Source organism: Anopheles nili, chromosome 3 (assembly GCF_943737925.1).
Source record: "Anopheles nili chromosome 3, idAnoNiliSN_F5_01, whole genome shotgun sequence".
Taxonomy (NCBI): Eukaryota; Metazoa; Arthropoda; class Insecta; order Diptera; family Culicidae; genus Anopheles; species Anopheles nili.
The window spans coordinates 20,419,345-20,563,523 of record NC_071292.1 but is presented as its reverse complement, the minus strand read 5'-3'; the positions used below and the strand labels follow the sequence as shown (position 1 = coordinate 20,563,523).

General features: G+C 49.0%; 2 protein-coding genes across 2 annotated transcripts; one reads left to right on the top strand and one right to left on the bottom strand.

Moving 5' to 3' along the window:
* The first annotated feature begins 50,036 nt into the window (after positions 1 to 50,036).
* LOC128726120 (zinc finger protein chinmo) lies at positions 50,037 to 82,431 on the top strand. The gene is made up of 6 exons (XM_053819908.1): positions 50,037 to 50,151; positions 80,620 to 80,840; positions 80,973 to 81,625; positions 81,729 to 81,876; positions 81,943 to 82,135; positions 82,208 to 82,431. The coding sequence occupies exons 1-6, from the start codon at positions 50,037 to 50,039 to the stop codon at positions 82,429 to 82,431; spliced, it is 1,554 nt and encodes a 517-aa protein (XP_053675883.1).
* A 25,477-nt stretch (positions 82,432 to 107,908) lies between these two features.
* On the bottom strand, positions 107,909 to 118,210 carry LOC128725293 (larval cuticle protein A2B-like). The gene is made up of 4 exons (XM_053819027.1): positions 118,089 to 118,210; positions 109,648 to 109,728; positions 109,134 to 109,250; positions 107,909 to 109,052 (listed from the first exon to the last, which is right to left on the bottom strand). The coding sequence occupies exons 1-4, from the start codon at positions 118,098 to 118,100 to the stop codon at positions 108,657 to 108,659; spliced, it is 606 nt and encodes a 201-aa protein (XP_053675002.1). The 5' UTR covers positions 118,101 to 118,210; the 3' UTR covers positions 107,909 to 108,656.
* Between the last annotated feature and the right edge of the window lie 25,969 nt (positions 118,211 to 144,179).

Sequence of the window (144,179 nt, the reverse complement as noted above, 5' to 3'; positions counted from 1 at the left end):
ACAAAAGGATAATGGTTTTGTTTTAACTCAGCTATTGACGGTGGCTTCATGATAGCACAAAAAATCAACGCATTTTCGCTCTGTCTTGCTCCCCCAGAAGGGTTAATTTTGACGTGGATAAGATAAGAGCAGCCATAGTAGACATCTGGTCAGTTGGCGCCAGGCGCGATAAAGTAACAATCATCGCGCATTGATAACCCATCTCCCTAGGCAGCTGCCAGCGTCGATTCTCATTGAGAAAATTCGCACTCGATCGGGTGGTGTGGAAGTTGAGACGCAAAAAGCATCGCGGTTCAAAGCAGCAACATAAAATCCACCCCATCGGGCACCAGTTAGCATGTGCACCGGCGCATTAGGCGTTACTGGTCCCCTTTTTGGCTATCGTTGGTGGGCTGAAATCGCTCAAAGGGATTCGATAAAGAGAAAACCCCATTCTGCTTCCGAAGCGGCGCGAATTGAGCGCGCAAAAATTCCAGCGCTGGTTGCGTTTCGCTGCTTTTGCTTTCACCCTGCTTGTGTTCTGGCGAGTCTGATGGAATTATGATGGGTTTGTTTTGGTGGTGCTGGTGAAGCAAACCCAATGGCCATTCCATCCCTTCCATCCCATTGTCAATGGCACACGCATTCGCGTTTTATTTGCGCCAAATTTTTCACCACCCCCTTTTCCGTTCGCCCACCCACACACGAGCGCCCGCCGGGTGAGTGGGTGTATTTGTGGCCAAAATAAGCGCGTTACTCATCGCGAATGCAACCGGCAGCAGCAACCGCCCTTCTGGGTGCTGCGTGGCGTTGCGTTACTGTTTGGTCGAAGCATTTCCATGATCGCGAGGTAGCGATAGACGTGGAGGGAAAATTTTTGCCCATCACCCACCCATCGCGTTGGTTGGGGTGGTGGAGGGCGTTTATTTTTTTTTGCTATGTTTCCTTTCACTCGCTCTTTGTTTCGTTTCATTTCTGCTCACCACCAGCCGACGACCCAGGTTCGGGTTGGGGCGTGTTTTTTTGTTGTTTGGTTTTTTGTTTTTCGTTCACCGCATCCCAATGCGTAGGGAAAAGTCCCACATCAACCTGGGGAACCTCACGAACGCGGCCCGGCTGGCTGAGAAGGTCTGGCTGGCGGGAGAGAGTTATGGCTTATCGGTTTGAGCTCTTGCGTTTGCCCGGTTAGCGTAAGGGCCCGTTTGTGGCGAAACCACGAGCCAAAACAAAAGAAAGAAAACAAAAAACGGGGAAAAGGAAAATGAATTCGAAGGATTGCAAGCCCTTCCGCTTGTCACACTCGCTCCGCGTTGTGGCAGGGGTGGTCGAAGCGTTTCCAGCAGCGCGGACTCGTAGGTAGAACGGGTAGAATTATTGGTAACGACAACAAACAACAACCGCGGCAACAACCGATCGGATTACGAATGGTGGGTTTCCGCGCAACACGCGCGCGCCTCCCACCGGTTTTTGGGGGTGGGAAAATCGAAAATTATTTTCGATACCGGCAACCGGTAGGCCGCCTGGGTTGTAGATTGAGGAAGGACGGCCAGAATCGAGCGGCTGGCTGGTTGGGATTATTATATTGCAATCAAGATACGCGGAATTGATTCATTACCGTATTTGTTCGCGAGATACCGGGCGGTTCGGGCCGCCCGGGGATGGATGGTATTAGTAGTATTTTCCTCTTGCCACTCTCTCTCTCTCTCTCTCTCTCTCTCTCTCTCTGTCTCTCTCTCTACTACGATAGCTTTAAACCATGTAAAATGGAATCACCCGAGGCTGGACTCCGTTGAGCGCACCGCTAAGGGTGCAAGAAGCGGATTTATTTATTAGTATGCCTTCAATTATGACCCCCAAACAACAACGGGTCTAGTTGATAAATAAATGTAAACTAGCACGAATTACAATAATTTATGCTAGTAACGTACACCCATTATGCTTCACTTACGCTCATTATAATAAACATACGTACAACGCGTATCTCCCAGCGACATCTTGTTTCGTAGCGGCATGTTTAAACCAAAAAAAAAAAAAAAGAGCGACACACGAAACATCATTCCACCGGGTTCGTCGCTTGTGATTTCCGTTCCGCGACCGGTGGTGGGTGAATTCTTTAATTTTCCACCCGTTACGCTTTGCATCTTCAGCTCGCACGGTGGGTATGGGAGCTAGCCCCTCGGGAAGCGTTCCAAATTAGCCCCAAAATAAGCGGTGAGCCTGTGGAAATGGGGCAATATTTTGTCAGCTAGGCTTAAGCTTGCATTCATCGTTGCACACACACACACACGCGCGGGCGCAAGAACGTGTCTGGGGGGGAGTGCATGAAGCACCTTTCCTGGCGACGGCTTGTTCACGCCGCCACATCCCGACAGCGGTCACTCCCAAACCAAACTGGGATGCGCTCTGGGCTGAGTTATGGTGAGATAATGGGACGATAATTGATGGCGATTAGAGGAAAGATGGGGGATAATGCGTCGAAGGGCGCCTAAAGATTAGTTTTCACTTCCTGTGGGTTGGCGACGGGCGGAACTTCACTGGTCCCCCGGGGCCGAGAGGGACTCGGTTTTTGGAAGGAAATTTAATTTGTGCTCTTTTTTTTTGTTTCGTTGCTGCTGCCGTGGTTGTTTCTCTTTCCAAAGCTCGGGCTCGGGCGTTGGGAGAAAATCCACCGTTAGGTCGGTACGGGGCACTTACGGGGCGGAAAATGCACATTCATCACGCCCTGGGGTGGGTCGGTTGCAGCCACCCGAATCTAGATCTTGCGACCCGCGCTCGAGCGTCGAGCTGTATGCATATGGAAGGACCGGTGCGTCCGAAAGGCTAGCATTATGTGTTATTAGTCAGATGAAGCCGAGTCCGAGTGGGGCGTTTTTTTTTTCGGGCCAGCCAGGGTGCATTGCAATGGGAGACTCGCGCGGAAGAGATTTTTCACGCACCCCGCATGGGAAATGTGATCGAAATCTGAGATGTTAAATGAGCGAAGACTCTCTCCAATCCTTTCCAAAAGCAACGCATCACAACAGCAGTACAGTGCGCCAACGACGTGTTTGGAGGTAATTTAAAATAAAAAAATACCTCCCAGGTGGTCAAAGGCCTAGATCGGCTGCGCACATTCAACCCCAAAAACATGGTCGATGACCGCATGGTGATGATCGCACCCCATCTAGGAGGACCGCACAAAAGATCACCTCGATCGACCGCAGGGTAATTCATCAAGCCGTGGCCCATAGGTCCGTGGCCAATTGCAACCCTTTCCGCCACCGACGGAAAAAAGGGCATCCGATGGGACCCTAGAACGCAAAGCCATCGTCTGGGAGCGTTGAGACCCGTGGTGCAACGCTTTTGTGTTCAACCAAAAAAAAATGCCTCGTTAAGTAAGCGATTTTGGGCCGTAAGAAAGTCAAAACTCGACACCTTTACGCAGCTAGTGTATGCATCGGGCGCACTAGGGGTTGGATTTTCTCTCTCTCTCTCTCTCTCTCTCTCTCTCTCTCTCTTGGTGTTGTTGTATGGGGTCCCAATTTTTCGGCGAGGGAGCACCAAATAACCAAATAAATGTGTACAAAAGCCGCCTAACGTTGGTGGTGGTGCTCGTTGGCTATGATATGCATACGAGCTTAAAACCCAGTTCATGCAACCATTAAAATATGCTTTTACCTCCCGACAACCCCTGCATGCACTTGATGGACCCGCTGGCTCTTGTGCCTCGCTCTCTCACTCTCTCGCTCTTGCTCCCTCTGCACGCGTTTCTTTCCCACGTGGATCAGCTCCGGAGCGCGTAGGATCGCCGGACCGGGTTTGGGGCGGGCAATGGTGGCAATTACGTTCGGTTTTCGGGCGGGCCTATCTATTACCCCTGGCCGGGTCGGATTAGAGCGTGGAGCCGGCTCGAAGAAGGATTGAATAGATGAGAAAAAAAGGGTATTGGAAAAAAAGGAAAAAAGAGAGAAAAAAAAACAGCCCCGAATTTGATTCCAACGATTCCAAAATGCACCTCTGCAGCTAGGCGTCCTTCGGCGCAGGCGCCCGCCCGGGCGTTGATGCTTGGGCTGCGTTTCGGGGCTGTAACTGAACCATTGATTCGCCGCAAAGCTGCACCGGCGATTGAGAGAAAGAGAGAGAGAGAGAGAGAGAGAGAGAGATGAAGCTCAAAGAAAGCCGTGGCACTAGGAATAGGGCGCACGGTATGCAGCGTAATGATCGGCATCAATCAAAATGCAGCAATAGGCAGCATGATGGAATAAAGTTGAAAAAATAAAACGGACAGAAAGAGCATAAGAAAGAGCAAGATGGAAAGGAAAATCCTCCCTCGATCACGTGCAGTGCGAGTGGTTTTGATGTGGATTGTGTAACAGTGTGGCTCTCTCTCTCTCTCTCGCTCTCACTCATCAGGATCTCGTTCGTTTTTCTCCTGCATGCGCATGCACGGTACGAGCTTTAAGCTTTCAGATTTCTTTTCGTTTAAAGGGTACGGGGCCCATATGGTGTGAGGTGGTGTATTTAAATTACGGCCGATGCGCCATTGCGCGCGGGGTCTTGTTGTGCTGTTGTTAAGAAAGAAAAAAAAACACCGCCACAATGCAAGGGCTCGAGGATTGCGTTAGGGCGCGATATGGTGTTTAGCTCGCGATCGCATTGTGCGATCGAAAGATCGATCGCGAAAGAGGGATAGAGTAGGGTTTCTGCATTCAAAGAAGGTACCAAATTAGAGCATCGTTATGATGCGTTTTGTGGGTACGTGAATGGAGGAAGAAGAAAAAAAAAAGCCACGCTATAACACGCTTGTTGATGGCTTCAAATCACTATCTTTCTGATGCGTCTTTTTCTGCCCTTTTTTTTTTGGGGGTAATATTTGTACCAGCGCGTTGAAAATGTGGTAATTTATTAGCAATTATAAAAGCGGGCCAAACGTAAACGTACACCCCCACGGTGGTCCGGTTTTCGGGCCGATCGCGAGCTCTGGCCCCGTGAGAAATTACAATTTCAAATCTAATAATAAGTATGTTAAGGCTTTTCAAACACCCATCCATGCTAATGTTTCGTTCTATCTCTCGTTTTTCTCTCTTCTACAGGTACGTTCATCTACCGACGCATTCGCCCTGGGAGTGCCTCTTTCATGCCGGTAACTATAACTAGGGAAATGGAGTATGAATCTCGCGCGGAGATATGCGATCGCAAGTCCCACAAGCCAGAACGGGTGCCTTCGGAGTTATGTGCACTTATTTAAATGAAGAAAACTGCTCCTTCTGCGTGCATGTGTGAATGAACCCCCGTTGGTGGAGGCAAATCAAGTCTCGTGCGTCATGAATATCGCTTTTTTTTTGCTTCCCCCCGATTCCCACCTGAACTGTGCCTCCGTGAGGCTCCAGTTCCCAGGCGCACACCACTCAACCGACCGCAACCGACCGGTTCAACGTGCGCCGGGCGCATATTTCCACCCTCCCAAAAAAAAAAAAAATAGGCAAACGAGATGCGTTTCGTTATGCTCCGTGCACCGTGCAACGGCCACGCACGCACGCTCGGTTCCTTTGTCCCCGTTTTTTGGCGGGAACGCATAATTTGGCCGCCCTTTCCCACCTTCCCCGTTCTCTAATCCACTCGCACAAACCCGACTGACGGTGGGCTTTTGTCCACCCCGTGTTGGGCTCGGGGTGGAATTACCGCGGCCCTTGTTTTTTTTTTCTTTCGCTCGGACGCTTCTCCAAAAATACCATCTCGTCTTCGAACGTCTTCCAACAGACACCGTTTTGCTTTATCGTTTGTTTTGTTCCAAACAAACGCAACGCTTGGGGTGCCTTTTTCTTGCTTCTTTTCTTTCCTGCCTTTCGGAGCGGTGAGACACTCCATGCTCCAGCGGGAACAGGCGCCACGGGGATGCAACCGTCGTCCGTTGGCATCCGTCATGCGGTTGGAACGCATCCGTGAACTCTCGTGGGTCTTTTTTGTTTTTTTTGGGGGGGGGATCTACGTTTCGGGTCGGGTGACATGAAGCTTCGAAAATTGCGCGCGCGAGGTTACATGGGTCGCCTTTCTTCGGTCGCTTTTTCTTTAGCTCACCTCTTTATCTCACCGGGGTCTTTCCTAGCCGGGGTACATTCGTTCTCTCTCTCTCTCTCTCTCTCTCTCTGATCGAGGGTGTGTGTGTTATTTTATCACCTTTGCGCCCGCGGCTGGTCAAACTCGAGGGTGGGTGAAAATTTATGTAAAATGCTTGCATTCGCGGCCCGCTGGCCGTTAACGTGCTGCGATGCAACCCGCCGGGGGAGGCGATGATGGGAAGCAACCGGCGAAGACGTACAGGTGATGGAGTGATGGTCGGAGAAAGAGAGCATAAGGGAGAGAAAGCGGGCAAGATGATGAGACTGATTAGGAAGCGTCGGGAAGCGCCTTGGTACATCTCCGGAGCCTTTTTTGAATAATTATTTGGCTCAACAATGACGAAAATAGGACGGCAAAATTCGGGATTCGGAGTCTCGTGTGGAACGGAGACAGCAAGTACAGAGTGGTAGCTTACGTTAGGTAGTCGAAAAAAAAGGTCAAGAAAACACACATCATACTCATGATCGCTTGGCAGCCAGCCAATTGATCGCGAGATTCACAGCTGCAATCGTTGGGGTTTTGTGATTTGAGGCACACATCGGGGTTAGCCTATTTCCTACACAGGACTGGCGTGAATTGCTCAAACAAACAAACCCCAAAATGCATGCCATTCTTATCACCCAGAAAGGGCCTCTACCCCCCCCTGGCGGCATTTGACCCGCGCGTCAAGGAGCGTCAGGTTCCGCCCGAGGGCGATCGGATCGAGCCGTCGGAAGCGGCCACAAAAGCGCGTCTGATTATAAAGCTACACTCGGTGTGGAGCGTTCCACCGGCAAGCGGAGGTGGGATGTAAAAGTAAACGAAAGAATGGAAAGAACCCGGAGAAAGAAAAAAAAAGGACCGCGCAGCGCACCGGTCAGCGGCAAGGGAGCGGAAAGTCACTCGCATAATTGTGCACTCAACTCAAATTCCTGTAATTTCGGGGCCACTTCACCGAGCCGAAGCCTTTTCGGGCCAGCGAGGGGTTGCGTGGAAAACGCAGCATGATGCAGTCCCATCCTCGTTCGAGTTCGGGGGGGAGGGGGTGGGAGCATGACGGGGGGATGGCGTTTCGACGCACGTGTGCGTCGGCGAGGTCGGCAGGCCCAGCGGGAAACTCCGAAGGGGCCCCGTTTCGTAGGGAGATCTAGCGAAGATAGCTACGCAAGGTAGTTATTTTGGTTGTGGGTCCGGTGGATGCGATAGTAGGTGGGTGCGAGAAGAGAGAGAGAGAGAGAGAGAGAGAGAGAGAGAGAGGGAGAAAATCTACTCAAGTCCCCTTCGGACCCTATCCCAACCTCATGCCCCCACAAGGGGTTGTGATCTCGCGATCGTTGTTTTATTTTCCGGCCCTTACGCGGAACGCTTTGTCCGTTCCAGCCAGCTAAGGGAAGGGAAGACAAAAATAAAGAGCAAGGGATAAAAGGGCCGGAGGGTGAGAGCGCACCCGCGGGATCAAAATGCATCGGTGCGTTGAAAAGAAAAAAAGAAAAAGAAATAAGCCCCGCGATCTTTCCATTGCACACAGCGTGCGGGCGCTTTTTGTGCATAACTTTGCCGTGATCGCGGCGGGAAAACAATGAGCCATTTTCATCGCCCCTTTCGGCAATGGCACGCACAGAAAAGGGCCTTCTAAGGGATGGCGAACGAACACCGCTGCTGCTCATTTGCACCTGTACCCGGGTGGCCCTTTATCCGCCTAAGACAACGCATTCTTATTATGTGCGTCTTCCAACACAGGTCGGCGCATCGGATTAAGACGCGGGAAAACGAGCGTCCTATAGATCTGCATCTAAATGCAAAGCCCGGTGGGCCGGAGGTGCGTGCATGTTTTGGGTTTTGGGGAGGTTTCACTCGTTACAATTCACCGGAACAGTGGAATTAAAATAATAACGACAACGAAACGAAAAGCCACCCGGAAAGAAAACCACCCCTGCTGCGATATGAGTTATGCTTTCCAAACAAACGGAGAAACACAAAGAAAAAAAGCCCATTTAGGTTTGAGCATTTTTGGAATATTTTTCCAGCCTCCTCCGCAAGCTTACGGTGCATCCTAATGTCCGTTGACGTTTCAATTATGGCCGTGCTTGTGGTTCGGCGACCATTTCGGCCAGATCTAAGATACTGCGTCATGTCACGGCGCCTAAAGCGTGAGTGCTGGAGGTCTCAAGCGAGGTGAGATTTACCGCTTATTAATGCACGATCGCGCGCACATTTTTTGCTCCCCCGCCCCAACCACGAGCTCACGATCACGTGGATGCAGCGCGGAAAATACATATTTATCACCCGTCCCTCCGGGAAAGGGTCATGGAAGCATGGATCATTCACACAACCGTGCGGTTTGATTGCACCGTTCCGGATTTATAGACCCCGAGGTTCAACGGGCACAAAACGGAACAAAACGCCCAATTTCAAGGGCAGCGAGTGCATCGGCAGTTGCAGTCGCTCGACCTGCAACGTGTTGAAAGCTTCGCTTTGGCGGGTGCAATCAAAAACCTGGATCGAACCGAGGGGTCCGAATTGCCATCAATCATCATCAAGCCGACGAGCCGGTTGGTGAAATTACACACCCGCTATAAAACGCGCGGGAAAACACACACTTTTCCACCTGCATTACGGTGGGGACGCGATCGTGGGGTTGTAATTATTTATTGCTTATTTATGAGTAGAACGGTAGTCGCACGTTTGACGAACCCAGGGCCCAGAAAAAGGCTGTGGCTGTGGCGACTGTGGAGCCGGTGAAAGGCTTCCCGTTTTCCGTCCCAATCGGTACAGGATTCCTGTAAGGTGCGGGTGGCGCTGCTCCATTGTTATGTTGGGTGATGTTGCACAACACCACGAACATGATCGTAATAAAGGGCACCCGAGCTTTCGAGGGAGAGGCCAATAATGAGGCTGCAGGTAAAGTGGAGCGCGTTGGTTTGAATGCGTGTTCTGGAGAATTTTCGTGTGGCCAGTTGCAGGGTCAGTGAAAGCAACGTTAGGGCACCGAAGCGAACGGGGGCACGTACAAAAAGGGAAGAAAAGCAACTACACAAAAATAAGAACACATCAATGAGCATAATAATGCATAGCCATGGTCTAGAATTAAGATGCACGAACCAGCACTAGCAACCTCGAACGCTGCCGTGCGCCTTTTTTTCTTCGCGAGGCATTCGGAAACAAAAGGCCCAGTTCGGAATGGGCCGCTTTTGGGTTGCACGCCTTTTTTCTTTGGAGCGTGCAGCAGCACGGCTGTGAGGCGAGTTGTTTTCGGTTGTTTTTGGCCCCCGGAAGGTGAAGTGGAAGTGGCCATAAAACTGATTAGAGTAGACAAATGCGTAATCATTATTTTTACTCACGCTAGCGGGCAGTGAGCTGCAGCGAGCGTCCACCATCGGACCGCAAGCGTCCGGTGCATAATGGGAGGGTGGTGGTTTAAGGGCGGTTCCTATACCAGTTCCCCCTTTCTTCGACCTCTCGAGAAAGCCATAAGGAGCCAGCGTCCAGCAGGAAATGGCGTTGACTGATTAAATCGTAATAAAAGGAGCGAGCCTTCACCAAGCCACCGAGGCGCACCGAATCATGATTTCAAATGACCGGAGGTTTTTTTTTCTCTACTTCTTCTTCTTCTTTTCCACCCTTCTAAATTCCTCCGGTTCCATTGCTGGATGCGCAAGCGGTTAAACACCGGGCCGTGGCCATTAGGGCCCAACACCGGTGGAACATAAAAAGCTGGCGACGCAAGACGACGCATCGCATCGGGCGCTCCTCGAGATGGAAATGACAATCTTTTACCCTTACGCGGGCTCCCGATCGCACGGCAGGCACGGGAGGCTTATTTTGTTCAATTATTTCCATCAATTTCAGTGTGGCAGAGTGTGATCGAACCGACCGGGAGCGCTGCATTTGTGCCAGCTCATCCTAATCAAGCACGCCGGCGGGAATGCCGGGGCTCCGGAGCGCTCGGTACTTAATGCACCAAACCGCACCCAGGGCGTTGGTTCGATTCGTTCGGCCCTGAAGACAAAGAAGAAGAAGAGGATGGGACACAAAAAAAAAACGGGGCAAACTAAATCGGAAGACGAAGGCGCAGAAAAGGGGACGGAAAATTACCGCCGATGGATGGGTTTCCAGATGAAGCCGATCGACGACGACGACGACGAGGACAGTCCTATTTCGACGTTTGCTGCGCCCGTCCTATTTTCCGGCCAGCCAGAAAAAAAAAGCAAATGAAGCTAATGTCTCGGTGGCGTTGCACCCGCGTGTCGGGGAAGTGGAAAAGCCACCTGAAAAGCCACCAGAGAGGTCACTTCCCGTACGGCTTTCGGTGTCAATGCCCAAAAAGCATCATTATCAACCGTGGCCGATCTACCGAACGGTCGAGGCTGTCGATCGTAAAACAACAGCGCGCTGCGCTTAGAAGTGATTTTCCCGAGCTGCCGCCGCTGCCGCTGCTTTTTTTTGCGCCCCTCGCTTATGTCGCCCAAGGGGAATGGGCGTGTGTGCGTGTGTGTTGGTGTATGTGTCACGGAAGAGCCAAACGGCTCTCTGGTTGGCAATTAGCCACCGCACCCGAAACGACGGATCTTGAATCCGCTTGCACCCGATCGGTACTGCACGATAAGCCTTTGATGGGGCACCCTTTCTGTGGAGCTTTCGCTTGACTCCGGTGGTAAGAGCTTTTATAGCACCACGGGGTGGAAGATGGGGTGGTTTCTGTGGAAGCGACCGCAAAAGAAAAGCGGGTCATTTGCTGGGACTTGGGTTGCATTTCCGTGGCGCGAACACGGTCTGCTCTGGGAACCGAAAATCGTCTCATGGATTCAAACACACACACACGCATATACTCCATCAGGATCAACGGCTCATTTTCCGGTAATCTTCCACCGCCGTTTAGTGACCGTTTTTGGGGTTGCGAGCACGCAGAGGAAGGACACGCGACACGGCAAAGGGAAATGAATAATCTCCGAATCGCTTTCCACCTTGCCACGCGGCGCAAAAGCGATTTTCCGTAGCCGAGTTCGCCCTAATCCGTTTACAACCGCCAATTGCGTGGCGTGAGTCCTTTCTGCCGTGGCAGGGTTTTGGGTTGTGGGAGTTGTGGGAAATGTGTGTCCTGCACGCGCGTACATACGCGTGTATTTTTCCTACCTGGTCGAGGAAAAATGCCAGTCAACCGTATGCCGGTGGTGGTTCGACCTGTCGGTTCATTTGCCGGTGTACCATTTTCCCAGTGCCAGTACCGCCGGCCGGGGAAGGATGCTTGAGGGAAGGAGGGGTGGGGGGGGAGGAGGGGGTGGAGGATACGCACGCGTGTGCGTGGTGCGTTTGGGGCGCGCGCATACGCGAAGATTGCATTATTATCCATAATTTCCATCTAAATTTTCTCTAATTCTTTCTGCCTCATTTGCTCAATTTCAACCCAATTTCCGTGATTATGATGCCCCGGGCATGCTTCTGCTGCTGCCGGTGCTGCTGTTGCTCAGGCACCAGCATGCCATTGAGGGAGTTTTTACCAAATCCTTACCCCGGAATCGGTCGGGTTCTCGGAGCATCGAGCATGGGGCACGCTACGGGTCGTTTGTTTGGGCAGCTTCTCGCAAATATGTTCTGGTTCTTTTTTTTCTCTCCCTCCGCATGCTCTATCCGTTGCCATCGTTTATTTGGACGGTGATCGGCGAAAGGTGCGGTGAAAGCTAGCCGTCTTGGCTTGGAAACTGGCGGCCAGGAAACCGCTAGGCACTAGTTTGCTGCCGAGCGCACTGGAGCGACTTCTCGTCTCGTCGGCAATCGTGGGGCAGATTTTAGGGATTCGCAAAGCGCGCGCGGGCGTTCGTTGTCGCGCTTTTGCAGGGCTTCAGTGGTTCAAGGTTGCCCTGAGAACGAACGGTGGTGAGTAAATTTTGCGAGGTTTGGTGGGATAAAAGAAAAAAAAACATAGCACAAGCAAACGAAACAATTTCGAGGGATGCAAAACGAACGTGCGAGTGCGGATGGGTGGGTTGAATTTGCATCGCAGCGTGTTCGATGTGCCACGATTGCTGACTTTTCTCGGCGTTCGTTCTCGCGTGCAATTTACAAAGTTTCGCTTACCACTCATATAATTGGGTTCCAGACCAAGCGCGAGCTGGCTGATAAACAGACGCAGAATGGTGCGTTTTTTTTTTTGCTAGGCCCTGCAGGAAGCAAACATAAACACTGAATGGTGCAGAATCGCTTCCCTTGCCTGAGTATATTATCGCGATGATTGCAAATGCTGCCAATGAGCCTTTTCCCACTTCCCGAGTCTCAGTTTTTATGCTTTCCTATTTACTTCTCTGTTGTGAGGTTTTTTTTTCCTCGTTTTCACCCACAATTGCTTGTTTATTCTGCCCAACCATGCGCACGTGTGTGTGTATGTGTGTTTGCCTTTTTTGTTTCCACTTTCTTTATGCTCGCGTGGCTCTTTAAATCAATTAAACCGCTCGAGGTTGCGTTCGCTTGCGCATGCAGCCATCCAGCCATAGACGCCAGCCGGCAGAAGGCCGAACCGGATAATGGATTTGTTTGGGTTATGCGATCTGCGAAACGGGATCCCGATGCGTGCGATTAGGCGGCCGGCATTCCACCCCCGCTACAAATGACACCTGGCGTGGGGTTGCAGATGCTGGAGGTCTTTAATGGCCCCACGCAAACAAATGCTTATTGGTCGATGATGATCAATAGTGTGCCGGGTGTTTGGGGTTGTAGCGCTTTTTTTTTCTACGATCGATCAGGCTATTGATTTTTTCTATCGTTATGTAAATCATCAGGTTTTTTTGAATGATAAATTTAGGTTTTTGTCCAGTTTTTTTTACTGATGATTTACATTTTTGCAATACTAACTGGTTTTCAAAGTTTATTCATTTTTGATTGACATTTTGAATTCAATTCCAATTGCATAGCTCTCCTCTCTTTGTTTTTGTTTTAGACTGAATCTAATTGAAATTAGTTTTTTTTGTTTATTAAAAACAATTAACTATTTGTGCAATTTTCAGAATAGCTGCAATTATTTGGCTAAATTCTTATATTTTGTTCAAATTATCTTTCAACATTTTTATGCATGTTTTTTGAACAAATTGATTGCGTCAAACTTTTTACATTCCCTGCTGACGCAAAGCCTCGCTTGTAATGGAAAAAAAACAAAAAAAAAAACCGCGCGATAAAGCGGCTCGCTGAGACGCAAACTGCCGCAAACATTTGTCCGGCTGATACTGCCCGTCCTGTGTGCCGTACTGCAGCGAGCGCCAAAATTGGAGTCAAAAAAAAAAAGAACAGCATTACAAACTCAAATAAGCAAAAAGGGAAAAAAAAATCCCTACCCATGACCTTCAATTCACGCCGAGCACCGATGATGTCACCGACCAAACTGCAGCCGGGAACTGCACCACGAAACTGCACAGAAAACCGCGCACCGAACGAGCAGAATTGCAATAAAACCGCTGTGCACACTGTGGTCACCTTCATTCTTCCGGCTTTTAGCCGAACTGATAACGCTGGTGGGAGGAGTAATGACAAAAAATGCATTAGACAAAATTAACAACCGCTGCCCCTCCCGAAGGGGGTGGCCAAATTTACTTTTGTTTAATTTGCGTTTCCATTCCGCGTGGCGCAGCCGCACGATGATAAATCTTTTCCACCCGAAATTTGCACCGTTTTGCGTTTTGTTTGCGTGGCGTAATCCTTTTTTTTTTTTGGGTGGGTTTCTTCTCGCTGGCGAGTAATTTGTTTTTGCCTTCGCGGTGCTTTTGTTGGTGCATTTATTTTTACGGCTTAAGCTTGTCGGACTGGGTGCGGACTGCATCAGCACGGCGTTGTGCATCAGCAGTTGGTTGGTGGCGGTTTGGTTCCGTGCCGTGGCGTGAAATATTGCCACCATTTGCATGTACCGCGCGCGAGGGATTCTGAGCGCGAGGGAGGCTGCGGCTGCGTTTTTTTTCTTCGCTTTTTTTTTATGAGTTTGCACCGCACCTTGACCTTGAAAGGAACCGAACGGATTTGAGGCCGGGCAGTTGGCGTGAGTTGGCAGAATGTGCAGGCGGCACAAAAATGCATTCGCGCTGCGTTGTGCATTTTACGACGCAAACTGGAGGGTTGAGAAGTGCTTTTTTCTTTCTTCGCTAGTCTTTTTCTTCAACCTTCGATCAAATCACCGGCCCGAATTTGTGCGCCACTTGCACACGGACAAGGCAACAGCAGCGACATGCAGTTTTGGGTGTTATTTTGGAGTTCCACCTTCAAACTCAAAACTCTCGACCATGCACTCGACCTCGGTTTCGGAACAGCTTTCGAGCGATCCTCGGCGTGATCATCTAGCGGCGTTGCGTCCACAGGCTGGTTTGCCTTCAGATCGACCCCACCGATGCACGGATGCCCCGGAAATGCCACGAAATGCGTTCCTCGGTTGGCCGCTGGCCCAGGTGAAGAAAGCTACAAAATTCCCATTAGTCATTGCGTCAGCTATGGCGTGGCACGGTTCGAGAACCGCCACGGTTCGGCGGGGTGGGATCTCGAATGCGTCTCGATCGACGGGCGTGAGAAATAGTTTGCTTGTTCAGAAATGTTTTCAACCGAGGTCGGCTGGAAAATAAAAACAAAACCCCCTTTTCGGTCGGAGACGCTGTAGAGCTGGGCAGTTTTCTGTAGCTTCATCTCGCTTTTCGAGTGCGCGCGTGAGTGTGTGCTCGTGCGTTTTTTTAAATGGACCGGGAATTCCGGCTCTGGTCAAAGCCGACTGACCGCCGGTGCGCTTATCGGTGACAAGGATCTTTCCCCCTTTTATTTCCTCTACATCGCGTTGTTCCTTTTCGGTGGAAAAAAAAACATACACACATAACAACAAAACAAGGACAGGAAACGATCATCTACACGCGTCGATCGCGTCGTTGAATTGCACCAGGAAGCTCGGTTGCGGGCGCTAGAAATGGCCAACAATTGGACACCTTTCCGGGGGGTTGTCGGAATAGACGCTTCGGGCCACCATTCCGTTCGATCACTTTCCACGTCCACGGCTGGTACGGCTGGTTGGAACGAATCGATCGGAAAAGACGTTCGCCTCCGTTCCGGCAGGTTGCATTAGCCTCCGTTTGCTGCACGGAATTCAGCTAAATTCGATACACAGCCCGAGGGCGAATGTTATTGAACCGGGAGCATCGCTTTTTCCCTCTCCTTGAGCGTGAACGGGGCTTTCGGGTTTTCCACCGCTGCAGGAGTGAACAGTTTCAAGCTCGAGCTCGTGCCCAACCAAGTGGCTGTTTTGGGTGGCCATTTGTTGGTTCCGATAAATCTCGAGATCAGAATCTCCGGGAAGCCTTCTTTCGAGTGCACCGTCTCGGGGAGCTTATCTGCGCTGGAGCTGCGCCCGAAAATTACCTACAAAAATTGAACCTGGACCATATTTTCCCACCTCCCTGGTTGAGGAAGTAATTGCGCGCCTGCTGGAACCAGCCTCACCGCGGGTTCGGGCGGCGGGAAAGAAAATCTCTCGTTTCTCCCGGGCAAGCATAATTACCTCCCAAACGCCGGGCCGGTCGGTCGTTACGGTTTCATTTGCCCATACACGGGGCGTCCTATTGTGCGTCCGGCGTCGGAATGCACGATTCGCTACGCAGCAGCGCCGCGGCACAAAAAGCGCTGCGATGCATCTTCGACCTGGAACCGTTCTTGGCCGGTTGTTTTGGTTTTGGCCGGGACCCCTCAGCAATCTAGGCATCATCATCATCTTCGTGCTTCTGCCTTCTTTATTCATTTTGGTTCTAGTTTCATTCGCGCTCTCTCGCTTGCTCGCTTGATCGACACGTGTTGTTCCCTTTTCGGTGCGCTTTATGCTCGTCCTTCTTGCGGGCGGTTTGCGCCTTACCTGAGCTCGATTGGCTCGTCTAGCGAGCGGTGCAACACCACCACCGCGGCTGCATGCACCACGTACGTCCCCCGGGGAGGGGTTGAAAAGGCGCGTTTTGTCCAATTTCTTTCATTAACGCACAATAATCGTGTTTAATTATTTCCTGCACCGTTTCTAGCGCGTTGGCCACAAAAGCCACCACCACCAGGCCGGGCCAGGTCAACGAGCTCTGGTCCGTGATCGGACTCGATGGACATTTGAATCGTTTACGTGCGTGTGTGTGTGTGTGTACGAACACGTGTTTCAGGTGCATGGCAGTCCTGGCCCGCGTGCGCTCTTTAACTCTTTATGCCGGTTTGTGGGGTTTTTTTTTTACTTCTCCGTTCAGTCGAGTTCTTCCCCTGGAGTTCTGGTGGTTATTCACGCGCACCAGGCCCATCTGCCGGGCCACCGAGAAATCGAGCTGCGTGTGGGGAAATGATGCCCTTCCAAAAAGGGCATTAGCGACGGCTCTCGGATCCATCAATCTTAGCCAGCTTCGTGGGTAAGGGGTGAAAGTTATCCCCGGGGTGAGAGCCACACAAAAGGGGGGGGGGGGGGGAGTTTCAAATGCAACCTTGCTCCGGGTGAGGCCAGAATGAGGTTGGTCTTCTGGTGCCTGATGGGGCGAATAATTACCGGACGATAGCATCAGAGGGTGAGTCAATGTGAGGCGCGTAATTGGAATGCCCTGCGTTGAAGGGTGAATGCATCGGAACGGGAGGAAGTTGGGTGCTGTATGTGGGGTGTGTATGAACCACAGAACTCGCTGGTTCCATCAAGATCAAGAAGCTGCCTTCCAAAAATTGAAAACTGGCACAATTGAAGGCGTTGAGATTATTTTTTTTTTTCATTTTAAAACAAATTCAAACGCTTTCATTTTTACACTGGCTTTGAAAGGACGACTTGTCGTGTTTGGAGAAAGATGTTGCATTTGTTATTTTATTTTCAAATTCACCTCTCTGTAAGAATTTATTAGTGATTCTATTGACGAGTCGGGTTTCGTACACGCTTACCTTTGATCAGCGACCAACACTCTACTCGAATAACGCCAACAACTCGCTCGTACCCGAAAAACAAGTTGTCCATGTTTAATAATAACCTACACACGATGGCGATAAAAAATCGTCACAAAAAAAAAACGCTCATGCATCACGCGTCGCAGCTGCGAGTCTCCCTGGTCGATGTTGGAACACGCGATCCTCCTCCACGCGAATTAGTCTCCCGCCGCACGTCATCTCGCAAAATAAGATGCATTGTAAACAAAGCCCGGGGGACAGACATTGGCGGAGGGCAAGGAGGCCTCCTGGTGCGCGGATGCGCGTTACGTAAAACCCAAAGGCCACCGTCACCGGGGCTCCACTGTGCTTCCGGGGGCTCCCAACGTGAACCGGTCTGCGCATCGGATGCACGCGCCGAAAAGGTTTCGACGCGCGAAATGACCTCGAAACTCGGTGATGGGGTGTTTTTTTTTTTCTCCACCCTGTTTTTTTTTGGGGGGGGGGGGGAGTTAGAGAAGAGGAAAAAGAAGCGTACAAACACACACGCACGCACGCAGAATCGAGGAACCCTCGAAATGGGCTAATCGGTGGTGCACCCCGGTGCAGCAGTGGAAGCGAACGAGAGGAGCATGAGAGAAAGAGAGAGAGAGAGAGAAGAAAAAAACACCCTCATAAAGAAAACAGATAACAACCCGCCCGAAAGCGGGTGGCATCGGATCGGTGGCTCGGGGAGCGGTGACAATACGGCGATGACAAAATAAACAAAACCGTGCGTGTGTGTGTGTGTGTGTTCGAGCGAGAAGGCACGATCATCACACACACGGGGGGGTTGCTGTGAGCTCTCAAACGCAAACCTTCCCCAAAATCCCACTGACACATATTTTTTCGGTGCCCCATTGCTGCGCTCGCTGCAGCGCGCAACCCCCGGCTGGTGCAACCCTGCCGGGTGTTGATGGCGATAATGAGCCCGTCCGGGGTGGCTGGGACTGGGAGAACGAACGAACGAACCCCCCCAAAAAAAAAGAACAAATAAAAAATTCGGGACAAAACACCATTGAGAGGAAAAAAAAATACCCAAAAAAAAGCAACCCCACTCACACACATGGTTCCAACCCATTAACGAACATCTTGAAAGAATAATCTGGTTGCAAAAGTGCAAAGCAACCTCCTTCACCCACACCCCCACTCCCACCCACCCATCCCGTTTCCCACGAGGGGTTATTTTTGTATGCGCGCGCACACACATTGGCCCCTTCGCGACGGCGCCGCCAGTTCCGTTTGGTCTGTCATTCGCGGTTTTGTAGGTCTCGGCGCTGCATCGACACCGTTTTCTCGAAAGGGGGTTGCGCTGTGCCAGTTTCTACTGCGCCAGCACCATTTTGTTGCGCTCTTTCGCTCGCCTTTTTTCTGTTGCTCTTGCTGTTGTTGCTGTTTCGCGTCACCGCGTGCGCGCGCGCTGCTCAGTTGCATCGGATTTCAGGCCGGTGCAGAGCACGATCAGGAGCACAGGATCGCGTACCATCGCCCTGGGGGTAGCTTTCGTGCGAGTGGGATCGCGATATCGTGCCGGGACGTTCACGCTGTGGGTGTGTGTGTGTGTGTGTGTGTTCTCACCCTCCACTGATCTTTCCACCCACCGATGACACCAACCCCTCTCCCCAGGGATGGATGGACCACTGAATTCGCCCCATCGCACGAGGCGTTGCATTCGCGGGAATACATATTTATTCGTGCCGGCGCGATTCACCCCTGCGTGGTGTGAATGGAATGGCCTTTTATTTGCTTTTTCAGGCTGCACTCTTTCCCTCTATTTTTTTTTTCTTGCGCTTCACCGCGCGGTTGCACAACGGGCGATAATATTTGGCGGGCGGACGCCGGGGTGGGCAGCAATTGCAATCTTGGGTGGTGCAGAATTTTACGAATTACGAAATAACGCGCCCAGCGGCGTGCGATAAGCAGCGTTGGCCTTGGGTGTAAAATAGAGCATTGAATAATGCGGTTTGCATGGTTTTTTGGCGGTGGTGGTTTTTTCTCGTTTTCTTTGCCACGCAAACCGGCGCCGCCTTGGATAAAGCGGGCGGCGCGTCCTTGAATTGTGTGGCGCGAGCTGATAGACGATAAGGATGCCTTTTTTATTGCTTTTATACTACAGATTTATAGTTCAAGCACGCGAGATTGCGATTGATGGGCGAGGTGTAGTGGGAAATTGAACCTTCAAAGTGGTGTAAATATTTACATATCCACGATTCGGGATTACTCGGATTAGAATAATGGTGTTAATTAGCGATCGGTTAGTGATTGCTAACACTTGCTTTAAGTTGACTATTTCATCATATGAAATAATGTGATCAAAATATGAATTTTCAATACAAAAACTTGAGACTAATTGTTTAAGGAAGTTCACAGTTTCTTAAGCTATTCGTTTTTTAAAGAAAACAAAAACCAAATATATTTATTTTTGTTACTCAACCTGTTCATGAAAAGTGCTAATAGCTCGAAAAACCGCCCTGCATAAATATACAACCCCCTGCAGTGTGTACTCCCTGCTGGGGTGGGTGCATTTCGTCGATTTTTCCAATGCAGCCGGATGCATGATCGTAAAAATGAACCACATGTCGGCATGTTTGCATCTGTGTGTGCATTTTGCTGTCCTGTGGTGCCAACCCACCCGTGCCGTTTTGGGAGGGAAGTGATAAGAAGAGGCCGCACAGGCAGAGGGCGGTTGTTTGTCTGAATTTTTCATGGTCAAGTTTAAATGGCGGTGGCGCGAGGAGATAAAAGAAGCAACTCGACCACACAAACAAAAAAAAATCCACATAAAAGACCACCAAACGACGTAATACGTTCGCTCGAACCTTCGGCTTCTCGGACGCATGTGTGCACGGTTGCGGTTGCGTTTCTTTCTTTTCCTTCGCCTGCCGACCGACGAATTCCTGCGAATTCCCGCACTCAAGATGCTCGCTCGTTCATTCACAATGCGCACATTAGCATGCCGGCGTCTGTTCCGCGATTGTCCCGCGCTTGCTTACCGATCGAATGCAATTTCGCCCGTGGGATGTGGGATGAGATGCGCCACGAACGGAAGCCTGCACGGCTGCATTCTTCGCCCCAGCGTCATTTGCATCCGTCTTATGGCGCCGGGCGCGTTTTCACTTTCACCTTCAATGTCAATCTCGTGCTGGGACTGTCGGGAAAATCCCCCTTTTACCTGGGGTTTCGCGACAGGACCTGCACCGGTCTGCGGGCGCCCTGCAGTTATTTTTAACAAAGCTCCCCTCGTAATGGCAATAAATTGATGTCGTCTGGGTTTTCACCCCGTTTTTTTTTTCTTCTCTCTTCTCTTTCCCTTCGTTACAGGTACGTTCAACCGGAAGGCAACGTTCGGATGCCCCAGGGGAGAGTAAGTGTGGGTGGGCTTGTTTTTTGTTGCTGCTGTTGCTGCTGATGTTTCGGGACGAGATCACTTCACGGCCACTCGTCTGGTTTGGATGCGGGCGGACAATAATTTGGTGCGCCGATTGTGCGGCTCGGTGATGGGTTTGTATGCCGCCAGGAAGTGTGTATTTTTATCCCCGTGGGTAATGATTTCCAACTAAATCCAAATTTATAATGCGGTTAATGCTGGTCGCAACTATGCACCGTCGGTTGCGGGATTTGCACCGATAGGCATTATTTATAGGGACTCATATCGTTATGTAAGAGTGAAAGTGAATTCCAACAACGTGCCAGTTGTTGGTTCCTTTTTTTTTAGGGAACGCAAAAACACGCATTTTTGTTACGTGATGAAACATTTTTAAGGCGGTGGCATAAAATATGCAGACCGTCGTAGGCGCTTTTTGCTCCAAAATGAGCTCAACGCATGCATGCCGTTCCGGGAATGGGTTCCACGAGCCTTGCACTCGTAAACCAAACGGCAAAAAGGCGGGCTACAAAATCCGCACGTAAAAACCGCCAGCGATATCCTTAAATTCTTAATCGAAACCACAAATCAGAGTGCCATTGAACACGGGCGGGAATACCAAAACAAACAAAGCAAACAACAAGAACAAAAAAAAACAAAGGTGCGTAAAACCGCCCGTGGTCAAATGGAGAAACGCACACCCTTAAAACAAAGCGACCACCACGACCACGGTGGATGCATTTGGGGCAAACGCGTTCATAAAACTGGCCAGCATAAAACCGCACCACGGCTCCCAAAAAAAAAAAAAAGGGGAGCATAAAATTCGGGTGGCCCAGGCGTCTCCATCGACCGTGGTGCCTGAAATCGACCCACACAGTGAGTGAGAGAGAGAGGATGTTATGTGTGAGAATGAACGAGAGAAACGAATGGAAGCTTCAAAATAAATAAAGCAAACGCACCACCGAAGGGAAAATCGATTTTTCGCATTTTCGTTTTCATTTGTGGAGCGCTCGTTGCAATTTTCGATACCGACACCGGTTCCGATGGAGGCGCCAAGTGCTGGAGGTGGCGCTTTTTTTCTCTTTTGGTGCTCTTTCTCGCTCTTGCCACACGTTAAACTGCGCATTGCACGCGGCTAACCTGCTTTTGTGGGCCGGCTCTTTTAGCGGGAGGAAGTCACCATTCGCTTATCTCGTTACGTACCTCGTTCGGTCAGCCCGGTGCCTGGTCACATCCTGGCGTCGTGTAATGTGATGAGCCACTCGAAGAAGAAGAAGAAGAAGAAAAAAAGAGAGAGAACAAAACTAGATAGCTAAAAACCAGCACCTCGATTGTGCAAACACCAGACCGAGCCGATGAACGCAACGCGGCCATCTTTCCAACGCCGAAACGCACCAACCCCGGGGGCGCACTTGAGCCGATGGCACACATATTTTTCCGGGCTAGGGCCTGTTTTTCCCCAAGCGAAGAGCACGCTTCGGACGGCCCCGTAAGGGGGTGGGGATGGCTCACGCGGCTGCATATAAGCGAAACCAGACCAAAACTCATTCCACCATGCAAACCCGCCCAACCGGGGCCTTGATGTATGTGCGCCAGTTCCTGAAAACAACCTGCAGTTTTCCATAGCCCTTTCCGGGTGGTGTGGTGGGGTGCTGGGTAGAAGCGAAGAAGAGAAACAAAAAAAAAGAAGGCTCAACTCGCTCCATCACGCTCGCACACGCACGCAGAAACGCACGCTATGCATGGAAACGATCCGTCCGTCCGTCCGTCCGTTCGTTCGGTCGTCCTTCAGGGCCATTCCGGTCGTTATCCTCCCGCCGGGCTCACCCTTACCGGCGCAATCTCTCTCTCTCTCGCTCTCTTCCTATTTACACGCGCGATTATATGCTGAAATTCACTTTCACTTTCACTGCACGCGCCTCACGGAGAGAAAGCTGGAGTTTCCGCTTTTCCCGGGTGAAGGGAAAACCCCGCGGGTGCGCCCCGTTTCCTCATGCACCGCTCGACCCAACCACCCACCTCCCGTCGGTGGGTGCGTGCGTGTTTGTGTTCGTTGCATCGAGTTTCATCCGAGTTCGCTTCTCCTTTTTCCACCCATCCCATCGCGTCCTGCCACACTCCCCAGGGGATGGTGCTTCCACTCGCTTTCCACCGTCGTCGTGGCCGCGATTTTTCCGGCTGCGTTTTTCCACTGCAGTGCACCCCTTTTTATCGACCACCGGACCCTTTTTCCGGTGGGGTGGGTTTTTTTTCTTGTGCCCTTGTATGGGTACACCGGAGCCCCTGGTACCTATACAGGCGCAGCCGAGTTGGAGTCGGCGAAAAAAGCACACGAGATTGCAGCGGCCCGATGGAGACGTATTATTTACCCGTAATTTTCCCAGCCGGCGCAGTTACGAGGCTCGTGCTTGCTTTTTCGCTCACTCGTTCGCTTTAACCCGCGCTGGCGTGATCTCGCTCTCTCTCACTCTTTCTCTCTCTCTCTCTTTCTCACACACTCGCACACCGAGCGGGATTATCCAAGCAGGCCACGAGCACAGCGCAGGAGGCATTGCATGTGGAAAAAGGCGCAATCCGCGAATCCGTTCGTCCTGGCGTGAGTCCATCGTGCTTCTCATGCTACTAGGCTCTCTCTCGCTCTCTCTCTCTCTCTCACGTGCGTTCGATCGCCGTTTGTTTACGGCAACTCATGGAGGGAAATTGCTTTCTGGTCTGGGTCTGGTGCCCGTTCGGTCCTAGGCCTGGGCACATGGCCTAAGGGCTTCGCTAGGCTTGGCCTGGCACAGGAGCCTCGTGAATACGCGCGCACGCTCGTGTGTGTCGGTGTGTGCGTAACGCGCGCGCCCGATGACGGCCATTAAAGCGAATGCAGATTGCGCGGCCCGTTCCCGTGAAGTGCACGCGCGTACCCACCCGTGGAGGAAGGGAGACAGGACACGCAGCAACGGGAAGGTTGCATGCAGAGGGTGCACAGGTCGACCGCGGGGGCCGTGCTTCTGCGCAGAGCGGGCGAAAACGCAACCACGCAAGCGGAGGCCAAGTTTCGAGCGTGGCTGCAAGGATGCAACGGGGCAACCGGGAGAGAGAGAGAGAGAGAGAGAGCGAGACAGTGCGATAAGAATTTTCCACCACGCATCCACCGGGGGATGGTGGTTTGAGGGAGAAAAAATGTGGGCCACGCACCCTTCGGAGCGCAAGTGGCACCGGGTTTTCGTGGCGGTGCGGAGCATCCTTGGTGGAAAATTCACACAACCGCCCGCGTGCATCCTTGCGCTCAGCGGTGCGTTCAGCTGGTGGTCGTCGTGGTGCGCCGATGTGCGTACCCGCGAGGTGTGTGCGTGTGCGTGCTCGGCATGAAAGTTCAGATCCCTGCGCCCTTAGGTTGAAGAGTTTGCACTCGTAGGGTGGTCCGAAAGTGACAACCGAAACTGCCACAATTCCTTGGTGGAAGAGGTGGGTGGAGAGCAAGGAAGGGAAGACTGAAGGCGGTGGGGGGGGGGGTGAGGTGAGGCGATTTACATAATCGATTTCCTGCGTTTTGCTGGCGCAAAAGTCCCGCTCTCGGTGGTTGGAAAATTGCTGTACCGGGCTGGTCGATTTTATGGTCGACTGGGAATCCCGGCTGCCTGCATCCCGGAAAAGCCACAGCGAGCCACGGGAAAATGTTGATGGACTTTTTGTTTTGTCAAAACTCGGCTAAATCAGCTACAGGATTATTTTTGCAGGAATCCGGCGAGTTGCGTATAACTAATTCAAATAGAGCCTAAGACCCTAGTATGGTTTGGGACAACAAAAATATAACCCTCGGCAAACGCACCATCGCGACATTCGGTGGAAGTTGTATCGAAAATAGCATTAAAAAATGAATGACCCAATGGCAGGCTCGCCGGGCAGGTGCGCGTGTGTAGTGCGTCGCGTATGTAAATGAAAGCGGCCTTTTTTTTCGATCGCCTCCACGACAGGTAGCCACTACTTACATCACCGTGGGGGGGTTTAACTTTAACTAGTTTTCAGTTGAACCTAGCAGGTCGATCGATGTCCTTGGAGGTCCTTCGAGCTTAGGTGGTTTAATACACCCTTCACTTTTCGTTTTTTTGTACATTGCTTCCTGAGAGCTGAAAACCGCCCCGGTTCGAAGGCTACTTTCGAGAGGGTTTTGGTCGGTGACCTGAGAGGTTGTAAATTATAAATCACTATGCACGCACAATTACACGCTTCCCGGTCACCTTCCCAGCATACTGAAGCACGGGGAAGAACGGGGACATTTTGTAAAAGGAGAGCAATGAAAAAAAAAGAAGCTGAACAGAAGCCGCCCGCCTCTACTCGGAAGGGACGAATTGAACGGAAACAAATGTTGGCCAGGTGCGATATTATTGATTTTTCCCGACGGCCACTTGATGTTTTTCGGCCGATTCTTCTTCCCCTTCTGGTTTTGCCCCCGTCGAGGCGCACTTCCTTGCACCCGGGCAGGTGGTACGCATTCGAAACTACTTAAGAAAGGACTCTCTCGGGGTGTGATGTCTTTTTTTTCTCTCTTTTCGGGATATTCATTATTCAAACCGGTCACACGGAGGGAAACGGATTAAGTTTCCCGTAAGCAGTTTCGTGGTCTTGAGGGAAAGCAGGACGCCTTGCGGATATTAGACTGAGAGGGGGCAGCGATAAAACAATAATGACGATAGGAATGGAGACGAATGGAAAGAGAGAGAGAGAGAGAGAGAGAGAGAGAGAGAAAACACGCAGGATGGAAAAGGCAATCGGGTTGAGGTCCTTACAGTGCGGGTGAAACATTTGCCAAAAACTTTACAGCTCAAAAACTCGAAGCACCGTTGGAAGCCTATCACCGGCCGTATTAAAGTCCCCCGAGGCGGTTCCTGGTACCGGTTAAAACACGGGGTGCGCCTTTTGGTGGGAAAAATTCGCCCGCAAGCGCAAGGAAACAAATGGGCTGGGAAAAGGGCGTCCGTTTAGGTGCGATCGAAGCTGAGCTTCCAAGAAATCGTTACGATCGTGGGTCCGTGTGCGGAAGTTGTGGCCCCCAAGGTTGCGCCGACCTTCGGTGGAAGCCTTCCAATGGGGATGGAAAATCGATGGAAAACTGGTGAAAGTGCATTGGGCGCCCGGTTTTTACTGCGCATCGAGCGAAATGGTGCTGCAATTTATTTTTCATCTCGATTCTCGAATCTCGCGGCTGGTGGCTGGCTTTGACACAATCGTATTTTAAAATAAAGGGAACACAAAAAAAAGGGAAAACCCAATGATTTCCTTCGTCCTTGCCGCGCGTGCTGGTGTAACACTTCCGCTACGCTACAAACACCAGCGCATCCGTACGGAGAGAAAATTGTCCTTTACCCTGGGACGGCTGGCTTCCGAGTTCGATGGCTCGGGACAAGGACGAACGTCAGCCGCAACGGGCGCGCTTTTTCCTGCAGTTTCACTTTCACTTTTCCTGCGCTGCACCACTACAACAACAGCGCACAACAGGCCGGCTCGAGCGCTCGCTGCACCCGAGGCTCGTACTCACCCACACACGCACACACACGTAGCCGGGTCGGAAAAGCGTTTTCGCGCCCAACCACCTCCCCCCCCCGGCACCATCTACCAAGAAGGGATGCTTCTTCGGAGGAAGGACTCGTATGGGCTGGTGTTTGTGAATGAGCACACACACACACACACATACACAGCGCCAAGGGGGGAAGCGAATTTCCACGAGCCGAGCGGGAAAAACAACCACCCAGCGAACGTGCGCGTGTGTGCGTGTGCGGAAGAGTGAGCGAGAGAGCGCATGGCAATCGGTGAGCGAGAGGGTCGCCCTTATGTACACCGCCCCTGGATATGGGTGTTCGGTTTTCTCGGCTTATGTCGCGCACCAATACTAGTGCCGTTGCGCGGAAAAGTGCACGTCGGTTGGGAGCGAAATTGTGCCAAACCTGATGCCATCATCGTGAGGCTCCTCGAAGGCTCTTGTGCTTGTCGCTATCTCGCTCTCTCACTTTCAGGCACATTCCTTCTCACTCGCACACTGCTCGCTAGTTACTCCATGCGTTTTCCATGCCCTAGGGCGTCCGAGAAGGAGGGCAGGGTGGGTGGTTGTTTTTCCTTATTTCGAAATGCGCCTGCTCTCGCTCACTCACTCGCACACACACACACACACACATGCGCTCTCCGTGTCCGTGTCGGTTGCTCGTCGGTATCCTCGTTGCAATAGAGCGGGCGCCTTTTCCAGAGGATGTGGAGCAAAAATGACGACCTGATAGCACCTTGCTGCAGTAGGCCATGACCGTCCGTTTCGTTCTCGCTTATATGCGCTTCGAGGTGGCTTGTGTGCGTGTGTGTGTCTGTGTGTGTGTGTGTGTGTGTGTGTGTGTGCGTGTGTGCACGATACATACTAAAAGGACGTGCATCCGGCCAGCCAGCCTGCGCTGTATGTACACATAGCCTTTGCGTGTGCACGCTCGGGACGTGGGTAGAGTGCGTATGTATGTGGGTGGGGAGGGTTGTTGGTGGGTGGACGGTGGCGTGCGTCAAGTAGCGAGGACCGGGTTTGCTCTTGAACTATAAAACACACCAGCGCCAGCGCCAGCGCCAAACGAGCGGGCGAGTGAAACAACAAAGAAAGCAACCACCCACCACCCTGTAGCGAAGAGGAGGGTGGTTTTGTGCATGGTGGAGGTGTGGGTCGGTGGGTGGGTGGGTGGTCCCTGTGCGCTCTATATACCACATAGTACATCATGCTGTCATCGTCATCGGTCCCCGGGTTTCGGGGTTTTCCGGCGAATGGTGCTGCAGCCGTGCGCTGCAACATCAGTTTCCCAGCGGACCAGTGGGAGCCTGGTGGTGGGGTGAGGTGAGGATGGAGGTAGGGCTGGAAAATGACTCGGGAGGGACTCGGGTGGCGGTAGAAACGGAAACGTGCCCAAATTGGTGAATAGCGGGACGCTCTACCGCATACCGTACCGGGGGGGATGGTCGGTCAGGACACGAGAAACGATGGTGAAGGAGTGCCGCATGGTGGAAGAGAGATGAGTATGGGGGGAGGAGGGGGTATGGGAAGGGGAGGAACAAAATGAACTCACGTTGAAAGTGAAAGCGACAGCGCCAGCAGGCCAACGGCAATGGCAGCGGCAGCGCTACTGTGCCAGCAGGGATATAATAACAGAGATCAACAATGGAACCAAGAGGAAGCGAACGAGAAAACGTTTGCAGGGGGTGGTGGTGGGTGGTGATGGGGATGTGGGTGGCATCATCATCATCAGGAGCAGCAGCAGAAGCAGTAGCAGCAGCAGCAGCAGCAGCAGCGAGCAAGCCAGGACGACAGGCAGCAATTTCGCGTGCGTTTCCACGCTTCCGTCCATTTCTGTCGTTTCGAGCGCAAAACAGCAAGACAGGACATTCGTGCGTTTCGGTGTAGAGAATTTGTTGATTTGTCGGTGCTCGTGCAAAGGGGCAAGAAGCGCCGGAAGAAAGAAAGAAAAACACACGCCCGAAAGAAGCCCGGTTTGAAATTGGGTTGCTGTGGTTGCTGAGTCGGCTGCCGGTTGGATTTGTGGCGGCGGGTGTCCTGGATTTTCGTGCTTTCGGACATCGCGCGCGTTTCGCTCGCAGATGCACACATTCGCGCTTTTTTGTCCCGCATTTTCCGCGACCGACCCCTCCCTTACGGGTTTCATAGCTAACACGAGCGATTGATGGACCGGTACGGTTTCCGTGGAAAACAGGACCACCAGCTGGGTTTGGGAGGTTCATGATAAATATTGCGACTTGTTGTTTGATAGGAAGCTGAAGCGGAATCATTTCACCTTCACAAAAACACACACACATGAGCTCTAACCCAGACGCAACCCCTAATACGGGGGAGGACCTAAATGCAAACTTGATTGGGTTGGAAGGAAAACCGCAGGAAGAAAGCAGCAAAAACCCACCAAAATAACGCTTCCCGGATTACGAGCGCGTGGATGTGGCGTGAAAGCGAACTTCCTTGTTGCATTGTTTCCGCTTCCTGTCGGTTGCGTTGGTAGACGCCATTCGCGTGCGGGATTAGGACCGTTCGACCGAATGCTTTTCAATATCCGTCCCTTCCACGCCGGTACAAAAATGAAGCCGCCTGATTCGCGCTCATCGCCAGAATAAACCAACAACACGCGTTGGGCCGAGTTTCGGGGGTGGAAATGATTTCCCGCGGTTAAAAACCGCCCAGCAGATGCAGCCCCAAGGCACGACCGCTTAAATGATCGCACTTTTCTTGGCCGAACCGTGCCACCTAGCTGTGAAGAAGGTTGCAAGGGAGCGGAGAAAAATGCGCGCAATCTGCGTGCCACCGGCGTGCACCGGAGAAACGAGCGCTCGATTGGAATTTGATGGAACGAAGGATGAAAAATATATAATTTTATGTATATATTTATTGTACGGATATATATATATTTCCACCCCCGCGGGAACCAAAGGCTTCGGTGCCGGGAGGATGGAAACTCGAAACCCACCAGGACGAAGGGCTGTGGCCGCCGAAAGGAAAGAATTAATGGCGCGCCCGTGCACCACGTTGGCGAAGGGAACCGGGGTGCGTCGGGCGTTACGCAACCGAACGGGGTTTCCCTTTTGCGTTTCCTGGAAATTGGTTTCGTTTTTTAAACGATGGCGCAACGTGCACCGAACGAAAGCCGGAAAAACCGCGCGCACGAGAAGAAAGTCTCCCTGCTCGCGAGCGCTCGCCGAAAAAAGGGTTAAAACCAATGGGGTGTGTGTGTGTGTGTGCGACGTCGAATGTTTAGTGTTATGAGCCTCGTGGCATTCGGGCGCAAGGGTCTCGGCGAGGGACGATTTATTTCCCAGCGCGATTTAAATTGCGTTGCGTTTTTCCTTCGGGCGATTGTTGTTTGCTGCTGCTGGCTTCTGGCGGTGGCTCGCAGGATTGCAGGGGAAGCCTTCCAGGACAGCCCTTTGAGTGGGTTTGGGGGAGGTTTTTTGTCCGATTTTATAATGTCTAAAATCCAACAACAACCGGATCGAATTTCACATGCGTGCACGCACCGGCAGGTTTCGATGAATTACGCACCCGACTGACGGAAAGATGGATTTCTTATTTTTGTTTGCCCGTTTTTTTGGTTGTTGTTGTTGCTTTAATTCCCCATCGCATATCCTTCACCATGCACTCGGGACGAGTAGGTTAACAGGCTCTTGAGATTTTCCCGTGAGGGTGGAAAAAAACCGGGTGACCTGCTCGAGTGCCGCTGAAGCCCTTTTCCCGGTCTGTCGAGAGCTGCGAGTTGCTCTTTTGAATCGTTACACTTTTCGCGCTCCTTTTTTTTGCAATTGGTGTGTGTCTGTGTGTGTTTTTTTTTTTGGTTTTTCCAACATTGGTGCTACGAGCGAACTGAAAAACCTAGTCTCTGACCACCCGAGGAGGCCCGAGAAATGCTTACATCTGAACGAAAACAGCCTCTCGTCGTTTGATGTCACCCGTGTGTGGTGCGGCACTTGTTCGTGGCACTTTCCCAGGGGTTTTCCCGAGTTTGCCAATAGCGCAACCTTCCACGGAACGCACCGGTGGCGTGTGCAACCACGCACAAACGGTGGAACCCTCTTTTCCCCCCATTTTCTCGGTGACAACTCAGCTCCTTTGGGAAAGTAGCTGCAGAAGCACGCGTGGTACGCCCGGAAGCATGCTCAAGTGCAATTGAGACCGTTCGCATAAGGATGCTCAAGGGCTACGTGCGGCCCTCTTGGGGAGGGTTTTTGGACGGGCCCTCAGGGACCCAGCAGGACCTTTTCGTTCCGGAAAAGGGGGGCTCGAAATAAATGTTGCATTTCCGGGCGCTTACATCAACTCACTTCACTTCTCTGCCATGGGGAAACCTTCGACTCGGAAGCTTTTTTACCCGTTTTGTCTGTGTGACTGTGTGTGTGTTTGCGTGCCCTTCGAAATAAGAACAGATGGGAGAAGCAAATAACAAAACAAAAAAACAGTCAACCGAAGGGCGACCAAAGAAGCGGACCGTAATTTATGGCTTTCCTGCGCTTTTTATGCAGCCTGGAACCGGCGAAAAAGGGAAAGTTTATTCAAGGTACCCTGGTCCCACCCACCAGTCACCCTGTCACCCTCGTTGGGCAATGGAGGGTTGTGCCGCTTTCGGAAAGCTATTACGTGTTTTGTGAACAACGAGCGAGCTGGGGCCGTCTTGCTGGAAGCAGCAGTTTCACGGCGCCACTCGGTGCCATTTTTAAGGATACTCCCGAAGGGGTTTGCGACCCACGAGGAAGGTCCCCGTTGCGTTGCGTAACGGTTTCCTGCACCTTGATGTCGGTTCCAGTGAGTTATGCTGGAACGGGTGGTGGTGAAAAACGGGTGAAAGCGCGTCTGCTTTAGTTTTGCTTCCTGAAACTTTCACCACGGCCTGTTGGAGTATTGCGTCGATTTTCCGCGTTCAGCAACGATTTGCAGCAATATGCAGCACCCAGGATGGGTCGATTTCACTGTCGTTGGCGATTTTGTGGAATTCATCTCGAACTTTTCCGGCAACGGAGCTATGGACAGTGTGAAGAGATGAAAATATTCATTGGAAAAAAATTCAGAACCGCAAAGGAATGGGATGCTTTATTCCTTCTTCGCGCTTGTCCGTTTAAGGATTCGGTTTCAAGTGGATCCTTAAACTTTCAGCACTCAAGTCAGCTGGATACAACGCGCACCAGCAGCGTCGTGCGGCTTTAACCCAACGAAACCGATATCGAAACCAGCGAACCGGCTTGGTTCTGGTGCGGTGGTGAAATTCATTAGGCGTCTCCATGGCACGGCGATGCCCATCTCTCAGGTGTATTGTAATACAAGTCGGGCTGTAAATCTGGTCTGCCTACAAACCGGTCCAGGGGGTCATGGAACGCACCTAAAGCGAAGCGAGCTTTAGGCACCCACCCAGTGCGAAAATACCCATTGCCACCCCCGCGGTCGTACTAGGACTAGTTCTTGCCCATCAAGGACCACGCTCCACCTTCAGCCGCTCGGCTGTGCAATAATAATAAAAGTAATTACTTCTCTTTTCTGTTTCTTCAACCGAACCAACCGGAACCGGGACAGTGGCACACGCTATGACCACCGGCACCGGCGTCAGTGGCGCGCTGTAAATGTTGAAAGCTTTTGTACAGTCATAAAAATTAGTTTTAATAACTAGTGTGGGGGTGGTTGTTGGTGCGAGCCACCCCACGAATAAGGGGCGACCTATGCGTGCGCCAGTGCGCTTGCTAGCACAGGGCTCGACCGTTCCCTGAAAGCTCTTCCTAATCAGACATCCGGCGGCATATCCGATTACGACGATTGCTACGGATTTCGGGACAGAAAATTAATCCTTCCAAAGGGCACTCCATCTCGGCCGGGGCTGGCAGGCCTCGGGAAGGTCCTGTCGGGTGGGCTTCACCCGGCACACCGGTGGTGGCTTTGCATGTCGGTGTTATTTAGAATTGACGGTGTGGGATAAAGCCGAGGTCATTTGATATTAATTTGCAGAAGCTTAATTTTTACGCCGCTGCACTGGGAGGGTGCCGGGTGGGTGCGTTTCTAGCCGGTGACGGTTTACAGGACATTATATCCCCCTTAGGCAGGACAATGTACTACATGGAAGGAACATTTCGTGTTAATGGAAACAACGGCTAAGCTGTGAGTGAGCCTTCTTGTTCTTTCGCAAGGGGGCATTATTGGTTGGTCTACTTTTTTTCTCTTCTCGCAATGCCCAGCCCAACGGACACGGCATGCAAAAGGCTAACAGTGACCGCTCGGACGATGGGTAGGCCTAGTTTGAATAGCAATTTTTGGGAGTTAATTGCTTACGGAAATCCGCTGAGATTGGTTAACGTATGGGTTAGACATTAGTTTTCAATTACGTAGTTTTTTGTGGTGCCCTGCATTGGACCGGGTTAGGAAAACTAGGAGATGCGTTGATGGCCGCTCAGGAGTACATGGCAACGTGGGGAGCAAAATGGCTTGGGGTATATCGGTGCAGAACAACGGCAGTCAAAAAAGATGTTACGCATCGTAATACACCATAGTTTTGAGGGTAATGCCTTTTTTCATGCTGTCCCATAGACGGGTAGAATGAATTTTGAATCTTATGGAACCTTTCAGTTAACTGACAGACTGTTTACTTTATATATAAATTTTTGGGACTAACCCTGCACAAATGTCAAAAATGTGGAGTCGTTACTGAGTCGTTAGTAACGTCTGTGGTAACGCCTCCGCTGAAGTTTGATGCCGTTACTTACAGCAGGATACCGTTGTTTACTTGTTTCGTTCTGTACGGACGTGCGCGTGTGCAAATTATGCCCGAAAGTAATAATTTAGTTATTCATTTAATCGGATCAAGCCCGTTTTTTGATAAATCTGTGCGTCACAATTTATTGAAGTGAAGTAGTGAATCAAAACGCCAGCCGTGTGCGAGTTCGGCTAGCGAAAACGAGCCGTGTAGGCCCGGGTCACGGGATATTACGCGGGAATTGACGGTTTGAGGTTGGAATTCAACGAGCGGCTTAAGTAAATTTCAATTATCGGCTGGAATAACTTCACCGCTAGCCTATTGTCATTAATCATAAAAGTTCGTGGAAGCTAACCGTGATTTTTGTTCTTTCTCTCTCTCTCTCTCTCTCTCTCCATTTCAGATCTCATCGACGGTGGTGTCACATTGCCGTAGAGAAGGTAAGCGGACGATGATGATGTGCACATAGTCGAATCAACCGGCAGCAGCAACAGCAGCAGCCGCTTTACCAAACAATCATTTTTCCTGCGAAAAAGAGTCGTCAGATAAAGGCACCGTAAGCCCACCGCGCCGTCAGCCAAACATTCGCACCTAACGTGACCGGGAAAATTAGCTGAGAGCTGGAAATGAAATGCGATTAAAGATTAGCATAACATCGCCCTGGCAACGGTGCCAGTCACAAATTGACTCTCTTTTCGCTGACGCCGGCACTTGTCGATCGGTTGTCGGAACGATGGTCGGTTCTTTCAACTGGCCGCGTCCCACCACACAGGAGGGAATTGTTTTCGACTGAGGCCCAACTAACCATCCCGTTGGCTTTGCTGGGGATCCATCGGAGGTGCGGGCAGTTAGCGCACGATATATTTCAACCAATTTACTCGCTTAGTAGGCGGTGGGATGAAAGTAATACGGATAAAGATTTTGAGCCACATCGGGGTCGGTTGCTATACGTGCGGTTGTTAGAATTTTTTATACCAATTGTTATGAATTATCATATTATCAAGCAATGATATGGTAGAGTATCGGTAGTAAGTTGTGCTTGCCCTTGGGCATTCGAGAGTTGCGAGTAGTTTTCAGTTCTATGCATGTTTAGCCCATACAGGGACAAGCTTCCGTTGGCGATCCTCCAGCGAACTTAACATTGAATCCCGTGTGTTGCAACCCTTCTAACATACGGCACCTTTGGCGGGCTGGGCGACACGTGGAACGTGCTGTTAATGATGATTGTTTCTTTAAGTTTGAAGTTTTAATTACTGCGCCAGCGTCGCATGCCCTTATGGGCGAGAATGGGTTCCGTCAAGCAAACGCCACCCCATCCGGCACGTCGGTCTTGGTTGGATCGTGGAAGAAGCCCGGTGCATGTCAGACGTCTATTAGCCGAAAAGCGTATCGTTTTGCTGAGAGATTTCATTATTTGATAGCCGAGTTTTTGGTGGTTTATTTAAGTTATTCTCTCCAGCTCACTCTGGGGACATCGTAGGGAAGGCTGGCTCGAAAGGTTGCATTATTCCGTCACACCAGCAAAGTGTTGGGTTTAACGCGGCCGAGACGTTGTTATCGGTGGCACAACTTAAGCGAGCCTCTCGGCTGTTTGTGCAATCGAGGAAAAACTTCAGCATTGCGCCTAAAACGAAACGTGACGAACGGAGGGCTCGTGTAACAACTACGAATAGTCATCAACACCAGCCGTGTGCTGCTCACGTTTAGTGCAATTTCATCACCGCGAATACCCACTGCACCGAAAGTTGCTGCTTCTGGGCGTGTTTCCGTTTGATGTTGCTGCGTGGCCTGTCAAATGCAATCACTCTCCCAATCTACGGCAGGTTTATCCTGCCTCGTGTCTCCCCGAAAGGTTGTTAGCAGCATAACGAACGCATTTATAAGCCGGTTCGGAACAGCAACCCCGGATCCAATACGCACAAATATGAAATCCTATCGCCTTCCCGGTCGGTCCAAAAAACCCAAGGGGAATCCGGTTTTCTTGCGCTCGCTTCTTTGATACATCTTGAGCGCAGGACACGCCGCGCACGTGTCCCCGGCGCTCGTCGACGGTGTCCGGTTTGGCCGGGGCCAGTAATTACATCGTTATGCATACGCGGCCACACGCACGCAACGACGCAACGTGCGCAATTTCGGTCGACCGGGTGGTTCCCTCGAGACGGCCTTCCGGCACCCTTGTTTCATTGAACGCACGGTGCGTACGGTTTCCCCTCACGGAGGCCATATCGATCGACAGGAAGTGCAGGACAGGTTTTCGTGCAATCGTAGCTTACGCACACATGGTTTCTTTCGCGCGCCACATTGCACCGAATTAAACCCCGAACCGAACGGTGGCCTCCGTTCTGATCCAATCGAGCTGGCCTGCGTGACGTTGCTGCGTTTAGAAAGTTTTTTTTTCTCTCCATTATGCATTTTCATTTCCGGGCACAATAGCGAATGGGTGCGGGCACGTTCCGCCCGGTGCGGCGAGGCGGTTGGGAACTTCCCGTCCTGCTGCTTACAGTTCTGGCAGGCGCAAGCATAATTAAACAAGCAGCAAAACGAAGCAAAAACAGCACCACGACACGCGGAACAACAGCAGCAGCTAGCGCGAGTGCGTACCTCCGGTGTTGTCTTCTTATTTCCTACTTCGCGCGCCGTTTTGGGGCACAGTTATATATACATATTTAAATATTGTCGTCAACCCCCCTCTGGCCGTGTGACGCACAGGCTCTCTCTCACCCATCAACCCTTCTTTCCCAACGTCACCCCAGCGAGGAATAATAGCACGCCCGGCGGTGCGGTGCATTCCGGCTCGGGTTGGCCTTAAGCACCCGGGCGGAAGTGCAAAGAGATTCTCAGCGTGATGGTAGACGTGCGGCTTCTTAGACGGGTGCGGCTGGCGCACGGGCTTTGGGGGTTGGGAATTAGTTGCGTACAATTAACCTAATTAGCAAAAATGGGGGAAAATGTGCCTCATGCGGCGTACGCAAATGAATGCGCCGTGCTGCACACAGGGGGTTGGGTAAGATAAGAGCAAAATGGAACGGGGTGGTTCCGTCGGTTGTTGCGCTCGGAAGGGTGTTAAAGCTACTAAAAGGTTTGTGCGTTCATGTGGCAGTGCTTTTTCGCGCGCGCTTTTCTAATCGATTTTCTCGCTTCTGTTCTTACGATTTTAGATCGATCGATCCGCAAAACCAGTTTTAGCGTGCGTTTGTAGCGTACCCGTTCGATGGACAAGGATTAAAAAAATACCTAACATTGGTGTGAAAATTTTCCGCCTCGCCAATCGAATCCCGACCACCGGTGAACCTGCTCGTGCTGTCCTGCTCTATCTCGCTCTCTCTCTCGCGGGGCCACCATCACCATCTCTCCCGGACACGCACATTTGCACTTCCCGCAGAGCCATGCGACGGTGCGTGCATCCACCAGCCGGAAAACCAGGCGGTCCGAACCCGGGGCGGCCTACGCGCGCCCGTGTGCGTGATGAATTTTCCCTACCCATTTTCCACCGTGGCTAGGGCCCTTGCCCGGGCCAGGAAGTCCCCGTTTGATGGCCGGGCGTCGTGTGCGTGTCTGCGAGAGAACCCCCGCCGTCACCTTTCCAGCGGAAAGAAGGTGAAACGCTCGTTTGCTCGTCGGTTCGAGCGGCGAAAACGAGACGGAAGCGCAACCTCCTCCCGGTGGAAGGATTTGTCGTCCGCCTAGGGATGGCATGGGGGGTAGATGAGGCGGGCAGGGAGGGGGTGGCTGCCCGTGGGAATGGGAAACGCACTCTCGCCATTGCGAATGCGTTTGAAATGCGCATGAACCGATAAAATGACGCACAAAAGCACCACTACTCTCTCGATGCGAAGGCAAGGTGGCCTGCTGAAGGGACCATCGACGCGTGAGGCGTGGTGGGTGGGGAGTGGGGGAGGGGAGGGGGGGAGGGGATAGATATTTCGGGCAGGCCTAGTCCTGTGTTCCGTTGGTCGCCGCCATGCTGGTTGCGTTTCACGCAGCGGAGGAAAACGACGGCACGGCTAGGATGGATTCCCGGCGCGCGAAGGAGGTAGTTGAGAGAGTTCGAGCGTCGTCGTCGTCCTTCACCGTTTCACCGGGTTTTCCACCACCTCTCCTCCCCTCCGCCTCCTCCGAGGCGCTGTGTGTGCAAGGCCACCGTGGAAGTGGGCTCGTTGGGGATGGTGGCGCTGGTGTGCGGCGGATCGTTCAAGCGTCGGAACAGCCTATTTTGTCATACGCATGAAAAAGCGGAGCCTTTTTTTGGAGGAAAGCTAGGTTTTTCGGATGAGGGAGGTGGATTGTGCGTTTTGGGTTGGAGCAAATGCGTTAGAGTGTGTGAGAGACAGACAGAGAGAGAGAGCACGTGAGTGAGCGAGAAACCGTTGGACGAAGGCCTTCGTCCTTACGCATCTGCACGGACCGCCCCGGATGTTGGTGTACATTTTCCCTGCAACATAGGCACGGTCGGTTGGCAGCTGAGACGGCTGAAATGAAGCGCACTTTCGTTCGTACCGGTCTCTGGGTGCAGCTTTTGCGATGAAACTCGGAAAACCATCCATTTCGGTCCTTCGTCAGACGCCGGAGACTCGTTCTTATTGTGTGGCTGGTTGGCTATTTTTGTTATTTTTTTTTCTCTATTTCTTTCGCCGGCAGTTCCAACGACGTTTGCGTTCTCGAAGAAAATTGCGTTCGCTTCGAGTGGGCGCGGCGTGGTATATGCGGTTTGGTCGGCGTGGGCTCTCGTTGCCTTGTTGACTTGCATTGTCGCCGATGAGGGGCTTTTCCCGGGCGGTCGGGCGTGGGACTGAGCGAGAATGATGCCGTTTTTTTTCTCTTCTCGTTGGCCTTTTGTTTCCAAACATCTCATAACGTCCAATTTCGACGGCGCACCCGGGGGCCGCAACGCGCAAAGAGCCTTCAAGGACAATGAGGGACACCGGCCAAATGGGATCTGCCAGGCTGCCAAGTGCATTCCGCCCACTACAGGAGCGACTTTTTCGGAAAAGTTTGCCATTTTCCTGCTGCGGAATGGAAGGCCACCATCGCGACATCGTCTTTGGTTAGGTCTTTGTAGCGTAGGCAAATGTTCCACATCACATCAGCACGGGTCCGGTCGTGTGATGTGGGATGTTTTTTTGTTCCGTTAATCCACACCAGCGCGTTTGCGTTTGATATGTCTGCCCGAATGTACTATTTTATTAGGGGGGTTTTCTTTTTCTTTTGTGCTGTCGGTATGTGATGGTTTTTGTGCTGTTTTTTTGGTTTGTTTGTTTGTTATTTTTTGCGCCTTTGCCCGTTCATTTCGCTTGGGTGGAAAACTGCACCCCGTCTTATTGCGTGCGTGCGTACTTTTGCAGGTGCAGCGTTGTCGCGTCTGGGTTGTTAGTTTTTGTGTGCAAATGCCGTACAAGCTTACGTGGGCATGGCAATTCGAATACACCAACGTCGTGCTGGTGGCAGTTGGTTTAGGACGGGGTGGTTGAATTTTTGGATGCAATTATTTTTGCCTTCGGACGTGTCAAACGCAGCAATGTTGGGGAAAAAGGGAAATCGGCCTGTCGTTTTCCGCAACGTGTCTGCAGTGGATAAGGAAATGATGAGTATGAAGCAGCATCTGTCCAGTTTTGGTAGGCTTCTTGCGTACGTTATTGTGGATATTTCCACATTTCTTGATTCAATCTTTATGCATGCTCCATTGTGATATCGTATCAGTGAATTTGACGGAAAATCTAATTTTCTCTAATATAGAGGGTTTCGTTATGTATTCCACGCGATCAATGATTAAACCCCCGGAAAAGCCTGATGAGTGTGAACTGCAATTTTCGCTCAAGTTGACAACACGACGTCATGCGTTTACGCACAATTTCCAAAGCCAATCCCTAGCATATCCACTCGCAAACGAAAACTAACGCTGCCTCTAACACGATTCGGTACTTTCCCATTACCTTGCTCCAGTTGGCGTGTGGGGGGTTTCTTTTTCTTTTCTGTGGGTGTGCCTCCCTCGGAATATCAAAATGCATCTGCGTTTTTTTTCTCTTTACCTTGGCGAAAATCCGTTGGCCGTGCGAATGAGACAGAGGAGACGGTTTAACTTCACGGTTTGGTGAACGGTGGAGGGTTTTATTTTAGGGGGTGGAGTTTTGCTCACGATCCCAGCAACCGCGGTACCGAAAAAGTGGTGTCAAGGTCGGAAAACTTACGCACCAGCCAGACGCGCAAGGTAACCGCCGAAAAAAAACCCGCCTCTCTACGCTTTGGCAGGCTTTTGCGTGTGGAAAAAGCTCCCTCAAATTAAGGGAGGGCGGCGAGAGATAGAAAAGCATGATACGCAGAGTGAGGGGAAAAAAGGAAAAAGATGAAAGCAAAAATGCGAATGGATTAACTAAGCCGCACGCTTGTCTGATCTCTGCTCGTAGTCCCTCGAAACCGAAAAACCACCATGCGTAAGGCCGCGTGCACAATTTGTGTGCGATCTCTCCACGCGGACTGCGTGAAGCGAAAAGTCAAGGTGGCACGAGTTGGCGTCGCAATCCGGCTGGCTGGCAAACTTATTAAAAGGATCGATAAGAGACGAAGAAAAAGCTTGACAGACGGGGGTGACCGATAAAACCGCCCAAACCACCGTAATCAAACTCCTCGACCTCCCCATCACAGGTGAGGATCGCTTCCCAAACCGGGGAACGCCACACATCGCAAGGCGGCATCAAGTTGAAACCGAACCACGCGCGAATCCGTGTGTTGTGACTCAACATATATTTTACGTTTGGCTCGGCGAATGGCGCATGGAATTAAGCGTAGAGTCGCGGGGAGGTGTCCATGGCAGAATTAGCCGCGACGACGGTCGAGGACGTCCGCACAATGAAAAGGTGCGTTACGCATCCACCCCGTCTAGCGTGGGGTTAGCTCTTCTAACCGGTTGCGTTGCAGCTGCGGTTTGTGGCCAATTTTTTTGAGACACCTAACAAAAAAAAGCCCCCTCACTCAACGAAGGCAGACTCTTCCACCAGTCTGGGGTTTTTGTTGTTGTTGTTGCTCTCCCACCGTTCGGTGCTGATTGTTTAGTGTTGGGTGAAGGTGGGAGAGACCCACAACAGCTGCTGCGTGCCATTGCGTGGATCGCCTCGGTCACCTAAAATGCGTATGCGTATGCGTTTGGGGACAGCCTTCACGCAGAGAAGGCCCCCTTGTCTCGCGATCGTGCGTAGCAACAAACCAACCAACCCCCCGGGGGTTTTGCTGAAACGAAAAACGGTTCTCACCCCCTGTTTGGGGGTTGCTAGAAAACGGAAATCCCTCCCAAACAACCCCCCTTTCGGAGGGGTGTCAGGTTGCGCACCGGCAATGCTATTGGCCCCGATAAAAATGCGTTTCGGTGTTCGAGTGGTGTGCGTTTGTGTTGCGTGAGGTCAACCTGGTGTACGCGAGAGTGCGTAAGTTGTGTGCGTTCGTGTGCGTAAGCCTCCAACAGCAGCGTGGCTCGTGAGCCGTTAATTTGGCCAACCGGGGGGTGGTTTGGGTGGGAAAAAAAAGAAGCCAAAAACCGTCTGAAGGCAACACAGCCGATCAGTTGGCGGTGCGTAAGCATGGTGCGTTGTGGCACCATGAAGCCATAAAGGAGTAAGAGAGAGAGAGCAAAAGCTAGCTTAAGAGACAGAAGAGTTCGGGTGCGTTAGAGAGCAATATAAATTGAAAGTCGCCTGAGCAGCATCGAGCGAATCCATCATGTCTCGTTTTCTAGGTTGGGTTTGACGTTGCAAATTTTGCAACCAATGGTTTATGCATCGATTTACGCATTTTAACATCCGTCCCTTTCGTCATCACCGTGCAGCAGCCTTCACTGTGAGACCTCTAGGTCCCGGATCTGTCTAGCGTTTTTTTTTTATGAAGTGAACGTTTTGGCGATCGAGGACAGACAGACCCGACTTAACGGCTGCTAGGCTCTTCCGCCGACTAGAGGTTTCGTGTCGCTCCAACGCCACAGAACATGCGAGAGCATGGGCATGTTTTATAATTTGAAATGTGCGTATAAATATTAATGGACGTTGCGTTCTTTTCTCTGCTTTTTTTTTCGTCTTTGCTTGGCAATGCTTTCACGCAGCAGAACCTTACGCACCCGGGTCGTCCACTAATGGCGTGAGATGATAGATGGGTTGGCGACGGCAGCAGAGGCATTTGCCATCGTTGCCGTTTAGCTTGGCGTTGTAAATCGAAGCGATGGTCGCTGTTTAAAATTGCGTGCGTGCGTGGCGACTTTTCTGTGGCTGGCTGAGCTGGCGGATGGGCTTTTCGGGTGGCACTAGAGTGGCCCAATCGTTTCCCGGCCACGCAAGGCATTTGGCCGGAGATGAAGAGGCACAGTAAATTGCATCGTTTGTGCGTAGAGCCGGTGCTGTAAAAGTGTACGATTTTTCTCTCTCTCCATTTTTCGCCCGACCAGCTATAAAGCGGCTGGCGTTGCAATAAACGAATTATTAGACCGAGGCAGTTCCCCCTACCCGGGGGTCAGCATCCCGTTGCAGCAAAACCCGCGGGTGGTTGGTTTTCCGCGGCTTGAAAATTGCCACTCGCCATAAACGCAACACCGTTTTCGAATTTTTGCCAGTTTCCGAAGAGGAATCGAAAACACATAACCACATCATCGCTCATTAGTGCGTGCGTGCGTGGGTTTGTTTTCGTGTGCAGTTCGATTCGCTCGGTTATGGTTATTGGTGCTCGCTTTTGTTTTTTATTATCGCAAAGTTATAATTATTCCCGTACGTTCTTGCCCCCACGAAGGGGAACGAAAATCTTGCGCGAATAGTGCGTGTGCGTACGGAGGTAATATTCGATTGATTGGGTGGAGTTTGATTTTGCATTTAGTTTTACGATCTTCGGGAAATTGATTTTGCGAGTCGAGTTGACCAACGTCCACCGGAAGTCGTCGTTAATTAGCCTACGGGTGAACTAACTTCGATTCGGGCGTTTATTATCACGTTGAACTCTTGCAAAAAGCCACTTTGGGTGGGGCAAAATAGTCGAAATGTTTAATTCTCCGTAAACTTGTCTCTAAATGATGCAAAATGTACGCTTCCTGGCTGAGTGGCATAATCCTGCGTGACCCATTATCGAACGAGAATCTACCAGGCGGCTCCATGGAAGGTTTTCCTCACATTTTTTCTCGCTCTCGCATTTAGAATGCAAATTTCCTTTACATCCCCAGCATACCGCACAGCACCATACCCACGTCAAACCTTCCGTAACCTTTCGCAATCCGCGAAGACGCCAAGTCCTCCCGACAATGACGATTAATCCGTCCTAAGATAAATGTTTCGTTGACGCTTCTTTTTCACAAATCCGTCGGATTCGCCAGGACGTTTCACCGCCGCACGCAAAATGCAAGCAATTTTTCAAACCATCTTCGCCTCGAGATCCAGAGCAAGCGGGCGCCATCCATCACTAAGACTGCCTCGCCGTTACTGGCAGGGCAATGCTTTTTCGCGCCTGTCCCCATTCGCCCGTCCGGGAACGTCCTTTTCTGCGTGGCTTGGGGCCCCGAGGCGTGTAAAGAGGGTGTAAATTTTATGTTTTTAAGGACCAACGATAAAATGCAGTTTTATGAAGCACAACACCACATCGTCGCTCCTCGTCGGGGAATGTGTGTTTGGGGCGTTTTGTGAGCCGGGCGTGTTATATATATATCTGGTTGCTGGTCATCGTTAAACGTTGCCTCGGGGGTTGCTTCCTTATGGCAAGCCGCGTGCGCTCTATATACCGGAGATTAGGGAAAAGGAAAAACGTTGGGGGGGTTCGCAGCGGGGTTGTAATTTTCTTACCCCTTCGAGCTCCGAAATGCGTTTAACCCTTTTTATGTCATTCACCAGTCCGACAGAAACGACCGCCCGACCCCGGTTTTGCGACCCTTAGCCCCGTCAACCGACCGACGGCCGTTTCCAATTTGCGCGGTTTTCTTGAGAAAGGAAAGCCGTCCGTTTTTCCGTACGTGCTTTGGGACAAACGACGTTCCGGGGCCGGGCGCATTCTCGCACCAGAACGCGCCATCGCGCGAAGAAACGCAACGGAACGCACGAAACGCGCCATAAAACTGCAGGCCCAGCTCGAACCCCGCCCGGAATGATGGCGGCGGCTCGTAAAATCGGTACGCAGCTGCAGCAGCGCTGTTTGCTGGAAATTAATGCCACCCTCCTTGGGGAAAACCATCCTCCTCCCCTCCCCCACCGCCAGTCGCCTGTTTCCTGATGGAAAACCCACGAGGCGTGAGCTAGGGGTTGCACGGGTAAAATCAATACCTGCTTGCCAGTTTTCCCAGTTCCCCCAAAAGGGGGGGTTGGGAATGCGAGTGAGGGGCCATGTCAAGTCATCGCTTGCCCCCCTGACACAACCTCCCCCCCCTCTTTTCCCGACTGGCAGGAAAAACGGAAACATAATAAAACGCCAACCCCCAACAGCAACGACGACGACGACGACGCTGCAAAAAGGGCCGATCCTGGGACTGGTTTCCGTTCGATGGTGCGCCTTTTTAGCGGGGATTCCGGCTCACCGACTCTCGGTCTGTGTTACGGATTTTCCACGACATGCAAGCCACCCGCCTACACCAGCAACCGGCGAAAAGCCAACGACCACCACCACCATCAGCGTCGGATTTTCCACAGCGCGCGTCCCGTAAGAAAGTGAAAGCGAACCACCAACGTGTGCACTCTGCGTTAGTCTTTGCGGCGCTCGAGGACGAACCCGAAGGGCAAGGATACATGCAGTGGCACCTCGCCACCGCTTTCGTTGCAACCCGGGGTGGGGAGAAGCGAATGGGAAATTCTGCACGACCGTCGACGTGGTTACGACGCGCCCGTAAAACGGCACGACGATGACGCGGGCGCACTTGCAGTTGCGCATAATCGCATGCCGAACTGCTGCTGCTTTCGGAACTGCATGGGGGCATGGCAGCATGGCCGGAATGGGGAGAGGAAATGTTTTACGATTTCACTTTCACTACGCCAGGATAATCAGGATGTGGGTGGAAACATGCACAAGCGGCCTCGGCGCCCTGGTGGAATGGGGCACTTAATTTTATGCAGCACTCAGGATCGGGGTGGCTTTTTGGGAGCCGGTTCTTTTGGGCGATGCGGTACACATTGCGGTGCCTGCGATGCGGCCGGATGATGCAACCGGATGGCGAAGAAGGAGGTCAAGATGGGGTCGGAGCGTCACCGGGTTTCCTCGTCTTCATGCAGTTCTCCTCCACGGGTATAAGTTTCTTGCCATTGCCTGCGAGTGTGTAATACATAGCAGGACCGGGTCTCCGCAGCTGCAGGCAGGCAGAATGTAGCTGGTAATGGAATTTCCTTCTCACACCAATGGCTGGTGCCTTGCAGCAGTTGAGTGAGGGCTTATGTAAACGCTAAAGGAACCACCTCCGGAATCTGGCGAAACGCATGCCAATCGAGCGCGTGTGCGTGTTTACGGCGTCTCCTGGAGCTGAAGCGAAGAAAAGCGTATCGTTTAGTAAACGCGACGAACCCCTTTTTGGGGGTTTGCCAGGGGATTGCAATCAACGGGGGAGGAGAAGGTTCTGTTCGATAAAGGGACTCGCGCGTTCGTGGAAGGATGAGGAAATCTCCATCAATGCCAGAAGCAAGTATCGCGACTCGTCCACTCGTAAGGGACGAGAAATCCATCCTACCGAAACACGGGTGCTTCGTTGTGGTGCAGTGGGAAAGGATAATGTGTGCAAGGATATGCTGCGCCGCTGTATCGCCGGCGAGCATATATTATGCAGGCATGTACGGCTGGCACCGGGATAACGACGTACCGAGGGATGAGCCGTATGTACTGAAGGAAGATGTTGCATAACGTTTAGGAACCGACGACCGTTGGCGTGTGTGTCGTTTCGTGCACAAACTCGAACCCAAAATGTACCACCGGCATAACGCACACACACACACACACACACCGAAGGAGGAAGCTACTCTATTCGCTGCTACTGCAGTCCTTTCGGGGACCTGATGCAGAGGGAGTTTTCGTGCGAGTGTGGGTGGAACGAAACATAATGCAATCCTCCACCTCTTCGCAATGGATTTCCTTTTTCCGAGAAAATGAAACGGACCTCCCCCCACCAAGGCAGAGACACCGAGCAGGAGGATGTTAACGATGGAGACGAAGGTTTACCGCGCTATGCTTTCTTGCATGGATTAATGAAACTTGCGCTTGGAACTCCCGCAGGAGCGTAATAGTGCTCGGGCGTATTTTTCGACTGCAATGTTGGCCTACGCTGCAGTAAATTGTGCAGCCGGTGCAGATGGCTCACGCCGTTGGGCAGGGTTTTCCGTTTTTTTTTTGCAATCTTGTTTTTATGCTTCTGCAACCACCCACTCGCAGACTTCTTTGTGCAAAAGGGGCCCATTCTTCCGCCCTTCAGGGACCCATAGGTTACGTCAAAGTTAATTGGATGGTATGAAAGATTGGCTTTTTGTGTGTGTGTGTTTGTGTGGAAGGGAGGGCTTAAAATTTGCACATCACATGTCGACATTTCGTCCCTTCAGGACGACCCTTCAGGAGCGGCTAGCCAAGTATGGGTGTTTTGGTTGCTAGCAAACATTTTATAGCAAGGAGGGATTCATCAAACGGTCGGAGCTGTATTATGCAGCGAGCCCTGGGATGTCGGTTCATCCCTTACGTTTCGTTTCACTGTCACATGTCAGCTGCAGGTCGATTAGTTGCGATGTTACTATTGTTGCCAGGTTGGGGATTGTATTGTTGAAGCGTCCGAGAGCTCCGTGTGGAGTGGAAATGTAAAAATAAACCCCACAATAGGTACCGGGAATTAATTTCCCAAACTACCGTGTTGGGTTTGCTGAAAACAGTGGTTTTTTTTTAAAAGCAGGCCTGCTAAAGGGTACCAACCGGCACCGAAGGCCTGGCTACCATTCTCTATCAAAATGCATCTATATAGCGCATGCAATGACCGAGCACCGCGTTACCGACGTGCTGGTTGAATTCTTTGGTGTCCATTTTAAGTCCAACGAACTAACAAAAAAAACCAAACCCCAACCTGTGGAAAACAAAAGAAAGAATCAAAACAAAACCCCACGTTGGTGTGCATGCGTTCTTTTTTTTGTTGTCTCCCTTCATTAAAAGCCTCACTGCACTGTTTTTGGGCAATGCTACTTCCGACTCCACGGCAGGTGTTACATCCGCCGCGCGGCAATATTTGGCATCGATGCACAAATGGTCACCGCCACCGGACGAGTGGCCGAAAACAAAAACGCAACCAAACCCCCACCCCCTGTCCCCGGGTTCACCATACGAGCACCGAAAAATGTGCCCCGAAAACAAAAGTGAACGAGCGGCAAATGCAACCCTTAACAAAGAACGCTGCTGTTGCCAGCTGGTGCCGTATGCAGCCGTACGCAGTTGCTGCAGGTCTCTTCGGTGGGTTGGGGGACGAGTCTTGCTTTTTTTTTTCGTTCTTCGGCTGTTAAGGCTCATGCATTTTTAATTGCTGATTAGCGCATTCACGGACGATACACGATGGGGGAGGCGAGCGTACCAAAGTGCAATAGCCACTTGGCACACGGGCCTCGGAATGTGTGATGTCTCCGGAAGGTCGGTCTGCGTGTGCTGCAGCGCATCTTCGTTGTGGGGTGGGTTTTTTTTATGGTTTTGAGAGGGGTGGTTTTGTGTTAACCCTCGCATCGGTGAAGGTTTTCGTTTTGACACAAGCATGCTCATTTCAATGCATTTGCCTATTACGAATGCATATGCTGTGCAGCTGTTGATATAAAAGTGATATTAAGCTTGGGTATTGATACATTGCCCATAAGCAAAACACCAAATGTAGTCTCCAAAATGGCATTAGCGTTAAAAAAAACTGGTTTTCGTTTGTCATACAGCAGACCTTTACTGCACAAAAGCACATTCCGGTTGCACGTTCAAAGGTTAACCCGTCGTAAATGCATTCCAGCGTGTGTACGCACATTCAAAAAGAGCTTACCGGCGGAAGTGGTCCCGGGGCCACCGGGGGGGGGGGGGGTGTGCTTGAATGTGCGCACTCGACCCCCTGTACACCCGACCCCAACCACCCCTGACCGCGGCCACCCTACCTACCTCCATCTTCACGCCATGTGCCCCTCCGAAACCGGCCCACTTTTGTAGGTCAAATCTATTTAACCGAAATTTCGACAGTCGCGTTTTCGGTGGGTCTTTTCTCTCTCTCTCTCTCGCTTTCGTGTTAGACGCGGTGCGATGGTGCGTGCGTGTTGTCGCTCTTGTGTTGCGTTGCGCTTTTGAACGCAAGTGCGTTCCGGATCGGATGCGGCCGTGATGATGCGCTTGCTGAGTGAGTGGTGGGAGATGGGCGAGTGGGTGCACGCTGCGGGGGTGAATATGTGTCTATTATTTTTTTCTTTCTTTTCCCCACTGCAGGAAAGGCACTTTTCTGTGTATGAGTGCGTGTGTGTGTGTGTTATTGAAATCATACAAACACGCGGTGCCCTTGTGGAAAAGTAGGAAAAAAATCACATATACTCCAAAACACACACGCATACATGTGGCCGCACATACACGAAACAAAACAAAAGAAACACATTTAATCCATTTGGCTCGAAAATGAGCGCACGGCTTCACTTTTTTTGGGTTTGGAGGGGGTCCAAAAACTGCATACTGCAACAATCGGGGACTGGTGAGAGAAAGAGAGAGCGAGAGATGAAAGAAATGAAGAGGTATACATTCATGATCCCTCGTTCACCTTCCCAACCGAGGTGTCGATTTGCACGATCGCATATTAGATCGCCTAATTTCCATCATTAAGAAGCGGAACCTCGGACGAAACAATGCGCAGCTGTGGCGAACGTTGCGAGGAACAAAAATAAAGGACGACACACACCGAATGTGTTGTATCCGTGACAGTGGCGAATGATGGTGTTCTGCTAATTAGCATGGCTGTTGTGCATTCCGTGCACCTCGGCGTTGAAGAATCAATTAGTGGATTGTTTGCAAAACAGCGCGAACGTGCGGATGCAGACACGCGGCTGAATACATTTTCGCGCGGAATCGCAGGGGGTGGTTTACCATGGGAATATAAAATCCGGCAGCTGCACCGGGGGCCGAGCGATCGGGCCATTTAGCGATGATAATGAGCGGAATTAGTTGCGGTGTAATGAGCAGAAGCAGCGATGGTTTAACACAAATGTAAAGCCATTTCGGACAAGTAATGATTATGATTAAAGTCTTATTTTTTCCTTTGGCGGGAAATTCGTTAAATCGTGAAAAGTAGTATCTCATGGCGCTGCACTACAGGTGCTTTGGGTTTGTATGGATGTTTCTTTGCTAACCCGAGAGCATCTCTTTGGTTGAGAGCAGCTCGTACACTTCACTCAGCTGAGGCTGATGTCAGCCCTTCAACGCTAGTGGCTTCGAATCACGCCCCAAACCCGGAACGCGCACACAACCGGCCGCGCTCACGCACTTTTCGGGCATTGTTTTGGAGCATAAAGTTCAAATATTTGAACAACTATTTCATCACGAACATTCTTCCGCAACTCGCGGCCCAACACCGAGCCACCGCACCCCTTTCGTCTGTTCGGGGCCATCGTCGGTTTTGAAGGTGGTCTCTCCTTCCCATCGACGGCTCGCAAAAGATGGCCACGGTGCGTGTTTCGGTGCGTTTCTCACAGACCGGAGGCTTCGAATGAGGCGCGCACTGTTGACGCCGGCGGCAATGGTGTGCTGCTCAATATCGGAATATTTTTCAATATTTGCAGTCGCACCGAGCGAGCGAGCAAGCGAGCGGTGCTGAGTGGAAAAGGGCCTTCGCCGAGTTTCGACGACACGATCGACGAAACTGCGCGTGGTTTTTGGGCGTGCGGTTTTTTGGTCGGGCCGTGCCCAAAATCTGCGCCTTTCGAGAGTGCCCGCGCGTTTGCGATGGCAGCGCTTTTCCTCGACGACGGGCGCCACAGACTCAATATTTGCCGGAGGCTGGCGGGTAAATGTGCGTGTTAGTTTTGCGTACCGTGCGTTGGTTTACCTATAACCCCCGTCGAGGTCACATCGGATCTGCTGCTGCCTTTGGAGGAGACTACGCCTTCGATTGGGTAGTTTATGAGAGATTGCTTTATTGCAACATGAGGACATCGGCTTTCGTTAGTCTTCAATTGATCGTGTGATACTCCCATTCCGTCCTGGAAAATGCCAAAGGCACCCTGTTGCTTGTAGCTATGTTTTATTGCTTAATCGCTCTCTCGCGCCCCGCTATCCAACGGAAAAGTGGGACAGATTATTGTGGTCGAAAAAATATGTCACTGCGGAGCAGCAGACTGCCGGCGATTAAGTACAGCTGGCTGTTGTGCTGCGTATGAATCATGCAAAACGACAATTTGAAAGACACACCCAACCCGATGGAGATTTATTTCGCTATTTTTTCGCATCTTTCGTGGAAAGGGAGTCGGCTTCTTGCGCTGGCGAAAGAAAATCGATCTCGCTGGAATTCGGTTCTAGCTTGCGTTCCTTTCGTCTTCTTGCTTCTCTGCTCGTGTGTCGCCGGGATTTGTTTGCGGTAGCTTCTGGTTGCGTTTTTGGGTATTGGACTGACAACCACAAAGCTAAACCCAAAGAAGAACAAGAACCTCATCGAAGCAAGCCTCGGAAGTCCTGCTGGGACTGGGGGGTTTTGTATACCGACCAAGGATATCGGTCGTCCTGGTACCGGTTCGAGGTGAATGACGTGGGACCATCGGCGCAGCCTACCATCATTTTAATGGATGGTTTGTTTTATGTTTTATTTTTACTTTTCCTTCCATGGTTTTTTTTTCTCTCCGAACGAGCGCGCGCTTTCCTTGCATTCAAGATTTATTGTCGTTTTGTTGTTCCGGCAACAGCACTGGTGGTGGGTGGTAGCGTCCAGGATGGAGGTTTTATTTCCGTTTTCAAACGTAGAAGCGCCCTCCAAACCAACCTGCTACCACCGGGCCACCCACCGGTAGGCATTCTGATCGAAGATAAATCAAAGATTTATGTGGAACGCGTGTAAAGGCACAATCGGTTGGTTGGGCTTTCGGGTTGAGTTTTTCGACCATGGATGTCACAACCACAACCCCCCCCCCCGGGCAGTGTTGGCCACCCACCGTGCGCTTTTCCGCATTGTCGCTGATCGGGTGGGCCTTAGAATGTCCTTTAGCCTGGTAGAATGTCCTGTTTTCGGAAGTTGTTTTATTTTTCCGCTACTGTATTCTATATATTTTGTGAGCTATTTTTGGCTGCCAGCCCTTTTCTAACATTGCACTTTTCGTTTCGTTTTGCTCCCTTTTTCCAGATCGTCCTCTCGGGATACGTCGAAAACCGTCGCCAGCCTGTCGTTACCGCTAGGTAAAAACGACGGGCTCGGAAGAGTAGTGTGTGTGTGTGTTTCGTGCGCTAGCGGGAGATAAGAAAACGAGAAAAGTGTCACTATCGGAACGCTGTGTCAACGGCAGGCAAACGGCTCCAACATGGATCAGCAACAGTACTGCCTGAAATGGAGCAACTATTCGTCGAACCTGGCCGCGGCCTTCTCCAACCTCTTCGATTCGGCCACCCTCACAGACGTGACGTTGGTTTGTGGAGGTAAGTGTCACTGGCCCGTGCGGGCTATGGGTCCTGGAAATGGATTTTATTTGTATTGTATAATTTAGCCTTTTTTTTGTTGGTGTTTTTTTTTGCTGTCCGCGCTACGTATATTGAAACAAATTCCGTTAAAAAATAATACGCACGAACAACCTCGGTAAGGAACTCCCATCTCCCATCCGTTCAGGCGGGAGTAGAGATGCGTCTGCCAGATGGTAGGTGTGCGATTTCCGAGGACTCGTTAGCTCTCGCCTGGTCACATGGGAGTTATCACATCCTATGTGTGTTGGCGGCTGTGTAGAGGAATGGTTCTCGCGAATGGACACGAATAATCGAAAGGAAAGCCATTGTACACACGCACACACGCGGGTGGGGGGCCCTACGGCGAGAGGGAAACGGAAATGCGAAACGGATTTTCAAAGGATTAGACATTTATTTTAAATTTTCATTTCACCCTTCACGGAAACCGCGCGAACGTCCGGTCGATGCTCGCGGGGACGCGCGATTTATTGTGATGCGGGAGTGGTTTTTTTTTTCGCGCTCGCAACGGATCCCTTCGCAAGGGTGTTTGCCTAACAAGCTCGTCCGTGCGGTGGGTCTCGAGTTGGCCACCGGTGGCCACAGGAGGACGTTGGCTGCTTTCCTCGACGGCTTCTTGCTTCTCGTTAGATGCCACCGTTTGGTGTCACTGCGTAGTAGCTCTGAAGATCTTTCGAATGGAAGGTCCTGTGGCTGTGGTGCGTAGACACACCATGGAGCTGCCGGTACGGGAACCTTTACCCCTTTTTGTTTGCCTTTTGATGCAGTGTTTGTTACACTCGTTAAGAGCAGTGAGTTGTTTTGCGTGTTCCGTGCGAAGGAAGGGACTTGGAGTACTGCTTTTTTTTTCTCGCCCCGTCGCGTTCGCGTTTTACCCGCTCGCGATGTGCTCGTTGGCGTAAAAACAATGATACATACGCAAAATTGGCGCTGTAAGAAAGGATGAGAATTTTGTGACACCGTCTATGACTGGGTGGTGTTTGTGTGTGGCTATTCTACTGCGCGTTTTGTGAAAATGCCAAAACATGTGAAGTATTTTTTTGTTGTTGTTGGTCCTAGTTCGCATGTTGAGTTTTCGTGTTAGAACATTATACATTTTTCCATCGGAGCGTCCTGCGTGCTAATCTACTTTCCTTTTGATTTAATTGTTACCCTCTCGCGCGGTCGGTTGGTCTCCGCCGCTGGATCGAGGCAGGTTGTTTGCATTTGATTATTTCGCGAGGCAGATCTCTTTCGTGGAAGCAAATAGCCACACCAACACCTGACCGCCAGGTTCGCTCTATCGATTTTGGCAGTGTGCGTACACAGCGGCGGCTCGCAACATGAAAGAAAATGATGTATCCGTCGGGTAGGGTCTGGGTGGCAGATGCCGGTGGGACGCGACGTTCGTTTCGTGGCTCGCGGAAATTAATTTTTCTCGCGACACACATCGCATGCTGCGCGGCGTAGGTGATGTATTCGTTTTTTGCTTCTTCCTCCTGTTATGTATATTTTTTTTTCGCGCCGGTGTTTTTTTTTCTATTTTCCTATTTGTCCTCTGTCCCTTTTGGTTCGCTCGTGTGAAGACTGGACAGTGTTTGTTTGCTTTGTCGTTTTTATATGTTTAAAAAATCAACCACTTCCTCTGGGCTGATGGGGTCTCCTCGCGATTGGTAATGTTTTTCCCGATGCTGGCCAGTTTCCGGTTTCCTGTTGGCGTGGTTTCCTTGAACCGAGGGATCAAGTGAAGCACTCGTCCGTCTGTGGATCGGACTGAACTCTAACGATAGTAGAAACGCTTGCTGCAGGTTTACCCCATCGATTGACGGCTGGCTTTGCTTGCCGCGTGGTCTTGGCGTTGTTTGCATATTTTTTTTTTCGCGCAACCCCCAGACTGTTTTCCCAACATTTGCCTATCGGTCGCTGGCGAAGGTTGGACTCATTCTTCATCCCCGAACCATTCCGGTATCGGACAGCCCAGCGTTACCCACCGATCGGTCCATGCGTCACTCGAGACGCGGGAAATTGAGTGGAACTTTTGAAGGAAAAAAAAATGAATTGCCTCACGTTTCTCGCATGTCCTGCGTGCCTAGCGTTGGTGCGGCCGTTTTTTTTCGGGACAATTTTGCGTGCGCGTAACTACCAACCAAATATAGTCCTTCCGTTCGCGGAACCGGAGATACCCGAGCCGGATGGGGCGCTGGTCCTGCAAAATTGAGCTGGAGGATTAAAATTTAATAATGTTTGGTTGGTGTTTGCTTGCCCGCTCGGTCGGTTGACAGTTTTGTTTCCGAATCCCCTGGCCCATTGATAGCGCCGAGACCCGGCGGTCCTCCGTGAGCTAGAGCACTCCATTTGGTTGTGGCGTTCTGGTTTGAGTGGCATCCATGCTTTTTTGGGTGTCCTTTTTGCTCCTTCTGTCTCTCTCGAAAGTCTGCCAGCCTCATTCAGCAACACAACACCGCCCACGGGAACAACGCGCGTTCAACGCGTGGCTAGTCTCGCGGGGTCGTTTTGGATGGAATTTATAATAATTTTTATTGCCCGCACCTCGCAGCAGAGGTGGGCTTCCACGAAGCGACCGTGTTGATTACTGGCCGAGGTGGCTCGCAACACCGAGCAAACGCAAATATTGCAAGTTTAGCTAGTTAGGCAGATAATGCGTGCCGGGTGCTGAGTTGGCCCGAAATTGTGCGTTTGAGTTGTGTTCTACATTTTGGGGATTTTACTAAAAACCATAAACAACCTCCAAATGGCGCCGATTATTCGCGGCTTGAGCTTTAAACGGCCCGATCGAGCTGAGCTCGTAATTGTCTTAGAGGCACGGGAAACGATGGTGATAATCAAAGGGTACAATTATACCACCCCTAGAACACACTTCCACGTGTAGGAGTCGAGAACGCGGAACGAATTCCGCTCAGCAACCGCGATTGAATCGAAATTGAATTAAAAATCCACCGTTCGCCTTCCACAAATCACCTGCAGAGCTTCCCTGCACCGCCCGTGAGATGTTTAATAATTACAAATTCGTGACACTGACACGGTTTCGCAAAAGGGCACAACCCGTTCGGGGCCGCTCGGGGTTGGGAGGATGGAAAAAGGAACCGCCCGAAACTTTACCGTGTGCCCCGTGCTTTGACCCGAAAATGGCGGCCCTGGGTCCGGGAACGAACTCGGTTCATATTCGGTCGCTCCAAACCCGCCGTTGGTTATAATTTATATAAATGCCACCCTCGGCCGACCGGCAATTTGGCCCGATAAGCACACCCCCACCATCAGCTTTGGGGGTGGTTTCGGTTCCGGTGGCCAAGTGCGTGCAATGGCACGCGTGTGCCACAATTCGGCGGCCTGTTGGATTATTTTACAAAAATAAATTTATGAATATAAACGGGAAAAAGGAGGGAGGGATGAAAAGAAAACTTAAGTAAAATAAAGCAAAAACCAAACCACCAGCATCATGAATCCTGCCCGAAAGGGCACCTCAACCCTGAATGGATGTGCCTGGTGTCCTTTTCGTTCGGTAGTTGTTTTCCGCGCGCTCTTTCTTTCTCTCTCTTTCACGGTTTGTTGTTGGTGGCGTTGAAAGTTTTAGTCATCAGGAGCAAATACGGTGGTGGTACATGGGTGTTTGCGGGCACACAGAGAAGGGTAGTGGTGCAGGAAGAACTAGCTCACCATGCACGAGCACTTGGGTGCAAGCGAGAAAGCGAGTTCCGGTTCGGCAAAACACAAACCCGGCTAGCTTGGAGAAGGGAAAGGCGACGCAGCCATTTGGAAGTGAAGCCAGCAGCGGAAAATAATGAATCCTTTGGCCCAAAAATTCACTTTCGTTGTGTTTCCCAGCAGCAGCAGCAGCAGCAGCAGCAACAGTGGGTCGAGAGGAAAAGCGAGAGAGAGCGAGAGAGAGAGAGAGTACGATAGCAAGGACGAAATGGGTTAGGATGTTGGATGGTTAGTGTTGGCGTAGTAGTGTTACAGTTGCGCGTTTCGTCGGTGCCCGCGGGCGGAAATGATAAAAACCGACACGATTTTGAAACACGAGAAAGTTTTCTCCGCCCGCACGCCGCCATGCTTTCCAACCCACCCTTCACTCGCGAGGGCCCTTGCTATGGAGCCGTTCAAATTCTATCCTTCAACCTGTCCACCGGCCAACCTCCACCGCCCGGCAGCCCTTTGCCTGCGTGGGGGAAAAACCGCGACGCGTTTGCCGTCGTCAACGGGGGGTTTTTCATCTGGCTTCGAGGAAAGGCGGCCACAACCCACCCCCGTGTTGGTGTGAAAATGCTCTCGGAAAAAGCCCACCGGCCTGTAATAGCTCGATGTGTTCGCAGTTGGGAAAGAGTGAGATGGCGAGACAGAGTGAACGCACGCGATCGAGAGAAAGAGAGAGATCCAATAATGGCGAAAAGGGGAAAAGTTTTCCCGCGCTGCCGAAGCCCCGAGATATTCGACCGCTCAGGACACGGTGCTTCGTTTGTGCGTTCTCTTATCATGAAGGGGATAGCTGGTGTGGGAGTACGATGGGTGAGGAGGAGGAGGCATCCTTACTCCCTTTCCTGTCCCCCTCTCATTGAATCAAAAAACGCAACTAGAGCCGAACCGGCGAATGGATGGATGGGTTTTCTCGGGAGAGAGGGTACGCGTTATCAGTCGCGGTGTGAGGGTGTATGCGTCGTCGCCCGCTCACAGATGCGTATCGTGCTCGGTCGAAGTATGCGTTTGTGCCCCATTCCCCCCCCTCCCTCTCCCCAGTGCCACCCGAACCCCACTGTAAGCTGCCACTCTTCTGGTATAATTATTTTTCATCTTCACCAATTTCGCTCCAGCATCATCCAGGGCGTCGGGTTTGGGAGGAATTGCTCCCCGGGAAAGGATTGCGCGCGATCGTTCTCGCTGACGTGCGAAAGGACGTGGCGTGTCCTCCACATCCCAATCCACCCCACGCCAGGTTCTGGTTTGGTGTGGGGGTGGGATTGGATGGAAACGCGCTGCTGGCAGAACGGCAGAACAACAAACAACAATTTCACTCCCGCTGAGTTGTCCTTTTCTCTTTCTCACCCACCGTCGACCAGGACTGTCGAGTTTCTGTCAGTTCCCCTCCCCCCCCGCGCCTTCACTCCCTTTTCTCACCCGCGCCCCGTCCCGGATTGTCTGACGCCTTCAGATTGATATTGAAATTTCGTCCCCGGAATCGCACGCATTTTCACCCACCGAAGCGCAGCACATGACAATCCTTTCGCTCTCGCAATTCAGCAGCCTCTTGGGGTTTTCGGGCTTTTCGTGCCGTGGGCTTTTGCTGCGTTACGCATTCGTGTGCCTGCTGCTGCTGCTGCTGCCGTTTCCTCTTCAACCTTCACAACCCCCACCACCGAAAGGGAGCTTGATTGAAGGGGAGCCACGTTGAGCGCGCGCATTGATGAAACGAGCGTGGTTGCTGGGAGATGGAGCCACAGGACACGAGGACACGAGGAAGGAGTGCTCTCGTGAGTGGGTGGTGGTGGGCCAAAAATTCACCCATCTTAACCACCCATTCTCAAGAGCCGTGCTTTCGTCTCTTGAATACGCGCACGTGCCCTCTCTCGATCGAGCCCGTCCAATGATGCTTTGATAGTTTCACGTCCCCCCCCAGTGGGTGGTGATGGCAGGCTGCTAATGACATGCTCGGGAAGGGCACTGTGAGTGGGAGGGGAGGAGGTGTTGTTACCATCTTCTCAAAACCACCTTTCCACCTTCCGTCACCCACCGGCGGTTTTTGGAGGCAATCATGATGATAACGCAGATGAACGACGACCGCGTTGGCTTGATGTGTGATGGTGGTAGTAGATAGATAGTAACGGTGTTAGTTTTCCACTCGCCCTAGAACGTCGTCACCCCCGTATAAAGCCCCCTGGTGGCTTACTTTCGCTTTCCACCCCAAATACATAATGCGCCGCCCGCAGAACCGCGCAATTGAATAATGGCGCGAATAAATAATGTGCATGCCGCGCCGAGTTTTGGGGCTCCATTCTTGAATTTGCTAACGGAATTTTTCATCGATTTTCGGGAACGTGTTTTTTTTTTCGATTCACCTCCCACGCTCGCTCACTTTCTCTTTCACTCGCGCTGGTTTTTGGGGGGAGAAGAATGAAATCGCCAACGCTGAGGCGGAAAGTATGCGCTCGCTGTTGTCGTCGCCAACCGGCGGTCATTACCGATTGTTGGGCCGTTGTTTTGGGGGTTTGTTTTATCTAGCGGCAAATGGACGACTGGGAAAAGCGTGAGGCCTTGGCCGCCCGCCCGCCCGCCAGTGAGTGATAAAAATGGCTGGTGGTTTCCTGGTGGGAAATTGTGACCACCGCGTCGTTTGGCACAGGGCCGCCTGATAGCGCAAATGTAGCTGGCGCGGCGATTTTTGGCGTTGAGTTGTTGCCTCACGTGTTTGGGAACACGGAGTGAAAGAGAGAGAGTGAGAGACAACGAACGTATAATGCTCGACTGCGCGCGGCTATCGTTATCCAGGGCAACATCAATTTTCCCGCGTTGGTCGTGGATATTATATTTTCATACTTGCACGCGCGCCTTCTCCCAGGAGCATGGGTGTGAAGAGTGGGGGACCGGGGGGACGGGGGGAATGGGGAAGGACGAGACGAGTTTCCATTGATTTTAGGTGTTTGTTGGTGCAGAATATTCTCCACCTCCGAAACCAAGCGCTAGCAATGGCGCACAGAGAAAAAAAACGACAACAACAACAGCGTTCCACCACCCAAAAACGCGAATGAAAATGTCAGCGAAAATTCGTTTTCCTACCCTTAGCCTAGCCCGACTTCACCCCCGTTTGTGTTGCCCGTTAGCTCCATCCGCCCCCTGGGCTCACGCCGGAGGTCGGAATTGAAGATGTGAACCCTAACGCACTGTAGGTTTTCGGTTTGGACCGACAAAACTGGCTCATCCTTTGCGTTTTTGGGCTCGTTCTGTTTTTTTTTCCTTCTGCCGGGCAAAAAATTGGGGACATACGCACCCCCGCGGTGGTTGGTGGTGGCGGGGCCCCTCTTTGCATCGTTTCCCTTTCGTTCGCCCGATGTTCTTCATCATCATCGTTGGTCGCCCTCCAAAATTCGCCAGTTTGTGCCGTCGATCGGCGACCGATGGTGGATGTTTTTCCGTGCTCAGGCGCTTCCAAGGCAACGCTGCTGGGGCAAGGATGCTTTGGGGCTTCGATGACGTGCTCGTTCTCGGTCGGATGAAACCGAGCACCGGCGGACTAGCACTGGTTGGGTGTACGTACACAACCACCGCTGTTTAGCATCTCCGTTCTTTCTTCATCACTCACGAAACCTGCGTTCGTCCCTCGGCTGGCTCTGACGCTGTACGCCGAGAAAATGAGAAAACCCTTTTTGGGCGGAAAATGTTGTTTGTTTTTTGGCACTGCGCCGTAGCATGGGGGAAGCCAACTGTGCCGGTGTTATAGGGTGAGCTCTTTTTTTTCTCTCTCTCCCTTCACTGGCTCTCCCTACACCGGCAAATGAATCCTCCGTCGATGGGTGTACAGTATTCAAACAAGCCAGCATCCCCGGCGAGATGCGATCGCAGCTACGGCGGAAAACTTTGCAGTCCCAGCTGAGGATGGTGGTACCCAATATTAGGAGCAGAAGTAGCAGCAGTTGAACCGGCAACCAGCTACAGTGAAACGACCAAACCGAACACAAACTCCGAACTATGTCCGCACCCTTCCAGAACGCACCCCGTGATCGTTGTCCTTTCGTGCTCGTCCCGGCTCGGAGGCGTCACACGCAATGTGATATTTGCTTTGATGTGGAAATTTATCGAATATCATTTTCCCGGACCGCTGCGAGGCTCAATATTCTCGTTCGGCTTATTTACTCCGGTGGGGGTTTCGCAACGTGCCCGGTTCGTCGGAGGCGCATCTTTGGCTGCGCGAACCGAGCAGAACATTGCTGCGTGGTTAAACTTTAAAGGCCGCAAGCCACTTGAAGCTACCAATGTGAGTGAGTTGTTTTTGGTCGCAAGCTGAAGAGGACGAGTATAGGCTCGATTTGAGCGTTAGTTGGGCTTGAGCTACTGGCAAAACTGTATAGTGTTGAAACTATTTAACTGAAGCCAAAATTGGCGGATTGTATGCAATGATAAATTTGTATAAAAATACTCAGTTTAATATTTGTTAATATTTTTGCCTATGTTGAATTTCTTGGGGCTCTTTCTTATGTATATTGCATTTCGCATTTCTTCAACATTATTCACTTTCGTTTGCTTACTATTTTTTCTAAAACATGACACCTGGTTTATTCGTGTTTTCAAGCATCTCTCGCTTTCAATCTGCCCGCTAGACGGTTCTTTTCTTCAACTCATTTCCGTCCATTTCTTGATTATTTTTCAAATTTACCATCGCTGCTAGTACGAAGCTAGCATTTTTATTAGCCTAACCCGCGTCAGTTTCTCATACGCTCGGCTTGCGCTTTCCCATTGATAGCGCTGCGGCCGTTTAATTCATTCCAACGGTTGCATTCAGCAGGCAGAGCCCATCCCAGAGAGCCCGTACGTACGGTTCTCTGCCACACTGGCCGATCCTGCCCGGGACATGATATTATGCCGAAAAGTTTCCGCACTTTTTGGTGAATTTCGAAGCACCTAGCCGGTGGCATGCGGTGGGTTTAATTTACCAAATTGAATTCAACTTTTTCTCGAAACCGGGAAAAAACGACGCGAGGGGCTACCTAGCAAGGTGGGTGGGGAGGAGACACTCAACCCCCTCAGTTCCTCCTGCTACCAGTCCCCCACGTGGTCCTCAACACACACACAGGCACAGACACTGTTTGTCTTACTCTCGCCATTTTAAGGGAAGCCCTTTTTTTTTTTGCTCTCCGCCATCAATCCGTCACTGGCTGGCTGTGGGTGGCTCGGGAGCGGAGCACATACTGCGTGTAATTTTCTCCCGCCCAATCCCCCTGTGGAACTCGGTAGTGCTGTTGGCATAATTTTCTAATTTTTACTCTAAATCCACCATCCGCCGGTTGCGGCCTCGGATGCCGTCCTTCGGTGGCACTAATTCCTATGCTCTCTCACTCTCGACATCGCGCGCGATCATCGCAGTGAACATCAACATCATCCTTCGCCGCCATCGTAGCCGAGGCTGCCTCTAGACGGAAATGGTTTTACCCAAGGAGCCCCCGTCGTGTGCATGTGGCTGTGCACGCGTACGGGTCCGTCAGGTTTCCTATTAGCAAAAGAAAAAAAAAAGGAAGAAAAAGTGAAGCCAGGAAACTTTTCTAAATGATAAACTTTTCCCTCTCCGCTCGGTTGCTGATTCGGGGAGCAATGCCGGGTGGTACAGGGGAAGGTGGTGCCGGTGGGCGAGTGTCCCCAATAGCTATCGGGAGATGCTCTATCCCGCTCGCGCATTTGCCGGAAGCTCGGCATTTTCCCGCTTTCCCACATTAGCCGTAAGCCTCTAAATTGGGCGTTTTGTTTTAAGTCCTAAAGGGACACGACGGAACTCGGTCTGGGCCCGGTTGGGGAGGGGGAACGTATTCGCTTTTACTATGCTTTTTTTCCGGTGTGCATTCGCACGCCCTCGGCTCGTCCTCGTCCGGGCCGGTCTCCTTTTTGCTGCCCGCTTTTCCGTTTGCTCTTATCACGAACGTGCGAGTTACTTTCGATTAGGCTTCACCAGATGTTTACCGAGAGCAGGGCAGCAGTAGTGGGTAAATGTTGTGACAGGAACAAGTGATCATTTTGCCTTTTCCTTGCTTGCCTTTTTTTTTCTCGTTTCTGCTCGTCCTTTCACTCGTCGCCCTTTTTTTTGCCCATCCTCACACTCCTCGCACGCATGCCAAAGCGGAAGGTTTCGGATGGATGAACAAACTTCCTGGTGGACGAATGATGAAAATTTCATCCCATTTTAGAGACCTCATCACTTCAAATGCCGCCACCCCGTAGTCGCTCTCGCTTCCCGTTCCCCTTTGTCGGGGATGGGAAAAACAGGGCCGCGGGGAGAGCCACTTCCTGCAAAAAAGGGGGAGAAAAAAACGGTGGGGCTCCGGAATCGGTTCGCTATCGCACCGACCGAACTAGTTTCTGGCGAGATCCTGCTATCGTCCTTGTGCGCGGCTGTCGGTGCGTACTCAATCGAAAGACGGCAGCCGACTCTGCAGCTTCATCAGGCATTTCACGGCGCTTTCCTGCGATGGCAGTCGAAATGAGCCGTGGGGAAGGAAATGGACGGGCATGACGAGATTTTTCATTTTGCTCCTGTTTCGGGTTTCATCCTGACGTACACGACGCGGCGGCCGTGCAAGAAATAAATTAGTTAAGTTTTTTCCTTACCCCAAACACACACACACTCACCTACACGCACACGGTGTGCGGATGCCCGACAATTGAAAAAAGGGCGCTTGCGAACGAGAACGCTACCGAGCGGGGCCGCGTTTGACTTAGTTTGCATTTCGTACGGTACAAACGACAAGGTCTTCTCTCTCTCTCTCTCTCTCTCTCTCTCTCTCTCTTTCTTTTTTCCTCCCCTTGGCCTAATGATCATGTTTTCTCCCCACTCTTTTCATCCACGTTTTTCCACTACCAATGCCACCAGCGTAGAAGGAACCGATGCCTCGAAATGGGAAATTTTAACATGTCAGTTCTTAGTTCTCCCTCTGACCCTTCCAGGCGATCGTCCTGGGGAATGATGTTAACTATTCGCTTCACATTTCACAAGAACGCAACCAAAGGGCCCCCACCGTGTGATGGCCGTACCGACGCTGGTGTGCATTATTGCCCGCCGTTTTGCTCCGTACGACCCCGGACGGTGTATGAATAATGAATGTCGAGTCATAGAACGGGTTAATGAAATAACAGAGCGCAGAGCACCACGGAAGAGGGCTATGAGCCCGTGTGGGTGAAGCAAAAGGTGATGCCGAGTTTAGGCGCCGAATGAGATAGGAGTGAAAATTATGCCTTCGAGATGAAAAGATGCCCCATTTTTCATCTGCTCGATGGTGGCGTGGAAGTTGCTAAAGGTCGACGGAAAAGAGCGTTTGGACGCAGGTCGGGATGATGTGCAGATTCGGGCAGGAAGCGAGCGTTAAATTTATCTGCATAATGTTTGATATGGGGTCTTGGTGGGCGTTCTTTAGAAGGGAATTGGGCCAACGTTCTTGGAGACGTTCACAGAATAGATGAGGTATTATCGTGCATGCAATTGGCATAATTTTAAAATTAATTCCTTTTTTAAATATACATGCGTTTTTCTTAACAATCGTACTTTAATTTAATTGTTATTTAATTGCACTGTTTTACACTATAACGAAATTGCAATCGATAACAATGCGGTGGGTCATACGTCAGAAATCTATCTCCAATTTTCATTGAATCCTCCACTAGTAACCGATGCGTTGCGGTAGGATTTGAGATAAAGGATATATCATTTGCCTACCGCATTAGGTCCATGCTTAGCCTCATCGCTCATTGGCCATGTGGGGACGAAAAATCCCTGCAAACGTATTTGAGCCGCATGGGAGCTATGATTTAGAAAATCGACGGCTTGCTACGTTCTCGCTTTTTGTTGGAGTGATTGTCCTAATCCTGCGGGAGACGAGAGATGCTGCTCTAGCCATCAGGCAAGCGGATGGATCGATCGCATCCAAAACCCCACTCCGGGGCAATCGAGCAAAATACGTCCCCGTAATTCGTGTCGGTTTTCGGAAAAACCCACCCACCCGGGTGTTGGGGATTTCGAGTAGTTTCTGCACGGCGTGAGGCGCACTTCACCGTGCTTTGGAGACATAACGACCGGCAAATCCATCATTAGGACGATTGCAGTGTTGTTAGCTTATTTCCCGCATTGCCGCTGGTGGAAGTTTCGCTGCGCGTTCAGTTTTCCCGCGTTTCCAGCGTTTCAGCGTCATTCCACACCTCCGTTGGTGGATGGTGAATTTCACAGAAGCGAAACCAAATGGGAGGGTTGAGACCGGCAAGGATACCGATGATGAAAACTTTTTCCCCACTGCCATTCGGTGCTGGTGCCGGGCGTTGGTTCCTACTGCAGTGATGTGCCGGTTAAACGCAATACTTCATTCCACACCGACAAGCTTATCGCTGTGCGGCGAAAGGCGCCACCACCAACGCGCTATCGTAGTGCTGCCCTTTGTGAAGGTGTATGCGTGCGTAGGGTTGGGAACACCAACGGGACGAAAGATCCACCGCTTCAGCTATGAGATAGTGGAAACGGATATAACATATAAGTGAACACTGCAATGAGCTTGTTTGGGCCGTTGGGAAATGGGCATCTTGGGCGATAGCGAAAATAAGCAGCCACCCGAACTATTTGCCACAGGCCGAAGCGAAGGCAAAAGCGAAGAAGCAGAGGATGAAAAAGTTTTCCATCGCACAGCAACACCCACACCCGCCACGCATCTAGAACGGCGTTGTTTGGGTGGCGATTGATAAGACCAGACAAGAGGGAGCCCATCGCCGTTGTTGCGGAATGTTGTCTCATTTTCGGGTGCCGCCTTTCTGCCATGCTGCAAATGTTTGTGTACGGCCTCGCTCGTTGCAGAACCGTGGACCTTATCGCTCTCGGTTCGGTGTGGTGTGGGTTCATCATTTGAAATGTTTTCTTAACGCGCGGAGGTTGCTTCCAAGGCATAACTCGCGCGGAGGAGTGCGAAAACGAGTAAATCAAGCCGAAAGCGAAGCAGATGCCAAGATGACGGAGCGGCTGGCTGTGCCATTTTCCGTTCCCGTTCGGGTCGGATTGTTCGTGACAGGAGCCGGTTTTGCTTCGAAAACGTGTTGCCTGCCGTGTGGTGCAGTATTTGATGAGAAAGTAAAACCCTCAACTAATGCCTCCACCGGCTAAAGCTCGCTCCCGTGTATCGAGATCGCGCAAAATTCGAATCTTTTCCCACCACCAAACTCATCTGCTGCTGTGTACTGTGAACCTACGTGCGTAGACCATCGGCCTCCAGCCGGCAATCGAAGCCCGCTCTCACGCCAGCTGACTTCGACGTTTTGTAATTGGAAAAAAAAGGGACCGAGCGGGAAAAGCGTTCATTTTGTTTTCATTTATTCTTCGCCTCGGCTCCTCTGGATTTAGTTCCTGCTTTTTTTTTCTCATTCCCCACCCTCTTTGCTGGGCTGCTCTACTGTCGGTCGTGTAGCCGGGTCGGCTTCTGGGTTGGGAGGAGAAAATTCATCAGCCCGTCGACGGAAAGGAATCGGACGGAAATTGCGTATGTGTCAAATGGTCCACGGTATCAGCAAGCCGGCTCCACACTCGCGCCCCGGTGGGTGAAAATCGGATTCGCTTCCGTTTTGCTCGAGAAGGGACATCGATTTTTGTGTGTGCGAGTGCGTGTTGCTTCTTGCTACCAACCACTTGGCGTGTTTCGTCAACCATCGTCCTTGTGGCGCGGAGTTTTTGGGCCGGATGCAGGACGTGGAATTGAAAAAAAAAAGCCCCCTCTCCCGGTATCCGCAACCTGGTGGAAATTTTTCTTCTTTCGCACAAATTTCTAGCTTCCCTTTTCGAGGTAGTAGCGGTGGATTGGTAGGATCGGAACGACGAAAAAAAAAAAGTAATGCTACGAAGGTTGTGTAGTGCCTTCTCAGTGGCCCGGGGAGGCCCATATACTGTGCCGTCGTTTCCGTGTCGCGGTCCGATTGGCGACGGATGTGCTTCACGGATGCGTCCATCAACTCGCCGGACGGCTCGTCGTCGTCCTTCCGTATTCTGCCGTGCCTGATTCCACCCGGGAGTGCGTGTTTGTATTCCGTCCGGGTGTGCCGTGTGTCCGTTTGGATCCCTGTGCTCGATTGATCGGTTGCCGATGGAAGAGGGAGAAAAAGAAGAAAAAAAAACCCTCTCGTTAAAGGGAACCAGAAAGGGAGCGCATGATGCGTTCTGGGCGGCGTACGAAGGACTGGGTTAGAATTGATATTTTGCGATAAAAGAGACCGCCTTTCGCCGCCCGTGAAGCACGCACACCACTGCCATGTGTGTGAGATTCCCAGCGTCCGTGAGCTATCGGCCAAAATCCTGCCAATGTCCTTGTCGCCAGCATTCCCGGTGGGGACGAACGAGCAGGCGAGCGTACCTTCGCTGGCGCCGAATCGATTCGATACCTCCGGCAATCCCTCGATCACTGTGCGGCTTCACATTTGGTGAACCTTTTCCGCGCAACGTGTTTGCGTTCATCATCTCCTGCGGACTTCAGGAACGAAGGCTGGCAAATGAACGTCGTCTATTTTCGACCAACGATAAACCCTCATGCTGGTGGCGGGGGTGATTTTGGGATGCTGGAAACGAAACGAACCGAAGACGGCTTCAGCCCAACCGGATACCTTCGACGGCGATGTTTGACTTTACAATTGACAGTGATACGCAATGGGGGTTGTTTTATTTCCACTTCACCACCAGAGCCTCTGTGCTGTGCTCTCCTCCCACGCACATTTTACCCGCCGCCCGGTTGTGTCGAACGCAAGGACACGTTTTCCCAGGGCGCTTTTCTACCGACGGCACCAAGGACGAAGGAGAGGGAGTATTTGTGATTGGTCAAGTTTTATTTCTCTTGCCATCGGCTACGGACAACATTTTCGGCTCGCTGTTCACTGCTCTGGCCTACGCTGCAAATGAGCAAGCAAGTGTGCGAGAAAGAGACCGAGCGAGAAAGTGGCGAAAAACGAGATCGAGCATCATCGAGCAAAGTTTTTCGGTGAAATGGAAAAATTCCTGTGCGTGTACCACACGGGGTGGTTAGGGCTGGAATCTCGCGGGGGGAGAAGTCGCGCTAATGAGTGGAGGGAAATTCGAAAGGAAATCCTCCCGACTGCGGACGGTCGCTTTTCATTAGAGATTTATTCCGGTGAAATGCGCTTTTTCGTTTTAATTAAACAACGAAAAATTGTTTCTTATCCGATACTAATTTTGTTCTATTTTTTTTTTTTGCTTTCTGTTTGTACTTTCGTTTTAGGTAAGAACGAGTTTTCTTTTTATAGGAGTACGCTACGCTCAGTGCCAGACGGGCTCAGGAGATATCAGGTTCCTAGTACTCTTATTGGTGGCTTCGTTGGTTTTCATCGCTTCCCTGGAACACGATCGAAAAACGCACAATCATTCACAGCTTTTCGGTTTACGCTTGTGTGTGTTTGTGTAAAGACCGTATGTATCGTACGAACTGTTTCTCTTTAAGAAGATAGCGCAATATTTGAACGTAGTACATTTACTATCAAAGTAAGCTGATTTGCTGTACCGGAAAATTATCCAGAAAATCCCCGATCGGCAACGGTGGGTGGAAAATTCGTTCATCGATTTCTCCATTCACCACACCACACAAATGCGACGGTCCTGTGGTGCCTTTTAAGCGTCCAATCGCCCCGCCGGTGGCTCGTAAAGACGCTTTCACATCGCAGGACTCGGCCCGGGCTTTCGGGCACACCCAAACATTCGCACACACATGCCCCGGCGTTAGCGTCCGCCATAAACCGCCGGTGGTCGTCCTCCCTTTTGCCCCGGTCGATCGGGTGTACCGGGTGTCAGACGGACCGGGGGGAGGGGGATAAGGAAATGAGGACACTGCCCCACGGGGCGGGATGGGGCGCATGGGGAGAGAAAAGGGACACACGACGGCGGCGTCGTCGTCTTCAAGATTCAATAAAGCCGTCTTCATTATTCCAAACAAACACGCATAAAAATTCTTCAACTTCCCGGACCTGCTCAAGGCGCAATAAAAAGGACACCCGGGCCGAAGGGCGCGAGTCAGGAGCAATAGAGAGCGCGCGAGTGAGAGAGGGCGTGCGAGACTAATTCTGGGTCGTGTTGATCGCCAAAATTTCGGGGAAGTTGGGGTGTGGACCGCCGGTGACGCCACATCTCGCCACAGCTGAGAAAATCGGGGCTCGACCCATAAAAAGGCGCGCTCTAGGGCTGTTGTGTAGCCCAAGAAGGAGAGAGGGAGAGAGAGAGAGAGAGCGATAGGGAAAAAAAAAACGCAAACACACAACATCTCCAAGTTATGGCGTGAGTTTCGGATGTTTTTCCTCACACTTTCTATCTCCCTCGCTCGCTTGTGCACGTGGCAGTGTTTTCCTTGCGCCCTGTTTTTCTTCTTCATCCGCTCGATTGTGCGTCGATTGGCTTGAAGAAAGAATTCGATACAGACCTTAGCGCCTATCCTTCTTCCGTCGAGAGGACCTCCAGCACTCCCTCCCCACTCCTCCCCACCCCCTCCCACCACCACCTTAAGGCCAGACGACGGATTCCAGGAAGGAGAAGGGTCGGTTTTGCGGAGGGAAAATAAAGCGCACATAAAATGTGAATAAAACGATACAATTTCCCCAGCATCAAGCGGCGGGGAAGGTGGGGGTGGTGGGGCACGTGTGTCTGGGAGGCGGTGGCGGTGTATGAGCGAGCGAGCGAGCGAGAGCCACCGCGTGTCCTGAGAGTGAGACGCGGGGGTGTGCGTTTGTCGCGCGCGCTTTAGCATTTTCCGTAAAGCAAAATCAGTGAGGCTTTACGAACGTACGGGCGGCCACGGTTGAGTATTTTCCCTTTAACAAAGCGCGCGTAAAAGCGCGCACGTTTGTTTATGTGCGTGTGTGTGTGTGTGCGGGCGTGTGTGTTTCTTTTTGTTACACGCCCCATCTTTTGGGTAAGCTCGCGAGACGCGCTCACCCTGCACCTCGTATCCTTCGTATCACCCCCACGCCTCAAGGCGATGCTAAGTGAAGATATTTATAAACATATGTTTCTGCCTTCTTCCACACACCCACCAAACCCACCCACCAATCCCACCGGCCGGGCGGAGACTTCCGAGGAAAGCCACCGTATTGTTTGCTATTCATCGATTTTATGGCATTAAAGGTGTGCCGCCAACGGGTCTCTGGCTGGCTGGCGGCGTAGTAAAGCGAATCTGTGTGTGTGTATGTCCTGAATGGGGGGGGGGGGTTTCGATGGAATCCTCCCCCCTCCCCTCGCCGGTGTGGTTCGGAAACCCAAACAAACGTGAAGGCGAAAGTGTACTACCACAATCCAGGCAGGACGACGGACTCCTGCGGAAAACATCTCCATTTTGTACTGTCACACGAGCCAAGAAGGGCCGGAAACCTGCCACCGTAACCCGCCGTCTTATTGATGATTTTATCTTGGACCGTGAAATCAATGAACCTGGCCGCGCGTGGTGGGGGGAAGAGGCCAACCAGCTGCTTGAGCCGCCGTGGTGGCCGTCCTGTCTGCTACCACCGTCGCTCTATGTGGTCCCGGTTAATGGGCTTTAACACCTCACCGAGTTCCGGGGTGTTTTGTCGTTGGGCTTTTATTTTTCTCGCGTCTTCCACGTTTCTTTGGCGCTCGTGCATGAATTTATGTATGGCGTATGGCGTGAATATTAAAGCGCATTGGGCACGCGGCCGAAGGAACCCTGGTGGGATGGATGAGCTTGCTGTCAGCAGTAAAAAAGCTGGAGACGAGGGTGAAACGATTCCCGCCCGATGCCTTAAAGTCGTCTTTAATGTGGTGAAACTTTTGATGGGCCATCGATGTATGATCGCCATATCGCTGGGAAGGTGCGATTTCTATAAAAGATCATGCGCCTCCATCACAGGCAAAGTAGAGCTATATTTATATATTTTTGTTTTTTTTTTTCGCTTGTTTTTCAATCTCAATCACTCAAGTAGTTGTGTATGAGGGAAGAATTTATTTATTTGCCATATTTGTTATGCTTATTTGTGTCAAATTTACTGATTATTCACTTCGAATCAGCAAACAATAATTCATCTAAATCGAAACCAATCTCCTCGCAATAGTCTGGCACCTCTTGCTGGTCTACATTTTCGCCCGTCTATTTGATGGCATTAAGGGAAAGAATCACTTCGCAAACAAATAGAGTATTCTAGGGTTCAGGAACGTGCTCATACGCAACCGCAATTTTGGTGGGTTTTCTTTTTCCAGTTTCCCTCCAACAAACAACTCTCCCCCAACAATGCAACTGGCGCTATGTTTCATCCTTCTCCCCGTTGGGGATATTTCTCCCGTTTGTTATGGGGTTTTGCTGTGTGCTAAAGCTATCGTCACTTCAAGGCATATATTCGCATGAAGTATTAGTTTTCTCTCGTGCTTGCGCGAACACCAGAGTGATAGAAGCGTTCTGCATACAGCCGCATCAATAGTGGCCTCGGAGGCAAAACAACGGTCGCAAATGCCGAGCCCCTACTAGTGTGTATTAAAGACACCAGCTCTCAGGAAGGAAGCCAGATTTGAGGCGAAAACAAAACGTACACACACAAAAAAAAAGAGTAACCCTTATTTCGCATCCCCGATCTCAAGAATCTTTCTTAGCTTCTTCCTGTGTCGGTGGGTTTTTTTTGCTCTCTTATTTTCCCTCCACCGAAGGGGTTAGTGCGTGTGGCATCGAGTCCTGGTTGCGTTTCATTGCGTGGTGGATGATGCTTCTCCTGCTACTGGTGCTGATGCTGCTGTTGTGTGCTTTCTAAAAACTGTTTGCTTGATATTTATTTCGATTTATATTCATTTTCCATTTTCATGGAAATGTATGTATACGGAATTTATTTGCCATCGCTGCTGCTTCAATGACTGTCTTTCCTCACTCACTCACTCGCTCGCTCGCTCATAAGCGCACACGGACGGAAGGATTCTTTTTTGTCGCTGTTGTTGTTGCTCTGCCTCATCACCAGTTCATCTCTAAACCTTTCCTTTCGCTTGCTTCCCCTAGCTGCCTCGTGCTGTTTTTTTTTGTTGTTGTGTTATTGGCTCCATTGTGTAGCGCCCGGTGCTGGCGGAATCCATTTTCACTGCGATGCGTTGCTACGAGCAGATCCTTTCATTATGAAAAGGATGAGCAAAACTGCTCTGGATGAGTGGAGAGCTTGTGCCGTGTGTGCGCGTAGCACACAAAAAAAAAGAAACCAAACGAATCTATATATCCTCGCAGCGATCCGGTGTCCTTTAGGTGGTCGGGAGGCATTTCCGCTGCGTACACGTCGTTCCATCATGATCGCGTGCTCTTCGCGGAAGCAGGATTGTACAGCCGAGCGATTCTGGAGATGCGTATGGGAAGATGAGTCTGTGCACGGGTAGCAGTTCGGCCGATGCTTCCAGGCTGATGATGGAATCGTCGTGCGTGCGGGATCCTTTATCCAACGCAAGCGGGAAGCATAAAAACTGCCGAATGCTAAGCTCTCCCCCGAGGCCTCGGAAGTGCCTGGTGGGCCTGGTGGTATCTCTCGCTTGGCCATTTCTTTTTTTTTTTTTGTGTGTGTCGCACGTTCCCTTGGCTCAGCGATGCGCTTGATTTGATTTTGAATTCAATCGGGTTATGCTTCCGACGCTACCCGTCGAAAGAGCCGTCTATTCCCATCCCCGGTCCTGTCGATCCCTGCAGCTTCTCTTTTTCTTTCTTCCCTCTCGTTTGCGGTTCACCCCCGAGGCTGTCGAATGGCTCGCCAATTCACGCTGTGGGTTGTAGCCCTACCCGTTGCATCGCTGCCGTTTGTCATCCATCCGACAATCGGTTTCACTTTCCATTCCCGGCCAGGCATTGCCGCCCATTAGTCTGGTCCGTTTTCCCACAAAACCGAACCGAAGCGAGGCTTCCACTTCCGTCCTTCCGTTTTCTGTCTCTCTCTCTCTCTCTCTCGGTCGCTCTTTACGCATCCTCCCACGCAGTATGCAACAACGAGCGGGCAAGAAGCCACTCATCCGAAACCATCAGCTAAATGAATCCTAGTTTTCACTCCGGCTCCAGGCGGCACCGGCGAACATACATCAACCGGCTTGACATTATTGAAAATGGCCAATATTGGTTCGTTATGTGCGGGGCTAATGGACGCCGCAACGATGACGCCAGCAGGACGCAAATGTCCAGGCAAATATCATCCTGCCCGGGGCCGTATTTGCACTCGCCAGCCTTTTTCCTTTCTGGCGCACATTTTGCACGCATGTGTGTGCTGCACACAACCGGCTGCAAGGCGAACGGAAAAGTCATACGCCCGAACGGTCGGTGGGTGTACAAATTGAAATTGATGACTATTTGTAAAATGCTAATTTCATGTATATTGCCGCTATCTGTCATTCATTTGATCGAGGCGTAGTTTTTTTTCCCCCTGCGTTTGTTTGCTGGTAGGCCGTTCTCCCCTTCGCTATGCTTTTCCGACTGTTTGTGCAGCGACTGTTTGAAGACATCGTTCCGTTTTCCGGCCAAGGTGGATAGTTTTTAGTGGGCAACTGCCGACGTTGCGGCAGTTTGGCAGGCTGTCGTTTTCGAGTGCGGCTTTCTCGGTGCTTTTTATAGCTCGCTCGCGTTGCTTGTTTGGTGCGGAGTTTCCTTCTGTTTTCTTTTTCTTTCTTCGACCCGGAGGAGTGGCATCCTTAAACAGGACATCCTACTCTCATCCTGCCGCGTGCTAATACGGTAGGAAGTTGTTCAATGAATCGATTTCCTGCAGTGACCACCGAACATCTGCATCGTTTGATGGATGGTTTTTCGTGCTGTTGGTATGGTTTGATACAGTTCATATGTTTTCGTCTAAATTGCTTAATAAACATGCCGATAAAATGGGGGAAACTGGTGAAGCCGGTGATAGAAATATTTGTTCAAAATTATATAATTCTGGATTATAGCGTTCTAGGGGATGTGGTATTTTGCAAACACTTTCTATTTAATAGGATTGGTGTTATCATTTTACAATTGAATCATGCGCTTGTTTTGCTCGTAATAGGATATGAGAATATAAAAAAGTAAGCCTTTAAATGTAACCGCATCATCGACAACCAACTACCGACTAAGCCAACTGCAAGAAAGGTTTCCTTTTCAATCGCTCTCAGTCCCATATCGGAGATTTATTTGTCCGCCTCCATGGCCGCCCCATCAGACGGAAGCCGATTTGAATTTCAATTTTCGCTCGAATGATTTTTGCTGCTCTGTTTGCTTTCATTATGGCGTATGTGTTCTGTGTTTCCTTTCTTTTTTTTTCTGCTTCTTGGTTGCATTGAGCCGCGAGAATTGATGCTTCCATTCAATCTTTGTTACGGGTGCGTTTGATTGGTTTGATGAGAAAACGTGAGCCCACATGGTTTCGCCGTCTTGTGTGCTGTGATGACACGTATGCGCGCTCCCTATCCATCCGGCAAAGGACAACACATCGTGCTGTGTATGTTTTTGTCGTCGTCCTGTCCCGTCGTAGGGCCGCAAGCATTAGTAGTGGCTACCGTTGCCGTCAATCTGCCGGTGTCAAAACTAACCGATCGATTGCAGTGGAAAGTAGGAAAAAAAGCGAGAGATTTGAACAAATATATGTGTAGTGCTGGCGATCGGTGGTCCGGTTGGTGGATGGAATGGAAATTAATCAAACGAAGTTTGCCCTGCATTCGCGCGGAGTGGGTAATCGAAGATCAATATCGTTTCATTAGTTTACGGAACGATGATGGACGGCCGTAACGCGCAGGTGTTCACGCCGGTATGCATGACGCGTGTCATACTATGTCGTTAATTGCTATCGTACCGTCATGGTGGTTTTAAAAGGGATTTTTCAAAGAATTTTATATTTTATTCCAAAATTAGTAGTGCAGTTTTACAGCTGATCAAGAAAAAAAGGTGATTCAAAATAATCACGTTGAACGCGATCACATAATACCAAGCGCTAGGCAACAATATTTAATAAGGATGTGTTAAGGACACTTCGCACATGTGTAACACACCAACAAAGGAAGTAGCGCGAGCCTGCAATCATTGTTGTGCAACACTTGATTTGTGAAAATTGAATGATTTTTTTTTTACTTCCTGCACACCGACACTTCTTTTTTACACGGAGAAAGAGTGAACAAAAATTTGTTCCCGACAGCGACAGACGAACAGGGAAACCCCGGTCGGTGCTTCATCATTGCCATCATCGCGCTCGGCTAATTAAGTCGTAGCCTAGGGAGTGCTTTTGTGTTTGGTCGCATGATTTGCCTGCTTATACATCCATCAGCTCGGTAAACAGTGCGCGCGGGGTATGGTTCGGTTTTTTTTTTCTTGCTTTCCATCGGCACCGTGTGCTAGCATTTCCACCTTTTGCTGATCGTGGTGTGTGCGGCCGGTTTCCCCACGAGAAAACCGTCCTCCACCCACGCGGCGAGTTGGTTTCGTATTGTCATGCTTCGATTCCACCATCGGGTCGGAGCTGGTGACATTCTATGGAGTCGTTTGGTTTTTTGTTTTGCCCCTTTTCTTTTTTCGCCTCAACCAAGCACCTGTCGTAGGTGGGAGGCCCGGGTGGTCTTTGCTAGAGCTAGTTGGTTGGTGAAAACCTCCACAAACAGGTCTCGGCGGTACCTTCGGTCGCGAGTGTGACGCGAAAGCGAAAACAAACCAGACCCGGACCCGGGTGAAACAAGCACCGTCTGTACGGCAACAAAACCGAACCGAACCGGGAAAATCGAACCGCGTTTTCCTGCCGCGTCTGGGCCTGCTGGTCGGGACGGAATCGAACCCTAGCGTACCCAGTAGTAGTGGCCCCACTGATTGGCCCCAGCCCGGACGGATTGGAGTGCCGGAGTGCGCCATTATTTCCATATCTTGCCCGCACGGACGAAACGGACGACGCCCGCCGATTGTGACTGGACTTCCGGGCAGGCTAGCGGGTCCGGATGTGTGAGTTCGGGTGGGAGTTAGGCGCAAGTGAAAATCCACCCCCCCCAGACAATAAGGGTGAGAGTCGGAAAATACGATTCGCAGGCGCGCGCCCACACACAAACGGAAAACGTTCAGTGGTGCATGAAAATCTGCCTGAGAAACGCCGCCACTGCCGCCATCATCGCTGCAGACTGTGAGTGGGTGTAGGCCGTCGAGTCCTGACCAAACCCAGGCACTGCTCGCTGTATCTCGTTTGCCATTTGAATGGGTTCGCTTGGGGGGAAAAACCCCGTGGAAAAGGCATCGTATGCGAGTCGCGGATCGGTACTTGATCGAATTGAAGCGAACGGGGGCTGTTTTGTTTCCGTTTTTTTTTGCTTCGTTTTTTTTTGTCCTGCATTGTTGCCCGTTCAGTTCAGTTCCTCTACATGCTGCGGATGCCCCGGCTCGGTGGAATGGTCGTGTGTTTTGTGGCGAAATTCTTGCCGCGCCTCGTGGTCCTGCTAGTGGTGCTGGAGAACGGGAGCGAGATATTTCCGAACGGTTCCGGCGGACCTGCTCTCGATGATTTGTACAAACGAACCTGAGAGCCTTAGAACACAAAAATGCAACCCCCTCAGAAGCCGTACGCTATTTTGTAAAATATTTATCATTGTTTCTCCTCGGTCAACTGGGCGAGTGTGTGAGCTGCAGGGAAGCGAAACCGATGCTCGGTGATCGATGGATTTTGTAGAAGGGGTCAGCGAAAATGCGCCCTTCTCCTCGCCGTGTCGGGTGGGATGACAGATAAATGAAAAAAAAAAACATGAACGACAGAATGGGCTTTTGAGGATTGTGACGTGTTGTGGAAGAGCTTGTGAGCGGATGTGGTGCTGTGTGCGGTGGCGCACATTTCCCGCATCCTGACGTTGCATTTCGTCCGCAAAGGAGAGGGAGAGTTTTGAAGCATACGTCAATCAATTTGGTCAATCAGTAAACGAGCGAACGGAGCCGGTGGGGTGGATCCATATTTTTGCAAAAACTCGCAAGCCACTGACCAGGGTTTGCGGATTTGCGTTTTTACTTTCCGTGCGGGTCTTGGTTTTTGTGTGGTGTGTCCGTCCTACGAACGAAAAAAAAAAAAGAAAATTAAAACTTTAATCCAATGTTGACGGCGAATTATTTCATGGCGTGTGCCTGGTTTGGTTTCCGCGTCGTGCTGGGTGGACGTAGGTTACCTTTTCCGCTGCCATATGCGCTCAACGATAGCTTACCGTTTCATCGGTAAAAATCCGTATTCGTTGGCTGAAAGAGAAGATTAAATAATGTGCGTTGCTGCAGCTGTACCGATTGGTGGTATGATGGGTTTGCTCAAAAAAACGCAGACGAGCGCAAAATATTAGTATCGCTTCCACGAAAGTGCTGTGGTAAATGGCTTTTTTTGCGTTCACGTAGAAGGAGATGGCAGGAAAGAAAATCGATACAATAAGGAAAAAGCAAACTCACTAAATCTCGCACGTAGCTCGTTTAATGACGCTCACTTCGAGACACCCGATAATTCCACCCGACGGTGTCGATTCTCCGTAAACGATTCCACCGCCGAAGGATGACCTTGACGTGAGTCGCGCGCTGTTTGTATGTTTCCGCGTTTTTCCGATGAAAGGCGAAAGCGATTGGTGGGTGAATGAGCCTGGTGGCCCACAAACAATGGTGGAACCATTTTTTTTCGTTTTTCCTCCGCTTATCTCAGCCGCTCTGCTCGCTACTTTCTTCGCGGTCTCCGTTATTATCAACCCACCCGCCACCCTGTACGTGCGCCAGTTTGCGTGCTTCCGGGAAGAGAGAGAGAGAGAGAGAGAGTGTGGCCCTCCCCCGACTCACATTTTCCGTCGTAAATGTCGTCTGCCGCGCGTCTGGAAAAGTCTGAACGTCGCCTGCTCCCGCCGTGCGCGGCGAGACCCGGGCAAATAAACCGGGAAAGGATATAATAAAATAAAACCAGAATGTATGAGCTCGCGGAATGGAGGCGCCCAATGTTTCGTAGTGGGTGGATGTTGGGAGGTTTGTTTTCTTGCGGCGGGCGGAAAGTACAGCCACTTCGAGGAACGGCACGGCACGGCATATCCATCTTATTTCTGTTTGTTTCTACCCCGGTGTCCGTATTGGTGCGAGTTTCTCGGAAAGCTCGGTTTGTCTGATTGCCTGTTAAAGCTGAATTCATCTCCAGCCGAGGATGCATGCTGTTTGCCATCGGAAAGGGTCACGCTGATGCCGGTTGGCCTGTATCGTGGGCGTAGGGGCAAGAAACCCCATGCCGGTTCGTGGTAACGGCCGTGTCGAAGGTCGAAGGACAATCGAAGGAGGAGACGCCTTATACATAACGCAACATAAAAGCGGAAATAAAAGATTCACACAACAAACCTTCGCTTGCGTACGCGAAGGAAAAATCAAGGGAACTTTTGTTGCTGTTGTTGTTATTCCTCCCCCAATCCGCCATCTCACGTCCGCGGGCCGCGGCCACCCTGCCAGCTTCCTTCATCTCGACCCACTGACACCGAAAACAAAACACGTTTTTTTTTCTGCTTCTTCTTCTCCGGCTTCCCTGCCCTTGTGGAGGCATGCGGCGTTTGGGGCGAGTAAATTAATCAAATAATACCCAGCTCGGGTGTGCTCGTTTTCTCGCTCCATCGCTCCATCTTTCATATACGTATCTCTTACCGCTGCGAAACAACAACACAACGTACGCTTCTTAGCGCTACCTTGTCGCGTTTTATTTGTTTATTCATTCTTTGCCGCTGACATGCCGGATGAATGAAATTAATGAGGGAACTCATGAGCAGAGATGTTGAAAGTGGCTCAAAATGGGGGTAAAAGGGCGGCGCTCGGGAAAGTCCTTCCGCCCCCCCGGGCAAGGTGGTTTTCCGTGGTCAGTTATGGGTCGGATTGGAACGTGGCGCGTACCGTAACGTGCGAGATAAAGTGGGTGAAATATTTTCCGTACGAATTTGCTTTCGGGGAGTCCTTTTTTTTGTCTTCTGTCTGCTACGGCCGGTGGAGTTTTTTTTCTGTTGGTTGGGTCAGCTGACCCCTTATAAACCTCCGTGTCAGGCAGCGTAAAAAGGTGTCAAGAAGGCAATCCACCACCCAACAAGGTGGTGGTGGGTGTGTTTCAAAAATTAGGATGAAAAAGGGCCCGAAACAATAGACTCGTGCCGGATGAATGGTGCCGCCGACCACACAAAGCGCAAGGATAGGAATTGTGGGATGGCAACGAAAAGAGGAAAAAGGAGAAGAAGAAAAAAAAGAAAGATCACAATGGACAGGCGAGTCTTTCAGCGTCGCTGGATTTGCAAAAGAAAAACACGAATAAAATTATCCTCGCGGTAAAAGTTATGACGAGGGAAAGGGTTTTCCGGGGATTTTTTTGTCTGCTTTTTCCTCCACTTGCCTCCCATTCTCTCACGCACTCCCTTTGAGCTTCGACAAGGCGTGTTGGGAAAAGTAGGATCAAATTTACCAACAACACTGACCTGCCCTTACGGCGGCGTATGCTGAAGATTAAGGACGTCAATTTTTTTTCTTCTTCTCCCATCTTTGCCATCCTGAACGTGGCTCTGTATGGCACCCTCACCTCACCGAAGGGTGTTTTTCATGTCGGAAAGTTATGTGTGTGTGTGTGTGTGTGGGCGCGTGCGTTGATAGCGTCCTGCGGGGTGGCGAAAGACCGACGCGAAGGTGTGAATAGATTAGGGTGCGATTGGCGAGTGATGGTGTCGTAATTTTTCCACCGAGAAATATCCCGATGATGGAAGCCTCAAAAAAAAAGAGCAACATAAGAAAAAAAGCAGATGCAACAATAATAATAATACAAAAACAACATTTGCGAGCGTATAATGGGACGGTGTGAAAGGTGCGGCACCGCACATTCAGGTCGTCTGGAAAGCTGACGGGCCTCCGACCTGTGTGGGTTCGGTTGACCTTGGCTTTCGTAAGGAAACCGGTGTTTCGTATTAGGCACATTCTTCCACCCCGCACGCGCGAGATAGGGATTAAATTTTTCCAGCATTAAAAGACCCTCGGCGGAAATTGAAGCTAAAGGAAATTAAAGCCCCCGTCGGTAGACGAAGGACTGTCGGTTGTTTCATGTTTTCATGCGAATCGTCTTTAAGAGTCTGCGAGGAGCAGAATACCCAAGAAATGATTACTCACCTTCAGTTCAGAGCTTACGTGGCAGCTAATGCGCGCGTGAGCCTGTGTGGGATGAAGCGTCTGATTCATTTCGAAATCCAAACGAACAAATGCAACAGCCCAGAGTTTCCGGAAAGACACTCGCACCATCATCTTGCATTCTTCGAGATGATTGATGAAGAAATAACGAATATGCATGAATCACAGCATTCCACAGGCGCCAATGAATGGGTCGCAATTAAATGAATAAATGGTATGGATGGCTCAATTTTGTTTCTCCTGACCTAAATAAGCCCTGAGACTACCCGAAAACTACCCAAACAACACGCACGAGTACACAACACTGCTCGGTTGCATTTCGTACCGGTTGCATTGCGCCACTTTATGTGCATTTGTGCCGCATACGCAACAACCGACCACCCCAAAAAAAGCCTGGGGGAGCGTCCAAGACGCCATTTGGACGCTTAAATAGAAATCGTGATCTTTTCGTGCGCTTGCAAACACACGCATTGCTACACACCGCCCGGCGGCATGCGTTCGGTGCGGAAGCGTACACACATCTGTGTCCCATCTGTAGGGCTCGTAGAGTGTGCCGAGGGGGCGTTTTTTTTGTCACAACCCACCCCCAGGGGGGGGGCGAAAGGGACAACCTTCAAATGTTCGGGGAGGGAAGCATGTGCACGCATAAAATCGTGGCGCATCTCTTTCGATGGGTAAAGGAGACCCGCGAAGCAGCCTTTGTGCGCGTGACACATTTGCTTTTCTTTCGTTTCGTTTTTCTCTATATTTTTTTATGGCGAAGAAGCAATAGTTTACGCGCGCGACCCGCATGTGTGTCGAGCGTTGTGCGCATTTCACGCAACAAACCACCCCCTTCTAGCGTACGAGAAATGTGCTTTCCAATGCACCGAAACGTGTGTGCGCGCGCGCGCGCGTGTTCCCTAGGGCTTGAAGGTCCGGTTGGATGCGCGTCTACGGCGATTTAGAACGAACCGTACGAAACCGGCCATCATCGAGCAGGGCTAGAACGCAAGGCCATCCGCAGCGGGGTTCATGATTTGGATGGTTCGCAGGGAGCTGTTCGGTAGGATGAAGTGGGTTCGCTTTCTCGGTTTGTTTTATGGGACACACTTTGAAATGTGCGTGACCTAGTTTTGGGGGTTGTTTCCTTTTTTTTTCTTCTTGGGGTGATGCATCGAAGCAATAACAGAGTAGCAGTGGTAACAACTCGAACAGCCGGAAGACACCCGTTCTGTTGCGAGTGTGTCAGGGGCCCATCGTCGGTTGGCTGGTGGCATTCCCGAAACGGTGCGCACATGTTCGCCATGCGCAAGCAGTGCGTAATTCGGGACTACGCATGAGAAACTCACCAGTGCGTGGTTTCAAAGCGCGAATGGCTGATGTTTAACAAGTTGCATCAATTTAACTAGCACATGCTTGCATTCACCCACCTTCGAGCGTCGCAAGAGTAAACAATCCAGAGGTTTACGATTCGGCGGTTTGGAGATGCGTTTTGCTGAAAGAGTGAAACAGAGAAGAAAAAAAACATACACACCACGCCGTGAGGAAAATCTTCCGCATTTTCTCCGTGCGCTATTTCGGAAGCCACCATTTCCCAATCGCCGAATGACGATGATGATGATGAGGGTGGTGTGCGTTTTATGATGCAGTTTTTGGAAGTGCAGTGAAGCAACCGCGGGGGGAGTGCGTGTTCGGTGCGTTGATGAGCAATGGCGAGTTGACGACGCTGGGCGGACATAAATGTTTTATCACCGGTGCTGAGCTGAGTGCAGAGTGCTGAGAGGCAACGGATGAGGCAATGATGTGTAAGGTTGCGGCTAATGGAATTTTATTTGAGACCGTGTGGTCGTCCGGTTGGTCAATCAGCTGTAATTTTTTGAAATGGCTGCAATATTTTTTTTTGTAAGCTTAAGAACATCATCGTCGTTATGCGTTTACTAGAAACATCTTTGGATACTTTCGTTCACTATGCTCACCCAAATTCACTCGTGCGGTTGATGAAGATAAAGAAGAGCACAAGATGCTATCAACCACAAGTACCACATCCGGGGTGGAATATATTTGTAACAATCTAACGTCACAGAACTGCGGTAATTCGTGGAATGGAGGGTAAGCACTATTATTGCTAAATATATTTCGCTTGATGGACAGGGTCGTAAATCTTCTACTTCCTTTTGAGTAGTTTTTATTTAATCCAAACATGAAAGAATGCGTCTGAAACGCACGCCTTTGCTCGCGATCATGTTGTGATAATTAGTTCCCAGTTCTTTCCCGGAAGCGCCCGCCGAAAAGGAATCAAATATCGCATCGGTTGTTTGTTTGGTTGTGTGGTCGCGCAAACGGAGCATAATCTGCGAAATTCATACCCTCTCGAAATGGTGCCGAACGCCCCGGAAGCGCGAACATGCTTCCTTCCACGGAGCATAATGTTTCCCACGTTATGCTGCGTCCGAGGGGTGATGGCGCCATGTGTACAAATATAAACCGCCGCGGATTCCAGCGCGCGTTTTTTTTTTTATATGTTCCACCAACACCATCAGCCACATCAACATTAAACCAAAGAGTTCCTGCACCCTGTTGCCTGCTGGCTGCAGCCGTCGATGGTGGCCGTTGATGATGGCGATGATGTCATAGCTCCGCTCTATCGCATTTTGGGCGCACCATTTTCAAGGTCTCTGATTTGGTTCCCTCCGCCAGTACCCTGTCTCCATCCCCATCGGGGCACAGGGTGGTGTTTAATGTGGGGGGATGGGATGGATGCGAGCGGACCGCAGGGAATTAGGTCGGAAATCGGGTGCATTCTACCACTGCGCCATCGCATCGGGGCCTGCGCATATGACCCATTATCAAAAGCAGCCACACTGCCGTATGCACTGGGGGTTCACTTTGTGGGGTCGTTGTGGCATGTTGCGCGGGTTCCTCGTTCTAAGCTTATTTATAGCAAACGTTGTTTGGAGCGCACGAGCTACTCGGAGGAAGATGTCGATATGGTCGGTTTGGTTCTCTTCATTCCCTCCCCCATTCATCTGCAATGAGCTTGATGAGCTGTGTGGTACGTTTGTAGCGATCGTTTCTGATGCTTCAGCTTCATTTCGTGGAACGACGGCATAAACACATATTCTTGCATATTTTTCTTTCACTCCTGCTGCCAGCCACGCTTGGTGTGGTGGGTTGGGATTGCGCGAACGCATTCTTTTTCGTTTTTTTTTTTCGATGTACCCGCACGCTCTGGGGCGTTTTTTGGGGGGTTGTAAAATTTTGTAGCAACTTCACGATAGCAGCGCAGTTTGAGCTGGGCGATGCAAGTCGCAACGTGAAGCGGGAGGGACTTGGATGGGTCGGTGTTGCGTCGTGTGTGCGTGGTTAGATTAGACGCGCTCAAAAATAGGTCAGTCAGTCAGTCGAAACCGGGTTTCGGGTGAAATATGTATGTTTGCTTCGTTTTTTCTTCTCTCCTTCTCTTTATCTCTCCTTTAACACCCTCCTCGAGTGCACGTTCGGTTGAGCGCGTTGCACACTTCCGAATGACGGTGGTCATTGCTGCAACTCACTTGTTGGCGGTCATCGGTGACCCATTCAATAATGTTTGATTTTTCGCATTGAAATTAACGCATCTTTCCCCTTTTGTTTTGCATTTCTCCCGCAGGAACCGTATTCAATGCTCACAAAGTAATCCTGGCGGCATGCTCCAAAAACTTTGCCGACCTCTTCGAGCGGGCTCCGGTCGGCACGGGACAGATATGCGTCATGCTGGAGGCGACCTCCGCGGACAACATGCACGCCCTGCTCGAGTTTATGTATAAAGGCGAGGTGCACGTGTCGCAGAAGGCGCTGGAAAGCTTTCTGAAGGCAGCTGAGAACTTGCAGGTGAGCTTTCCCAATCCTTCTGGGGGTGTCATTCAATATTTTCCACCATTGGGAGCGGGTTTTAATGCCGTTGAATGTCAATAATGATTGGTTCTAATCGATGGTGTCTGATTGGGGTGATTTTTTTTTTAGGTTAAAGGGCTCACCACCGAGCATGGTCGGTTCGCGAGCGCCAACGCCAGCCAACCGTCACAGTCACCGTTCCACGGTCCGCCGAACGATCTGCCATCACCCGCCATCCGTCGGCAGCAGAGGAACAGTCTATCGTCCTCGCTAGAATCGATCAACCGGGCAGTGAAGCGAGAAAACGACAGCGTCGTCGGAAGTGCCACCAGCGGTGGAAACGGCTCCAGCCACGGCGTCGGAACCGGAGGTGCTGGAGGTACCGGTAGCGTCGGCAGCGGATCGGACCGTGGGTGCGGCACGGGTGTAGGCCGCGGAAGCGATCGAGGCGATGGTGGAGTTGGCGGTGGTGGTGGTGGTGGCGGAGGAGGAGGCGGTGGTGGTGGCGGCGGTAACACACCAGCGTCCAGCTTCTCCACGTACCTGCAACCGTCGTATCTGCCGGCGTCCTACGAAAACCGGAAACGGTCACTCCGGAGTCCGTTCTACGAGCACCAGGAGGCGACACGGGACAGCGTGCTGCGGGATGGAAAGGCCAGCACAGGCAACGGCAGCCCGGTGAGTGGCAGTAAAAACTATCGACCATCGAGCAGCGGTTCATCGGCGACACCAACGGAAGCGGACACTATACACACGGATCGGGATTCACCGCAACAGTCGAAGTACGTGAAGCTTTGTGGCAAGATGGTCCACACAAGATGGTCAAGCACGTCTAAACAACACGTCTTTTTTCTTTGTTTCGTTTCCCTTTTCCCATCTCGTTAGTCGGTATGAAAATCACAGTCCCAGCACAACGCACCATGGCCACGGTAACGGACCGGTATCATCGAACACAATGGATCGGGATGATCGCAACGATCACAACGGCTCGGTAGACCACAAGGTGAAACACGAATGTCGAGAGGGCAACGAGGTAATGCGGCGTGCGCTTACACACTTGTTTTCCACGTCTCACGGGCGCTGTTTTCCACATTTTTAGGCTGGCGCGGAAGATTTACGAGTAAAAATGGAAATGCGACCGATTCAGTCCCCACTGCGATCATCGGCACCGTCCACGCCTACGACACCGGTTGGGTTTATCAACGTGAAGGGTGGCCTCGAGGCGGCGATACCATCGGTCGACATGCTGGGCATGATCAGCACACCGCGGGAAAGCGTCACCACGGCGGATGGTTAGTTTGGCTTGTTTCGCCCGGCTCGGCCGGCTCGTGTAAGGAGCGGTCAGCGAATGTCGCTAATTCAAGGTTTGCTGTGCGTTCCAGGCAAAAAGCTGCAGTGCCCGCTCTGTGACCGGCAGTACGGCTACGAGACGAACCTTCGGGCGCACATCCGCCAGCGGCATCAGGGCATCCGCGTGCCATGCCCGTACTGCAGCCGGACGTTCACGCGCAACAACACCGTCAGAAGGCACATCGCGCGGGAGCACAAGCAGCAGACGCAGTTTATGCCGAGCCAGCTGCACAGCTAAGTGGTGCAGCGTGATGCAGGACGTCGAGTTGGCTGCCCGCTTTCCGCGTCCCCTTCTGTTCGTCCGCCCTACTCCTTGAACCCTTCTTCCACTTCATCTCCTGGTCCTTCGCCTTGTCCCACTCTTCCGTAGGCCCAGTTTAGGCGGATTTGACCGTTGGACCGTTGTTGTTCCTATAATTAGTAAACGAATTGTTGCACCATCGTGTAGTAGCCATACCGCAGCGCCGAGCTCCGTTCAGTGAACGCCATCCAGAGCCGTCGATACATGCAACCGTACACACACTTCGACCTACGGTGCCGAGCTGCCCGCGAAACTACACCATCAGCTCAATATCCTTCGAGAGAGCAGCAGTTGCGGTAGCAGCAGCAGCATCACCACCACCAGCAGCAGCGCATCGGATTCGCAATCCATCGAGGCATGGGTTTAATTCGTTAAAATGTGGCATGTGGCAAAGAAATGCCCCCGTAGGTAAAACAAGCTGGGAAGTCCGAAATTTATTTCGTCTAAGGTAGGTGCCGAGGGTAACAGTGATATGAAACCGACGATCATATGCTTCCCAGTGCAGATCGCAACGGGGAAGGTGTGACGTTGTTAAAGCAAAAGAGTACCATGATATCATCAACTGTTTCCCAAACGCATGGGACGGTATCGATTGTTATAGCAATGTGACGGACAAAAGACACCCCGTATCAACGTGTAACTAATGTTGATGCGGAGCAAGTGTATGGCGGGAGAGTACGTACATGATACGTATCGACTTCTGCTATCCTAGCGTCGAAGAAAGGATGCTGGAAGATTTGTTTAACTCGAAATAGATTGGTAGAAATGGAATTTAGAAATGGTCGTATTCTGCTCAGCTAGAACTATCACTTGTTACGATGCAATAAGTGAGCATTCGTGCAACAAGAAATACTTTTGTTTTGTTACCAAACATGTAAACGTAAGTTACCGACGTTTTATTTTTTCGTCGCCGTATTATTACAATTATCATATAAAACCTCATTATTTCATTAGATCCATCGTGATCGCTGTTACAACGCATCGTGCAGAAAAAAGACTTCTATCTACTCTGACATTTATTTAAACTCCAGGCACTAAAGTTATGCGATAACAGACACTAGCTTTACTTTGCCAGCGTAGGACAACTCTCCCGACAGGATGCCTTCACGTATGTTCTACGGCATTGTCGATGTGGGCACTTATCTGATTTATATTACACGCCACGTAGGGTTTCTCCTTCGTTTGATTATTCTTTCACTTAATCACAATCACCACAAGTGTCATTAATAAAGGTTTTGTTTGAATGAAGGGATTTCTTCTACAAAATCTCGGAAGAAACCCCATAACAAAAGCTCTAATAGAATCTTGCTCATGTAGTACACGAAGCCACACATAAACACAAACCCATATAGGTAAAAAGGGAATAGATTCATAGGAAATATTAGCTGATAGACAATTATAATTCTGTTTAATTTTTTTTTTTTCGTTCTTTATTAAAACTCGCTAGAACACTCAACCACCAGATGGGTTGCTGTTTTGTTTTACTGTATCAGATTTGCATTTCCTTTGAAATGGCGAACGACTCTCATTTCACACGATCGTTTGATTTTGATGGTTTCGTTTCGCTTCATAGTGGGATAGTTTTTTGGTTTTTGTTTCGACATTGGGGCATGAGTAAGATGGAAGAATCGGTAGTACATACATGTATATGGATATCTTTAATATGGATCTTGTAATAGTATCATAATTTAAATGCAACGCAATGGTTAGAGGCATACTTTTTATGAATAATACAAATGTACCTGCTGATAAAGAAATAGGGAAACAGAAATAGGAGGGATTAAATCGATAGCTTAATGAGAAATATTTAACTATGCATATATATGAAAGTATATTTAAACCTAATCTACAAAATCCATACAACATGTATTTGTCAAGCAAGGGGAAGAGAGAGAAAGTGAGAGAGAGAGAGCGTTAAGCAGCAGGCGTAGGCAATGTGAGGCTGGGCGTAAGCGGGTAACGCGTTGCGCAGAAAGTTAGCTATCATCTGTAGTAGATGAGGCTTTCAGTTAATATAGAGAACAAACAACTCAAAAGACATTTTGAACGACAGGCAGTGTATGAATATGGCTGTCTGTGGAGAGTGGAAAAACACAGAACACACGACAAAAGCTTACATCGTGGAAGAACGTATCCGCAATGGATGTTTTTTGTCGTGCAATAGCATAACCGTATTTGCCAGCAAAGGGTTCCGAATGATCACTGGAATCTCTTATCAGTCAACCATCTTCAACAGAAGAGCAAACCTAATGGAACAACATGCAAAGGAAACTTGGTGCCTATTAAATAGACGATTCTAGTTTAAATACAATTCATACTAGTACTACTACTTCTATGATTACTATTTCTCCTAATGATTGAAACCGAGCAGGAGTACGAGGGCAAACAAAACAGTATGGGCCGATCGGTTCTGCGAGCAAACAGTTGAGCTTAATGGCAAGCAATATCGCTTCATATCGTTGCCATTCGCAATGCTTCACTCACCACAACTACCGATTACTGGAACAATTGAATGATCTCATTTGTATAGCATATTATTCTTTCTCCGACACACTAAACACAGCCTCAACTGGCATGATTTCACACTTTGAAAGTCTTTTTTCTGCTTTAATCCTAATTTCACGCTCACGTGCCGCTGTCTGTCCGTTCAGCTTAGAAGTCCCGACCGGCGGTATCAGCATCTACCAATCTATTTCAAGTTATTCATCGAATCTGGTCTGGGGGAACTGTACTTATTCCGGTTTTACGGAACGTAGTAAAGGCTTCCATCGAGCAGTTCTATCGTTACAAGTGTTTCCAGATGTCTTCAATTCGCAAGTGAATTTCGAAGCACAGGTGTCTTTTGTCTGAGGCGATCGTGAGGCGATCGCAAGCGCACAACATTCGATGGGTCCCTGTTGTACTATGGTTGCGACACGTGAAAAGCATAAGCTTCTGGACGAAACATAAACAGTTGAACTAGTTAAACTATGATCATTTAAGATGAGAAGCCTTCGATGAAGTAAAACCAAGTAGAGGCAAGCATAAACATGAGCTAGACAATTGAAATAATTGCAGCGTACTTGATGCAAATGTTTAAAGTAATAGTTAAACTACCCGCAGAACAAAGTAGGAATGTTCACAAGCATCATCATTTTGGGTGGAGTTCCGCAATTTTTTTTTTGTTTATAATTTAAGCTAAGTTTTTACCGTTACAAATAGAACCGAAGTTACCGCAACTTGAATACCGGAAGATTTAGCAGAGGCAAAACCGTAATTGAAAAGATGCTATCATTGTTTCTTATATTATTATAGCATAACGCAGATGAATTTTATTTTCTTGTACAATAGCGTAGTAAGATTGTTTTTTTTTTTGAATGAGTTTTCTCTTGTTTACGTTTTTCTAAAAGCTATTCCGGATGGCTATTGATTTTTGATTCAAGCTTAATTTAATTCAAAGAACTCTATACCCACTGAGAATGGTAAATAACACACGAAGAATAAATATGCTTCCCTCGAACCTTCCCTTAAGTATGACGTCAAACGCTTAAACGAAATAGAATCCGTTAGTTCAATTTTTAAAGAGAATCATATAGTTAAACGCAAGTCGCGATATCGATCATTCGCATCATCGTCGACAATGAAAACATAGTTGTATTAGCACACGAACACCGACACGGGTCGGTGCTGGAATAAGACAAATCTGAGACATCCTTTCTGCAGGATGCATTACCCCGCAGAATTACGTTTCTTGTTAAAATAGCCTGTTTCTGTTTCTCGTGCTACAACTACTGTTTGATTTTGAAGGCACACTTTTTCCTTATTGAAACTGTTTACTCAACTGTTAGAACAAGGCGTAACAAGAAGAGCGCTGTAATTATAACAATATCAATGAATGATATTACAAACAATTTACATAGTGAAAGACAACTGCCAACACAAACGGGTCTATTTTTCCGCCAGGCATTTCACAATGCAACAACGGTCTTTGTTTTACACGTTCTAATACAACACCACTAGGTATTATTCGTTTTATACGATGTAAATGGATTACATTTTATGTTTATGGTTTTGTTCGTTACCACAATCCGTAGAACTGGTTTCTTCCAAAGCGAAAGCAAACGTAACTATGATAAGTCGTGATGCTTGGATGGAAAGCAAAAGCAAAGCATACAAACACATTAAAAACCTTAAAGCAAACTCGAAACATAGTAACATTAGCCTATGCAGCGAACATACATTAAAGTAAATAAGCGACCATGCAAACTTGTAAACGTAAAAAAATATAGACATAGAGTAACGTAGAAATACGTACGCGAATGAAAACAAAAAGAATGAACACTGAAATCAACTACCTCCACGTACTGTAGAAATAGTTAAACAGCGCGTCTGCAGAAACGCCATTTTGTGTTAATTTTTAAATAGCTCTTGATTTTAAGCAATAAGAAAACGTAATAGACAAAATCAATACTGTTACGTACTTCTTCAAAGACATTTACAAATCAGGTTACAATACGCAAGTATAAAGGATAAACAATTCAAATGGTCTAAGCATAAAGAGAGACATAACGAAGAGAAAAGATAAACGAGAGAAAGAGAGACCACAAGAGAAGAGAATCTGTTGCATACAGCCATCAAGATATAGCATAGCAAGAGAACAGAGGTTCTCCTTCAACCCGATGCATCTGGACAAATCGTTACACATTGACATTTAATTGCATTAAATCCCTTCCAGCCAAACAATACATAAAAAAATACAAGTGGAATGCCATTGTTTCAGGTTATGGATAATATTTATTTCAAGCATATACTACCATCGCACAGTGTAGCTAAACTTAAGTTGTCGCAAACGATTTTGTCTCAACCGGGAAACAAGCTCAACCCAGAGTGTCCGCATAGTGTAATAGAATGTAACGACAAGTATTTTTTGATTTGATGTGCTTGCGAATGCAAAATATTAAGCATAAAACATGTTTCGGATAAAAAATGGCAATCCTACGCGTTCCAGTTGGCAGAGAAGTGAAAAGCTACTACACACATACAGGCAGTACTCAGAAAAAGTTTATGAAAAACTCGACGATCGGTTTGGCGATAAAAATCACACCATTGGGTCTCTAAAGGATGACGATGCAAATGATGCGGAAACAAAAAAACAAAATTGATGAAAATGGGAGGAAAATTCGCAACTCAATTACAAGGTTTGGCAAGTTCAAATTCTAAGAAACAAAAACATACGACGGTACCTTAACTGGATGCACAAAATCCTAGCAGCGGACGTACACATATATGATTTGGGCGGCAAAATTTATGACAGATTGACAAAGAAGCAGCGAAATGGAAAATCGTCGAATGGAAACAGAAGAGATGCAAAAATTGCTAATGAGCGTTTTGGAGTGAAATTATGGAAGGGAGAAAAACTAAATTTACAAAAGCAAATAATGTTGATAAGCAAACATAAAAAAGTATAACATATTCGATGGTATGCGGAAAGGTTGCATAGAGTGCGAGCACTTTAAAACTTTAGTTCATAAGATCAAGACAGGCAGACCACTTGCAAGGGTTGAATGAAATAATCTCATGTAAATAGGTAAATTTGCAATAGGTGAATTTACTGGTGTAAATTTACATTGGGGGCCTCCAGCGGACGGCTAAGCATCGGCGCTACGATGCAGTGGAGAAACATGCTGGAAGGAGAGGCAGTTTTGATTGATTGGGTTACTTCTCGTCGCCGATGTCGTCATCTTCAGTACAATGTGAGAGAAATACAGAAGCAAATGCGGAAGCTATAAAATAGCTCCAGGTGTGAAATTTAATGAAATTAAATTTTGGCAGTGAGGAAGAGGTGGAATGTAGAGCGACCTCAACATTAACTAGCGAGGTTATTCATACTAAGTAGAACGAAAGATTGCTAATCATACTGTGGAAGCAAAATTTAGCGATGTAAAATTTATGCGAATGCGAATGATGCAAGAGCTGGCTAACATGAAACTATAAGATTAAACCACTAACACACGCGAAGTAATAATGAGAATGGATTAGATTTCGAACCACCAGAAAACCCTGCAAAACGGTTTAGTTACGCATATACGTATGGAAAGGTACACAATGGGAAACCCAGTATATAAAGTGTGTGGTAGGAACCGTTCATATGCATAAGCGCTAGGAGCACTTCATTTTTGGTAAATGATCTATAAGGCAAAATTATATGTAAAGCGTGTTGTAGGCAGAGAACAGGGAAAGGCAGGCATACTGTTTGGTTTTTCGTGAGCTGATGTACATACATGTTCTGGCAGAAGAGATGGAAGAGATGTGAAAAATTTCGATGTATTAAAAAAGTAGAAAGTTGTGTGTGCGGCATTTGGCAAAGTATGCAATTATGAGTAAAGAAGCAAAAATTTAGCAAGACACATACACACACACACGCTGTAGAATGTTTCGATGAATGATATACGACAAAATTGAGTGCATATAAGAGAGAAAAATTACGAGAACATATAAACGGAGGTGTCTGCAGAAAAATCATGAACAAACTAACACTCAGTCCGTGCGCAAAAGCAGCAACAACGTCAGCGATGAGCAGCAATAATTAAATTATTGTTTGTTTTCGGCGAGTATGGATTGGCTTATTGGTTCATAATTAACGTTTTGGCAAACGATGAGTATAGGAAGGAACAAAGAAGAAAGAGAAAAAATCACGAAACGCTTCAACACAACCTTTGGCGTATCCCCCCTTTTGGCAACTATGAATAAAAAAAAAAGTATATTTAGTTAGTGCAAGGTAAAACGTAACATAGAAATAGTATGTTTAGGCAATATGGATAAAAAACGCAAGTTTTTTTCAAAATTATTAAGCAAAATTTCTAAGCAAAATTCTAAATTCAATTATGAGCGAGATAAAGAGTAAACAAATGATGTTTTCGTTGCTGTTTTTTGTTGGCGCTAGTACGGAAATATTAAAACGGACAGAGAGTTCACGAATCCTTTCGGACATATAAACGAGTAAAATAAAAACAATGCATAGGAATGGGTACATTCATCTTTTAGGCAATTAAGACAAAATTCTACCGATTGCAAAGCGAGAGTAGCAGAAGTGCGCATAGTAGCTGTACATTACAACTGAGTGTGAGTTTGTTGTTTGTTTTTTCCCTTTCAAAACCAGCAAAATGCTTATCAGAACAGTAATCGCGAGGTCAGCAGAGATGTAGGGCACAGGAAATGTTTCATGGAAACGCCATTTTTGCTCGCGTTCGTAATCTATGATTTTTCGGCACGTAATAAGTAAGAGAACGATTTATCTTTGGCTAAACAGACTGGGTTGGTGTTTGGTTTGAGTGACAGCATAAAAAAAAAATAATTCCACACGTTGGTTAGAGCGTCCGTTCTACTGTCCACCCTATGGGATGGACCGTGCGAATGATTTTCTGGGCACAGTAAAGACACAATGGCATTGAGAGAAAGTGAGAGAGAAAGTAAAACTAACGCCAACTTTCTTGCATAATGATACGATACGATTGACAATTTTGTTTGCTTCATAAAACGAATGTGGCACATGTAAGATAGGCCATAATGTCCAAATCATTGGAAACGATTTGTTAGAGTTTTGTTTGTTTTTCTTCTCCTATTAAATGATGCTATGTTTTTATGTTTAAATCTGCATCCACAATTGAAGTTTCTAATAATTTCCTTTTTTTTGTATGGAAAAGCGTGTTGTCTTGCGCTTTTGTTTTAATCGTTTTCCATTTCTTTACTTGCAAATCTTTTCGAGGCGCTCATCAATGTTCAACGAATCACGGCATTCAGCTTCGTGCTGTTCAAAGCGAAGCTCGCACGAGAAGTGCATGGGTTGAGGTGAGAAGTATGACGAGTAAAAGTGAACCGAGAAATAATAGATATTGATAAGCGAAGGACGGAAACGCGAAGTGCAGGAGGAAAAAAACTCAGCTAGTCACAAGTGCAACACACTCAGGTACAATAAAAATGTAACGAAACATTGTAGAATTAACTAGGAGGTAGCGAACGAGAGAACATTTGCAACCACACGAGCGGTTGTGATGCAAACCGGCTACGCGAACAACGTGCGACGAGCTGTAGTCATCCCATAAACCGGCATAAAATAGTCACACAAGGGCAAATGGCACCGAGGCGCCAGGATTCGCCTCATTGGGCACCGCTCCCAACAACTAAACCATACCACCCAACGTGAATGACGTTGACTTCGCTCGATGAGAAGAAAGAACACCATCACGAGTTCGTTTTGATTTGTGGCATTTACATTTTTAATTTTTGCAGTTCCTCAGGGGTTCATGATCGTTGTTGAGTAAGTTGTGGGTGGTTTATTTTTACATGTTTTCGCATTTTTTGCTGCTTTACCAGACATCGCGGGCCACAAGTAGGAGGCAGGTGGTGGTGGTGGTGTGGTACGGGACAGCGCGTGAAGCAAAGTGTCATCATTGTGCGCGAACCGAAGGGTTCTGTATTGTGCCGAGGAAATCAATATAGGAAGATGGAAACATTTGCGATTAAGAAACGTGGGCAAAATTATCTTTAGAACTCTATACTATCTAGCGCGTAGGGAAACGAGATATACTTAACGGGATTTGTACCCACACACACATATTTGTAACAAATTTGTAAAAAGAAACAAACAGTCCTTTTTGTGTCGGCGTAAGCTAGTGAAGTGATGGCAGGAAGGAGCGCGATACACAGCGAAACTGGAAAAGAGATACGTAAAATGTTATAATTTTCTGTTTTCCTCGTTGTTTGCGTTGGTCATATTATTACTGTCATTATTAGTACTACAAGTTTTCTTTACATTGACACACGATGCAAGATCTAACAGATCGAACGAGATACGAGATACAACACAAGTACTGCGGTTCAGCGACACACGGAATGAAGGGCCTGAGCAGTGTGAAATACGACAAAGAGATACGGATGTGAAAAATTCAAAATTCTTCTTAACAAAAATCACTCAAATCGCTTCACGAAATGCCGTTTCATGTATATTATTTCAAGCGAAAAGAGTACGAGCGCCTTCCTAGGGGGAAAACAAGCTTGCACGACGATCCCGGCGGGGAGCTGGCGTGAACACGTTACAACAAACGAGAGAGAGAGAGAGAGAGAGAGAGAGAAAAAAAAGGAAAACCCATACGACGCGTATACTTTTGGAATACTGTTTTTGGATTGCTTTTCGATACACAATACAACTAATCTCTACATCTACGTATACCAAATACCACACCATCTCATCCGGCCTGGATGAGATTCAAAGCCACGGCGGGAAAGGATGAAAACGATACGCAGGACGAGGAGCGGTGTCACCTTCATGAAGAACGTGTCGAGTAGCTTCTTCGCTCTTCACATGTTAGTCTAACGTATCATGCACTATCGAGGCTACCACACAGAACCATTCGAGGCTACAGCGACAGCGAATGAGGCTTTCACGGAGGAGGATGTTTTAGGGGAGAACGAAGGTTAGTCACTGTGGAGGGCAAAGCAAGACCTCAATCCGGAATCGAAATCGTACTCGTTTTCATGTGCATGTGGCGGCACCCCCGTCCGAGAGAACACTATACCACACAGCAGGCAAAGGAAATAGAATGACAAAGAAAAAACGGTGTAAATATTTAACCTTTTTTCCGGTGCTGAGTTTTTCACCTGGTGAACTGGCAATACCCAGCCCGTGCGGCGGAAGGGAGTTGAAGGAAATAGGTACTATGCAATAAGCTAGTCTAATAAAACATTTTTGTTCTCTCATTGTTGACGATCTGATGCGCACGCACGCTAGGACACTTCGACGGATGGATCCTGGTGCAATGCGGGGCTCGTCAACTGAGCGTTAATGAAAAAGCGTAAGTGAATGTGCACGGGGAAAAGCGAGCTGCGAGTACGAGAATGCAATAATCACACGCCACGTGTGACGGCAGGGAGCGAGAAGAAACGTGACCACGCTGGAACCGCCGACGGAACCGTAGCTCTGTGTAATTTTGTTCGTTTTCAAAACGGGAGCCAACCGAAGAGACTGTTATTTATTGTTACCTCAGTAGATGTTAATGCGTATGGCAATGCAATATATAGGATGTTAGTTTTTACTCGCGTTTACTATTATCGTTTTTTTGAATTAGTTTTTTTTTACTGTCCCGCGTTTCTTGACCGCGGGTGCTCGAAGCCTATTTAACGCAAATCAATAGTTGTAGATGCTATACCAAGCCTATTGTACCAGCAAAGGCGGCAGCGTGTTCCGGTTCCTTTTCTCCCCGAAGTCACTGCGCGACGATCGAGTGCTCCAAGCAGCTTTCCCCTGGGTTTGAATACTTCACCTTCGCATAAAAAGGCCTTATAAAGAACCAGAGCAGTAGTAGCAGTTAAGCACAGTATTCCGAATGTTACATTATATTTATTATTTGTCTGTTCCATCTTCTGGAGCTGTCCTTTTGAATGACTCGCTAGAGTCACTTGTACTTGCTTCTTTCAAATCTACCGTGGTCGATTATCACGATGGTGGGCCCTAGTGGCACCTGAAGATGAAGGATACGATGTTTAGAAGCATGTGCAGTGGAAGCAGACAGAGATCAAGGAAAGCAAAACGTCAGTTTCATCAGTGCAGTTGAAATGGTATGACTCGCGTATACCGTTAACGAAATATACACATAATATTATATAGCAACGAGTAGACAGAATGTGAAGCTTTCCGGCGGAGAGCAAAAAGCGTACCACAAAGAAGGAATCCGGTTTATTGCAAATAATCAGATACACTATCACGTAATGAAACAGATAATTTATTTATTTATCACGCGGCATTTACATGCTCTTTTGAGGGGAAGCATACTCTCCCCATGCAACCGGATGGAATGCAAACTATAATAGTTCAGTTAGTGCAAGTGCTGCACGCACGCGATACTTTAAACAATAGTCCGGTGGAAAAGATTTTTCTCCTTTAATTTTGTGAAAATCGAAACCAAAACGGAAGGGCGCGACACAGTACACAATAATGAACGACCGCAAAACAGAGAAGATGCAAATCTAGCTAACGGAACTACACACGAATGGAAACTATTTACAGTTGATAATACAAATAGAATATACACAGAAGACACAGGATAGCAATTCAAGCAGTACCCTTTTACAGTACTGGAAAACAGCAAATTCTGTAACGTAACATAAAGTTGAAATTAATTTAGAGATTCATTGCCGTTATGTTATTCGAACCAAGTATGTCCATTAGTTGAAACCCTGAATCGAACAGAATACCGATTGAAAGAGATCGAAACGAAAGGAAACAAAGATTGCGATTGAGAGAAACAAACAGTGAATGGAGAAGATTTGAACGTTAATTACAATCTGCATTGAACGTACCGGTTCCAAGATCCGCTTTACAAAACTTGCAACATTATCATTTGCATGAAATAAGATCTGAACGGACTTGTCATGATTCAAGCTGTGAGCCAGCAATCCGTGTATTTGTTGTACTTTTTAGTGTTCGTCGTTTAACGCAAACGATCCAAGTTCGTTTAGTTCGTCTAATCGTGCAACCCCTTAGTTTCATCTACTCGAACAGTGAAAAATGACGGTATAGAAATAGCTCAAGATTCATGCTGCTCTTTACGTTCATACACGAAACACACCGATCGCCGAATCGGTTCATCATCTCTAACCCATACATAGTACTTCACCTAAAGGGCTACCGTAATGTATAAGCGTGCAAGTTTGTGGCTCGTGTCGCCGCAACCACTGGTCGGCGGCACCGAGGCACAAATGTGATCCCACCGTTTTAACATTTAATCAAAATAGCTTTTATGGAGATAGATTAAAAGTACACACAGACACACCACACTGTTTGGTAACGATGCAAACCGATCCTATACCGTCAACAGCATCCTCGCAGCGTCTTGCATGCTGTATCATTTTATTTGTCGTTTTACTTTTCGCATACAATGCTGCAGTTTTGTATCTTGAACAGCAACCGCCCATATTTGTAAGCGCTATGTTCCATTGTAGCATCCCGCGAAGAAGTACACGTTTCGCTCGTCTGAATATGAACCGAAAGCAAGCATGGATTTTATGTTCGATCAAACGTCATTTTCCATACAAAACCCTTTACGGTATGTTCGAATAATCAAAGAACGGTCTCTCATCGGCATTGGCTAACGGCACGCGCATAAATGAGAGAGATCCTCATTCGCTGCAACAACATCAAGAGACATTCTATCTGTCCGTAAAACGCAATGGTAAGAAAAAGAATCGGAAAACTCAGCGTGTGGTGCGCGAATTTTGATTCACTAACGCACGATTATTATTCACCCGCTCTTTAGCATAAAATGTTTCGGCTTAGCATACGAATATACATACATGTATTGTCAAAATTAATCGTAAAACTAACGCATCATAGCCGCTTCACCGGAGCAACACAAATGTTGCGAGGTTTCCTTATTAGTTTATTAGTTTGGGTATAATACTGGTTTTGGGTTTAATCGCTAAAGAGTTTTGTTCTAAATTTAGTGCAACAAAATGTGGAAAACAATTGCGCAAACGAATGAGAGAAGCAAGAAAAAAAAGAAAAAAAAATCACAAAATGCGTTTGATAATATGAAAATAACAACAAGCTGAAAATGCAATGCAAGCATAAAGAAAAAAAAGGGAAATACAAAAATGAAACTAATAACATGAACACTGACCGTATCACAGAGAAGGAGCAAAAGCATATGAGAATCGATGTCAAACATCGCCAGCGGAAAATGGAAGAAGTTACGTGTATCATTCAAGTTACCAATTTATTTTCTCCTGCGTTTTAAGCGACACCCGTTTAAGATGGGTTGTTGCTAATGTTTCGTTTTAAGTTTTCTCTACAAACCGAAGTTGCCACGATGCCAACACATCTTCCTTCTGTACGGTTGGAAATGTCCGTGGCGCTTAAGAAATGATATGTAGAGGCAACACCTGCTTGAGTCGGGGTTGACAGATTACTTGTAAAAAGTAGCTCTTAGGAAGAACGCAAACAACCAACCGATGGATATTCATTTCAGGAAGCTTTACTAAGAAGTAAAGCAAAACAAAAAGCTGCAACGATATGTTGCACCATTCGCTTGGTGTCTCCGGCAACCACTGATTCAGCTCTAGAGCTAGCAACAAAGCTTGCGCCATTCGTGTCTGTATTTGGGTGACGGTATTGATTGGAGTCGATTACAAACACACGTACGTTCAGGAAAAATTTTGGTGCCCGGAGACCACCTATTTTACTGAGTCTAGCCAACATGCAAGCGGCACTTCGACCGTAGAGCAGAAAAACTCACTGCAAAAGCTGCACTTTTTCACCGTTGATGATGAACAGTGGTGGTATTACGTGTCGGTTGGTTTACACTTTCTTCGGTTATTATTATTGGTTTGTTATAAGTTTATTAGCAATGGCATAGCGTTGGTTTAGTTTCGATTAGCTGCTAAGTGTAATATATTTGTTCGATAGAGCGAAAGTATAAGCTAAAATCAGTAAGCATCTGATAAAAAATGTGTTTAAGTGTAAAAACTTTTGTGTACAAGCTACAGCTGACGAAGAAGACACAAAAGCTTGCAGCAACTAAAAAAAAGGGGGGAACACTTTTTTTTCTTGTACAATGACGATAAAACCTGTATCGAGTAAAATTTATAACGTTATGAAAGGAGCAAGATTTATGGAAAAGCTAAAACGAATAAAACTCAATTTTTCGTACATTTTCTTTTCGTTTGTTTGTGTTACTTTATCCGTTCTGTTTTGTTTGTTCGATTTCTGTTTCCTGTGTTCGTTTGGTCATCGTGTCTTTGGTACGTTGGTTGGTTTTGTAATACTTTACAGTAGATTTATGTGGTTACATTCTTTTAGTTTGTGTTGAATACTTATTTATAATTTTATTGATTTTTTTTCTATTATTTCCAGATTATGTGTAACGATTTTTTAGCAAGCGTACATGGAATCATTTTCCACTAACGATGTTTGGCATCAATCTCATATATTGCTCTGTAGGGGATATATTATTTTACAAAAAATCACCAAAATGTTTAAACAATTAGTTTATTTCAACTCAATCATTCCTCAAACGAAAAATGAATGCAAACCGTCCATGGCTTGGAATGAAGACAAGAGCACACACAAACAATGTGCATTACCACCTCTATCGAAAGATCGATCTTATTTCAGTGCAGTTTTCTGTTTCGTTTTCAATCTATACCTGCTGTTGACTCATTTCGCTGCTGACATCGTAAGTACGAGTGGCAACGATTCAGCGACACATGGCAAGAAGGCATGGCAGAAGCAGAATATACGAAGTATTCGCAGAATACTCCACTCCACGAGATCAAATGCGATCGCTATGGATCGATCTTCAGTATACACATCAACGCTGTGCTGCAAACTCGCAAACAAGAACCGTAAGTCACATATGCAAGACATTTGATCTCTTTGTTGCAATATATCGCATGGGAAACATTAACACACATGGCAAAAAACCCTACATGCTGGCGAGACACGCAGGCAAGGATGATACGCGAGGGAACGAAAATTTACTAACGATATACCAGACAAAATTGTAAAACAAAAAGAAACTTATCTTTAGGAAGCAAAGGAAAAACGAAAAAAAAAACTCATAAATATTAACCTGTAAATTAAGAGTAAGTCTTCGGCACGTCTCTTACTCTGACGAGGGCGGAGCGAAATCGATAAACTTTAGGTGTATTATGGTGACGTTAGGTGTATACTTGCTACCAGAGCCAGATGGGCGAGCGTGGAGAAGGCGATCGTGAGGAATGATCATGACTAAACATTCACAACACTAGAAAGCGTACGATAAATGTCCAATTGCATCATCTAGCGAGCAGCCGGTGCGAGGAGGAGCTTTCCGTGGATGACAAAAAAAAACGATTCCCCATAAAAGAAATCCCCGCGTAGTTGGTAGTGAACGTGAATGAGAATAAGGTGCAATTTTGGATTAAAATTTTAATTTATATTTGTATTATTAGAAGGCGACATTTTTAGGCATCTAGGTATTTTACGGATAACGTGTAGATGTGAAAAATTTAAAATTAAAATTAAACAAAACAAAACTAAACGAGCATCGGGAGGGTGGGCAACGGATCTTCGATCCTCGATTGCTGCCGCGGCGGTGAATCTACTGGAAAAGCTATACCATTTCAACCAAAAAAAAAAACTACTCTACACCATGGAGCAACATGGAGCAGCTGGGCCGCCGATCGGTGGGAGGCTATCCAGAAGTGAAGTGCTGTAGAAAATACGAATAAGACCAGTCAGTGTTAATCATCCCCCAGCGGGCAGAGATACGATGGGTGGATACAAAATATAACTATATACTTCAAGAGATACGATCAGAAATATATTAAGAAGCGGCAGTGGCAGCAGCGCAGGAGAACCGACACCGTGCCACCTAGCTGGGGCTCGGCGGTTCACGATATTGATGGTGAATAGTTCAAAATTTGTGCGGTATACCAGATTAAGACGAGGGGATTCGAAACCATTCAAAAGAAGATAAGGATTGCATAGATACTTTTAATCTTGGAAGACAACACATACAAAATTTGAGGCGTTAGGGCGTATATGTGCAAAGCAGAGTAGCCTGGTGAGAGAACGGAAAAAACTTGATGTAAGTACGATACGGTCAGGCGAGAAAATGTATTTAAAATTATTCCCTAGATGTTTCGGTGTAGTTTACCACATGAGCAATCAGCAAGAAGGCATACCACGTGAGAATCAAAAAATAACAAAAAAAAAACCTAAAACAAAACACCCAAACCATCACGCGTAGTAGCAAACACAAGCTTTGGGAGGGTAACTGATCTCTCTTAAAATACACTCCAACACACTCCTACACCTAGATGCTCCTTTTGGAAGCTCGATTCGGATTCCTCACATGAAGCATAAGGAAAGCTAGCTACGTTTGCTCCCGAACGAACACTGGCGAGACACAAGCACACACTCGGAGATAGAAACAAAATTAAACGGGAACGATGTTACAGCTGCTAAGGCACCATAATCGAATACAAAAAGTACAAACTTGTTTAGGAACAAATCGCAAATCGTAGAAGAGAAAGACAAACAAAAATCCTACAACGCAAGAAGAGTATATTAAAGTTAAGCGGACGCATCAGAGCGAAACAGAAATCAAAGTGAACAAACCACTGCGAACAGCAAAGTACGACAACTAAACAAAGCAAAAAAAAAAAAACAGGAAGAAAAATTGCACTCAGTTGTGTACCGAGTGACAACACCACACGGTACACGCGTGCTGCGAGATCATCCTCTGCTACGTTCAGCATATGACCGAACGGCAAGGAATTCACCAACGAACGGCAAACCCGACGAACCAATCTCAGCCACTTTCACACTCACTCTTTAGTACATCGACTCTGCGGAGAACACGGGGAAAGGCAAGTGACGACGCCTGTCGAGGCAGGAATACAGTTCAAATTCAAACACAAAAAAAAAGCATACACACACTTTTCGGAAGTACAAAATTTCAGGGTTCAAATTAAGGAAGCAAAACGAACATTAGCCAGTAAAAAGAAAGAGTAAGGGGAAGAGAGAAGAAGAAAAAACTAAAATAAAAGTAAATGCAGGCAAAATATTAGGCGAGATAAAGAAGAAGAGGAAGAAAAAAAGAGTTCAAGTACTATTACAGTAAAACAAAGCAAATGAGTAAAACAAAACGATCGTGAGGAGAGCGGATCGACGAGAGTAAACCGACAAAGTACATTTACCTTGTATGTAAGTTAACTGTAATTAAAAACGAAAGCAGACACGACCTTTCGAGAGTGCGTTTGCGCAATTGTTGAAAGACGTCGAGAGTGATACTGTGGAAGTGGCGATGGGAACCTTGTAGAGCGTAGCGCGTATCAGCGGGATGGGTGAAAACACTGCGGCAAGCTTTCACGTGAGGAGCTATGGAACCGATCGGGTGGCAAAGCTCTAAACCCCTGATCCTGGAGCAGGGTTGGCTTGAGGTCGCACCGTACGAAGGCAGCATTGTAGACTAAACTAAGCTGTAGCAGAGTGGTTGCTGATTGCTTGCAGCAAAGAAAGGTCGACAAAACAAAACAAAACAAAACAAAAAAAAAGGAAACAAACACATACGTAAGATGTAACATTTAGAAATTCTCGACATTTGGTAGACCAGTGTTTAGTCGATACAGCAAGCTATTTTTGGGGACGGGGAGCTCGAAAAGTGATGGAGATGAGACATAGATGTAAAGCAAATTTGCCCCATACACGAACCGACACTCTCCTTCTCCTACTCACAAAAAGGCACGCGCATGTACACAGATATACACACACACACACACACAAACTGACACACCTACACGCGATGAGAAGGATACTGGCAGGACAGGCATCCAGGACGAACGCAGTACGCAGCAGAAGGAAGGAAGGTTGGTCATTATTTGAACTTTCACTTCGGTAGCTGATCAGTTCCGATCGAAGCACAAACTAATATTCGGCCACTATCACCATCAATGCGAGCCGCTAATGGCGCGCCCAAAAGATCAGCGGGCGCTGAATATTTCTGATTTATCACGACCGCCGTACGAACTACGAAAAATGCTCATATCTTTCGTTCGTTACGAGATGTATCAAAATTGTTTACTAAGCACCGAAATCACGCAACGTGCACGTTGCGAAAGCGGCTGGGAAGAGAAAGAGAGAGAGAGAGAGAAAAAGCATGGAAAAATCGTGCCGGATATATCAGAAGGATAAAAAGGGGATCATCCTTTTTGTGTTTGGGATCGTTTCGATGATCTAACACTGCTTCGCATGCATGCTGGCTGTCATGAATGAAATACGAGGCAGCCGACCGATACGAGTTCCATGCACCACCGCAGGACCTTTCCCGGGTCCTTATCCTTTTTTTTATTTGCTATCATGCAAACGGTTCCGTTCTCGAACACATGATGTTTATTTTCCGTTCGGTTCCGCTCGAGCAGAGAGACATAGATGAAGATGCGTTTCGTTCATGCAAATACGAATCAACAGTTGGTTTGTCTACAAGAGGACATCCTCCGGATTTGCTTATCATTTGATTGCTCGTTCGAGCTGTTTCGACGCACAACCCACAAACCACTCCCCAATTGAGTTGACGTGCACACGAGGTGAACGCAGAGCATCACCACCGGTACTGCTGGAATACAGAATCAAGAAGTATACTCAAAACTTTCACCGTATACGAAAAACGTAATCAATATATTTCATATTGGAGCACCTCTCGGGCCTTACGTTGAAATGTAATCAAACGCAAACCAAGATGTGGCATACCGTGGCCTGCGGCTTCAATGGTGATGCTTCTGATATTACCCAGACGAAACCCTGACGGACGAAGTTTGAAAACCTCACAGTCACACTGCTTTTTGTGAGTGTAAAGAAATTATGCGAAAAAACGAGGACGTGGTTTTTGTTGGTATGTAAAAACTCCGGGTTTGACAACACTGCTCTCGTGGCGATTATGCTCGCGCGCAGCTTGCGCTATCCGCCGCTGCCGACGGCGTGGCGCTAGTAGCTGCCAGAGGGAACAGCGTTGGTGCGATTTTTGTGCCGACAGCCCTTTGCCAGCAGCAGTTTGTGTTTTATTTTAAACGCTTACATTTACTCTTCGTTATTTTTTTCACCCCTTTTGCGAACCAACTGTTTCAACAGCTGTGAAAGAGAATTATTATTAAATAATAGATTATATCTGTGATTTTAAATACAATGTAATTAAATTAATCGACGAAGAGCGAGCGGAACGCACATAACCGAACGGATCGAGTAAGAGTGACGCGCGGAATCGCGGACGACCGCGATGATATGAGTAAATCAGACCTTCCGAATCGCGGACGAGCCGCGAATGGAAAGCGAATGGAAACCCATTTGGTAATTTGCGTTCGAAAACACTTCAGTTCGGCTTCAGAGTACAGCGCTGTACAGTTGCGTTTCGGCATTTCGAGGAGCGGCACACGTACGCCCCTCCCAAAATTACTGCCCTTTCGGAGGCTTATACGCACTATTATTCTTCTAAAATGGTATCCTTTTTCCCAAAAAAAAAAAAAAAAAACGAGTGGCTCATCGCAAACAGCATTCGGAATCCAAAAATTATTGAACAAAAAAAATCAACTTAAAATTAAAACTTATTTAGATGCTATCATGAAACAAAAACAAAACTATTAAGGAACGATAAAAGGGAGCGCGAGCGAGCGAACGTGTATTATTGCATGCAAGCCCGGTGGCAGAGCAGCGTGGTAAGAAGCGTAGAATTATAAGTAAAATTTCAAGCAAAATTCACATCTTTGGATTAATCTAAATCTTAGTTTTCGTGTGTATGTTTTGAAAACTGAATCTAAGCGTTGCCTCCGCGGATGCGATGAAACCCAGCATCGCGGGCAACCCACTTACACTTTGGAAAAAAATGTAAAATAATTTCGGCAAAAACCTTTGGTAGCAAACTCTGCACTAGTACTTATATGGCGTGAGCGCGATAACACGACTACTGAACAAAACACAAGGCAAAGAAACCACGAAGGATGCATACAAGAAAAACACACACACACACACTCACATGCACTCACACAGAAGAGAGGGTGGAAATGAAAGAAAAACGGATACAAAAAAGCAAGCAAACATGAAAACATAAAAAATTAACTGCGTACAGTGAGGTGCAAAGAGGAAAACTGATGAGAAAAAAAATAGAAAAAAATGGAAACAAATACGAACAAAAAAACGGCCCGTGGCGAAAGCCAGCGAAACAACCCGAGTAACAAGTGAGACAAAGAAAGAGTAGCGATAAACGGTGGACGGTACGGTGGATAGAACAACAGAAACACACTACAATATGATAATTTATATATAAATATTATATAAATAAAATTAATTTGTTGCTAAGTGGCGCTGTTCGTGCGTTGGAGTCTAAATATCACAACTTGCTTTCCAGGAATTTGTGTCTCCTTCCCTTTCGCAGATACTTCTAAAATGTACTTGACATGCTGAAGATAGTTTGTTTTTTTGTTTTGCATAATAACTTTACATTCTTTTTATTTTCCGTTTTTTTTCTTTTTGTTCCAGATTTATTTTTCGTTCTTTTGAACTGTCTTGGGGCACTTTCAAAGCCAACGACTGTTAGTTTTCCCTATTGCCCGATAAGTGACATCGTTTGGCACGCGGCTGTCCGTGGCTCCAGTTTTCCACCGCATCCTGCGAGCTGCTATGATCGAACAGCTGTGATTGCGTGCAGCTTTCACTTGGTCGTCTCGATTGCCTTGGCAACGGATTTGAGCGCGAGAGAAGAACCGAGAGAGAGAGAGCGCGAGAGAGTCTCGCATACGAATTTCCAGAGCGGTTGAGTGTGTTAATGCGAGTGGAAAAGCTTACTCTCTAGAGAAGTCGCGTTTGGCTGGAGAAGCTTCCTTCCAAATGCCAGCCTCAGGAACCAGCTGATGGGAAATTGTTGCTCAAGCTCAAACGCTTTCACTCTCTCACTCTCTCTGAGGATCGGTCTGGTACCGTTCTCTCCCACTAGCCACCGTGTCCCACCGGAAGTGGCCGTGGGAAAATCGTCCCGGAATGCTGCGAGTGCTGCCACAGTTCACGTTCGTCAACGGAGCCTAACGGTGGTGTATCCTTTCCCAGGCGCATCCTTGCAGGACGCAGCCGCGTGCAGGATCACGCGTGACGAAATCGTCCTCCGATCGAGCGGAGGAGAGATAGGCGAGAAAAAGAAAAACCAACAAAAAGGCGACAACCGTGCATCATTATCCTTTCACCACGTGTGAACCTGTTCCGTGTGGGTGTGCGTGTCTTCGTGCGTGTGATTTTACTTTTTGCGTATCGATATACGTTAGAGTATACTCGTCGTCTGGCGCTCATCCCACCCACAAGGACCTTTCCGGCGCGCGGCGGTTACACTTGGCGGTCGGTATTTATTTATATTTCCATCCCCACGGGCGAAGTTCGATGTCTGGTCTGGAGGCTGCCGAAGGTGGAATACCGCCACGGTGCGATGTATTTATATGCACACATAAATCCTGGCGCGTCGCGAGCACAGGAACAGGATTTCCGGCGACTGGCGGTGACGTCGGGCGGCTGCACTAGCTTTTTTTATTTTTGGTGGCTTGCTTTTATCATCGACTTGCCATCGCCCATGTGCACAGGTCAGACGGTTCCGGGATGTTCCCATTGTTCCATCTCAGCTCTTGTAGATCGGTTTTCTTACATTTTGAACCGTACCGAACCACCTAACCGGTGTAGCAGGGATACCTCGGAGGCGGTGAAAAATGGTGGAATGAGACAAAAAAAAAAGATGAAAAGAACATTTGACAAAGTCGGTTTGGAACCGTGCCCGAAACTCGGCCCTCTTCCCACGTTTTCTGCTTGAAATCCACTATCGTGGTACATTATTATTTTCCCATTCAACCACCATTCATGTTGCCCTCCTGGTTTTTGGCTTTCCTTTCACGATCCACAGGATCCTGCGGCGCTGCTGCTCGATCATGTTGGCGATTTTTTTCTCTCTGGTAAAGCTAACGAACCGAATCCGGTTATCCCGTTTTCTTTTGACCGAATGGTAACGTTACCTCATCTTTCTGCTCTCTCTCTTTCTCTCTTTCTTCTTCTCTCTCGCTTTTCTCCTCACCAAAATCCAATTTCCTTCGCCTTTGATATTTCACATCTCCTGGCGCCCCGTTTGGGTGGTTTGCCAGCGAATGCAGCCAGGGATGCGAATGCAAACGGCAAGCTGGGATTAAAGTGCAGTTCGTCGGGCGGAAAGTCCTTCCCCGCCATCGTGATCCGGTTCCGGAGCATCCGTTTGGGGCTCGCTTTCATCTTTTCCCTCTCCAGAGGTGGACGGCGAGTGTATCGCCCGTGAAGGCAAATGGTCGAAGTGCTGATGGAAGGATAAATCTCGCTCCTGAAACACCAGAAAAAAAGAAGCAGAAGCGTGTGAAGCAGAAGATTAATTTAAAAAGGCAACGCTGAAAGTAAACCCACCCAATTCAACCTCCTTCCTCCCAAAAAAGAAACCTACGTTCGCGTGTGAGTGTGGCTGTGAGTGTGCGCCAGTGATGTGATGTAAAAAGTGACCGGTTTGGCTCAACGACCTGCCAGGAGGATTAGAAAGTTCAGGCTCGAGTGGGAAGAGGATCTCACCGCTAAATCCGTGCCGTTTTGTGGTGCTTTCGTTCTTCAAACTTCGACACCTCCGCTGCAAAACTCCACAGTCTCTCCCTGCTCTCAAAAAGGACGACCGTGCGTTTGGCTCATTTCCATCAGGTGGGATCACGGTTAAGACGCCAGCGACCCACCACCGCGGTGGATTTAAAGCTGGAATTGAAAGAAGACTCACCCCCACGATTAGGTAAGCTTATTGGAAACGCGTGAGGATATATAAATGCCCCGCTCCGGTATGTGGGATTCCGTCATGCGGGAAAATCCTGCGAACCTTCTCGAGAAAATGGGCAAACAAATCCACCAAAAAAGAAAAAAAGAATTTGATGAAAAACGGCAGGTGGCCGTTTGGGTACATTTGCGAAAGACGTCTGCTCTATGACCGCGCTCGCCAAACACCCCCACGGGGAGTGGGGGTTAGTGAGGGTGAAAACACTCACGCAAACTCACACACGCACGCCAGCGTCGGGGTCGTTGAAATTTTGCGCTGAAATTCCAAGCATTCCGTTCAACCCAAAACGATGAGGGATGACCCGGCGCTTTGGGTCGCTTTTTTCGACACTCTTTTTTTTTTGTTTTTGCTCGAGCCTTTCCTGTCGGTCGGCTACACCTACGTATCGGTTTCAGGGCACTCGAGGACGACATGAAGGGCAGGTCCCCGTTTTTGCTCTCCCCCCGCCGCTTACAGCTTTATTTCTCATTCCATTTCCTTCGTGCCGGAGCGCGTTTTATTTTCCATTTTAATTTATTCCCCGCGAGGATCGGATAAATATTTGAGCAACAGTTACAAGTCGCCGGGTGCTGGCTGCTGGGCGTGGGTCATTTTTCCATGCACAAACACACACACACGTGCGCACGGCCCACCCTTTGGGGGTGGCTCGAATTGGGAACGTTTGTTTTTCCCTCCTCAGGTTTAGCTAAGCAAACGCGCGTGCACGTTTCGTGCCATCGCTTCCAGCGATCGTGAGTGGAGGGGATTTTGCCCTTGACCCTTGGGCGGGAGAGACCCTTGCGGAAAGAGAGAGAGCGAGAGGGCCAATTTAATCCTTTCAACAACAGGGTGGTGGGTTGTTTCCCCCATTCGCAAACAAATTGCACTGAGCGGAGAAATGTAAGCACCGGTTAAAATTTTAAACCACGTACCACGCACCGGTTGAAACTGTTTGGATAGAAAAGCGGCTTACGGTGGTTGGTGGTTGGTCGCCGAAAGGTCGGAAAAAAGGACTCACCCCGTGTTGCGACAATCGCCCTCGGGGGCTCTCCGCTTCGGTACTAAACAACGGTTTATGGCCATCGTTAGCCTCCCGCGCAGATCAACAACACCCGAGGTTGTTTGGGGGGCCAAGGTGCAAAGATAATTGCAAACTAGTTTTAGCAGCGCCTTGCGTGGCCGAGGATCCTTGCGACCGGACCCAACCGAGGGTAGTTTGGGTGGGATTATTCGCAAGCTCGACCGCTGTGGATGTCTTCCACGGGGATGAAAAGCAACAACCGAATAACAAAATAACAAAAAATCACCTAAAAGCGCAGCGAAATGCACCACAAAACCGAGCAGGGAAGTGCATCGTGAAAGAAACTTTCGAAATGCAATTTTGTTGCATCCTTGCATTTTAACGCACAAACAAAAACACACCCACAAAACAGCCCCGGATGGTACTGAAAGCGCCACAAATGGCTGCCCCACAAGATGCGGTGGTCCTTGGAGAAGATGAAATGGGCGCACCGGTCCGATGGGGAAGGACATTAAAGGACATTAAAGTTTTACTATCGCTCCGGTGGGGCTCCCAAACCACCAGGCGAAAGTGCTAGCGCGCTCGAGTGGGCCCCAATTGTGTGGTCCATTGTAGTCGGTAAAGGGAGGCTCATCCATTTTTTTTTTGCTTTTGCTTTTTATGGTTTCGTTTCTTTCGAGCGCACAACAAAGTGCACACAATCGCCCGGCATGGCTTTGGTGGCATTCATATCCGGTCGCTAGATTGTGCGAGATGGAGACGCTCGCTTTCTTTTTCTTCGGATTCGAGCACATTCATTTTAATTGCAAACGCCGCTCATCACTTTTGCGGCGGCAATCGAGCGAAGGATTCAAATTTATGCGCACCCTTTCTGTCGCTTTCGTCATCTTTTTGATTCATGAATAAGTATGTGCAGGTTAGTGGGTTGTTGCTTTCGTGCTCTCAGTTCCTCCAGGGGCTGTTTGTTCTAGCAATCCGCTTGCCTTCGATTCCTTGATGTCCGAGAGGAAGTTTAATCGATTTTCCCAGTGCGCTGGTGTTTTCTGCTTACGAAACAAACACAGCCTTTTTGTTCCCCTATCTTTCGTGGAACGCAACTCAATTTATGTTTAGAATTATACCACCACCAGCAACTGGGGTGTAAGACGATATGGATATAATTTACAACAAGCGCCAAAAAAAGAAGTACAACTTCATCGTGTTCATTTGAGCAGGCTGGCAGAGAACGGACGCCGGGATAAAAGAGGATATCCGATTAATTCCCTTCGCGCTTGAATGATGAACAAACGAATCGCAAAGAAAAAAAGCAACACAAAACGAAAAGGCTAGCAATTTGAATTTGTTATTTGAATATTGAATTACCAATCGAAGCATAAAATTAAATTACATTGCAGTGCTATAGCTCCGGATTCAGCTGATGGTGTTGGATGGGGCCATTTGTGGCCCTTTTTTATTTCGATCTACATTTTATCTCATCTCCTTTAAAGAAAGAGAAACATTTCGAGTAGAAACATGATGCTTTTGGTGTTTCTCTTACGATGCACACATTAAAGTGCACTTGCAATTACATTAACATGTATCCCCTTTAGCGAAAAGCACGCTCCACCCAACACACACCCAAAACGGTGCCGCAGCATCCTAGCACGAGATGGGATGGCTTTTGCGTGACTTAGTGATCGCATCGCCGCTTGTTGGTAGTGGTGGCGTCTAACGCATGACAGAAGCGCTAGCGTCAGTGTTTGGTTGAATGACGCCGCGATCGCAAGTGTGGCCATTTTGCAAGCCAATAACAACCCACGCGTCGGATGGAAATACGCTTTTAGTGCACTTTCTTTTCGTTAAATCGGTTGTTTTATAGTTGCACTCGAGTGTTTTGGGAGTATTGTGTGTGCTTGTCGTGTTTCGGAAACCGGAAGCGTGCGTGAAGTGTGTGAAAAGCTTGCTTTTGTTTGTGAAGAGCTGCTGCTTGTGTTTACCTTTAGATTTCAGGTCCTAAACCCTGAACCCCCGGTATATGATGTCATTATGCATCGGTGAGTAGGCTGAACAAAGCACTTTCTTTCTTAAACAACGATCAATCTTTGCGATAATACTTCCGTAAATCCTAAGCGACAACAATGGGCAGTAGGTTAAAGTCCACAAAACAACCAAATTTGCAAGGTGGCGTCACCAGTTCTTTCATTCATGGTACCGTTATCTGAACACAAGTGACGCGAGAGCATTTCGACTGTTCTGTTCCTGGTACGCAAGCGTGCGTGCGTGCGCGAACGTGCCAGACCAGAAAGAGTATTACTTTATTCCATCGTGGGGCTGTTGTTACAGATATTTAGTGAAATAGAGTCAAAGCCTGCTTAGCGCATGGGGCGCTTTTACTACGGCCTCACGCAGTAGGCCTTGGAAGGGCCTTTTTGAAGGCGAATGATGGGTGGGAAGATAGAAAGAAAGACTCATAGGGGAAAGAGAACTAAGAAAACTAAAAAAAAGTGACAAGGCAGGATGATAGATAAAAGGGAGAAATAAAGTACGTAATACTGCGTTTTACTGCACCGGGGCGGCCCTTCAAAAAAGCCGCCGGTGCTTCCTAACTAAACAATACAAGAGTACACAAAAAATAAAAGAACATCAAACGGAACAAATCTGAGCCATCGGAGTAGCCGCGTGTGTGCTTCTGGGCGTGCGGGGGCATGTGTGTGTTTGTGTGTGAGTGCATTATGGCCTGAGTCGAGTCGTCATGGTGAGTAGCTTGCGTTGCGATGATCCTGCAAGGACGCGCCTAAAACACCTCCTTACTTGTGGTACAGGGCGTGCGAGTAGACGGGGGCGTGCGAAAGGACCGGAGCATGCGCCACATGGACAGCCGGGGCGTGGGACACGTAGGTGGCGGCAGCCGGAGCATGGTAGGCAAGCGGGGCATGAGCCACAGCCACGGCCGGAGCATGCGAGACATAGGTGGCAGCAGCCGGAGCATGATAAGCAACCGGGGCATGGTAAGCCACCGGGGCAGAGTGGGCAACGACGGCATGGGCCACAGGGGCGACAGCGTGGGCAACGGGGGCAACGGCGGCAACGGTCTTCACGACAGCGGCATCAGCGCTCTTGCTGACGACGGCGTTGAAACCGTTCACGGGATCGGCGGTGTAATCGACGGTACGACGGGTGCCATCGGGTTCCACGAGCGAGTACTGAAGGGTGGGATGAAAACGAAGGAAAAACCCCTCGGTTAGAAAATCACCCACACAAGGGGAATGAAATCGTGAACCTACCTGACCCTGCACAACATCTCCATCGCGAGTTTCGTGCTGCTGCTTGTTATCGCCGGTCAGCGAGTCCTGCACGTCGTAGCTGAAGCTGTACTGGGGGTGAGCATCGTACTCCTCAGTCTAAAGGGGAAAAGTGTGGGAAAATTCGGAAAATCAAAAACACGAGATGATCACTGATTTTTCCATCTGGAAAACACCATCCCGTAAACCCCATCGCACGGCAGATAATTCGTCTGTCCATTCGTGCACAAAGTCCCATGCCCGTTCGATCGGAAAAGCGCCAGTTTGATTCGGTTGTGCTGAAGACGTTACAAATCAATTACAGCACAAACCGCTCATTCGTGTCGCGGGTCCGTTCGATTGTTTCCCCGATGGAACGGGACACCTTAGCTCAGGCAACACGGGTTCGAAAGGTGGCGTAAATTAATTAAAAACTTTCCAAACCACCGAGCATACAAACACACACACCGGGGATGGGAGTGAAACGGTCGGGTGGGCGTCCTTAAAAGATCCTTACCTTGACGAGGGTGGCCGGGGCGGCGACTCCAACGGCGACGGCGTTCACAGCGACGGCGACGGCGGCCAGGACGACGAATACCTGTTGCGCGGGATGAAGTTGTCAAAAGCACACCACCAATGCGATGGGATTAAAAATGGAGAGAGCGAGAAAGAGAAAATGTTTAAAACTGTCGAGGATCGTAATGGGGACGCGAACACGTTAAACGATGAAAACATCATATTTGCCACATGCAGCGGTTCCAAAGCCGCGCCGACAAATTGTCTCCCTCAGCGAACAAACGAACGAACGAAAGAAGGTGCTTGTTTAAAGGTGAAAAGAAGGAAAAATCGGGCAGCGTGGCCAGAGAACGGTTTTCCCACACCTGTGCTGTGCTGTTTTCTATGCTACTTTTTGTTTATTTTGTGTGACAATTTTGGCAAATGAAATTTCATGTGTTCACGAATCGAAACAAAGCTCCAAGAGCCACCCTGCGGCTCGGTCTCGGGTCTTGGTGGCACGAATGTCGAAGTGTACGGAAACGACCGAACGATTGTTGTTCATCGGTGGAAAACACTGGGGAGTAGGTGGTGTTTTTTTGTTGTTACTTTTTTCTTCATCACGGATGGTTTTCTTGTGAGCAAAAAAAAAAACATCAAGCAATAACAAGCGCATGGCTGACTGCGATGGTACTCGAGCTCATAGCTTATTGCTTTTCGCCCACCGGCTACAATTTCATCCTGCCGATGGTCGATCAGAGCCTCATCGAAGTAGGCGAGCTTTTTCTCGCTCCAATCGAGCAGTTCAGCTTATGTCGTTTGGCAACAAACGACCCAAATACACAAAAGCGACGGAACAATTACAGGGACCGGCGTGGAAAACGGCCTGAAACGACAATTTGACGCACCTGCCTTAGGTGGTACACCTTATTGAAGGCAACGCTTTTCCAGCACTCCCAATCACTCGGTAGGGCTTTAACCATAATCGGCATTATGGAGCAAGGACATGGAAAATCGTTCGATCGGCATAAAAAAACTTTTTCTGGCGATCCGTTTCTGGTTCGTTTGCTGTTTTTTTTCTCTCCCCCCAAAAACGATTGTCTCCCGAATCGCAAAACGGATGGTGCCCGAGCATCTTCGGCAGCTTACCGGGATTAATTGACCAAGTTTGGCTGTTTGGCTGAGCGGCTTGAACAATATTTGGATGATGGAAGTTTTAAGCCAATGGTAGCCCACCCCCGGGGAGGACTTAATGTTGGCGATGGAATGTTGGATGGAAAACAAAAAATAAAATAGTAGGTAAAGCCCATCGCCTGCAGCCGATTGTGATCGAACGCTCCAAGCAGAAAAACTTTGACGTGAAACGTTTAAAGAAATTAGCGAGCCTTTTTTTCGGGCTGGCTTGAAAGGTTTGGAAGCCATATTACGTTGTTCCCATTCACAGTAAATTACAGTTCAGGTATGCTTCAGTTGGGTGTTCTACCGAAACATTCCAAGTGGCAATAAATGAAACCATTCGCTATTGTTTTATTTACTTTCTTTCTGCTTTCCTTCCACTCTCAAAACTTGTGCCCACTAGTCACGATTACGCTAAAAGCCCTAGCACTTTTAGCTTTCGCCAACATCGAAAAAACAAAGTATAAACCACGTTGCATAGTGAAAACAAAAAAAAACAGAAGTCCTTCCTCTCCAACTCTATTCGAGCATCTCCTCCCATGCTTTGGGCTTTGGTGTTGCTTTGGTTTTGCGCAGCTGACGGTTTTTATATCGATCCAAACCGGGGGACAGTTTGGTTACGGCTCGAAAACTCATCAAAAGTTTAAATTCGCAAACTTTGGCCATGTCAAGCCATCCCAAAGGGCGGCTCGGAGAAGCGAAAAGGGCTCCGGCAAACAGGCACTCGAATGATTCACTTAAAACGAGGCCCGTGGCTCGGAGGCTCCCTTTGATGAAATAGTGGTGGAGTATTTTCGTGCGTGTTGGTAGTTTTTCTTTTCGTTTTTTTTTGCTTGCTGTGTCCCTGTTTTTTAAACGATGATTTATTCTACCGGGTCCTTTTTTGTCCTCCTTTCAAGTGAGCCTACACGGCAGGGTACGGTACGTACAAAAAGCAAATCAAATGCATGGGGTGGTAAAAAAAACGGAGGCACGTGAAAAATTTATAAGCGTATTCGAAATCGATCGCTCGGAACGTGAATACGCACCACGGTGCGTGGAAACCGTGGCAGAACGGTCGATTGGCAAATGGCGCGCGCGCGCGCGTGAATCCTTGTGGTGCGCTCGTGCAAACGATGAGTGGATTAAGGATCCGTTTCCACCGTCCCCAACGGATAGAGGCTGCAAAAAAATTGAAGAGACATGAGAAAAGGAAAAAAACACGCCTCACAAAATCGCCTTCAAACGAGCGAAAAATTTACCACCCACAACGAGTGAGCCTTTGCAAACCGATGTTGTCCGAGTCTGAACGGAATGTTTGACCAACGTATTAATTTACGCCACTAGGACGACGACGGTGGTGAGCCCACTTTCGTGACTCACACTCTTTTTGGTGCTTTCGAATCACGGCACGACTCGCCCAGATCCTGTTACAGTGACTCTGGACGAGCACCGGAAAAGGGAAAATGGTTGCGTGCACACCAATAAAAAAAAGCACCCGAAGAAAAAGGGACCAACTGGATAATTAAATTCATGTAACGAGTATTCGAGCCCGCTGGGTGGAGGATGTGCGAGAAAGAGAGAGAGAGAGAGAGAGAGAGAGAGAGCAGACACTCCGCGAGATGGAAAACAACATTAGTGAAGTGATCTTTGCCTTCCCCAAATCTCCCCCCCAAACCACGATTGCCGATGGGTGGGTGGGTGGGTGGGCTTCCGATTTCCACACTTCCGGTTGCTTTCGTTAGCGACCGGTGCGCTGGAAATTCGCATCATTAGCATTAATGTCATTGATCTGATTCGCTCGTCTAAATGGTAATCAGCGGCGCCGGTCCGTTCGTCCCCCTTTCCATCCGTTTTCGGGTGCGAAGGTCACGCCATGGGCTGTTTCTTTTTTTCATTTTTTCCTTTTCCCATGTTTTTTTTGCCAGCTGCTGCCACCGTTTCCTGTGGCACGAAATTTTGCGAGAGCTTTGGTCGTGTGATTTTTTTTGTTCTGTTCATTTCAATTCCCTTTTTTTGTGGGGGGTTTTGTCGGGTTTAATAACAAAAATGACCACCCTTGGTCGGGTTGGGGGTGGGCCGAGCAGTGACCCGTGGAAATTTGTCCTGTGATCAATGTATTAGGTGAGCTGAAGGAGCTGCGGAGAATTCGAGCAGTCCATCAATCGTTCCAAAAAGTGAAAGGAAAACAAAAAAGTTCGTGGGAAAGTGAAGTTTCTTTTTACACCAAACAAAAAAAGGATGAAATTCTCCGAAAGTTCCCCGTGGTTGATGACGCGATGGAAGCGGCTTTCGCTGCATGCAGCCGGAATTTACGAGCTCATTCCTTTCGCAGTAGAAGCGGCGTACTTTTTTTACCTTTTACTCTCCTGTTTCGGTTTGCGGTTGCCAGCTCACGTGAATGTGTGGTTTCTTCAACACCACCCCCATGCGATGTAATAAAAGGATTACCAAACGAGCGTGTTCCGGATTACGCCCCCTCGAAGGGTGGTGGGGAGTTTTCCCTACATACATTTTCTCTCTCTCTCTCTCTCCTCCTGCATTCGTTCATCGGCTCTCTCTCTCTCTCTCGGGTGAGCTTTCACCAAGCCACCAGGACCACGAGCCAGGATTATGGCGACGTGCTTGTGTTCGACCAAAAGGGCGCGCTTTTCTTATCCTCGGCTCAGAGCTTTGCCTTCAATTTGCTGCTGCCATTGAATGGTTGATTTTATGCGCTCTTTTTTTTTTCCAGCGGGTGTGGTTTTTGAGCCTGATTTTTAACCACCCGCTGTGACGCTGGTAATCTTCTATGTTTTGCTTCCATCCATCCATGCCAGCCCGTTTAATGCCGATCAAATGCATGCTCAAGCCACTCGAGCCGTTTTCCATCGACGGGTTTTTCGGTGAGCCCTTCCAAAGGGTGGGTGGGCACACACACACCGCAGGCGAAACCTGCGACACCGATATTTGGGTAATCGAATTGCATTCGCTCCGGCACGCGTGCGAGTGACGGTGTGGTTATTTATTGAGCTGTTTACGGCGCGCTATGGCATATGATTGAGCTGTTGTTGGGGTTTGCCACACGGCATACCCACCCATCCACGCAGGTGTTGTTTTGACGCCACGTCAGCCCCACTGGGGAGGGTTTAGTCATCGTAAATGGTTTATCGGCATCTTCGAGAGGCTCGTCCAGCCGGGAATCCATTAGAATCCAGGCCTACGGTCGTGTGATCGACCGCGCTTACTCTGGCGTCTTACTCGTGAGCCATCGACAAGGTGGTACGGTTTCCGTTCCCAGAATCCGGGAGCCATCACGGGATCCCTTCCGTAATCCCCGAAAACGAAAACCACAAAGTACGGGCGTCCTTGAGAGACACGACCGTGGAATGACACCAAGAGCCCGGAAGATGGCGTTCCTTCGCGCGGTTTCGTGGCGAGTTTTCGCAACGCTCCGGAATCCATTATCGGTATTTTCGTCCACTTCGAGGAGGCGTACCAGCGAACACACAGACAAACTGCCGCCGGCACGTGTCCGGGTTCGCTGTCGCGAGAAACGCGTCCCATTTCGGTTGGGTGGAGAAAAAAAAAACGCTACCCTACCGTAAATGGGCGCCTTTCACTTGCATGCGAAAAGTGTCCCTGCCCGGTGGGTGAACATTAGCGGCACTGACTGGGGAAGTAGGAGTGAAATGGCTCGTTTGGTAGGTTGACGAGATTAAAGATGCTTTTAGTGCATGGATTCGTGTGTGATTATCTTTTTTTTTGTCGCACGATACGAAATGTGGCCACGATCGGAAGGAAGTTCATGCGTTCGTAATGGGCTTAAGAAAGGATCAGGTGGAAGGTGACATTTTCCAAGTGTGACATTTTCCTTGCGGATATTAGCCCACAAGTGCACCAGCTGCAGTTTAGTGCCGTTTAGTAACACTCTCAGGACCTCAGGTGCTCATGTGGTGTGTGTGGAGACTATCGACCGTTTGGCCGTGTCAGGTTGGATCCTAACACACCCTTCGTAACGATGGTACTCGTGTAATGCACGCGATGCGGAACTACGACTCAATCTACTGGCTGCAATGGCCGCTTGTAAGGGTATTAAGCCAGCTTCCATCCATCACCCGGTGGTGGGAGAATTAAATTTCTCTCGCACCGGGCGCCTCCATCGGGGGCGAAAATGGAAAAGCTTCGCCATCGCGCAAGACACCGCGACTAAAGCACGAATGATGGTGCTGAAGCAACCTAACCCATCTTGGACGCTACGGAAAGTTAGCACGTGTTGGTGGGTGAATTTATTGCACCACAACCCACCATCTCGTGTGCGCGCCTTCCGGCATCAATGATTGAAATAAATCGAATTCCATTACCATCCCATTTCGGTGCTTCGAGTCGAAGTTCCGAACCGAAAAAATCCCCGTAAAAGGGAAAAGAGTGTGGCCCGCTGGCTATTGGGTTGTTGACATTTTTGGGGAGGCGAACGAAATAAAACTGGCGGCTTCTTCGATGCTTCGATCCCGAAAGCACCCCGAAGGGTTTCGGTTCGTTAGGTTTGCCGATCGGTCGATCGATCGTCGTTGCGGGCGAACCGATGGAAATTGCATTGCCCATAAATTAAGGCACAAATTGGGTGGATTGTTTTCGCGCAACGGAAGATGTTTGTGGCTGCTCCCGAAAGCGCAAGTTTCCGGGCGTTTTTCAGCTTGTGGCAGCCATTTTCTACCACCGAGCGTGGTGCTCCGGAATCGATCGCACCGAACACGGATGCAACAATGGGGCAAACCGATCGATCGGCAAGCTAACCAAAGGGGCGGGAATTAGTCACGTTGTTAATGAGATGGTGAAATTTTAATGAACCAAGGCAGCTTGAAAACTTCTCGCCTTTTGGGAGCGAGCCATCTAAGGCAAGGAAACGGGTACCGTTCCGGACTTCTAGCTGGTGGCCGAGGTGGCTTCGGTCGTTCTCAACCCGCGCAAGGATTTCGCAACCGGAACGGAACCGATAAAAGAGGCTGGGTGGAGTTCTAACGAGAAGTGGTTAAATTTAGCCGCGCAACGGAACCGAACTGCGGCAAAGTTTGGTTAGGACGTCTTGCGCGATGGAAAGCTAAGGTGAGTCGGGCACAACCCACCCAAGCTGGTTTGGGAAAATATATTTCCTTGTGGTTCAAATCGCTCCTTTGTTCGTGTTGGTGGATTTTGCTAACTTTAGCCGTTTGCGGCATTCGGGCTTGTTTCGGGATTATCGTCTAATTGAGCAAGCCCCGTTGGCTAGCTAATATCTTTGCACCGGATGCTAATAAACGAGCGAGTGATTAGAACGTTCGCATTGTAATCTTCGCCGGACCGGTTGAAAATCTACCTTAAAACCTTCACCACCCACTCTGCCTATTGTTGGAGCCCTGTAAGCCTTTCTTGAATCGATCCACCCACGTGTGCCCATGGAGGTGAGCCGAATCGAGCTGAAAGTGGTGCCCACGCAAGCGGAAAATCTTAGCTCGTACAAGTGTAAAACAATGCCCGCAAGGCGGTGGCAAAAAGTCTGTCCGGATTAATTTTTTATTTCGTTTCGATTGCGCTTTCCCAGTGCCGGACGGATGGAATGCATCCTACGCGCTGCCTTCCACCCGGGTGTCCTGGCCGCCTAGCTAATCTGACGTTGATCTGTCGTGTGAGGGGCATTTGTTGTTAAAATGAAAAATTCCAACCAAGCGTGTCGGGAGCATTAATCGAATGCCGCCGGAAACGCCACCGCTGGTGCCTCGAGAGCCGTCCGTTGGATTGTCGTTTTGATGTTTACGCTCCACCAAGCCCTTAGGCGAAGAGACCAAGTCCTTATCTCGCGAGCACCAGCACCAAGGGCGAACTCGCTGAAGCGCATGATTAGCGTGTATTTCGTTCCGAAGGGCTGCTGGAAAAGCCGTGTCCCATATTTGCAGAGTCATCAAAAGCGTCGCCTAAGCTGCAAGCCGCGAGCTTCCGGAGGGGCAAACACTCACCGAGAACGGCCCTAAGCTGGCTGGAAGCGATGCATCCCAGGTGGGTGTGCAGGCACGCAAACAGAAGCAAAAAGCCAACCCCAGGGCCAATGGGATTCGCGAGAACGACCGCCAGACCGGAGTGCCGAGTCGGTGCGTGATCTAATAATTATTCATTGACTCAAATCAGGTGACAGCGCAGCGGGTACAACTCGCGGTGCCGCTTTACGCTCAAGACCCCCCGGGGAAGGAGCATCATTTTCCGCATAATGCAGCTCATTGTGTGGGCGTTGTGATGAAGTTTCACCTGACGAGCGCGAGTGCAGGTTGCATTATGCAGCACGAAAAAGGCTCGCTAATAGCGGATTGATTTGAATTGCAAATTGCGTGCTGCACAATCTTTCCTCTGGCATTCAGAGGGCCCAAAAGGGGCAGCCAAGGCAGGGGCGTGAAAGTTTTTCCACCCCCCTTCCAGCTCATTCCTTTGCTTTTCCACCTTCGCTGCTCGGCTGCTCGAAACTTTGGCACAACAATTCCCATTTATATGCCCGGGAATAGTAGGCTGAAAAACTGAAGCGTTTCTGAAGCGTTTTTTGCACAGCTGTCTAAAATCGCCGCGGTTTCAAAAACTTTTCTCCCACGGAAACGCCAGCTGTAAGCCACATCTTACTCTTGCAAGTGGGCGAGCAAAAAAGAGAAGAAAAAAACCCCTCCCCGGGCTTTGGTGCTTATTTATTTAGATTCCCATTACCTTCGTTTATATTTCCCGCACGCACACCTGTTATAACGGACCGGTGAGTTTTTTTTTTCCGCGCGCACCCGTGTGTTCGCGAGGGTTAGCAAAAGGATGCGAAAGGATTTTTTCTCTTATATTCCTCCCACCGGTTGCGTGGAAAAGTGTGGCAACCGAATCAACATCCGTGCGCGCCAACACGCACAGAAATCACGTGGATAGGGCGGAATTGAATTTCCTGCTCCCGTTGCGTCATTCACCACCAAAAGAGTTACCAACCCGCTTCGGAAAGCGTTAACCATCCCACTGGCTGTGCCGGCGAGTAATCGCCAAGGGGAGTTTTGACGGGTTTCTGGCGAAACTTTTCTCCAACAAGAAAAACATTGTGTGGGTGGGTGGGAAGCAACAAAAAAAAAGCCTTGACCGAATTTGCCAGCTTCCGTGAGGCTTCCGGTTTGGGCGGCTGCAGGGATACGTTTTGCGTTACGGTGGAATCTCAGAATCGGACACTTTCTCTGCAAACAATCAGCGCCCAGTTGCAACTTTGACCTTTAACCCTCACTCGAGCGTTCGCTTTAGAATAGTCACCCCACTTACGTGACGAGGAATGAAAGAAGCTTTTACCTTGGCGAACATCTTGCGTGTTTTTTTTGTGTGAGTTGTTTTTTGTTGTTGCTTTTGTTTTGCTCTCGCAGCTTCGCACCGCACTACTGTCCTGGCACACTTGTGAGTGAATCGAACGCAAACTCAACTTTGATACCGTTTCGCTGCAATCGGTGCACTTTATATACGCGTGCCCTTTCCACCGCGACCGCATGCACGCACGCACGCACGTAGACCCTCCCGGTGCGTAGGTACGATCGCTAGAGCGAGACGAAAGCGTACGAAATTGATATCGCCACACCGGCCGACTTGAGCCCCTTTCGACCAAAACCCTTCCACAAAGCAGCCGGTTCTGAGCCGGCTGCGGTGTGGCTCCCGGGCCGGGTGCGTAAATGTCGCCCGCGAGTGACACCCTCCTGCCGTGGTGGCCTGGAAAAGGGTGGCTGGTGTGTGTGGGGTGGAGGGCGGAGTGTACGCATTCCGTGTTGGGTTGCGCGTATACGCGCCTCGGGACCCTTTGACATGCGTCGTGCGTGCGTTTTGCTGCAAGTTCACGTGCCTTATCCCCGGCCGCTGCGTTTGTATGCGTTTGCGCAGGCGGGTTGAATTTTTTGGATGACGGGCTCCTTCGATTGGTTTTTTTTTCTTTCGTCTTCTTCTTCGTCTTCTTCTTGGGCTTAGCACCTCTCCCACGAAGCTTAACCGTGGCCCGATCGTTTTGGGGTTTCCCTTCGCCCGATCTTGATTGTGTGCCGGGTCGGTGAAAAATTACAAGCAAAGTGCATTATCATTCGGGCTTGCGTCGAATTAATCATAACCGCAGCGCAGCCTGCTTTGACAGCGTCCCGGGCAAGGTCGAGCGTTTGTTTTTTTTTTCTTTACGGATCGACCACGAACTCTGCGCCGCGGGGTTTTGCTGCGATTTGTCAACGGTTCTTTTTCACCGAATGGCCCGGTGTTGGGGGAGGGAGGGGTGGGGGGTTGGGAGGTCGGCACGAGGACACGCGTGTCATGTGTGACCGTGTATGGGGCGTTAGTTGTGACCGTCGAGAATAACTGTGACGTGGTGGCTTTTCGATTGAACCATTGAAAAGAAAATATGGCTTCAATTGATGTGGGATTTTGCGCTTTTCTTTTTGTCGAGAAAAAATGCAAAGATTTACGATTTGTGCGTCGGGAAAATGGGAAAATTGATAAATGATTCATGGCGCTTGGGCAGGTTACTAACGTTGAAAGGAAGCTGGATGACTATACAAACATTGTTGGGAGGTTTCAGTACATTATAGCTCATGATATTTTGAGCAAAAAAGTAATATTGAATAGCTAGTCTTTTGTAGAGCTTTGAGAAGGCTTTATGCTCGTTCCCTTCTGTTTTCTGTATTTAAATTTAAACTCTTCCAAACCCCATTCATCTTCCTTTTGTGCCTTAGACAGCTTTAAATGCTCGATTTTTCTTTTGAACGTCAGCCACCGGTACCGGCATATCGTTCTGAGAATCCGTACTTATATCCTTCCGACGTGAAATGGATGCTGCAATTTATACAGTGCACGAAAGGATTGGCACCGATTCGTCCTGCGCGCTCTCTCGCTCTCTCTCTCTCTCTTTCCATCTCAGACAGACTAAAATTCCCACGGTCTGGTCCCGTGCCATACGTCACACGAACACCTCGCTTGGGTGGCTCTCCGACCTGGGCGAAGGTCGACGAAATCCACGTCCCCAGGAGCGTTTGCTTGCTTCGCCATGTGAAGGACCCCTGTGCCGGATGGTGATAAATCAAACGGCATTTTTCAGCACGACATGCGACTGTCCGGACAGCAGCAGCATCCTGCATCTTTCTGCTACGAGCGCACGACTGCAGTGCGGTGCCAGAGAAATGTCCGCCTTCAACACGACGCTGGAACGCTCAATTATGCAAACTATTCACCAACAATAATGCGACAAACTGGCCCTTTATTACAGTGAGCAGGATTACGGGTGTCGGATTGTTGGCATGCCGTTGGCGCCAGCAGATGACAGATTTGAGCGACCGTTGGTTGAAGTTTTGCTGCCTTCACTGGGGTAATTGTTTATTTATATGCGTCTCTAAAAGGGGCTCACAGGAGTGAGCTTTCTATTATGTTTTTTTTGTCATTACAAAATGTGCAATTTCCCCCGGCTGACAAGTTCATTTCGCGCAACATACAACCTCGTAAACCGCCGCGTCTAGGTATTGGCGAAGGTACCCACTGTTGAAGCTGGCTGTTTTGTTCTCCCTTCTTCAAGTGCACGCGCGTGTGTGTATGTATGCACACCATGTAGAGAATTTAAATTGCTTGCTTTGCGCTCGCCTAACCCAGCGCCACAAACCGCACCGGGCTTCAGAGAAAAGCCATTCGGGTCGTCCGCGCGAACTGCACCCAACTGGCGCACGTGAACGAACGTGCAAAAATGGGGTGGCAAATATTTGCACCAAACTCAGCATCCCACGCCGTTTGCACCACACGGGATATGGGCACGGCTGCAGGCCCAGGGCCCAGCAGTAGGTTCCGGTGTCGGTTGATTGATTCGTCGTAAAAAAACACACACACACACACGCATAATGGGTCATACTGAAATTCGATGCCGATGCAACATAAATGCATTTCATTAGCGGTAAAGCCGGGTCGGTGGCCACACCGTGGTGATGTCATGTCGCTATGCGATGACTTTTGTTTCTCCGCCAAATGCGTGGCGCGTGAGCGTTATTCCGGCGGCACACGTGGACACTTACAGCGCGAATGGAGGTATATTGCTATTTTAGCACAGCAGCTGCCACAGACACTGGGGGTGGGTCAGATTATTTGGCATTAAGCCGAACCGAATAGGTGTTATTTTTAACCAATTAAGCACCTTGTTATCGTTCGGGGAGGGCGAATGATGCGCGCTCAACATGGGATTATAATTGATGAAGAGCTCGTGGGCGTGAACGCTGCATAACAAAGTTCGCGCATGTTGTCCAAAATGTGTGGGAAGTTTTATTGGATTATGATTCAACGAAGAGGATAAGGTGTTTTAATTTTAAAGCACAAAGCTCTTATAACATCCTTATGACACGTATGATACACCTTTATAATGACCTCTTATGTTGATGAAATGGGCCTGGATGGTTTAACGTAGAAGTTAATATATTCTTTAATTGAAAGCATGTGCTTTAAATCTACCCACGTTCAGCGGTCTTTTGGTCTAAAGCAAGCCAATAATTTGAAAACAAAATTCCCTTTTCGAAGGCTATTTGTAGCTCATAAACGTGACAAAACAATCGCTTTCGGTTAGATTTGATGTTCTTTGCTTTGTAACTAATGTTCGCACCCGAATATCCTCCTGTACGATCCCACCGATCGCGAACGATGTCAAACATGGTTGAAAATCACCTCACCGATCGCCGCCATCGCAGTGTTGAAACCCATCCTGTGGCCGCGGCGGCGCGTTTATTTAGATATCGCTCCGGATGTGTTGCATTTCAGCGCACGAGGAAGATAGCAAAAAAAAATGGCTCTCATTTGCTTAAGTACGGCTAATCATGCGGACCTCCTACCCGCGTTTGGTGCGTCGGATTAGAAATGTGATCCGCTGTCGGGCCTGTCTCGTGACCCAGAAGCCCCTTCTAGTAGGTGTTCGACTGCTGTGGTTCGCAACAGACGGTAGATCATAACCGATTAGCGGCCAGCCATCAGCCAAAAGCCGCTAGGATGATGGATCTGATCCGGCCCAAGCGAACCCGCCACAGCGTTCTGTCGGAGTGGTCAGCCTGTCAGAGACCCTAGCGGTGCAGGTGTTGCGCAATCGTCGCCCCGTGAGTTTGTCTTGCCGGACGGTTTCGGAGTAAACCAGCTCGAGGGTGTACGATTTTCGGTGGCACAATCAGCACGACCGACGGTAAACCTGTTCGATTGCATCCTTATCGATTGGGGGCTAAGGTGGACTAGATTGGGACTCGCGTAAAGCGCCTGCTAGGCTTGCACCAATTCCGGTGGGATGTGGGTCAAAATCTACCACACAAGAACTGTCGTTTTAATCGTTATGAAATATGAAACTCACGCGCCTCAAGTTCAAGCTTAAACTGTTTGTAGATGCATTAGTGCTCGCTTCCGATGAAACAACCTGCAAGTCACCGTGTTTCTCAGACCGCGAGGCTGTCCGTCTGACTCACCTTCCCAGAACTGGCTGTCCTTATCAAAAATGCACCCGCCCCTCGGGTACCTGTTAGCTTACCTTTTTTTCTTTTTGTTTGTTGTTTGCTCACTCTCCTTCCACGTGTCCAGCCAGCGGAAAAATACCCATCGTCACCGCCCGTCTCGGGGCGCATTTATTCCTCGGCGACCTTCAAATCACCGATAAGGCCATGCGACCGACATGCGGGGTGGACAATTTTCCCATGCCACAAGTCGCCCATCGAACGAGGAGACCTTCCGCGGGTGTCGTGCCATTCGTGGCCACGCGACGATGGCGGATTGATGCACATTTTGATATACACTTTTTTTTTTCTTCTTCATATCAACGCAGTACGTACGCGCTCCGTCCGACCGGTTGCTGGGAAAATCCGTTTCCCCGTGTGAGGTTGCCCTTTTTCGGGGGGCGAGGCGATCTTGCGCGAATGATTCATGCGCATGCGAGCGTGTGCAGCGTGCCGATTATGTGCGCAATCTTCGATCGATCGCGCAATTCAAACCATTCGCTCGTTCAGTCTCAAAGGGCAACCCTGCACAATACCAGCTGGGCCGCGTGAGGCAAAGGAAGCGAGATTTACTATCTTGGTTTGGATGAAATGAAACAAAAAGGCAAAAGAAAATAAAACACCGATGACAAATCATCCGCAGAAACGCACGCAAACAATTTCATTCAATCAGGTGAAAATTTCAACCATTTTTCATGCTCCATTCGGTGGTCGAGGGGTCGTGTTTTGGGTCCCGGACGGGACGACCGTTTAATGAGGGCTATTAAAAATGATCCTGCACCCGAGTGCGCACCGGCGTCCCAAAAATGGACGCCATTAATAAAGTGTTTAAGGTGCTCCATCGTGTTCCGTGCAGAGGCCGCAAGGTGGTGATGGAATTCAATATCAATTTAAGCCACCCGGGGGCTTTTGCGCTCAAAAGCTCTCCCGCCGGAGACACAATGCCGGACAAACAATGCACCATGTGGAAGGCGCACTGGGAGGTTCCCAAAAACAGCGAGCCATTTCTTTTGGGGTGTTCAAGCGGGGTTTTCAATATCGCTGTCCCTTTTGGGCTCTCGCTTGTTGATTGAGGCATTTCGCTGCCAATAGTTGAGTTTCCCGCTTTAGGAGGAGTACGAGAGCCTCAGCAGGGGAGCATCGAACACCTTCCGAAGGACTGTAGCAAACTGCAACGTAAGAATAATTGAATCAAATTTTCATTCGTGGAAGCGCGAAATTGGTTCCCATTTCGATGGAATCTTGCATCGCGAGCAGAACCTCGGTGAGACGGTCATTAAAAGCGAATTCCCGGTCCCTTTTTTTTTTGACCCCACTCGAGCCCCATAATGTGGTGCCATTGGACGGTAAATGAGTCGTAAGCAATAATGGGCAGTAGGTGGAGGATAAAAAACCAATTCACCCCCGTTGTTGAGCTTGATTATGCCCATTAGATGCGAGCCATTTGTTAGCGGAATGTCGCTCGCGTTGGCTGAGCTGCATAGTTTGGGTGAGAATTTGAGCATATTTAGCTGCAAGAATGAGTGCGCTTTAACACTCGCGATTTGAGGCGTTCGTTTGGTCATCTATTTTCTGTCCTAAAAGCGGCCCGAAGGAGCTACAAGAAACGCGTCGTCTCGCGTTTTCGTCTTAATCTTAATGTGATTTTTGGCCGTTGTTGCAGCTGCCCATTTCGTCGTATTTATTCCCGCCGTCTCGTGTTTTGCATTGCGTAATGGGATTGCGATCCCGAAAGCAATTTCCAGCGTGACCTTGTGCTGTAATCAGCGATGGAATAATGTTTTTCTCCACTCCGGGCGTCGGTTCGTCGTCTCGTTGGCTGCTGGTCAATGCCGCAAGGCCAACACCAACCATCCTCATCGGTGTCCAAAGGAACGATCCCTGGGAGATGATAATGTGCTCGAAAGGCCGCAAAGCCCGCAGGATGAACACATTCCTTGACGGTGTTCCTTCACGGCAACAGAAACCCAACCCGGGGTAGAACTTCAACGCGTCCTCGGCTTCAAGTTGGCCACATTCTCGGGGTTCTGTTCGCGTTCCGAACAGACCCCTGGGGGCGTAATGATATGCGCCACCGTGCCCGAATACCATTAATCAAACCACCGAGCCCGAACTGTGAGGACCGTTTCGGGGCGGCATTGATTGAACGGCTTGAAAATTCATCTTGACAGATCGAGATAACGTCTCGGACGGCGCAATGCTTGGAGCCCCTTTTTTCTGGCCCCGCACACGCATGACATGTGCTTTTCCCACCGTTTTCGCTGCGTTTTGTTTCTCCATCTCGGGTGCCCTTTGGCGAGGCGAGGCTGCCCTTACACGCGGCTCGATCGTGCGATCGATTAGGCTTACAACTTAATTTCCACCCCAAAAAAAATTTAAAAAAAAACCTCGCCCGAAACCCGAACTGTTGCCCCCGTGACACAGTTTTTCCCGCGTCGCTCGTGCGGAACTGCATCGTCAGCGCGTCGTGGCCTCGAGGATCGCGGGCCCTCGAAGCAAACCAGCACAAAACCGGACTTCAAATGTGGAGAGCAAAATGTGAAGAAAAAAAACACACACACACACACGAACAAACGTTTGGCCCTACGCAAACGTTCGGGCCAAAGGGCACGCGTGTGACTTTGTGCCGGTTCCACGTGCACCTTTCAAACGCCCGGATCAATCGGTCCGGAGCGAGGTCAAACAAAAAAAAGTGCGCCCAAGCTGTTTGGGGGCACTGCGTTTCATCACCAACGGCTCAACGCCACCGAGGCCCCGAAAGAAGGGCCCACCCTTAAGTGAGTGATCGATTTGGGCGTCGCGTACGCACCGAGATTAGCGAGCGGTTGCGTGCGTCAAAAGGGCAGAATGACTTTCGGTTTCGGTTGGGAGGGATAAAAAGAAAAGGATTTGCAGTCCCACAAAGCCCGCGTGGCCCATTAACGATTAAATGGTTGTGTAAACGATTGTCCCCGTGCGCGTACGCGTACCGTTGAGTGATTGAGCATCCGCGCGTGCGTTAGCGTTTGTTTCAAGTGGCCGTCGTTCTGAAAAGGGCGCCTGCGTATGCCTAATGCGATTAGAATGATTAATTGTGCTGCCGAGCCCGGAGTTTCTGGTAAACAAGCGCGATGCATTTAGCCATCATTTACTTCGGAAGCCTTGGGAGCATTAAACTCTTAAATGAGCCACCCCATTTGGTTGGTTCAAACAAGGTGGCAAGGTTGCTACGTTCAAGGTAAGAACAATTGAACGATCCTTTTGTCTCCTTTTCTCTCTCTATCTCTCTCTCTCTCTCTCATTCTCTCCCTGTTGCTGGTGACAATGAAACAACTCCTTACGAGCTTGAAAAGCTTGGAAGTAAATGAAGGGCTGTGTAACGAAGTTACTCCGGAGCGATGGAGCTTAGATAGCGAAACACACCGCACTGATGGCAGGGAATACAAAATTAAATATAAAATGTAATTTTCGTACGCTTGTGCGATGGGGGGTTTTTCCTCCTTAACCACACGTTTCCTCAGAACCAAGTTGTTCCACCGATGACGAAGCTTCACTGAAGCGTAAATGCAACCGACGCACCGGCACCAGAGCGCCTATTCTTTTTCAACGTGATGCCTCCTTCAGTACCAAATCGACTCAACCCTTTTGTATTCTCTCTCTCTCTTTCGCTCTCTCTTTCTCGCTCACTTGGTTAAGTTTTCCTTTTCCGTTAGCTCATTTGCCGGCTGCAGCTGAAGTTTCCCAGATTGTTTTCCATTCTCGTGCAGCTTCAGCTCCTTTACGGTTGCCCTTTGCGTCAGAACGGCAGCCGCGGAAGGAGTTGCGCAAGGTTCTCTTCTACCACCCACGCGGTTGCGAGCTTAACACCAGCGCCCGAAGGATGGCTGTGTGGTTTGGGGGAAGCGTACTGAACAAGATTTCGCGAAGGGGTTGCGTTTTCCGGTTTGCTGTTTGCAGCAAACTTGAACTTGCGGTGGAACGTGCACGATAAGGTGCAGTTTAAATAGAGCGGACTTTGCAGCGTTCTTGCAGGCTTGCTTTGGCTTTTCCCGCGCATAATGGTGGGTTTTTTTTTTCGGAATGGAATACCATTCCGGACGTGCGCCTGGTAGCCACGCAAACGCATTTGAAGTCGTTATGAGCACGTACTACAAAAGGACGGAAATGAAATGGAGGAAAAATGCAGCAAAAAAAGCCTTTTGATTTGTTTAATTTGGGGAAAAAAAGGAACGAGAGTGAAATGGGTCTATTTTAGTTATTTTACGTCATTACGTTACCATTTTACTAGTCACACAAAAAAGAAGAAAATCCACAGAGCGTCCTTTGGATATGTTTGATTTAAGACATAACACATTAAGGAACAAAGTTGTTCTCTAATAGCTTTCATTATATTGATATTTTCCCCTTAAAAGATGAAATTCCTGGAGATTTTCTATTTATAAAAGAAAAGAGACAAATGAGAAAACATATCCTAATATAATTTTCCATGAAATTGCATTGGTTCTGCAGCGATTTATTCATCCTCAATAAGCCATTGGCCTTTCAGTTGAACCTTCAGCTCGGAATGTCATCATTAATTCCGAACGAGCGAAGGCCATTAACGTTTTAATTGATGCACTCCAGCATCACCGATGCCACCAGCCCGTGGCGAAGCGGATCATTCGCGCAGCTCGGCTCAATTGATATACCGCCCTCGTGAATGCGCCTCAATTAAGGGTGGGATGCAAATCGCGCAAAAATCCACTGCAAATGTGTCGCAAATTAGCGGCTGCTCAAAATGCAACCCACCGAGGCGTGAGTCATAATCACGTTTAAGATGCTACCTCGCACCCAGGACACCTCGCACCCGGGACACTCCCTCTTTCGACCCGGTTCGTTTTGCTCCTTTTGGGCGTTTGCTCGTTCTCGCTCTTAAACATGCGAGCCTTTTTCATCCTTCGTTGGGATGGGCGATGGAGGTGAAAACAGGAGAAAAATTCAAGCAAAAAAAAAGACACAAACTCACTGCTACGCCACGAAGTCGCTACGGAATCGGTGTCGCTACTAATTATGCTCAAATGAAAAGAAAGAGAGAAGGACCCTCCCTCCCCCATTTGGGTCCAGAGGAACCATTTTGGCTTGCGTCTGGATGCTTGCGCGAGCCCAGTTTTGCCGACTGAACAGAACTTTTTTAAGTGACATAATTAGCATTTTGCTGACGGCAATTTAGCACCCCGCGAAGGACCGCGTTCGGTGCCGTGGCGCTATTTTCGTCCGTCCCGAGCCACGCGGTGTGCATGGAATGGCATCGAGAATCGTGTCCTTTTGTGTTTGGGGTTCGCTTTTTTTTGCTGTCTCACGTGCCAATCCACTCGCCAGTACCGTCGAGGGCCACTTGAATGCGACGAAAAAAGGGCTATCGACTTCCGTGCCATCGTCGCGGGGGTTTTCCATTTTCCAAACCCCGGTATTATGCGGGGCGAATGAATGGTTCATCGTTAAAAGCGGGCATGAAAGTGTCGTGTAAAACGTGTTGATTTGCGGTTTGAATGACCAACAGTCACCGATAGCAAAACCTCATTGGTGAGATTTCGTAAAACTATTTGTTAAACTCATCTTCAATCTCAGATGAAGGAAAAAAATCCAACCAGGCAGCTAATCGTGATAACCTCAGCACAATAAAATCCTCTTACGGCAAGTGTTCCGGTGTCAGCACCGGTGTTTCCCGAAGTGAAACGGGATCATCTAAAGGTCCTGTTTCGTCACGCCCCCAATATCTCTGGTCTGGGAGATGGGATAGAAGTCGAGCGATAATGTGCTGTAATTATGATCGCCCTTCAACGTTGCCGGAGAAACACCTCGCCGGCACGCGAATAAGATTCACTCTCGTGTGGAATAATATTATCACCATCATGCTCATCATAATCATCAGCTTCATCACCGGCGTCGTCGTCGGGCGTCTTGTTAAGCTGGCAAAACCGTTTCTAATGTGGTGAAATTCCCCGAACAATTCCACCCTCCGAAGGGAGCGCGCCTTTGCTATTCGATATCTCTCCGCAACACTTCCAAAAGTGCGCTGAAACAATGTGCCGATGTGCGAGTTTCTTCCCTGTGTTGCTTTTGGCCCACCCCACCGTCGAGGATAAACGTTGCTGGGGGTGATTGAATTAAGCCAGCTTTAACGCGCACCCGAGGCCCGGCTGGGGCACGCAAATGCTCCTACTCGACGCGTGAACTTCGCCCTCGGGTGGAGCCTGGTTTGGGAAAGTTTTGCCCGCTGTTCATCTGCCTATCTTTCACCTTTCTTTCTCGCTTTGGTTTTGCTTTTTCTCGCCCTTGCCCCGAACGTCAGATATGGTGACACAATTCCTACCAGCGACTTAAACGCAAAACTCCCTCCGAGACGTTGCGCGCCGTGTCCGAAAGTTTGTTTAATTGGAAAACTTTAATCTCTTATCGTGGCCTGGATGAAGATGAAGGTAATTCCCGCGTGGAATAATGCGCGATTCAGTTACGCGATAGGGACGATAGGAACGGCAGGCGAGTTGCGAGTGCAACAGTTTGTCAAAACGAACCCGGATGGCCCTTTTTGGTCCTTGAGCGGGACGCCTGGCCGGACTGTGAGCTGCGGGATGATATTCATCGCTCGAATGTAACGAAACGGGAAGCGCACCGGATACACGATTCACCAGCAGAAGGTTCCGGTTTGGGTTAGCTGCATGAAACCGAAACTCGAAAGCAAAACATTTCACTCCACCCAAGCCACCGGTGATGCAGCAATGAACAAGCAAATCTGCATTGTTCGAAGCCGGGCATTTTCATATTTTACCTACCACCAGCCCATTATGTAGTGGGATGATATGAATGCCGATTCCACCAGCGGCAGAATTTATTAGCCCGTATCCCTCACCTGTCCCATTAGTCACACTAACCTTTCCGATGTGGTGACCTTTCGACCGGTGGGTTTCGAGTTGTTCACAACAAGAAGCGGCCTTTCCAAGCGATCGAAAACTCTTATTCAAACTCGACCACAGTAGGCGACGAAGAACAACGGCTCCTCGTCGAAGCGGAAAAGGACATTCCGGACGCCGAGTGGACCAATTATCTGCCCACAATAACTCTTCGAACGTCGCACAATCGAACCATTGAAGAAAGAGTGTGTCTCTCTTTCTCTCACTCTCTCTCTTCGTTCTCCGATTTCGGAATCTGTCACACGCCCTCGTGCCTCGAAGCCAGGAGGTTCGCATTTCGCTTGGGCTCTACGTACGCTGCGGGTTCGGGTTGCAAAATCTCGACCAGAATCCCATCCGCAAACCAGAGGGGGCTCGTAATAAATTCAAGGCCATCGATTATGCTCCAGAAATAGCCCCAGAGTAGAGCCCGGTTCGGGCAGCGTTTCGCGTGTCTTGCTTTTCGTCCTACTTCCTTCCAACGTCGCTTTGGATCGCCATGGATCGCTCTGTTTTGCCTGGGTTTTGTCCTCGCCCCCAAAAGGGCCGGAATGGATCCCTGCAGCCACGCTCTTTCCCCGGTTTGGGGTGGCATCTTGCAAGCGAGGGTGCTGTGTGCTCGCGGGCTCCACGTGACGTTCGTTAGCGACCGTTTGCAAGTGGCAATCGGCAACGGAGCAGACAGAAGCCGGCCACGCGGGCCACTTGGGCCGGGAATCGCTCGTTATTTGCTGCGCTCCCTGACCTTGCTCCAGATGGTTCTCGAGCGTATCGTGTGCCTGACAATCGGATCGCCTCGGCAGGGCCACGGCCTATCTGGCTTGTCAGCGGATGGGTGGTTTTGCTGGAACGGTTGAGAGTAATAAGAAGCAGAAAAAGTACACTCACACACCCCCACATGCATGGGCAATCGCCCGAAGGCTCGGAGCCGTCCGGTGCAGCAGTCACCAGAAAGTGGAGAAATTGTGCTGGTGGCCGATCGAGAGTTCTTGGCTTAGGGGTTTTAGAAAGCAACTGCGAATGCTGTGGGTGAGGGTTTGAGAGCAGTTTTGATCGTTGGCTCGAAGGAAAATAGGGGAAAACAATTGAATTTGGTCTTAATAGGGTTTGAAGTTTATTATTTGATGCTTAACTTGGTAACCAAATTTATGAGCATACATACATGCAGGGTTTATAAAATGTACGTATATTGAACATAACAGCGAAAGCAAACACAGTGCAGTGAGTCAATTCCGTAATGAGTTACATCGCTGTAAATATTACAAAAGATTTTATTAACAAGATATCAAAATTACGTTTATTATTTCTATGCTTTGGATATTTATATCACTTGGCTTAAAAAAAGATCGAACTGATGATGCAATTACTGATTCCTTATTGTTAGGGCATGGCATTATTTTGTAACACCGCGCGGCTGCTTTTTATATGTCAAACGGTTCCTTTCTAATGCGATTTCATTTTCATAGAAACGATTGTATCCGGGTAACCATGGCAACTCGCTAATTGTCTTGAGTTTGGGTACTCTCAAACATACCATAGCCTCCTGCATAACATCATGAGACTCAACTGAAGAACTGTTTACTCCTTTCTCCTCTGGTTATGAATAATTTTCCCTCAATTCTACGGAACATTTTTCTCCTACCAATTGCGCCAATCATTAAAGAAAAAAACCCACCATTCGTAGGTTTCCCTCGCGTATCGGTTATCAAAGTTTGTGCCGGAAAGCCTGGCAGGCAGTACGGCGTTGTCGGTGGCGTCTCAAGCCGCCACTTCACGATGCTGCTGTCTCTTGGACAGCTTCAAGCGCCCTTTTTTCTGCGGACCTCTGCGATCAAGCAGGCACGGCGGATGACCAACGACGATGACGAGGACTCGGTGACGACCGCAAAACGGAGCCCAAACGTCCGTCGCCGCCGGCCGACAGCCGATGATTCAATCTTTTACGAGGGCAATTAATCAGAACAGCGTGTGGTCCCACCAGGTTCGCTCGCGTCGGTGTTGCTACCCCTTTTCTTTACTGGCCGCTGGTCGATCGATTTGAGGATCGGTGTCGCGGGGAAAAGCGGGCACGAGCTTTATGCGATTTTTTCCCTCTTCAACCGGCCACGCTTTTTCGCCCATTTTCATTCATCCGTTCTCGGCGTTCGCCAATATTAGGTTCGGGCATTGCCTTTTTTACAGGCCCTCCGCGGCCTCCCATCTTATGCCATTATTAATGGAACAATTTGCCGCGTTGGTTTAATAAATCATCTCTCGCGTTCCGTGCTTCGGTGGCTGACGGTGGGCAATATGCCACGGGTCGGAGCGTACGATGTGGAAAAAGTGGAATTAATTCTCAATTGATGGCTTGAGCGAGCGAGGGATAAAATTTCGCATTCCATCGGTGCAAGGCAAGCAAAGAATGCTGCTTGAAATTGGATTTTTCGTTGGATTTAAAAAAAAAAAGTAATGCTGACTTAAAATATTACATTTATGTCAAAGAAAACGTGCATGCTGCTTTAAGTGTCTGAACCCCTGAAAGCTCCTGCACGTGAGGCACATTTATTCAGCCCGAATATGGAAACGAACAAGCCGATCGATTGCGTTTTAATGTTGAGCTAAAATGTTCATTTTATCGCATTTTTCACTCCACCCAAATGGGCCACCATAAATGTCACCCTTTCCGAGGAACTGACTTCCTACGCGAACTGGCCCACCATCGATCGGGGGCTCCTTTAGGCTATGTTGCATTTAAAGCACAATATTAATTAGCTCACGCTAGCTCATTCATTTCGGGTTTCATGCCCACGCACCCAATCGTTGCTACCGGGATGAAAAGCAATCGATTTGATGGGTCGAAATTGCCTATTAAAAGCGTGATTAACAGTTAAAAGCACCCACGATGGGCAACAATGTGTCGTGCCATATTTCACTGGATCCTTCGCACGATCGAAAACGTAGCTAGCCGGGGGGTCTCTGACAACAAATTGACCGTCTCGAGGCTCGTAGGCTTCGAAGGGTTTGCGTCGGATCTGGTTTGGTGTGCTGATAACAAGCCGTTAGGGTCACCTCCAGACAGACGATGTAGAAGCAAAAGCTGCAGTGGTGATCTCGTTACGATTGACCCGCTGCTCGTGGGATCGTTTTGTGCCAGGACATGCGTGACCAACAGCGACTCGTCAGAGCTGAAATTGAAACTCTCGCACCCGGTTGGATTGGAGTATTGGCGGTTTTTCATCGAAAAGCATCCAAGGTCCGAGCTGGTGTGGATGGAATTTCCAGCCCGGTTTTGGTTCTCGTCCTTCGTTTCGAGGCAGTTGATTTGTGGTTTCCCCGGAACTCGCGTGTCGTGTCAAACTGCCGTTATGTTTCGCCCGAAAAGGGGTTGGTAATAAAAAATAAACGCTTACCTTGGCCTTCAGGGTGGGACTGATGGAACTGATCACGAATTCACAACATCAGTTAGCATAATTGTCGTAAGACGCACAATCAGCTTGTTATTAAAGCATGCTGTTTCGAAAATCAAAACACATTAAACCAGGCTCTAAATTTATCCCAAAACCCCCCGTACACAAACAAACGCTCCCCAAAAGCCGACCCATCTGCAATCGTAATTAATTCACCCCAACTCAATGCTTTGATTCGAACCCGATCCAGCCCGTGGCTTGTTGTTTTGAAAACAGGTGCATTTCGCGCACTAATGAGCAAATCGCGGCGTGCCGAGATTGAGCGGACGGAAAACGGCCCGGGATCCGGAATGGTCGGCCCACGCGTGCCGGCGAACAGGAACCTTTCGACGGGCCGGGTCGGGAAAATAACGAATCGGATCGAAATGCCGGTACGCTTGCCCAGAACAAGCACATTAATTGTTTCCATGAAAAAGGCAAAAGAGAAAGCATAGAAAAAGACCCACCAGCGAGGCGTCTTGCTGATAATAATAGCAACCATCATGGGCCCCGTTTGCTCTGGTGCTGATTTTCCCGACGTGCTGCTGACTGCCGCTAATTGGAGGTAATAAATATCCTTATAGTTTTTTTTTGTTCTCAAATGCGCCACGGACTCGGAAGCAATCACATGGTACGTCCGGGTGGTTTGAGTGAATGAGATTTTTTATCAACAGACATTATCAATCGTTTGATTATCATTCGAGTGCACGAGAATTCACATCATTAAGTGTAGGGGCCCTAGCTAAATGAGGATACAGTTTAATATATCTTTTGATGTCGTTTTATATGTGAAACAGGACTAATATGAATGATATATTCGAGCTGTAATAGCGTAATCGTTTTTTGTTCCAAACAGTTAAATATTTGGAATTACAGTAATATGCGTGCTTTTTTGCTGAAAGAAATGCTAATGAAAAGAGTGTCTTTTTTTAATGGTATTTTTGGTTTATGATTTTATATTCTATTTTATGATTTTATATTGCCTAACACAACGTGATGTAATAATTGATTTTATAAAATAAGTATTCTGCTGCTGGAAAAATCCTGACGATCTTTCAACAGGTATTCGAGTAAAACTAGCCTCCAACGGGCATACGTCGCTCACTAACCAAGCACATCACCTGTGGCCGTGTTTTAATTTAATGGTACTTCACTGCCATTACATTTTCGTTTATTAATTGAACGCAAACGCGCCCTTTCCTACCGGACGTACCCTGGTGCCGGATCGGTCGCCACAGACCCGCTCGATGCCTATTAATCATCATCCCCATCTCGCCATGCGCCAGTAATTGCAATACGCTCGTAATGGAGAACCCGAGCGATTATTAAAGATCATCTCACCGCGACGGGTGGTAGGGAACGAGCACACACACACACGAACACACACACAACCGTCTCCGTTGCCATGACATTTCCGTTCCGGGCAGAACGGTCTTCTCGGTTGGGTTGCGCCACCGCCTTCTACGCTTGAAGCGGCCACCACGCGAAGGCCGCTCGCAGACACGCGCGCGCCCCATTCGGAAGGACTTTGCTGGGCGATAATTATGCAACGCCAACCGCACCGATCACGGGTGACCCTTGGGCACACTGGCATCAGCGACCCAATCAGCGGCAAACCCAACAACATCCGGCGGGGCAAAAACCACAAATCGGTTAACGCGCCGTCGACGGTGAGACAACCCCGGTGGCGAAAGCGTGATTGACACCTGGGGTTCGTATCGTACCGCGCGGTAGCCGAATCCTTCTGGCTTTCCACGGCCTGCTGCGGCCTGGTCGGCTCATGGCCTACCGCGATCGCAAAGCCTCAGCAATGGGAGGGTGGCCCTTTTTTTCTGTCTGCTTTTTCTTTTGCGCGCCACGCCACGCGACGACAGCTGCCCTCGCGGGCTTTGACCGAGTGACCGAGTCGACGTTGGCCCTCGAGGGTGCCGGCACCGTTTAGTGGTGGGCTAATTAAAATGCTATAAAATTAACTCTCGGGATGCAAAGCAGTGGTGCAGCGTAACTTTCGTTCTTTCCCGGGAAAGGGCAGGTGGTTTAAGTTGGTGCAACCTTGCTCCATCCTGGCACCAACCTTCTCATTTTCATCTCCTGCCCACGAAGATCTGCGATCAAAGGATGGCGCCAGGAGCGCCAGCAAAAAAACGGGCTTTGCATTAATTCGAACCGACATTACTTATTTTTTATTTGCCAAGTGGAAGATGAGTGGGTTGGGCGAAACACGATGAAATGGCACGGGAAACGCGTGAGAGATTGGATTGCGTGCTGTCAAAAACGAATATCACGAACAAATGAAGATGATCCCCCGTAATGCTTCTGCGGCGGAAGATGATGGATTTAATCACGAACGCTGGTAAACATCGCACGCTACCGGGGCACGTGGCACCGGAAAAATGGTTCAAATGGAAAGGGAAAAAATAGCGGCAAAAGCTCTTCGGCATGAGATGTGATGCTTCATCTCGCATCTCGCGGCTGATGGGCGTTCGAATGTGAGCAATGTGCTGCGCAGCATGTTTGCTTACGATGGGAACGGACGCGAGTGTGCCATCGCGATTATCATAAACGACGGGAAAATCCCCAAAAAAGCTGGTTGAGGTGCGGGGCTTTGAGTTTCAGCTTTCGGTGGAGGTTTGCTGTGCTTGGACATGTTGCGTGGGTGTGCGTGGGTGGCGTATCCATTCCCGTTTCGTCATTTTTTGATTGCTTTGCCGGGAGTGCGTCGTGTTGGGCCGTATTTGGGGTGATATTGAAGACCAAGAAAGGGAGAGAAAAAAATGAAACCAATCACAAATAAAAAACACGAATTTCAAAGAGATCTTCTGCTATTTATTTGAAGATCATTTGGGTAATACTTTTAACTTTGATATTCTGCTATATTCCGGTTTTCTAGTAGATTCTGATTATTTGCTTTCATTTTTTCAGTCAATGGATACAGTTATGCTCGATTGCATGACATTAATGAAGGATTTAAACGATCCGTACTGCTCTGAAGTGTCTTTTCCAATTAAATTAATTTTAATAACTGATTCAAAAAACAAACAATCGTTCATCATTCCACGATGGTGCACAATATGCTGTGTGTAGGTTTTATCCCAATAAATAAAATGACATTTCTCACCAAGCGTATGATGCATGCTGGAAACTAATTTTCGCTTGCTTAATTAGTATCACAAAAACCCCGTGTTCGTGCCGATTTAGTGTCGGGTTCACCGCACGTTCCACCCGAGTAATTGTTGGGCAGCACATTCCACGAGCCCCGTGCCCCATAAATAACGATTTGTGGCGTGATTCCTGTGGCCACTCGCAAATGCAGGCCAGCAAACACGAGCATCCGTGCCATTGCAGGTGGCAATTGGTTTCTCCGTTCGTGTTCGCACCGCTCATTAGCCGCAGTGTGAAACCTCAGGGTTTTCCACTGGCAAGCTTTGGGGTCGGAGCCAAACACGGAACAGTGGGAATTGGTGGCCCGGAAGTGGCAAGGATCAGAGGTGTTGGGCAGGACCCGATGGTGGGACAAATTCGATAACGGTGTGGCAGTAAGGATGAAGAAGAAAAAAAACGACCCTTTCCCAGGGACTGGCCCCAGACCGAATGCGTGCGTTGATGCTGCACATTGTCCATTAGCACGCGTGACTGTTTGCTATTTTTCGCTCAAACCCAGTACACGTGGGGTTTGCGGGTGGCCACATTGACACGGTGAAGTTTTTCCAGGGATCTGTTCGACCACACGCTGCACGCTAGGACGTGTGTTCGATCGTGTGGTCGTGACAATCGGGCATTTGATTGAGAAAAACTCGCCTCCACCTCGGTGGGTTGCGAGAATGAACCGCACATATTAGGTGGATACATTCAATCAATTCCCCTTTCAAAGTCGAACCATGGGGCGCGCGGCAGAACTGCAAGTGTTTAAGCTGGTTTCATTGATTCGAGATTGGAAAGGATGTTGATATATGAATCGCGAAATTGTTATCGGAAAGATGGCAGGATTAACGGGGCTTATGGAGTTTGTGAAAGGGAACTATAATAAAATAAATGATTTAATGGTGATTGGATTGGACAAACATTTCATCGCCTTTGTTTTGCAAATTAATTTAACGAATCACTCGCATTTGTACGATTGATTGTAAATAAAACACTTCACTTTGCAGCGTATAAGGACAATAAACAGTTTCGTTAGCGGATGAAGTGATTTATCGTGTAATGAAAACAATATTTGAATTGCAGATTGAAGTGCACGAAAATATTGATTTCATCGAGTGGAGGCCTCAAAAGCTTCTTTAATTTATGATAACATTATGCGTTGCTGTCCGGAATGAGCCTCCATAAAAAAAACACCGTTTCGAGTGTGAAGCTCTTTTAAAATAAGGCTTCGCTCTGTCTCGTGCCACCTCGCAATAACATCCCAATTTCATCCCGGTTGGCCACAATTTGGACCGATTTAGTGCATGAATAATGTACGCCACTTTTTACTACCGCCACCAAAACGACGCCATTCGCCCATCAAACTTCTCGTGAAATCGTCGCTTTACGTGCGACTGGGAGCATAAACGGCAATAAACGTAACAGCGGGGCGTTATTTTCCAACCACAGATGGGCTACAATATGTGGTTCTTTGTAATTGTTTTGCGATAAAAAGACGTAAAGCTATACACGTATTAAATCATTATCAGCGCAAACCGACCAAGCGTGGGTATGGCTTCCTGCGAGCTTTATTACGACTCCGGTCCGGTGTTGATCATTGTGCACCATTACGGCATCGAGGACCGGAGCTTACGGGAATAATTTGTGCTTACATGTGTACCACCCCACCCCAGCGTGGTAAGGACACGCTGCTCAATCGCTTTTGAACCAATGCAACCAATGGTTATTTGTGAACGCATTATTCGACCGGTTCGTCCTGGCAAGTTGGTTCCCATGGCAACGGGGAAACAATTCATCCATCTGCCGTTGGGAGCAGATAATAAATCATTCCGGACCCGGGTGCAGTCGTTTTGTTTATCGAAATCACTTGCGCTTGCTTCTCATTTCTCATGGACATTCGCGCGATTGACGATTCGCGGGAGACGCTCCGTGCGCAGAGCGTGTACAATGCTGCCACTTACATGCGTATTACCATCACCTGTGGCCACCGGGTTGCAAGGGGGGGGGGGACCGTGAATGGCAGAACGAGTGGCGAGGGCAGGCGATGATTAAAGCACGATTAATTTATGGCCCATTCGGGTTGGCAAAACGGAAAACGATCCGTCGATCGATCGCGTCGCAAACAGGTGGACAGGTTTATGTTGCATAAAGTGCGCCCGCTTCCCAGCGATGGACGGTGTTTCTTTCGCACGCCACATGTGATGTGAGGCAGACGCTAAAGAGGGAAGAGAGAAGAAAAAGAAAGAGTGAGAGAAACAACGAACGCAACGGAAAACCGTTCATCGAAAGAGAAGAAGCAAAAAACAAGGTGCCTCAGCGTAGGTTAAGGTTGCAGCATCCGGGCGCCCGCTGGAATCTCCAAAGGTGATGGCACGCAATCGAAATCGCACGCCCCGGCCGAACGGGATGAGGATGATACGGGGAGAAGGGAAAGCCAAGACGCGAGCGGGAACCTTCGACATCTGGCAGCGTGCCGGAGGAAGGATGCGAAATATGGCAGCCAAAGAAAAACCAGGCGCAAGGAGAGACAGCATAATTGAATACTTGAAAACGTTGACATAATTTATTAGCGCTCATTGTCCGCGTTCCGGGGCGGGCCGTTTTCGGGGACGCTGCGTAGACGGAAGTGGAGTGGGTGAAAAAGAGAGACACCCCATCCACCCCCTTCCGTAAGCCAGACCAGCCGGATGGGCGTGAGGATAATTTAATAAAGTAACTCCGACATCTGGCTGGGTCACGATCGGGAACTGGTTCGGTGTGGTGTTTTCCCTTTTTTTTCTGTGTGTGTGTGTGTGTGTGTGTGTGTGTGTGGGGATCCTGGGCTCGGGCTGTGGCTCCGTAACCTTGCTCCAGTTTTGACGATGGCGTGACCTTTCCCGGGCCGAGGCTGTAAATCAGACCAGACGCCAGGGGAGAAGCCTATAGGCGGCCTATTTTACGAGCCGATGGATGGCGCGGGGGGCAAATTGTTCGACCTTTTTGTGGGAGTGAAAGAGAGAGAGAGAGAGAGATGACTTGGGTGATGAGAGTTCAATCGGGAAGGGCACGTTCGGACCGATTAGGAAGACACCGCTATCCGGACACCGGTGTTCTGAAGGAGATTTTCGTTAAGGGCAGTGGGTTCGTGATTGCGGATAAATTTGGTATGGTTCAGTTATTAATCATGAGACCGTCTTGGAATATTGACAGGTGATTTTTATTATCATAAGAACGGCTCCTGCTCACGGACTTAGAACAATTATTATGATTTATTTATTATTTGAGAAAAACGTATAATATGTAATGCAATTAGAACTAATCAGTGTTGATATTATAGTCTGATAATCACGCTAATCACTTTTTAAATGGGTTTTAAAATTTATGAATTTTAGGAGCTTGAAAATAATTTGGCTCAACTTGGAAAATTATTATGCCTCAAGGACAATATTATGAGGAAGATGGAACTGTTTTTTTCTTTCTTAAATAAGGTTTAGATAATGTTCTATTTACTTGATTACTAAAATACGTTAGTCCGACAGCTGCAATGATTAATGCGGATTGGGATTTATTTCCAATTGCGTAATCCAACCAACAGTGTGATAGAAATAAGCATATGAATTGAGCAATACCCTTGGCACGCTGGTGCATTTTTATTCAATTTATCTAATCCACTGCTGCATAAGCCCCTTTATAGAGCTAGATCCCCGACCACATCTCGTGCGATTCCAGCACGCTGACTCGACAATTTCGCCGACAAATCAATATCCCCCCATCAATACCTGTCAAACCAGCGATAGCTGGGAGTGCGGCTTCATTTACCCGGGTGGTAGTGCACCACCCCCTTAAGGGGACACCTGGCCAAAGGGTGGCCACCTTTCCGCACGGTACACATCCCCGATCGCAACCGATCACTGCGTAAGCGATACAAATAGCTCATTTAACTGGACAGTTTGTTGCAACTTGCACTCTCGGGGTCAATTGCGCACCGATCGATCTAACCCGCGCGTTTGCGTCATCCAAAACGCACAGAAAGTGAGAGAGAGAGAGAAAATGGTGCCAGGTTGGCCACCATCACCCGGCCAGCCCACGGATCCGGTGAGCCACTTCGGAATCGATTAATGCGGAAAGCGCAAGAAAAAAAAACCCGCCTGATTTTCCGTGCCCAGGTGGTGACCGATCGTTAATCATACGCGAATCACGTCGTGGCACAAACCAATTCTGCCACCATGGTGCATGGTGAAATGGATCACGGACCGGTGCAGCTGCACTTGCAACACCCATATTTGGCCGTTGCGAATGCACCGCCCGACTGGTGGGCGAACTCTTTAATGGCGTTATGATTAGGGATCAGAGCCAACTGCGAACTGGCGCCTGGATTGGGCATTCTCTCCCCGGGGCTTATCTTCGGGGCTCGGGTCAAGCTAACATTATCCACAGGTTGCATTGGTGCAACTGTTCGTAATCGGTTCAATCTCAGCGTCTATTTGCTGCTAAACAGGTACTAAACAGAACCGACAGGGTGCATTAATCGTCCCGAGCCCCGACCGGCAACATGACCGTGGTGGCCGATCCTGGGGCATCCGATGGTCATGTATTTTAGCGCGGGAAATTAATCAAAGCAGGCTGAAATCGGGGCAAACTGGGCGCTTGCTTCAGCTCGCCTGCTTTGCTCGTGAACGCAGCGTGATAACGTCATTTACGGCAGCTGGTGTAAATGCGGCGTCTGAATAATGCAACTCAGCACCGCCCGGGTGATTCTCGTGAAATTTGCTGACTGGAGTGATTTTAAGCTTGAAAGTGGATATTTTAATAGCACACCGCGCTACACTGTTGCGGAGGTTGCTTTTTCGCGCACCTTTCTGAGCTCGTTTTACGAAGCTTCAATTTGCTGCTACATGAAGCATCCTACTTCCGACTTTCTACCTCGTGTTGATGCAATTCCGCCTGCTGACTTGGTAATATTCAATGCAAATTCCAATCACAAATATATATGCCATCGCACCTTCGGTGGAAAGCAACGTGGTGCATCCTCGCAAACGAACCTGCAAGTAGTTGAAGCGATGATTGCATTTTGAGACTCTCTCTCTCCCACCGGAGCCATCCCAGCGCAGTTAAGGCAATCGATAACTCACATATTGGTAAACTTTTACGCCACCGTCTTACCGCTTGCAATTTCCCTCCTGCAGGACGGTCGGTTAGGTGGGCAATATCTACGATCGATAATAATGTCGGTCTCTATCAGTGAAGGAGTCGCTCCATCGATTCGCACCGCAAGAATCGGCGCTTCCTTACGATGGTGTCGAAGCCAGCAGCATCTTGCATCCTTCCCGTGTTTGTGGATTAGTCGCAAGGACTCCCCGCAAGCCATTAGGTGGAATTATTTGCATAAATTATTCAAACGTCTCAGAGCCCACCATCGACCTTCGTGTGAAGGCATGCCACCGCAGTGACGTGTGGGTGTGGGTTTGCTTCCACGAAAAGTGGAATATCAAACCAGCGAGCGAGGCTTGGGAAAATGTTGCCATTTTGAGATAATCTTGACCCGGCTAACGGGGCTTGAAATACAACCGAATTGAAGCCCCACGCAAGTAAGTGCATCACGAGCGTTCTATTCGTCAGTGGCGTGCCATATCGATTGGATTCGCTTCCGAACAACGATAAGCCGTGGCACGCAGGACATACTCGAGGGGCAATCCTGAGAGAGCGCTGGGGGAATAACTGAATAAACGGCTTCATCAACGGCGTAATTCGATTACATGCTGCATCGCCCCGAGAGTATTGGCTCATTATCGGCTCGAAGACAGATCGCTCCGGTCGATCTAAACTTCTCGCACCCGAGCCCGATGATGGATTAGAAGAGCTTTGCGCATTCTGTCCCGCGCGTCACGAGTGGGGAAATTAACGCCCCCCTTCATTCCGGGAATGGCGAAGGAAATTGGCTTTAATTTGCCGGTGGTAATGTTACGCCATGCGGTGACGATCGGGTTTCCCAGCGCGTGTGTACGTGTGTGTGCTTCAATGCCATGCCATTGTTTTCTGTGTGGCTGCGTGTCTGGGATGATGGTGAATTGAATTACGACACAGCCGCTTGCATTATGCCAGTTTCTTCTTTCATCGTGAGCAAGGACCTTCACGGCAGGCAGCGTTTAAATGGGGCGCATGTAAAGCAACCACAATGGAACGGCTGTACCATCGCTTTATTTGCAGTGTATCGAACGGGTGGCTATTATTCGAATTTGTTTAATTTCATCACGCAATTGCATGCTTTCAGTGGAGTAGTGTTACATTTATTTATCCGGAAGCCACAGTGCAGGGCCCGTGAAATGCCATGCAATGAAAACACACACAATGGTTGCTATGGCAACAATATTCCCATCCCGTCGAATGGCCGTTTCATTTTAAATGCATTGTTGAAGTAAACAATTTTATTCAAAAAAATTTGTCTCATGTTCTGGGTTATATTAATTTTCTTCTGATGCATTTAATGAAACTGATGCATTCTTCAAAACCTTTATGTATAATGTTCAATCGAGTACTTTGTATTGGGTATCAAAATTGAAAAAAAACCTTTCTGAAAAGATTTACATATATAAGTCCAACTTAAGAGCTTTTTGCGATGATATTTTTTTATTTTTTTTATGGTGAAATAATCACACAATCCATACGGTGTGGTTGAACTGTTAGCATGTTTTGAAGGCAGGATTTTTGGAACAAAAAAAATCCTTTGTTATTTTTATCCTTTCCCTACCCATCAATTCCTTCTTTATCGTATTACACGAGCTAACCGCAGCCTTTAACCAGCACGGCGCACCAAATGCACATGTACGATTATTTGCATCAGACAACCCCAGGACGGACAGCACACAACCAGCCATCATCCTTCATCATCAGTCTTATTTAGAGCGTTCGCACATTTGTCAATCAATCCACCGGGAGAGGTCAAAAGCACTCAACCGCCCAACCCACCAGCATCTGTCTGGGGGAGGGAGGGAAAAAAGCCCACCCCCAAACACCTGAACGAGCGCAAGTTTCGAGCTCTAGCGGACCCGGGTGTTCGTTGTAATGATGATCCCGAATGTCACGAGCCGTAAGGGTCGAGTGTCATCACCCTCAGGGTTTTCCTCGTCCGTTGGTGCTCTACACGTTGATGGGCTCCCGTCGGTTCCCCGGGGGCGCTCATGTCCTTCGGGGTGTCAGTAACACGAAACGTGGGTGCGCTCGTTTGCCCCCCCTACTCGAAGGGGAAAGGATTTTATTATTTTGACAAGTACGCCTCTGACGCTCGAGGTTTGTGCAATGGAAGATGCATCCTCCCACGCGGTAGAGTGCACTTGCAGCTGCAAAACCGAAAACGAACCCATTGTGGTTCGTTTCGCTTTCCACTTCCGGTGCACCGGTGGTCAGGAACGGTGCCCGGAGTGTGGCAGCCGAACAAACGTCCGGTTGTCCATCGTCCGGGTGACGCCATTTGGATTTGGATTTCAAATTTCACTTTTCTCTCACTCTTACTTCAGATCGCAGATCATTAATGGACCGTTAAGCACCGTACGGGATGGAAGAGCGGCCTGGCAGCATGGATTAGGGAGCACCATTTCCTGTTTTCCGGCTCAGCTGCACTCGAAAGTAATAAGAAAGGCACCGTTTGGTGAAGGACCGTTCGCCTGCCGCATCGCAGTAAATTCAAAGTCGCCAGCATGGGCACTGTGGTTTGCCTTCCGGCCGGACCGGATCTGATATCACAGTGCAACCGTTGTGCCGCTTGCCTACCGAAGGCGTTCGGTAAACGAGGTAAGATGAAACCGTGCAATGTACGTTTTGTGGGATGCTGTACGTTCCGTAAGCTAAGCTTTCGACGAGCAAGTACATTTTTTTTTGCATAGCAAATATGAGAACCATGGGGCCATTACTACATACGCTGCAACCAAACATTTTTAAAGTATTCTTTTAGAGTAAAATTGATTGTTTTTTGCTTAAATTGAATTTTTACATTTACCATTTATTTTAAACCAAAAAGGTACAGAATTAAGATCACGTAGAAGCGAGGTTAGAAATATTCACCACAAATGGTGAGTTGAGTATACCGCCAATAGATGGCGCGTTTCGAAAGCATGTTGATTTAAATCTCCAGCAATAGATGGCGCTGCTGATACGCTTGATGAAATGCAGTGAACATGGACGAAATGAACACAAAAATCATGTCCTTACAAAATAATAGGTTGGAAGAGGAAAAAGAATCAATATAAATTAAATTGGAATACAATTATATCTAAACAATGTGTTTGTGATGTTCCGATAATTTGTACCGTTTTTGGATTAGCATTTTATTTTTTTTTGTTGCTATTGCTTCGATATCAATAAAAAGGATTTTCCACAATTATGCCAATATCAAATAATTGGTTATAATTACCAGACAGACATACACAAACATTAGTGAACGAACTCTTACGGTGAATATTTTGTGTAGCT

Excerpts from the sequence above, each read along its gene's own strand:
- LOC128726120 (XM_053819908.1), top strand. The coding sequence starts at position 50,037 with ATGGATCAGCAACAGTACTGCCTGAAATGGAGCAACTATTCGTCGAAC. Across the intron at positions 80,841-80,972 it reads AGGCAGCTGAGAACTTGCAG|GTTAAAGGGCTCACCACCGA; the intron begins GTGAGCTTTCCC and ends TTTTTTTTTTAG. Across the intron at positions 81,626-81,728 it reads GATTCACCGCAACAGTCGAA|TCGGTATGAAAATCACAGTC; the intron begins GTACGTGAAGCT and ends CCATCTCGTTAG.
- LOC128725293 (XM_053819027.1), bottom strand. Across the intron at positions 109,251-109,647 it reads CCCCGGCCACCCTCGTCAAG|ACTGAGGAGTACGATGCTCA; the intron begins GTAAGGATCTTT and ends TTTCCCCTTTAG. Across the intron at positions 109,053-109,133 it reads GAGATGTTGTGCAGGGTCAG|TACTCGCTCGTGGAACCCGA; the intron begins GTAGGTTCACGA and ends CCCACCCTTCAG.